This window comes from Sciurus vulgaris (assembly GCF_902686455.1).
Source record: "Sciurus vulgaris genome assembly, chromosome: 16".
Lineage (NCBI taxonomy): Eukaryota > Metazoa > Chordata > Mammalia > Rodentia > Sciuridae > Sciurus > Sciurus vulgaris.
Genome location: NC_136477.1, coordinates 5556044 through 5690440, shown reverse-complemented (window position 1 = coordinate 5690440; position 134397 = coordinate 5556044). Strand labels below are relative to the sequence as shown.

Genomic DNA, 134397 nt, shown 5'->3' with positions numbered 1-134397 from the left:
GGCCATGTTCTCTGGTGTAAATTTTCCACGATCACTTTCAGTTCCAGCTGGGCGTCACTCAATGTGAAACACGCACTGCGTGAAGCAAGCCCGGGTGTGAGTACATTCCTGGAGACATGCTCAGAACTCACAGGATGATGAGCATGCAGTGTTACCAAGTGTGAGCGGCAGAGGTGGCTCTGTTTGCCACGTGTGCAGGTCAGAATACCTCTGTCCATAGCACACATGTGGGAAGGACTCAGCCCTCCTGAGCACACCTGGGGGCTCAGGGCTGGTGCACTAGAAGGCTGAAGGTCAGCCTGCAAGCAGAACTTGTCACCAAAACACTGGGGAGACACTAGGTGGAAATTGGGGATCAGAGCTCCCTTCCAACTCCTCGTCTCCCGCTCCAGAGCTTCCTGCAGTTGACTTCTAAGAATAAAGGCGACACCTGGATGGGGCTGTCAGACCTGAACAACGAGGGCACGTGGTACTGGGTGGATGGCTCATATCTGTTTTTCAGGTAGGTCCTGGAGAAGGGCGCTCCCTAGAGAGAGCGTCCTAGTTTGGGTTTCCTAAACTTTGGCCTGAGTTCCCCCACACTGCCCTCTGGGCCTAAGAGTACAGCATTTATTGAGACAAGGCAGGTGGCCTTCGTACCCATGTTAAGCTGGGAGGGCAGCCTCGTAAACTACCACCCCGACAGAACTGGAGGAGGACTTGCAGCCGGGGGCGGGGATTTGTAGTAAAGTGTATTAGTAGGAAATCTGAGGCAGAGTAAGACCAGCCAGCCTGGGGGCTATTGTGACTGAAAGGGTGACTTTTTATACTCATAGATCCCAAGTGAGGGCCCAACATAGCCTGCCCTGGGGATTACCCAAGAAAATACCAGGGTCTGTCAGGAGACAGAGGGTGAAGAAACTGTGGGGAAGAACATTTATTGTGGTGTTCACGGGAAGAAATAGGCAAGATAGGGTAAGCAGGCTTAGTGGTGGCTAGTTAAGATCACCAGTGGTTCTGGGGTGTCAATGTTGTCCCTGGTTGTAGTGAACCTGGCCCAGTGGAGGTGTATAGAGACCCAGAGTTCAAGAGCACAGTAAGGGAGGTGGTTGGGGTGTGGAGTCAGGCCGGCTGTGTCTGAAAGCTACATCCTCATGCGTGGGGGGCAAGGAGCATTAGGTGTCTGGAACAAGACTCATCTGTCATATGCCTGCAGGACAGATGCGAGAGCAGCAGAAACCTGATTCATAAAGTGGGGTTGGGGTACAGGCTCACTCTGTCTGGCTTGCAGATTCATGAAGTATTGGAATGAAGGGGAGCCCAACAATGATGGGGAGGAAGACTGCGTGGAATTTAAAGGTGATGGCTGGAATGACAGCAGGTGTGAACTTGAAAAATTCTGGATCTGCAAGAAGTCCGCAGACTCCTGTTCCAACAAATGAAGTCTGGTCTCTCCTCAGCCTCCGCGGCCTCTGCAGCCCTGTCCACCCTGCTGGGTGGTGGATTTTTAAATCCGATCATGCCACGTCTTCCTCTCGTCTGTGGGCATCAAGATTTTACCAATTGCTCTGAGATTCTTCTATCTCATTCCCCATCTCCCAGGGGGCTGTGACGCGATGCTCCTTCCTCCTAGGCCTCTGGGTTCCCCTGGGCTTTGAGGTTGTGGTTCTGGACCTATTTCTGTTCTAGGGTAGGGGCTGCTGGCTGCTCAAAAGCTAATATTCAGCAGATGAGGGTTAGGAAGGAATCAGGTTTACTCCTCGTGTGGCACCATGGAAGACGGAGAGAGAGGACCACTGTCCTCAAAGCATTGACCTGGGAAACTCAGGCGTGCAAGAGCTTTTATAGGGAAGGAAAAGAGTGACAGTGAGATGGTGGCAGGAAGGCTGCATGCTGAGAGGAGTTTCCATGATCTGGGTGTGTCTCCATTTTTTCCTCTGGCTGGAACACTGCAATAAACCTCAACTTCCCGGGGTGAGTTTCTTATATTGAAATCTACATGTTACTTTTCTCCACGTTGAAGACATTTACATGACTTGTGTTAGTGGATGCATAGTATAAGGTCACACCCCCCACCTTAGGTGCCAACATGGTGCTGGCCGAGCTTCCCAATTGCAGCTCAACACCCTGCCCAGACCCCTAGCAACAAGGCTCACCCAATCAACCATCGCCCCGCCCCCCAGCAACAAGGCTCTCCCAATCAACTCTCACCCCGTTTCATGCCCCAATCAATCAGCCTCTTCCTGGCCCTATATAAGTGTGTGCATTTTTAAAATAAAGCAGAACTTCTCCGGTGATTAGCTTTGGACTGTGGCTCCATGCGCTTCTTTCACATAGAAATAAAGAGTAAGGACTGACATCACGCAGATCGCCAGGTGTTTCAGGTTCTGTAAATCTAAGGCAAGATTTTTTTCTGCTGTTGACATTATAACCATTCAGTAGGGTAGGGGTCGCTTTCCTTTAGAAGTTAGAAGGCAGGACCAAGGGGGTGGGTCTGATATTTATGAACTGATCAAGGAGGGGAAACCCTGTGTGGAAGGGGAAAGTGAAAATAACTCTGCCAAGGACAACTCCCAAAGGAGCCGCCCAGGTCCAGTTTAATATGGTGACAGGTGTGACTCAGGGGCTGGGTGTGTCCATTCATGCACTGTCTTCCTTGGTGAAACCAGAAGGTCTGCATGGCCATGTGTAGGGGCTGCCACGTCCCTGGGGGCTCTGAATGACTTCCTCCATCCGCTGTACTTCCACTCGCCTCCCTTACACCTCTCTGCCCGCTCTCCTGGGTTGCTGTAGCTCATCCCGCAGGCTGGAAGCACCCGGGAACCAATTCCCCTGGTCATTCAGTGAGTCTCCGCAGAGCCTTCCTGTCTCAGGGGGTGATGGAACCCTAGCTCCTTCCTCCCTTGGTGATGCTGTTGTGGACCCTGAGGTGGATCTCCCTGATGTCTCTTCAAGGAACCCCATGTTGCCCCAGCCGCTGGGAGTGCCTGGAAATACCGGAGTTACCAGGGATCAAACGCGCGCTCGGAAGTAGCTGGGGAAGGCAAACCTCACTTCTGCAGAACCACCTCCTACTGACAAAGTCCCGCAAACAGCACCCTCAGGACAGCCGGCCATCTGCTTTTATACAAAACGCAGCTCAGCCCTGAAGCTCTGATAGGAGGAGCTTAGGGTCATAATCTTCGTGATTGGCTAATTTTAAAATTGGGGCGGGCAAAGGGAAGGGCTATATTAAAATGGCTATGATGGGGGCTGGGTTTGCAGCTTAGTGTTAGAGCTCTTACCTGGCATGTGTGAGGCCCTGAGTTCAATTCTCAGCACCACATATAAATAAATAAAATAAAGGTCCATTGCCAACTAAAAATATATTTTTTAAAAAATGGCCACTATTGGATCTTACATCCCAACTAAGGCTAAATACTATATTCCAAAAAGGGACCACTGGACTCTGTTTCTCACACCTGTCAGCCCTTCCTGTCCAGACTCTGCTGAAGGGAGCTGCCTTCTCCAAGGTTTGCCTCCCTCCTGTACAGCTCCCGGGGTCTAGGACAAGGACTGTCTGGCCATGTTGGGCCACCGTGGGGACATACTGAAGGGCCATTCAAGCTCTTGATCTCCCCTTGGGGCCTGCCACGGCCCTGCCACACCTCCTCTGCTGGTCAATTCCCTCTAACCATTCCTGAGGCATCCTAAAAATGCTATTTGGTCTTTGTATGGGTTTTTGAGTGATCAGGGTGTCTTGTTATTCAAAATGAGCCCATTTGACCACATGGGATTCACGCTAATGAGGTGCATTGTGGTGAGGTTTGGAAAGCTCAGCCTGGGGCTGGTCACCAGAAAGACCAATAGGTGTTTAGAAAGTGAAAATGTCAGTCCCCCTCCCACCACCTATCTCCAGGCTTAGGGTGAATTGGAGATGGACCTCTGTAAAAACTGTTGAACAAGACTGGCCAAGTTCCCAAGCTGGTGAACACAGAGGAGCTGGAGAGGGCTGGGAGCTCCAGGCAACTTCCTTACTGTCGCTTCCGTTCTGTCAATCTGTTTGATTTGTCTGTTTTGGAGTTGGCTCTTTATAATAGATGAGTAAACAGCAGCGAAATGTTTTCTGAGTTCTGTGAGTCCTGCGTGGAATTACTGAAACTGAGAGGGGATTATGGAAATCCCCAGGCAGACCTGGGCACCCTCTGGTTCCTGCCTTCTGAACCCCATTAGCCTGTTGGGATTGAGTCTACCAATTCATGGAATCTGAGAACTCCAGCTACCAATATAGAAGGGGAGATTTGCTTGGCTTCAAAAAATCCCACCGGCTTCTTTTCCCTTCTGTTGTCAGACAACTGCTCAGTCGTGAATGGGTGAGCAGGGAGGGACAGTGAAGGGCACCCAGAAGCCACAGGGTGCCTTATATACCCCTTGAGAAAAACCATTGTTCCAAGATCATATCACACTCCACCAGGTGGCCTGAACCCTCCCCTGTCACCTAAACTACCACAACCCCCAATCACTCTGGCAACCACAACATGGAGACCCTCACACTGAGAGCTTGCTGAGGGCTATTCAAAGGGTAATAAATGAATAAGGGGACGGGAAATTGAGGCAGACAGGGGACCCAATTTCCTTGACAATTCCAATTCCCTGAGCTCCAGCCAGCCTCTCCTGGAGGCTGTTGGTGCAGTTCCTGTGCTGTCAGTCAAGAGGTGGACCTGGGAGGACTCTCTGGAAACTTCCCTGGTATGCTCCCTCCAGTAAAACTGGAAGGCCGGAGGGGCTCTCCAGCCCTGTCCCCTCTGAGAGGACCCACGCTCCCCTTTCCCCTTCCTTCCCTTCCTTTTTTCTTTTCTTTTTTTTTTTTTTTTTTTTTTTTTTTGTGGTGCTGGGGATTGAACCCAGAGCCCGTGCTCGAGAGGCCAGCCTCCACCAACTGAGCTCCTTCCCCAGACCTCTTCCCATTCCTTCTAATAAACTCAGGCCTGTGACTCTGGGCGCCATGACCGAATCTCTCCGGCGCGATCACAACGAGTGGTGCCAGGGTCTTCTCGGTTTTCCAGAGGCCCCTGCCCTGCGACACGGCCATGTTGGTCCTAGGGTGCTCCTTCACAGGCAATGGGCACATGAAATCACCAGCCGTCAGCCTCAAGAGCTTCCATTGATCTCTCTTCTTACCTCTCCTTCGTCTGGCTTGCTTTTGTGTGGATTTTCCCATTGTTTTTTAAGTTTCTTGAGGAAGGAATTTAAGTTGATGATTCGAGATCTTTCCTCTGTCAAGGGTGAAATCAGACAATTTGTTTCGAAGATTTCATTGGCTTTATGTTCGATTCTAGAATCCTGCAACTCTCCATTCCCTGAAATAGAGTATGTGTCCTGAAGGCAAAAGCAACGCAGGTTGGTTTTATGGACAGAGAGGGGTGGGAGTGTAAGCACCAATTACCGAGTCAGAAACAGAGCTCAGTGGATCCAGTGATGCATTTGTTAAATCACAGTCCTGCACTGGAGGGGCTCATTTTCAGGGTAGAAAATGGCCACCAGTTATAGGAGAGTCTGTGTTTTATAGGTTACAACAAGGGTGACTTAATCACTGGGGACTTCAGCAGAATGTGTCGGTTTGGGCAGTCAGGAAACAGGTTGTAAAAGTCTGAAACCCATTATTGCTGGGAAAACAGAAAGAGTCTCAAACCCAGCACTCATTGCTTATCTTCTTCATTCGGGGTTCACCATCACTGGAAAAAGATCAGTGCTCGCCTTCTTCTCAGGGATTGTCATTTTCTGTATCTTTCAGGGAAGGCTGCAGACTCTAACACCACACATTGAGTTGCTCATTTCCAGCCTGATTACTCCTAAGATGGGGACAGGGAGACAGGACAACAGAGGACTAACAAGAGGTTCCTTCAGGTGCCCACTTACGTGTAAGCACTAAGGCAGAGGGAACTTCCATATCATACCTATTGAAACTAGCCTGTTGGAGAATTTGGCCTTTATCTTTCTAACACTGATTCCTTGGCAGATTAGATAAACAGCTTAATTTCAGCTTCATGAGGAAGAACTTCAGCATGAGGGATTCCATTTTGTTTTATTTTCAGTCCTGTTGATTCAGGCCTAGTATAAAAGCATTTCAGTGCTATGAATTTCCCTCTCGTCACTACCTTAGCTGCAGTCCACATTTATGATTTTACATATCTGTTGATGGACACTGGATGCTTCCACATTTTGGTTATTGTAAATAATGTTGCTATGGACATGGGTATACAAAAATCCTTTTGAATACTTGCTTTCATTTTATTAGTTATATGCACAGAATTGTGATTGCTAAGTTATGTGGTAATTCTATTTGTAATTTCTTGAGAAACTGACATATGTTTTCCATTATTTTATTTCCCCACTAACAGTCCACAAAGGAAGTTTCTTCACATTCTGCCAAAATTTGTTCTTTTGTTATTTTTATAGCTATCATCCTGTGTGTACAAGCTGCTATCTCATTGTGGTTTCTATATGCATTTCCCTAATGATGAACAATGCTGAGCACCTTCTCATGTGCTTACTGGCTATTTGTGTATCTTCTTTAGAGACATGTACATTTGAGTCCTTTGTCTATGATTTTTATTTCAGTTATTTGCTTTTCTGTTCTTCAGCTGTGCTTTTTCTTATTAAAAAACCAGGTATGTTATTTTCTTGAGTTTTAGGAGTTGTGCATATACTCTGGATATTAAATCAGTGAGATACATGATTTCCAAGTATTTTCTTCTACTATTTGGGTTTTCAATCCATTCTTCTTTTCAATGTCAATGGAAATGGTTTTCAACTCTCCAGTAGCAAGAAGTTGACTGTAGGTTCTTGGTGGATACCACTATCATGTTAAGGACCTGTTATTCCTCTTTCTTTCTCCCTCCTTCCTTCCTTCCCTCCCTCCTTCCTTCCTTCCCTCCCTCCTTCCTTCCTTCCTTTCTCTCTTTCTTCCCTCCCTCCCTCCCTCCCTCCCTCCCTCCCCTCCCTCCCTCCCTCCCTCCCTTCTTTCTTTCTTTCTTTCTTTCTTTCTTTCTTTCTTTCTTTCTTTCTTTCTTTCTTTCTTTCTTTCTTTCTTTCTTTCTTTCTTTCTTTCTTTTCCAGGGATTGAACCCAGGGACACTTAACCACTGAGTCACATCCCAGCCCTTATTATATTTTATTTAGAGACAGGGTCTTGCTGAGTTGCTTAAGGCTTCACTAAGTTGCTAAGGCTGGCTCTGAACTTGTGATCCTCCTACCTCAACCTCCTGAGCCACTGGACATTTCACTCTATTTCAAATTGACTATTATTTTGAAATAAAAATGTTTAATAAAAATAAAAATCATGAATCAGTTTTGAGTTTTACCATATGCTTGCATTCAATGCATTGAGATTCTGAGGCGGATTTTCTGCTCTAAATGGTTTATGTGATGTAGTAGTCAATTTTCTCATGCAGGTTATATAAATGTCAAGAAAGATGACTTGATCATAATGTAGCCTCACCAAGCTTCACCTCCACAGCTATAGGTCATATTGATGCCTCTCCCTGAACTACAGATGTGGTGAGAGCAGCACTTCACCTCCAGAAAATACCAGACACTGCTAGATCAAAGGATGTTCTGCAAAATACCAGACTGTAGGCTCGATGATCCAGGGAATCAAAATTGAAGCCAGAAAAACCGTCAGTCATAAAAGCCAGAGGGGACGAGAAGTCTGAACATAACGTGGCTTCCTCAATGGGACTCAGGAGCAGAGGGGGAACCGTCAGGCAACCAGTGCAAACCGGCGATGAGTGCTGCCTCCTCTGTGCTTGGCCTAACCTAGCAGCCCATGTGGGCAATTCACGTCTTGCTGCCTAGAAGGTCAACATCAGGGGGACCTGGATGAAACAAGGACTGGAACCCTCAGCCACAGATCTGAATTTGTTTGATCATTTATTAAAAAATAAATGATTATTTTAATCATTTATTAAAAATAAAAGAAGTAGGGGCTAGGGCTGGGGCTCAGTGGTAGAGTGCTTGCCTAGCATGTGTGAGGCACTGGGTTTGATTCTCAGCACTGCATATAAATAAATAAATTAAATAAATGTCCATTGATAAATAAAACAATATTTTTTAAAAAAAGATTATTTCTACCTGTGATTGATATCCATAGAAAACAATATCTTATAGTAATACACTTCATATTTGGGCTCTTTCACTTTTTTGAGAGGTTCATGTGTGTTCTTGCATGGCTCAGTAGATTGCTTTTTATTTGCTATATACTATTCTACTCTGTGAATATACTATTTTTTTTTTTTCCCATTTACCTTCCAGTGGTCACTTGGGTTTTTCAGTTTGGAATAATTCTGAATAAAGTTTCTGGGAGACTTGATCTTTCTTCTTTGGGACTATTTGACTCTCCTTGATTTATAGTGTCGTTTGAAGGCAGACTCTCTGGGTTCATATCCTAGCTTCACCACTAACAAGCTCTGTGGCTGTGGCTCAGTAACTCAACTTTGCAGGGCTTCAGTTTCTCAAACTGTAAAATAGACAGCAGACCATCTACCATGGGGTGGGGAGGTTAAATGAATGAGTCTGTAAAGCAATTAGAAAAGTCCCTGACTGACACTTCACAGTAGAAGAAATATAATCAATCAACAAATACATGAAAAAATGTGCATTATCTCTAGCAATTAGAGAAATGCAAATTAAAACTACTCTAAGATTTCTTCTCACTCCAGTCAGAACGGCAATTATCAAAAATACAAGCAACAATAAATGTTGGTGAGGTTGTGGGGAAAAAGGCACACTCATACATTGCTGGTGGGACTGCAAATTGGTACAACCATTCTGGAAAGCAGTGTGGAGATTCCTCAGACAACTTGGAATGGAACCACCATTTGACACAGCTCTCCCACTCCTTGGTTTATACCCAAAGGAATTAAAATCAGTATATTACATTGATGCAGCCACTGTATATCAATGTTTATAGCAACTCAACTCACAATAGCTAAACTATGGAACCCACCTAGGTGTACTTCAACAGATGAATGGATAAAGAGAATGTGGTATATACACACAATGGAATATTACTCAGGCTTAAAGAAGAATGAAATAATGATATTTGTATTTGCCATGGAGATGGAGAATATCATGCTAAACACAATAAGCCAATCCCAAAAAATCAAATGCCAAATGTTTTCTCTAATATGCAGATGCTAAGTCACAATAGGAGAGGTGTCTAGAATTAGTTTGGATTAGGCAGGGGGAATGAAGGGAAGCAGGTAGGAAGGATAGTAGAATGAATCAGAAATTATTACCCTATGTACATATATGACTACACAACTGGTGTGATTCTATATCATGTACACCCAGAAGAATGAGAAGTTATAGTACATTTATGTACGATGTGTCAAAGTGCATTCTATTGTCATGTATAACTAATTTAGAACAAAAAAATGAAAAAAAAAGAAAAGTCCCTGACTATAGAAGGCATTGAATACACAGAAGCAACGATGATTCAGCCCAAGGCCCTAGTCAGCAGGAAGCACCATAAGGGAGGACGTCAGCAAACTGAAGCAGCAGAGGCAGGGTCAGCATTTCTGGGAAGACGGGGACAGGGCTGGCTTACCACCAGACAGAGGAAGGTTGACAAAGTAGCTTAAACGGACAAGTTATCCATCTCATTAAAGGCATCCCAGAGCTTGCCTGACCATGAGCAGGTCAGTTCTTTCTGCCAGGGACCCCAAACCTTCCAGTCCTTCCTGGAACACAGGGCACGTGCTGTGTGATCAGATGCTCGCCCCCTCACTCTCACTTCTTCTGAAGTCCCTACCCAGTTTCCTGTTTCTTTTCCTGACTTATGGTAAATGCTTGGAATTTTATAGAGTATGTTCTTTGATTGTAATGGACTCCAACTAGAAACCAGCAACTGAGACAAGACAGGACATTCTCTAACAATTGTATATTGAACAACACACTTTTTTTTTTTTTTTTTTGGTACCAGGGATTGAACTCCAGCAGCACTTTATCACTGAGCCACACTGCAGTGCATTTTTAAAAATACTTTATTTAGAGACAGGGTCTCACTAAGTTGCTTAGGGCCTCATTAAGTTGCTGAGGCTGACTTTGAACTCGCAATCCTCCTGCCTCAGCCTCCCCAGCTGCTGGGATTATAGGCATGTGCCACTGTGTCAGTCTTAAACCACACACTTCTAAATAACTCATCAATCAAAGAATATTTTCCAAAGGACATAAAATATTTAGAAGTGAGTGAAAATAAAAAATAAATATTCAAAATATGTAAGAGGCAGCTAAAGCAGTGCTGGGAGGCAAACTGATAGCACCAAAATGCTTAGAGTGGAAAAGAGGTGTTAGGTAAAAATCACAGGTCACTCTTCAAACTAAGCTCCTGCTCTAAGCCCCAACAGATGAAGGAAAGCCCAATCAGAGTCACTTAGGCTAATGTTCCTAGTCACCAAACTGAAACTAAACTGCTTCTCTTCCTGAGAAGTCGCAGTCAGAGGGTTATCTGCCCAATTTTATAAACAGGCTAATTTCAGTAGGCATGAAAATGAAGCTCCCCTTACCTTAATCCTTACACAGAAAACGTGACCTGAAGTCGCCTCCTGCCTACCAGTCAGTCATGCCTCTTGAGTCCTGTCTCCTTGTCTTTGTACTACGAGGAACATAACATGGAAGGGATCAATCTACTTTGGTTTGTTTCTGCTTTCCTCAGCCCTTCCCTCTCCCTACGACCAAACTTCTTGGCTCTGGGGATTAGAAAATCTATCCTACTTTAAGCAATGAAGTGTTGCTGTGCTCTATAACAGAATCTAAAGCCAACTGAGATTAAACCATCATAACTTGTTCTTTGACAGAGGAAAGCTCTTACATGAATAATTTTAAGAAACTAATTTTAGGAAGAAGAGTCAAATCAATCCCAAGTGTTATGGTTTGAATGTGAGGTGTCCCCCAAAAGCTCACGTGTGAGACAATGTAAGAAGGTTCAGAGGAGAGATGATTGGGTTTTGAGAGTCCTAACCTAATCTGAATTAATCCCTGGTGGGATTAACTGTGTAGTAGTAACTGGAGGCAGGTAGGGTGGCTGAAGGAGGTGGGAATCAGGGTGTGGCTATGGGGTATATATATTTGTATCTGGTGAGTGGAGACTCTCTCTGCTTCCTGATGATATGAGCTGCTTCCCTCTGTCACTCTTCCGCCATGATGTCCTGCCTCACCTCGAGCCCTAAGGAATGGAGCTGGCCTAAGTCCTCTGAAACCGTGAGAGCTCAAATAAACTCTTCCTCCTCTACAGTTGTGCTGGTCTGTTCATTTAGTCACAGCAGCAAAACAGCTGCAAGCACAAAGAAGGAAATAACAAAGATAAGAACGCAATGTAACAAAATGGAAAACAACAGGGAAGATCAAAGAAAGAAAACCTTGTTGAAATCTGACTGTCACCGCGATGGAATTCAGCACACAAGCTGTTCATGAAGGAGCACCTTTGGGGTCATCCTTGGTGGCAGGAGGCCTGCAGAATTTTTTCCATGAATTTTTTCTGAATGGTAATCCTGCCATTCAGACACTAGTTACCGAGAGGAAGCATCAGATTCCACACGTCTGCCTGGAAAGACTGACCCTCGTTCAGATACCCGCTGCACCCTCTGAGGGTGCCTAGGCCGATCACGCCTCTGCCAGGCCAACCCACCCTCTGGCTTTATTTGCATGATCTCCTCTCCAGATCGACGCTCAGGACTCAGAAGCACACTTTGCTTGCACTTGGAAACATTTGCTGGTTTATTGTGAAGGAAACAGACACAGGAAATAGGTGCAGGGAAGGAGAGAGACTCTTGGGTGGCACCACCCTCAGGCACCTCCATGCGCCCCCAGTCCTGGAACTGCCCAATCTCTGTCCCCGGAGTTCGTCTAGAGCCCAATCTCCACGCCCCCTCCCTGGAGCTTAGTGGTTGGGATTGTTCCAACCTCAGGTTTCTAGAGACCCCCATCTAAGCCACCTGATCAGCATAAATTCACGTGTGAGGAAAAAGACTAAAAATGCCAAAAGGCAGGCCTGTCACTCAACATCTGGACAAAGACCACATAGATATTTTTATTAGGCCACTGAAGGGAGCAGGACCGGGCAGAGGGACGAGACCAGCAGGAGGGCTCTGATGGGCTGCAGCTGACCCACGGGAGGCCGTGGACCCAGAAGGGTCCTTCTGAGCTGCCCCATGTTGGCCCAACGCGGCCACATCCTTACCCTGCCACACCCACTTGAGATGGGCCGAGAAGGAGGCCGACCTGGGAGGAAGCAGCTCCCTGTGGCAGGAAAGGGCTGGGAGCAGCTGGGCAGCATGCCCTTCTCCAAGAGAGATCGGGGCCTGGACTGCAGGCTCCACACAGCGTCACCAAGGGGAGCGGGAGCTGAGGCATGGGGCGCAGGGAGGTGGATGAAGGTCGAGCAGATGGAAGGGAGGTGTGCAGAGAGGAAGAGCAGGGGACGCTGAGGCTACCTAGGCCACGGACCCCTCCAATCTCCACCAGAAGGCAGAGTTGGTGAATGCAACACTCCAGGTCCTGAAGGTATCGGACACCTGGTCACGCTATCAAGCCACAAACGTGGACCAGAGCCACAACCGCTAAGCCCAAGAGAACCTGGAGACATCGACGTCCAGCCCCTTGGATGATAAGGACTCCCAGACGGGGGAATCAGGGCGCCTGTTAAGATCTGGGTGCGCACAGGGAGAAGGAGCTACCCAGACCGCCTGGCGGGCCAGCTCAGGTGGCAGTGACCGGTGAGAGCAGCCACTTTCAGGTGTGTGAGCAGGAGGCCGTGGAGTTCTTGCAGACCCAGAACTTCTCAGTGTCACACTTGGCGTCATTCCAGCCGTCGCCGGTGAACTCCGCGCAGTCCTCCTCCCCAACGTTGTTGGGCTCCCCTCGGTTCCAGTACTTGAAGCTGCCAAGCCACCCACATGTGAGCCCCAGTCCCCTCCAGGGACTGTTGCTGATGCTCCCTCTTGCATCTGCCCTGCATGCAGGCATGGCTTGTGGATACCCAGTGACATGCCCGGGTCACTTGACCTTGAACCTGACCCTGGTCACCCCCATGCTGAGGGTGCAATTTTCAGACACAAAACAACCAGTCTGCACCGCACACTCTCAACACCGCGCTCAGCGGCTCCAGGCCACTGCACACCTCCCTTCGCCACTGGGGGCCACGTACCTGACCCTAGGCACGGCCACTCCCCGGAACCCACCCAAAAGGTTTAAGGTGGCCACTCTTAAGCCACTTGCCCTGCCTCACAGCCTCTGTCCCATGGACACCACAATAAAGACTCTTGCCCCAGCTCCTCCCTCCACATGGTGCCAGGTCCTGTCCCTCCTGGTGGCCCTTCATGGTGTGATGCTGGCTCCTTCTCTTGGGTTCTCTTCTGTGAGTATAACCAGCTATCTTTTCAATGGCAATAGTCCCAAACCTGGTGGCCCCACCCGACCTCAGACTTCCCGCTAAGGCACTGGTCTTAATTCACCCCCCAGGCCGCGTGCTCCTCCTGCCGCTCGGACAGCGGAGCTTCAGGCACCTGCCCTCTCTGAACGAGGACATGAAGACCACCCTCCTCAACACAGGACAGATGGTGGACTCTTAGGATCAGGGCAACGGGGAGTACGGAGGACCCACCAGGATAGCTCAAGAACCCCAGTTTCAGAGCCCCACCCCACTGTACCGCCTGTTCCCTCATCTTAGGACCCACCTGGGGGACAGAGGCGAACCATCTACCCAGTGCCACGTGGCTTCCTGGTTCAGGTCTGAGAGCCCCATCCAGGTGCTGCCTTTATTCTTTGAAGTCTGCTGCAGGAAGCTCTGGAGGAGGACAGGAGGGGTCAGGCAGGAGCTCTGTCCCGAGTTCCACCTGCTGTCTCTCCAATTTCTTGACAGGAAGTTCTGCTTGCAGTCTGACCTTCATGTTCAGGGGGTCTGTGTTGCTCTCATAACTGTGTCCTATGGGCAGACGTGTCCTGACTTGCACCCCGAATGTGCACAGCTGGCCTCTCAACACACACAGTTGGTAACATGGCATGTTAATCAGTCTGAGTTCTGAGCACGTCCACAGGAATTCCCTCACCACTGGGTTCAATGTGCTGGAGCCGATAGAACCTTTCACGACTGCTGGTCATGAACACCGCGTTTAGCTCTGCATTGAGTCAAGTCCCAAGGGAGCCCGCACTCCACCAAGGTGGGAATATTCCCACCAGGAAATGGGCAAACACGCCTCGAGAGTGCTTGCCATCCCTGAGAGCAAGCTGTTAGCCCTGACCAGGGCGCCAATGGAGTCATGTTTTAGGTGTGCTTCCAAAGCACTCAGACTTTGCATGAGTCTCCTCGTGAGCTGCCGGGGACCCGCATCATGCCCTTCTCCTCCCTTCCTATGGAGGAAGCAGCCCCTGGTCTAGAGAACCCTGTCTGACCAACCAGGTGGCCAGAGGCCAGATGCCTGCCCTAGACCTGGATGGTCCCTCCACACACCTGCTCCTCGGCACTTTCAATGATGACTAGTTGGGCCCCCTCCTCCTGGCAGGCGGTGACAGAGTCGTGCCAGTTCCTCAGGGACTTGGAGAAGAAGTAACAGTTTCCTTGGAAGAATGTCCAGTCCCAGGGGCAGGGGCGGCACAGGCGGTCTGTTGGGGGAGAAGGTCGGGCTGGACCCATGCTGGGGGGCCATGTTCCCGTGTCTGCCCAGCCTTCAACAACTGGAGAGTCAGGGCCCTTGCATGACCCTGCACCCGGGTGAGTGTCCCCTCCCAACTCGCTGAGTCCCTCCCACCCAGGAGCACCCAGAAGTCCTGGTCCCATCTCCTCCAGCCTGGGAGAAGCAGGGGCTTCAGAGCTCAGGAGACTGGCCTGTGAGCACTGAGTCCACTGCCACTGTTAGGCTGTGTTCCCATTTCACAGATGAAGAAACTGAGGCTCAGAGAGGGCTGGTGACTCAAGCAACGTGTCGCCACACGGAGACCCTCTCAGGCTCTGTGAGGGGCAGTGTCTGGCCACTCACCGACTCCCGCCTTCAGCTGTGTCAGCTCCTGGTACACCTTCTGCTTGGACAGCTGCTGCTCCTGTTCCTGGGAGCCGGGTGCCTTGGAGACTGTGTCAAGAGAACAGAAACCACAAGTGTTGAACACCTACTATGTTTCATGCACTGCCCTGGTCCCCACGGTCCTGGTATCTGAGAGCCAAGGTCTTCTTTAATCCCATCTGAAGGTGAGGACCCCTGTCACCCAGAGAAGGCAGAACCAGGACCTCCTGTGGTTCTCCCACCTCCCCTGCATCGGAGGCCCGAGGGGCCCTGAAGACCCCTAGAATGTGCTTAAGCGCCTAATCCCAACTTTCAACCCACCTCCCTCCTGATTTGGCCACCCAAGTCTAAGGGCAGACCATAGACCTCCAAACCTCAGGGCTGACCTTGGACAAGGACAGCCATCAGGAGCCCAGCCAAGATCGTGAGGGAGAGTAGCTGCAGCATCAGCAGGAAGTAGTTGGAGCTCAGACATCCTGAGAGGAGAAGGATGGGGTTTCCAGCACGCCAGTGTCCCTGCCTCAGCCTGGTCCAGGGACAGCCTGGCCACAGTCTTCTTCCAAGGACGCAGGATTCCAGGTCTCAGCTTCCAACTTCCCAGAACCCAGGAGCTCCAATTCCGGCCTCCAGATCTGAGTCTTCGCCTCCCGGGATCCCTCCACCTCCCCAGGACTCAAGCGCCTCGGAGGAGCCATCCACTGCTCTTCAGTCCCTAGCCCCTGCTCTACCTGCAAAACCGCCGCCTCTGGAAGGCAGTGGGAATCCATAGTCTCTTACGGAGTATCTTGTACCGCTGGCCATCAGCTCCTCCTCTGTGTGGGCGGAGAGTCCGTCAGAGCCTGGGCAGGTTGAGACCCCCAGCTGGCCCCCCAGATCCCCTCCTGGCTCCCAGTGTCCCAGTCCAGCCTCACCCAGGGGGTCCAGCTGCTGTGCCCTGGCTTCCTTGAAGTCACTCATGGTCACTGCTGTCCCTCAGTGCCCAGGACTTCTGGGACCACAGTTTTTATTCCCCACCCCTATAACTCACTCCCTGAATCTACTCCCACTCAGGAAAAGAAACAGGAAACTGGGTGGGGACTGTGGAAGAAGCGAGAGGGAGGGGCTGAGCGTCTGTCAGCATGGCACGTGCCCTGTGTTCCAGGAATTCCAGGGAAGGACCGGAAGGTTTGGGGTCCCTGGCAGAAAACGGGCCTGCTCATGGTCAGGCAAGCCCTGGGATGCCTTTAATGAGATGGATAACTTGTCAATTTAAGCTACTTTGTCACCCTTTCTCCGTCTGGTGGTGGTAAGCCAGCCCTGCCCAGAAACTCTGACCCTGCCTCTGCTGCCTCAGTTTGCTGACTTCCTCCCTCAGGGTGCCGCCTGCAGGTTCCCTCAGGAGGGTCTTGTCTCAGCCTCCCCGTGAGTGAAGGTCAGATGCTGGCAGGTGGAGGGGCATTCCACAAAACGCCCGGCCCGATGTCCTCGACGTGGCCACCGCGTCTTCCAGACAGGACAGGCAGAGCACCCACACAGCCCAGAGGTGCCGAAGGGGACGCCATGTCCAAATATGACACTGTGTGCCCTGGGTGGCACTCGGGAGCAGAGGAAGGACGTCAGGAAAAGCGGTGGAACCCACAGAACACGTCCAGTGACTGGGCAAGGGGTCCGCATGGGTGCACGGACCAGGCCCTCCACCTCCCAGCCGGAGGGCCAGCACCAGGGAGCTGCCTACGGGACTCAGGAAAGGTCTACGTGACTTTTGCAAAATTACTACACATCTAAAATGAGTAAAAAGCAAAATCCCCATATGCGTACTACAAGTAAGACAAAACTTCCAGTATTTCATCATAAGCCGTGCATGTATTTCTGACTTCTAAATTGAACATAACACTCATCCAATACAAGGTGGGAGCCTTCGATACACAGGTTGGGAGACTGACATGTGAGTGCACCCCCACGGCCTCCTCTCAGAGCAGAATGCAGAACGTCTCCGCACACTGGGGACTTCCCTGGCCCTCCTCCATGTCTAACTCCACTCGTCCCTCCTGGGTAACCCCACTCAGAGTCCCTTTCAAGATGGGTTCTGCCTGTCCTCAGAGTGGAAAAGCACTGACTCCAACTTTGGAGTGTGTGTTCTGTATGTTGGAACGCCTTTGCTCTCCTGGGAGATAAGTGCACACCGTTTCCTGCTTCGGCAGCTTTTTCATGGCTATATAGATTTCCATCTGTCAAGAGCCAATATTTTCTTTGCATTGGCCTATCGGTGGCTACTTGGCTTCTCCTGATTTTGGACCGTTGTGAATGAAGTTGCCAGGAACCCTTTTGTTTTCTCTATGTGACTCCGTTTGGACTGCAGTGTGGACTATGGGGACTGATCATCTCGGGTCAATTTCCAGCTCCACTGTTCACCAGCTGTGTGACCTTGGGCTGGTTACCTGACCATGCTCTGCTTCACATTGACCCAACTGTAAAAGGAAGTCAGATCATCTATCACAGGCTGGAGAGATTAAATGAAGGAGTACATAAAGCAGGAAAGAGCCTGAATATAACAGACACTGAGTACACAGACGCCACGGGGCTTCAGCCCCGAGTCCCTCGTCAGCTGAAATCACCATAAGTGAGGACGGCAGGGAAGCCTGGGCTCAGTTGGGAGATGTTCTGGGGAGACGGAGGCGTTGCTAGCCCATTCTTCCCATGGGTGGAGAAGGAATAGAAGGTAGTTTTAGAAAAACAAGTTATTGATTTTAAAGACAGACAGTAGCTTGGCCACACCACACAGGAACCAGTTCTAGTCTCTACAGAGCCCAGACCAGCCCCAGCCCCTTCCAGAAGCTGCTGGAAACTTGAGCCCCTGCCATGGTGTGGAGGAGGCACAGGCTCCTCCCTCTACCTTCTTCCGGTGCCCCTGCCCAGTTCCCTCTTTCTCTTCCTGACAGTAGATTCAGGGAGCGAGGAACGCACGGGTGGGGTGGGAATAAAAGCTGGGTCCCAGCAGCCTTGGGCACTGAGGGACAGTGGGGGCCATGAGTGACTCCAAGGAAGTGAGGGCGCAGCAGCTGGGCCCCGGGGTGAGGCTGGGCTGGGACTCTGGGAGCCGGGAGGGGGCCTGGGGGGCCAGCCCCCGGCTCAGCCTGCCCAGGCTCTGATGGACGCTCTGCCTGTGCAGATGAGGAGGAGCTGGTGACCAGGGGCACCAGACGTTCTGTCAGGGTTCGGATCACCACCAGCCGAAGCTGGCTTCCACAGTTCAGCCGGTAGAGCCAGGACGCGGCTGCGGAAGTGCAGGGTGCTCCTCCAAGACATTTGGGCCAGGGGCTCTGGACGCCAGACCCTGGGCGGGGAAACTGGGAGCTGTGCTACCCGAGAGAGGCAGACGCTGAGGCCCGGAGACCTGTGCCGAGGGGATGAGGAGCCTGGTGGCCAGACTGTCCTGGGCCAGGCTGAGGCAGGGACACTGGATGCTGAGTCCCTGTCCTTCTCTCGGCAGGGTGTCGGGCCACGGCCACATCCCCCAGGGGCTGCAGCTGCTCCGCCTCGTGCTCTTCACTGGGCTCCTGGTGGCTCTTCTCATCCAAGGTCAGGACAGCTGAGGGTTGTGGCCCCTGCTCTGTCCTTGGCTGCAGCAGGCAGTTCCTGGAGGAAGCTGGGGGGAGAGGCGGGATCTGGTCCTTCAGCCGCTGCTCAGTGCCGCTTTCCTTGCAGGGGAAGGGAGGGAGGAGCAGGGAGGGCCCCGGGCCCTGGCCCTGTGCTTCAGCCCACATGGGTGTCACTTTATTTCAACCTCAAACAGGATGCAATGAGAGGTTGGCTCACGTAAACGATGTCCCTAGGGTCCAGAGTAGGCCATGGCACACAGTAGGTACAGTTTATTCATTTATGTGACACAGTCTTCAAGGTGCCGGGCTCCCAGGAACAGGAGCAGCAGCTGTCCAAGCAGGAGAAGGTGTACCAGGAGCTGACCCAGCTGAAGGCGGGAGTCGGTGAGGACAGACGCTGCCTCTCCCAGGGCCTCAGAGGCCGGCGCCGTGGGCTTTGCTGGAGTCCTTCGTCCTCTCTGAACCTGTTTCCTGGGCTATGTTTGGGAACACAGCGTACCAGTGACAGTGGCATCTGCTGTTCACAGGGGACCACGAGCACAGTAGGCAGCCAACGAAGTCAGTCTCTGGCTCCGTCCAGAGCTCTGAATCCCTGTTCTCCCAGGCTGGAGGAGATGGGCTTGGGACTCCTGGGTGCTCCTGGGTGGGAGGGACTCAGGGAGTGGGGAGGGGCAGTCACCTGGGTGCAGGGTGACGTGAGGGCCCTGCACACGAGGGTCGAAGGCTGGGCAGATACGGGAACATGGCCCCCAGCATGGGTCCAGCCGACCTTCTCCCCCAACAGGCCGCCTGTGCCGCCCCTGCCCCTGGGACTGGACGTTCTTCCAAGGAAACTGTTACTTCTTCTCCAAGTCCCAGTGGAACTAGCACGACTCTGTCACCAGCTGCCAGGAAGAGGGGGCCCAACTAGTCGTCATTGAAAGTGCCAAGGAGCAGGTGTGTGGAGGGACCATCCTGGTCTGGGGCAGGCATCTGGCCACTGGCCACCTGGGAGGAGACGGTTGGTCAAACAGGGATCTCTGGACCAAGGGCTGCTTCCTCCACAGGAAAGGGAGAAGGGCATGGACGGGGGTCTCTGTCCCCTTGCATGGAGACTCACACAAATTCTAAATGCATGGGGGACACCTATAGTGCTAGGTGATTTCCCCATGTGTGCCGATCAACGTTCAACAACCTAGTCAGTGGGGGAGTGAGGCTGTTGTGGGTCACGTTTGCCGATTTCCCTGGTGCAAATATTCCCACCATGGCTGAGGTCAACCCACCAATGGGACGTCCCTCACTGTGGAGCTAAAAGACGTGATGTGCCTGCCAGCTATCACGCACAGGTACAATCAGGTTCTAGCATACTAAACCAGTCCTGAGCAAATTTGCGTGGGCATGCTCAGAACAGGTGAGGCAAGCATGCACTGTTACCAAGCGTGTGGTGTGAGGCTGGCAGGGTACCCACAGTGCAAGTCAGGACACATTGCCACAGCATAGTGACGTGGGAGACACTCAGACCTCGGGAGTAGAAGTGGAGGCTCTTGGCCTGGTAGACTAGAAAGCTGAAGGTCAGACTGAGAGTAGAACTTGCCACCCAAAGATTGTGTGATGGGCTGACAGAACTGGCTCCATGAGAATGTTATAGGCCAGACTCTAAGGAAAATGACTAAACAGACTCCATTTTGCTGAGACTCCATGTTATGTAGGAAATGAGCTTCTCCCATGGGAACACCTCACCTCTGTACCCATCATCAGTCACTTAGTGTGACATGTTTAACAATACAGAACGATAATTCCTATGTAAAGAAAAATTGCTCTCTTTTGATCCCTATTGCTCCTAAACCATGTACCATGTGAACAGTGATTGTATGGATGTTAGTAACCATTCTTTAGTTTGTACCTAGGTAAGGGTCATTTTGACCCACTTCCCCCTCTGTCGATGATCTCATGATGTTAATGTGTAATTTCAAATCATAGCAAAAGACGCTTACGATTAATGTGATTTTTGGTATAAGAACCCCTACAACCCTGTGGTCGGGGCTGTTCTCCCAATAGCCATTTTTTGGGGCATTGTGTGAGACAGTCAGCCGGCCGGCTAAATAAAGACTCTCAAATTTGGACTTCTCAGTGGTGATCGGTCTGTTCTTAAGTTGCGCCCCATAACAATTGGGAGACACTAGCAGGAGAAAGGAGCACAGAGTTTCCTCCTGTCTCCTCCTCTTCCCCTGCAGAGCTTCCTGCAGCTGACTACAAAGAAAAATGGTCACACCTGGATGGGGTTGTCAGACCTGAACAAGGAAGCCACGTGGCACTGGGTGGATGGCTCCCCTCTGTCCCTCAGGTAGATCCTGGAAGGCAGGCGGGGTCTGGGTTTGACGTGGCCTTAGGCTCCTCCCCACCCTCGCCCAGAGGCCTAGAGGAGGGAGCTCTGCATACCCGCGGGCAGGTGGCAGAGCGGATGCCCCAGACCCTACCATCAGAGCTGCAGTAGCCACTTCCAGACAGCAGCTAAAAGGTTGCATCTTAATAGAAAAGCCCAGGCAGAACTCGGACAAAAGCACAGGAGACAATTTCCATGGAAAAGATAGCTTGCTGGACTCCCAGGTCCCAAGAGAGGGAGTGTCCATCACACATGGGGACACTTGGGAGGATGCAGGGCCGGTCGGGAGGCAGAGGATGCAGAATGAGAGCAAGCGCCTTTCTTGCTTCCCGGGAAGGAGGAGGAGCGGCAGGGGAAGCAGGTGGCTTGGGTGGTTCAGGGGGCTCTGGGCTGTGGGCACTGTCCCTAAATGCCTGCTACGTGGCCCCGGGGAGGTGTAGAGTGGCCCAGGGTGCTGGCGCCTGCTAAGCGAGGAGGCTGGGCTGTGTGTCTGGGCTGGCTGGTTTGTGTCTGAAGGTCCCACCCTGAGCAGGTGACCTCTGAAGCCTGGGGGTTGACAGGGGGCGGGGCATGCACTGGGCATCCTGAGCTAGGGTCGTGTGCAGGGCTGATGGGAGAGCACCCTTTCCAGCAGCCGGGTCGCGGCTCACAGAGGGCGCTGGGCAGAGGCTCAGCAGGTGGTGGCTTTGCAGATTCATGAAGTACTGGAACCCAGGGGACCCAACAACCTGGGAGGGGAGGACTGCGGGGAGCTCGATGAGGATGGCTGGAACGACCCCAAATGTGATATCGGCAAATTCCGGGTCTGCAGGAAGTCTGCACTGTCCTGCTCCCACAAGTGACAGCCAGTTCCCTCTCAACCCTGGCGGCTCCACCTCCTTGCCAGGTGACAGAACTCCACTCGCATGTCTCCAGCCCCTTCTCTGTGTGTCGGCATGGAGATCTCAACTCCATCTCGGATTCTTCTGTGAGACCTCTCATCTCCAGGGAGGCGAGGCCAGTGCCTTCCTCCCTCCTGGGCCTCCAGGTTTCCCCTGGCTTTGAGGCTATAATTGTGTCCAGTCTTTGCAGTTTAATCCGGTGCCCAGGTGTGGGGCACATTCAGGGGCTGGGTGGGTCCCTTTAATCTGCTCCGTCTTCCTTGCTGAGACCAGAGGGTTGTCCTGGCCATGTACAGCTGCTGCCACCTCCCCTGGGGCTTCCTCCTTCACCTCCGTCATTTCAGTTCTGTGCTGTAGACTTTCCCTGTTTGCCCCAGTTCACCCTGCAGTTTGGCAGCACTAGGGAATGTCTGTCGGCAGGGGGAGTATCCACACCCCAGCTCTGTCCTCCTCAGTGACCCTACGGAGGACCCTGAGGTACGCTGCTGGGACTTCCCCGAGGCAGCTGCTGTCCAGAGTCTTGGGAGCTGCCTTTTCCAAGGTCGGGCTCCTTCCTGCTGCAGCTCACAGCTGTACAGGACAATGGAGATTGGGTGGCGCTGGGCCAACGCAGGACGCCTCCAAAGGACCGTTCAGATTCCAGGGCTCCCCGTGGGGTCGGCCGTGGCTGCCGTCAGACCTCGTCTCCTGGACTTGTCCCAAAGCCCGTTTCTGCTCCCTTCCATGGTAGCATGAACTGCCCAGGTAGAATACATCTGTCCGAATGACCAGGGGCCTTGATCTGGGCGACGGCGGGGCTCAGCAGCCTCGGCGCAAGGCTGGTCACCAGGAAGGCCACGTGGATGATCTGGGGGCTGGACGGGGAGCCCACCGGCTCCTGTCCAGGGAGGGAGGGTGTGCTGGCGCTTGAGCTCCTGAGGACCTCGTGGTGAGGAGATTGGAGACTGCAGGCTGGTGAGGACCTGGAGGAGCTGGCGGCCCTCCTGGGGACGGGGAAGCTTTCCCCTACTGTGTACTTCTTTTCCACTTGGCTGCTCCCAGTTCTGTCCTTTAGAATGATCCAGCAAACGTAAGCAAAGGTTTCTGCGAGCCACCTGGAACATTACGGCACAAGAGAGGATGTTGGAGAAACCCAGGCTGCGTGGTGGGCCTGGCGCGGTGTGGTCAGCCCAGGCACCCGCACGCAGCAGACGGCGGCCGGCGGAGGTCAGCACTGCGGGCCGGCCGCAGCCTCTACCCTGCGGAATCTGCCCGGCCCCCCGGCAGCTGGTGCCAGAGCTGGAGGACAGTCACCCCGAGGCTTCCCATGCCCCCACCCCCCGGGTCGGCCCCGAGGCCTTCAGAACCCACTCGCATGTTAAAGGGCGCCTCGCTCAAAGCCAGTCTTCAACAGGTGTTCGTTTCTTTGGTTTTCCCTGTTTTCCCGCGTTCATCGTTCTCTTGTCTTATCTTTGCCATTTTGTCCCTTGTGCTTGTTTTTGGCGTTTGGCTTTTCTTGTGTTCGTGTCTTGATATTGTTGGAATGCTACTTCCCCCATCAAAGAGCAAAGTGATAACAACCTAGCTGATCTCAACAGGCTCTATGTTCAATGCTAGAGTCGGGTCACACTTCATTCGTACAACAGGATACAAGTCCCCATCTTTGGAGTACAAAGCCAGGCACAGTGGCACCCACCTGTCATCCCAGCCGCTCAGGAGGCTGAGGCAGGAGGATCACAAGTTCAAGGCCAGCCTCAGCAACTTAGCCAGTTCCTCAGCAACTGTGCAAGACCCTGTCTTTAAAAAAAAAAAAAGGAGTGGGTGCTGGGATGTGGCTGAGTGGTCAAGCACCCCGGGTTCAATCCCTGGTACTAAAAAAGATTAAAAAAAAAAAACAATCAAAAAACTGTGCTGCGTTTTGCACAGCGTCACCCAGCACCCCCACCCTGCCAGCGCTCCTCATCTCACACAACCAGGCTCTGCTCCTGTTAAACAGTGGCTCCCCAGTCACTTCGCCAGGCCTGGCAAGCGCCCCTCTGTCCCCTGTCTGTAAATGCAACCGCCGCGGGGAGCCGCGGGGAGCCCGGGAATGGCATCGTAGCACCTGTGTTCTGGCAACTGGTCCTCGTCCCCTGGCAGCCCGTCCCCAGGGCTCACTGGAGGCGTCCGTCAGAACGTGCTCACTGTGTGAAGGCTGAGCCAGCAGGCCGCGTCTGTCCATCCAGCTCTGTGTCGTTGGACGGGCGAGTTCCTCCACCATTCCACTAAGGCAAATGCCCCTCTTGGAATGTGACTGTACAATTACCTCTCTGAATCCTTGTTTTCGGTCCTTTCGGTCACATACCCAGAAGGGGCGTCGTGGGGTCACATGGACACTCCATCTGCAATGTTCCCAGGAGCTGCCCCGGTTCACATCCCGCCCCGGTGACCACGGCTTCCAGTTGATTCCCCTGAGTCCTGGGCACGTCTGGGGCTTTGCTGCTCCTGGTGGTTCTCAGCCTCGTGGGCGTGAGACGCCCTCTCACTGTGGCTCAGATTGGTGTTTCCCACTGGCCCTGGGCAGCCCCTCTTCCGAGCCCTGGGCCACCTGGGTGTCTCCTTAGAAGACGTGTCTACTCGGACCCTCGTTCCGTTTGGTAACTGGGGGTGTGGTTTGCTGTTGTTAAGGTGTTCTTTGGCCCATTTTGAAACTCCGTGTGGTATTTTTTTCTTGCTGAGTTTTGGGAGTTCTGTGTGGACTTGGGCAGGAGTCCTTCCCGTGATTTTCTTTTCATTCTTCTTCCCGATTGTGTGTGTGTGTGTGTGTGTGTGTGTGTGTGTGTGTGTGTGTGCGTGAGATGTGGGTCTGAGTCCAGGTCCCTGTGCATGCTGATCGAGACTCCATCACCGAGCGAAGCCCTTTTCAATTGTATTCTGGGACAGGGTCCCGCAGGTGGCCTGGGTCTCCTGAGCAGCAGGAACACCCGCGTGCGCCTCCGCACCTGGGCAGCCGCCTGGGTTCAGCGGGGTGCTCCTGATGTTCCTCCAGCGGGAGTGAGTTTCGCGGTGAATTTTGATGGACACCCCCTCACGTTAAGGCCGTTGCGTTCAATTCCTAGTCACCTAAGAAGTTTTAAAACATCAGTCGGCTATTGTGTTGTATTATGCCTGTTTTTTTCAACCCAGTGAAGCACATACGTGGGCTTTTTACTCTGCTTGTGCGGCGGTGTGCAAATGGGTTTTCTTTTTTTTTTTTTTTTTTTTTGCAAATGGGTTTTCTGATGAAGTTCACACACTGAGAAGCCAAACCGCATGTGTGGTGCGTGCGTGCGTGTGGAGACACGGACCCAAGCCTACTCCGCCAAGTCACCCGGCTGTGTCTCCTCCTCTGTGTGTCACCTGGGGACTGGTCCCTGAAGTGGAGGTGGTGATGGGTGGGCTTCCGCCTCACAGGTTCCTGCAGGAGAGTCTCGTCTCAACCTCCCCATGAGTGAAGGTCAGATGCTGGCAGGTGGAGGGGCATTCCACAAAACGCCCGGCCCGATGTCCTTGACGCGGCCACCGTGTCTTCCAGACAGGACAGGCAGAGCGCCTGCACAGCCCAGAGGTGCCGAAGGGGACGCCATGTCCAAATATGACACTGTGCGCCCTGGGTGGCACTCGGGAGCAGAGGAAGGACGTCGGGGAAAACGGTGGAACCCACAGAACACGTCCAGTGACTGTGTGTCTGTCCCTGGCAAGAGGTCAGCATGGGTGCACCGACCTGGCCCTCTCCTCCCAGCCGGAGGGCCAGCAGGGGGAAGCTGCCTATGGGACTCAGGAAAGGTCTACACAACCTTTGCAAAAGTGCTGTGACCTAAGACTCATCATCTAAGATAAAATGCTGTTAAAAATAAAGACAAAAATCCCACTATTTCATGATAACACATGTGCATAATTTCAATTTTAAATTGAGAAACAGTATACTCACACAATACCACGTCTTCAATACACAGCTCAAGACACCCATTTGGCACTTCTCAGCACACTGAGACTTCCTTGATCCTTCTTGGTGGAAATTCCTACTTGTGCCCTCCAAGACTGGATCTTCCTGTGCTCAGAATGGAAAGCACCGAATCCAATCTTGGAGTGTGTGCTCATATATCTGAATGCCTCCACTCTTCAGGGAGAAATGTGCATACAGTTTGATGCATTGGCAGTTTGCTTTTGCATCACTGTGTAGTACTCCACACTGTCAAAGAGTCATTATTTTTACTCATTCACCAATTGGTGGCCACTGTGTTCTTCAAGTTTTAGACTATTGTGAATAAAGCTGCTAGAAATTCTTTTGCTTCCTCCTGGAGACTGTACAACTCCCTCTGGTCTATAGTGTGGATTGTGGAGTCTGTCTAGGTTTAATTTCCAGCTCCACTATTTGCCTGCTGTGTGACCTGGTGTCAGTTACCTGACCACGCTGTGCTTCAAATGCCCCAACTATATAATGGAGGTCGGATTATCCACCACGACCTGGGATTGTGAACAAGCACATAAAGCAGTTCAAAAGAGCCTGAGTGTAGGAGGCATTATGTGCATAGAAGCAATGATGATTTAGCCCGAGTCCCAAGTCAGCAGAAAGGACCATCAGCAAGGACATTGGCAAGACCTGGGGTCAGAGGGGAGGTGTTTCTGGGAGGACAGAAGGACTGTGAGGCCACCCTTAACCTAGTAGATGATGAATTAAAATGTGCTGCAGTATTGGAATTGGCTAAAGGCATCTATGGCCTGGCCACTCCGTGAGTGGTGTGGCCACTCACAGGGTTCCTTTGCTGTGGAGGCAGGCCACACAGCCCCTGCCCAAGATTCCTGGAATGTGGGCCCCTGTCATGGTAGCAGCCTTGGCCCCTCCCTCCAGCATCTTCCGGTGCCCCTACCCAGTTCCCTGTTTCTCTTCCTGACTTAGGGTAGATTCAGGGAGTGAGTTACGGGGGTGGGAATAAAAGCTGTGGTCCCAGTGGTTCTGGGCACTGAGGGACAGCAGTGACCATGAATGACTTCAAGGAAGCGAGGGTGCAGCAGCTGGGCCCCCTGGGTGAGGCTGGGCTGGGACTCTGGGAGCCGGGAGGGGGCATGAGGGGCCAGCCGGGTCTGTGCCTGCCCAGGCTCTGATGGACGCTCTGCCCACTCAGACGAGGAAGAGCTGATAACCAGCGGCTCCAGGTCTTCTGTAAAAGGCTCTAGACTCTGGTTTCTGAACTCAATAGTTTTTTGGGCAGAACAGGAACAGAGGCTGAGGAGGAGTGGACATCTCCTTCCAGAAGCTTGAGTCCTGGGGAGGTAGAGATTGGGACTTTGGACACCTGGGTCCTGCAGAGATGGAGGTTAGGGGTCTGGGCTCTTGGTTTCTGGGGCCCTGGAGTCCTGGGTTCTGGGGAGATGAGGGCTGGGACCTGGGGCTCCTGGGTTCTGGGGTGGTGGAGGGTCTGGAATCCTGTGCCCAAGGAGGAGGGGTTTTGGCTTGAGTACCCCTGAGCCAGGCTGAGAGAGGCCCCAGCATGCTCTGACCCCATCCTCTCTCCTCAGGGTGTCTGGGCCACGGGCACGTCCCCCTGGTGCTGAAGCTGCTCTGCCTCGTGGTCTTGGCTGGCCTCCTGGTCGCTGTCCTTGTCCAAGGTCAGGGAGGCAGGAGGGCGGGGTCGATGGTCTGGCCCTCTGACTGGAGCCACCAGGTCTGGAGGGAGGTGTGGCTGAAAACCAGGATGAGGCCCTCGGCTACCCCTTGGGCTTCTCACAGGGCATGGGAGGGAGCAGGGTGGGAGGGTCCTGGCTTCCCTGCCCTGGTGGTTCAGCCTGCTCTGTGTGTCGGGTTACCTGTATCTTTAAATGGGATTAAACAAGCTTTTCTCGCTCATAAACAATGTTCCGGGGGGCCTGGTGTAGGCAATGGCCAACATTAAGAGTTTAATACTCAGTTTAATTCTTTCACAGTCTCCAAGGTGCCCGGCTCCCAGGAACAGGAGCAGCAGCTGTCCAAGCAGGAGAAGGTGTACCAGGAGCTGACCCAGCTGAAGGCGGGAGTCGGTGAGGACAGACGCTGCCTCTCCCAGGGCCTCAGAGGCCGGCGCCGTGGGCTTTGCTGGAGTCCTTGGTCCTCTCTGAACCTGTTTCCTGGGCTATGTTTGGGAACACAGTGTACCAGTGACAGTGGCATCTGCTGTTCACAGGGGACCACGAGCACAGTAGGCAGCCAACGAAGTCAGTCTCTGGCTCCGTCCAGAGCTCTGAATCCCTGTTCTCCCAGGCTGGAGGAGATGGGCTCAGGACTCCTGGGTGCTCCTGGGTGGGAGGGACTCAGGGAGTGGGGAGGGGCAGTCACCTGGGTGCAGGGTGACGTGAGGGCCCTGCACACGAGGGTCGAAGGCTGGGCAGACACGGGAACATGGTCCCCCAGCATGGGTCCAGCCAACCTTCTCCCCCAACAGACCGCCTGTGCCGCCCCTGCCCCTGGGACTGGACGTTCTTCCAAGGAAACTGTTACTTCTTCTCCAAGTCCCTGAGGAACTGGCACGACTCTGTCACCGCCTGCCAGGAGGAGGGGGCCCAACTAGTCGTCATCGAAAGTGCCGAGGAGCAGGTGTGTGGAGGGACCATCCTGGTCTGGGACAGGCATCTGGCCACTGGCCACCTGGGAGGAGACGGTGGTCAGACAGGGTTCTCTAGACCAGGGGCTGCTTCCTCCACAGGAAAGGGAGGAGAAGGGCATGGATTGGGGGACAGTCCCAAGCAGCTTGCAGGGAATGTACAAAGTCTGATCAAGGGTGAACGCACTTAAAATTTAAGTGATCCCCATAGGTGCAACACCAGGCTTAACAACTCTGTCCGGTGGGGAAACTTTCTTAGCAGTCATGTTTGCCGATTTCCCTGGTGTAAATATTTCCATCACGGCTGATTTCAAGCTTCCAACGAGCCAATGTTCATGCGATGGGCATGCTCAGCAGTCGTGAAAGGTACAATCTGCCCCAGCACATTATGCCCAGGCAGAGTAGTCAAATGGACAAGCTCAGAACACACAAACCACATATGCTGAGGCAGATGAGCACACTCAGTGTGCAAGTCAGGATGCATCTGCCCGTGGTGTGCAGATGTGGGAGAGACTCAGACTTCCTGAGCACACAGAGGAGCTTGTGACCTAGTGTGCTTGTTGCAGAGCCAGGCCACCCATGCAGCCAAAGTGACCAGATATATCCTCTTACCAGTTCTTGTGATCACATGGAAAGGTTTGAAATGTGTCACACACAGTAACAGGCAAGAGTTTACTAGAAGGGACAGGGAAAGGGAAAAGGGACACTCTCAGGGAAGAGAATGGTTCCTCTCTGAGAGGACCTCTTGTTTTACTGGGGGTCCCAGGGACGTTTCCAGAGTCCCACCTGGGTCCACCCCTTGACTATTGACAGCAGGGTTCTATCAGACTTCCAAGCTCCCACTGCACATGGTCTCTCCCCATAAAAGGGAGAGTTTACTATTATCATCATAATAGTAATGACATGCTAAATTCCCAGGCAGCTCTGGGTCACTTTGGTCCACACTGACCTGTTCTAATTGGATCTTGCTCTTACAGATTTTGTGTTAGGGGGCTTTGCTTCTAACTACACTATCTCCCTGAGTTCTGGACTCTAGTCTATGAAAAGGTCACAGGAGTCCCCTTTCAGGGTAACCTATGTTCTCATCAGCAGGAAAGAACATGGGGCCTGCATTTCTCCTGCAGATAACAGGTTGTTTGCTGAGGAATGTAACATAGCCTATTGACTTAAGCCAGGCAGGGCTGCAGGTAAACAGTTTTTTCAAATAAAGCAAATGAGCAAATGGGGATCAGCACAGTAGACCAGATGACAAAATTATCCCCTTAACCTCATGTTCCCAAGGCTCATGTTTGTTTGTTACCCATTGCTAGAAGTCTGAAGGTCAGACTGCAAGCAGGACTTCCTGCTACGAGATTGGGGAGACACACTGCCTGGACTAAGGTGGCTGAACTCCCTTCTGACTCCTCCTCACCCCCTCCAGAGCTTCCTGCAGCAGACTTCTAAGACCAAAGGCTATACCTGGATGGGACTCTCAGACCTGAAACACGAAGGCACCTGGCACTGGTTGGATGGCTCACCTCTGTCACTCAGGTAGGTCCTGGGGGCGGGGAGCTCCCCCTGGGGCGGGTTCTGAAACTGGCTGAGCTACACTTGAGTTTCCCCTCCACTTCCTGGCCCCCAGGCTCAAAAGTCTGCGACTTTTACTGCATAGAGGAGGGTGGCCTTCACCTGCACATGCAGGAAGGGTGTGGCAGGCACGTGAAATTTCACCAGCTGAGCTGCAGAAGAGCTCCCAGCTGGCGGGCAATTTAAAAGGTTGCATCTTAATAGAAAAGCTGAGGCGGGACTCAGGCAAAAGCACAGGAGACAATTTCCATGGAAAAGATAGCTTGCTGGACTCCCAGGTCCCAAGAGAGGGAGTGTCCATCACACATGGGGACACTTGGGAGGATGCAGGGCCGGTCGGGAGGCAGAGGATGCAGAATGAGAGCAAGCGCCTTTCTTGCTTCCCGGGAAGGAGGAGGAGCGGCAGGGAAGCAGGCTGGGGAGTGGCTGGCTTGGGTGGTTCAGGGGGCTCTGGGCTGTGGGCACTGTCCCTAGATGCCTGCTACGTGGCCCGGGGAGGCGTAGAGTGGCCCAGGGTGCCGGCGCCTGCTAAGCGAGGACGCTGGGCTGTGTGTCTGGGCTGGCTGGTTTGTGTCCGAAGGTCCCACCCTGAGCAGGGGACTCCTCCGAAGCCTGGGGGGTGACAAGGGGCAGGACACGCACCGGGCATCCTGAGCTAGGGTCGTGTGCAGGGCCGACAAGAGAGCGCGCCCTTTCCAGCAGCCCGACGCCGCTCACAGAGGGCGCTGGGCAGAGGCTCAGCAGGTCGTGGCTTTGCAGATTCATGAAGTACTGGAACCCAGGGGAACCCAACAGTTCCGGGGAGGAGGACTGTGCAGAATTTAGAGGCGACGGCTGGAATGACTCTAAGTGTAACTATCATAAATTCTGGGTGTGCAAAAGACCTGCAGCGTCCTGCTCTGACAAGTGAGGCGGCTCCTCAGCCCCTGCAGCCCCAGCCTCCCTGCCAGTGGCAGAACTTTACCCAGGTGTACGCCGGGTGCATCTCCTCGTCTCTGGGCACTGAGATCGATCTTCAAAATAGCTCTCGGGCTCTTCTCTGTCATTTCCCTGCTGCTGGGCCATTTCTGTCCTTCCTGGATCCCCTGGCTTCCCTGGCTTTGAGGCTGTGTTGTGTCCAGTCTCTGCAGTTTAATACAGCGGGCCTGGCTCAGGGGCTCAGGTGTAGCTCTCCAGGCAGCTTCCTATCCCCCGAATGCATGTCCACCTTCCCAAATAAACCTCTGTCTATGCCTTGTCTGGCTTGTGCAGAAATTTTCCTTTCTGTCATGTATGCCAAGAATCTGGTCCTGAGTCAAGTCCCCCTGTCACCTGGACTCCTAGGACCCTTTGGAGACACTTCTGCTCCCCTGACACTCCCACCTGCTCCTGTTCAACTGACTGGGGAACTAATGGTGGACCCTGAGATGTGCCTCCAAGTCCCCTTTTCAAGGAAGGACATGTAGCCCCCTGTGGAGAGTCCTCTTGGAGGTGGCTGTCCCCTGTCAGCCCCTCCCCACCTAGAGAAGCGCCTTCTCCAAAGTTGGGCTCCTTCCTGGTGCGGCTCACACATGGGAAGGAGGGGGAAAATCTGGCCTTGCTGGGAAAGCCCGCTCAGGCTCCAGAGCTCTCCAGAGGGTCTGTCCCAGTGGACATCTCTGCTGGACCTGTCCTTCTGCCCATTTCTTCTCCCCCTGGCAGCATAATAAATATATCATTGTCTGGATCCCTGAATGATGGGGGTGTCTTTTGTTTTTCACCACAAGCCCCTTTCTCTGCTCCTGAAGATACACTGACCAGGTGACTTAGGGCGGGGTCCCTAGATAGCCCCCCTGTACGGGACTGGTCACAAGGACCCTCTGCTTGGTGGAAGGATTGACACTTTCTCCAGGTTGACTGAGCTGTAGAAACCTCCTGAACAAGGAGATTGGATAGGTTCCAAAGCTGGTGGACACCCAGAGGCCCGGAGAGGACAAGGAAGCATCACAGAAGATTCTGGATTTTCCTTCTTAGGTGCAGCCATTTTGTTTGGCTGGTTTTGAGTTGTATCCTTTACGATGGACCATTACTGTAAGCAAAGTGTGCTTCGGAGAGTCATGGAGTCAATTTCCTGGGTCCAACCTGAGGAGGCCGTGGTGGGGACCCCCATGGGGGTCAGTCCAGCAGAAGCCCCAGAGCCGAGGCACCCTTGTGCTCCTCACCCCTGAAGGAGGGTCCGCCCGGTGGGACTGAGTCCTTCCCTGCTGATTGCCTTCAGGGCTGGCGGACTGCCTGGCGGGAAAGCAATCTGGGGCCCCCAAGCCGGCCTCCATGGACAACCCACCGCTCTGCTCCATCACCCAGCCAGCCTTCGGGAGCTGGGTTTCTTGGCTTTCTCCGTTGCTTTCCTGTTCTCTTTCATTGCTTTTGCTCTTACTCTTCTCGCTTCCTTCCTGGTGCTCCTTTTGGGTTGACCAGACTCTCAGTTTCTAGAGACTAAAGATGTGATTTTTGTCCTCTATCAGAAGGCAGGATCACAACCAGCTAGTGGGTCTCGGTTGGCTTGGTGATCAATTCTGGACTAGGGTGGGTAACGTTTCACAGCATGACGTGGGCCAGATGTGCAACCCAGGACACAGGAGTGGGTTGCATAAGGAGAGGAAGGCTGCAGAAGCAGAATCAAATCTGGAAGGAGGTTGGCCATTTCCAAGTCCCTCTCCTCATGTGGCAGGGGCCAGAACGAGAGAGGAGTGACTGGTTGATATAACGTGTTTACTTTAGGTTTCCTTTGGGTGCAAGGATTAAGGCAGACAGAGCTTCATTTTCATTGCTACTGCAGCCTGTTTGAAAATTTGGCAGCGATCCCTCCAACTTCTCAGAAAGAAAGAACGGCCGTTTGGTTCCAGTGTGGCGATGAGGAACTTTAGCCTGTGTGACTGTTGTGGCTTTCCTTCATTTGTTAGGGCCTAGAGCAGGAGCTTCGTCCACGCTAATAACAGGCTGTGACTTTCACGCCTTAGCTCTTGGGTACGGTCAGGATTTAGTAACATCCATTTCCCTCTGGACATGGCTTTAGCTGCATCCCGCACATTTGATATAGTTCTTTTCATTTTCGCTCAGTTCTAAATATTTTTTTTGGCCTTTGAGAAATATTCTTTGTGGTGGACGATTCAGAAGTGCCTTGTTTAACATACACCTGTTAGAGAATGTCTCCTCGTGTCTCCGTTGCTTATTTCCAGTTAGGTTCCATTACAAGCCGAAAACACCCTCCACGAGGTTCTGAGCTCTTAAACGTGTGACTTGCTTTATATCCTGGAAATGGTCTGCCTTGGCGAAACGCTCCCTGGGATGCTTGGCTCTTGGGAAAACTGTATTCTGAGGGTTCTGTAGCTGAGGGGTGTGTGTGTGTGTGTGTGTGATCCTTTTGGTTGCATGTGGTCCTAGACACACAACATGCCTGTACGGGGGCATTACTCCTACTTCCTAAAAGTCTTGGTCACCACTGAAATCGACATCTCTGTCATGCACCAAAGTGTCCCCGTGGTGTAGGACCTGATATCAAGGCTACATCCTACGTGCTCCCTTAACCCCCGAGCCAACCAGGAGGGTCCCCGCACACTGCTCCTGCCCTCAAGCTTCCTGGGTGAAAATCCTCCGTGCTCCGAGGACCAGGCTGGGTTTCTGCTCCTCCCTGGCTGGTGTGCGTCAGTTCACCATAGCCTCTAAACTCTACCTTATTAAGGTCACTGAGGAACAGACTTCTTCAATTTCACGCGTTTGGCGAGAGGCCGTCTGTGATCATGAGGTGTGTATGCCGCGGACCCCACTCAGCTGGGCCATCTGGCTTCCCTCCTCTGTGACAAGCCTCCCTGAGGCCCGGTCCCCAGCCCGAGGGCGGCGAGAAGGCGCTCACTGGGAGGCGTCCCTCCAAAAGCGTCTTCGTCCCCATCTAGCCGGAAAAGACATTGGACCGGATGCGGCCTTCCAAACGGTCAAGGCTGCCAAAAATGAACGCCAGGAAAAACTGTGCCCGCCAAGCAGAGCCTAAATGAAATAATGAAAGGTGGTGTCCTGGTGGGACTTGGGAGCAGGAAAAGACGGCGACACCCAGAAAAATGTGTGCAGGTTTGTGTGTGTGTGTCATAGACAAGAAATCATCAACGCTGGTGCGTTTCCTGCTCCTGGGGCTTCTCACCACAGAGAAGGTCAACCCGCGGGGCGACGGGTGAGAGGAACATGAGACGTCTCTGTGCTGTCTTTGCAAAATCACCCTGAGTCTAAATCCAGCCCCAAATAAAATGTTGATATCATAATAAAAAGCAAAAAGGCAAAAATGCCTCTATTTCATGATAATGCTTGCATGTATTTTCAGTTTTTTGAGCCAAAACAGAAAACACCTACAATACACTACACAAGACTTTAATACGTACCTCAAGATAATTTTACTGCATCCACACGGTCTCCTCTCACATCAAAGCAGACAACATTTCCAACACATTCAGGACTCCATTTTTTCCCCCTCTTAGTCAATCCCCACCTGTCCCTTACAGCTAACCCCCTTTTAGTGTCCCCTTTCAAGACCAGTTCTGCCTGTACTCAAAATGGAAAAACACTGAATGGAATTGTACTGTATGTGTTCTTTGTGTCTGAATGTCTCCTCTCTTCTGGGAGATTTATGCATCAGCAATTGGCTTTTTTCATTGGTGCATAGCATTCCACTCTATCAAAGATCAATATTTTTTATTCATTCACCTACTGGTAACCACTTGGGTTTTTCCAAATTCCCACTACTATGAATAAAACTGCTAGGAATGCTTTTGATTCCTCCTTGAAACTATGTGATTCCCTTTGGTTCACAATGTGCATTGTGAAGACAGACTCTGTGATTTCAATTTCCAGCTTTGCTACTTACCAGCTATGTGATCTTGGGCCAGATACATGCTTCAAGTGACCACTGAGAAAAGGTCAGGTATCTGTCACAGGCTGGAGAGATTTAACGAGTGAGTACACGAGGCAGTTAGAAAAGAGCCCAGTGTGAGCAGGCATTAAAACACAGAAGCAGTGCCAATTCAGACCAGGTCCCAGGTCAGCAGAAAGCTCGCTAAGCGAGGACATCTGCAAACCAAGGCAGCGAAGCCTGGGGCCGGAGGGAGTGTGTCTCAGGGAGGATGAGGTGTCTAGTTTGCACTGCCGTGGGTGGAGAAGGGATGGAATGTAGCTTTACAAGATACTGGTTTTGTGTCAAACATCCACGGCTTGACCACGAGAGGCCCAGCTCTTCTGCTGTGGAGGAACCGCTCCCTGAGATTCCTGGAACATGAGGCCACTGCCATGGTGTGTCACAAACTCCGTCCCCTTCCTCTACCCTCTTCCTGCACCCCTACCCAGTTCCCTGTTTCTCTTCCTGAAATAGGAAGTGGATTCAGGGAGTGAGTTGCATGGGTGGGAATAAAGGTCGTGGTCCCAGCAGTCCTGGGCACTGAAGGACAGCAGTGACCCTGAGTGGCTTCAAGGAAGCCAGGGCATAGCAACTAGGCCCCCTGGGTGAGGCTGGGCGGGGTCTCTGGAAGCCGGGAGGGAGTGTGATGGAGAGCCGGGGTCTGCGCCTGCCCAGGCCCTGCCCTTCAGAGAAGAGCTGATGGCCAGGGGCACCAGGTTCTCTGCAAAAGCCTCAGGATTTCGACCGACTTGAGCCAGGTGCACAGGCTGATGTCTGCTCCTGCATTCCAGCAGACAGAGGCTGATCCTCTGGAGTCCTGCGCCCAGGGAGGAGTAGGTTGCGGCCAGGTGCCCCCAAGCCAGGCCGAGACGGGGCACTGGGTGCTGAGACACCTCCCTGACCTCTCCCTAGGGTGTCTGGGCCAGGCTGAGACAGGGCCCTGGGTGCTGGGACACCTCCCTGTCCTCTCCCTAGGGTGTCTGGGCCAGGCTGAGACAGGGCCCTGGGTGCTGGGACACCTCCCTGTCCTTCTCTCCCTAGGGTGTCTGGGCCACACCCCCCAGGCACTGCAGCTGCTCTGCCTCGTGCTCTTAGCTGACACCCTGGTGGCCACCCATGTCCAAGATCAGGGCAGCCTGAGGGTGGGGATCCCTTATCTGGGCCCTAGACTGGGGCGGCCAGGTCTGGGGTGGACATGGGTTGAAGCTGGGCTGGGGTCCTAGGGCAACTTCCCTGGGGACCCCTGCCCCCTTCCATGCAGGGACAGGGACGGGGGAGGGTGTCCCGGCCCCACTCACCTTTGTGCTTCAGCCTTCTCTGCCGTTGCTTCCCGCCCCACCCCCCATCAATCAGGACTAAAGAAGACCTTGGCTCTCAGAAATGATGTCCCCAGGGGCCCAGTGCAGGCAATGCAAACAGTAGGTGTTCAACAATTGCAGCTTATGTTCTCTTGACACAGTCTCCAAGGTGCCTGGCTCCCAGGAACAGGAGCAGGAGCTGTCCAAGCAGAAGGTGTACCAGGAGCTGACACAGCTGAAGGCGGGAGTCGGTGAGTGGCCAGACACTGCCCCAGAGCCTGAGAGGGTCTCCGTGTGGCGACACGTTGCTTGAGTCACCAGCCCTCTCTGAGCCTCAGTTTCTTCATCTGTGAAATGGGAACACAGCCTAACAGTGGCAGTGGACTCAGTGCTCACAGGCCAGTCTCCTGAGCTCTGAAGCCCCTGCTTCTCCCAGGCTGGAGGAGATGGGACCAGGACTCCTGGGTGCTCCTGGGTGGGAGGGATCCAGGGAGTGGGGAGGGGCAGTCACCCGGGTGCAGGGTCACGTGAGGGCCCTGCACACGAGGGGTTGAAGGCTGGGCAGACATGGGAACATGGGTCCCCAGCGTGGGTCCATCCCGACCTTTTTCCCCAACAGACCACCTGTGCTGCCCCTGACCCTGGGACTGGACGTTCTTCCAAGGAAACTGTTACTTCTTCTCCAAGTCCCTGAGGAACTGGTATGACTCTGTCACCGCCTGCCAGGAGGAGGGGGCCCAACTAGTCGTCATTGAAAGTGCCAAGGAGCAGGTGTGTGGAGGGACCATTCAGGTCTGGGGGCAGGCATCTGGCCTCTGGCCACCCTGTTGGTCAGAGAGGATTCTCTGGACCAGGGGCTGCTTCCTCCACAGGAAAGGGAGGAGAAGGGCATGGATGGGGGTCCCAGCAGCTCACAAGGACGCACAAGTTCTGAGCCAAGGTGAAGGCTTTGAGAAGAACCAAGGATGTGAGTGCCCCCAGTGGAGCGATGGCCAGGGTGATGACCTGCTCTCTGGCGGAAGTGAGGTCCTGTGCGTCACACCTGCCAATTTCCCGCATGTAAATGTCCCATCATGACAGATTTCAAGCTACCAATGGGCCATCACTCAATGCAGAGTTGAAAAGAGGTGATGTGCGTGACCAGCCATCATGAGCAGGGACAGGCTGACAGGTTGACAGCAGTAGCAGGTGGGGGTGAGGTGAGCCGGCCGTGCACATTCCGGGAGCAGTCAAAACACATCCGCCCGTAGCGCACAGATGTGGGAGGACCCAGATCTCCTGTGTGAAGGGGCTCATGGCTTCACAGGCTAGAAGGCTGGAGGCCAGACTGCAAGCAGAACTTCCTACCAAGAGACTGGGGAGACGCTCGCTGGGAAACGAGTGCCAGAGCTCCCTCGGACTCCTCCTCTCCTCCCCTCGTGCTCCCCTCCAGAGCCTCCTGCAGCAGACTTCCCACATTAAAGGCTCCCCCTGGATGGGGCTCTCAGACCTGAATAAGGAAGGCGCCTGGCACTGGGTGGAAGTCTCTCCTCTGTCGCTCAAGTGGGTCCTGGGTGAAGGGCACTGCCTAGCCAGCAGGGTGATGTCCTGGAGCTCTGGCTTGAGCGACACCTGGGGTTCCCACTCTCTGGCTCCTGGGCCTAAAAGGTGGGGACACTCACTCGGTGGAGGAAGCAGGTCTTCACCCTCCTGTGCAGACTGATGGCCACTGGGTGGAATTCCAGCCCCAAAGCTGCAGGAGGAGCTGGATGGGTGATTAAAAATGGAGAGTGTTACTAGGAAATCTGAGGGACAGCAAGACCAGTGGCACAGGAGACAATTCCATTGAAAGGACAGCTCGACAGTCACAGATCTCAAAAGAAGGAGCCAACTTCAGTCCATGGAGCCACCTGGGGGAGGGCAGGAGCAGGCAGGACTCAGGGGCGCTGCAGGCAACAGCCTTTACTGTGGGGTACCCGGAAGGACTAAGTCAGGCAGAGTAAGCTGGCTTAAGAGTGGCTAGCTTGGGTCATGTCAATGGGCTTGGGCTGTGAGTGCTGTCCCTAGATGCCCGCTATGTGGCCCTGGGGAGGTGTAGAGTGGCCCAGGGTGCCAGAGCCCACCAGGCGAGGGGGCGGGGGTGTGGAGTCTAGGCTGGTTGGTGTGTGTGAAAGTCACATCCTCGTCAGGAGGACTCCTCTCATGGGGGACGAGGAGGGACAGTGTCCAAGGTGGAGTGACTCAGGCATGCCACTGGGTGTGCAGAGCACGGCTTATCTGCCACAGGCATGCAGGGCAGATGCTAGAGCATTTCACATCCTGGAGCAGAAATGGCTCGTGGAGAGGGGCTGGGTGCAGGCTCAGCACATGGATGGCTTGGCAGCTTCACAAAACACTGGATCCCAGGGCAACCCAACAACTGCGGAGGCAGGACTGTGCAGAAGTCAGAGGCAGCGGCTGGAAGGACTCCAAACATGATTACGAGAAATTCTGGGTGTGCAAAGGATCGGCTGCTTCCTGCTCCCATGAGTGACAGCTAGTTCTTCCATGTGGCCCCTGCCTCCTGAACATCCCTGCCGGGTCTCAGAACTGTATGCCAGGTCTTTTGCCCTGCCTGTGGGCATTGAGGTTTTAATAAGAGCTCTGGGCTCTTCTCTGTGGAACTCCTCAGTCCCTGTAGGGCTGGGCCCACATGGGGTGACATGGGTCCTTCCTCCTGTGCCTCCAGATGCCCCCTGGCTTTTGAGGCTATGGTTGTCTCACCTTTGCAGTTTAATACAGTGCCCAGGTGTGGGGCACATTCACACAGGTGTGGGCCAGGTGCGTTCCATTAGTCTGCTCCGTCTTCCTTGCTGAGACCAGAGGGTTTGCACGGCCATGTATAGCTGCCGCCATGTCCCCTGGACCTCTCCCATCCCTGCATGCCTTCCTTCCATCTGCCCAACGTCCATGACCCTCCCCTGCACCCACTTGCTTCAGGTCTCATCCTGGTTGCTGCAGCTCTTCCTGGAGGCTGGAAGCTCGGCGGAACTCATTCCCCCAGCCAGTCAAGGACTGTCAGGCGGCAGCACATGAATACCCAGCCCCTGCCTCCCTTGGTGATGGCCTGGTGGACCCTGAGGTATGCTTCCCGGCTGTCTTCAAGGAGGGACTTGTTGGCCCAGTGCTGGGAGTTGCTGTCAGCCCCTTCCCGTCTGGACTCTACCACAGGGAGCTGCTTCTTCAAGGTCAGGTTGCTTCCTGGTGCAGCTCAGATGGTGCAGACTGATTGAAGGTCTGTGCACGTGGGTCCACGTGGGGCACCTCTGAAGGACCGTTCAGGTTGCAGAGCTCCGCGTGGGGCCCTCTGTGGCTGCCGTCAGATGGCCTCTGATGGACTGTCCCTCTTTCTACTCCCATAATAAAAATATCTACTTGGTCTTTGCCTGAATTCCTGAGTGACAGGAGTAGCATTTTTACTCATAGCGAGCCCCTGTGCCTACATTATTCACACTAACGCGGTGATCGTCGGTGGGACTTGGACACCTCAGCATGGGAGTGGTCACCAGAAAAACCTGAGGACGTCAGAGGGTTGGAACTTCCAGCCCCACCCACCAATCCCCACGGTGTAGGGGCTGGAGGCTGAGCTGCATGGAAAGTCTGGTCAAGGCGAGGCTCGGTGAGCCCCGGGCTAGTGAGCACGTGGTGGAGCCGAGGTGCGCACTAGGAGAGAGCGCTGGAGCCCCGCCCCCACTCTGCACCCCCTCTTTCCCTTGTCCTGGACATCTCTTCCATCTGGCTGAGTCGTATCCTTTCTAATGACCCAGTGAACACAAGCGTGTATTTTTCTGAGGTTCTGTGAGCCATCTGGAGAGTTGCCATCCCTGGGAGTGGGTTCTGGGAACCCCTAACTCCTGGCTGTCCTGGCTGAAGCAGGGCTGCCCTTGGCACCTGCAGCAGGCATCTGAGGTTGGGCTGATCTTGTGGAACTGAGACTCTCACTTGTGTAATCCAGTGCCAGGCAGCTATTGTGAGAAGTGGAAAACTGCTTCGTGTAAAAATAATTCCGTAGACTTCCCCTTCCTCCTACTGGGACTGACCACAAGGATGCTCCTTCATAAACAACTCGACCGCTGAATTCCAGCTCACTTAAATTGACCTCCCACGGCGGGGATGACTCAGAGACACGCTCTGTACACCCCAGAGGTGCTCATGGAGCCAAGTCCTGGTTGCCTGCATCAGGCATGCGCCTGTCAATATTCCCTGACTGGCTCCCCTCCTTCCTTCCCCTACCTGTCCCTCTCCTCTTCCCCCCTCCTCTACGGATATCTCTTGGAATCACCTCCCAGCCAAACCACAGGTATCCAAATACTTGTCTCAGACTCCACTTCTGGGGAAACCTGAACCGAGTTTACAGCATGTCTTGATATTGGCCAGATGTGCTTCTCTCTATTAAAACATTTTTTTCTTTTCTCGTGCAATTTCTCTTTTAGATGATGGATCTTTAAGTGACTATAACTTTTTAAGTTTTAATTAACCTTTGGAGTCAGCCATTTGTGCCCACGGAACCAAAACACTTCCATCTCTCCAGTGAAAATGAAATGCCCTCCCTCCCCATTTTCTGACCTCAAAAGGTCTTCTCCCTATTCTTCATGATATTCCAAATAATCCACTTGCCATGTTGGCTTCATATTCTATCTGCCATATTTCTATAGAATTTTGAAAATCTCGTGTGACTAAATGGAGCACAGGGAATTTGGGGGACACTGAACCTTCTCTGTGATACAGAACTGGTGGAGACATCGCTGCCTGTCTATCCAAACCTACAGAACATACAGCACAAGGGAGCGCAAACTCACACTGTGGGCTTGGGGTGACAAGGACATGTGTATGTAGCCCCATCAGCTGCAACAAGTCCACCCCTGTGGGGGCTCTGACCATGGAGGAGGCTGTGCTTTTGTGGGGACGGGGAGTGTATGGGAAATCCCCCCCTACCTTCCGCTGAATTTTGCTGTAAAACTAAACTTTTGCTGTGAATCTAAATACTAAAGTCCGTTTTTGAAAATCTGTTCTTTCTCATAGAATGATCTCAATTAATAAATGAAATAAAGAATAAAGGTAATAGGGAATGACCATTAGGACGCCTCATCCATAATCGCTGTAGGAAGATCCCAAGACAGTTGTTCTCATTGATGAGGTAGAATGTGACTAGAAACAGCACATTTGCACACCCTCAGTGACTTCCTTCCCCCAGTGCTTATTAATAACCACTGTGGTTTCAATACATGTTCACACATCTACTCCTTCTTAGAAGTCAGTTCTCCCCCTGAGGGCAACTGGACATGGTAACTCACTCCCAAGGGCGAGAGCAGCACTGAATGGCTTTTAGAGACATTTTCCCTAATTTTTGCTCCAAATAAAATATTAAAGAATAAGGTTTTGTTGGAGAAGACTGAGTTTTGGGGGTCCCCAAGGCACCGTGATATCTGATATATAGATATAGGGATAGGTATGGATAGCTATCTATATGTATCCTTCTATATATATCCTCTAAAGAACCAGCTTTTCTCCTTTGGGGACATCAGTACCTCTGAAGATGCATTGTACAGTATGGAATAGGAAATAGAGACTCTGTTATGGAGAAACCCGGCATTTACCACCTTAACTAAGATCACAAGTGATAAGTCACGATCATGAGGACATCATGTATCTCCCCTACTGGACCCACTGATATTATGTGAAAGGAGAGCATGATCCATCTGTGGTACTTTCCCCCCTAAACCTATAACCCCAGTCTAATCATGAAAGCTCAAATCAAGGACCATTCAATACAATGCCTGGTTGATACTTTTCAAAACTGTCAACTTCATGAAAGACAGGAGACAGTCCATTTTCTGTTCCTATAATAAAATACCAGAGGCTGGAATTTTATGAAGAAAGGCAGTCTGTTTAGCTCACAGTCTGAGGGGCTGAAAGTTCAAGGCCACGCAGCCCCATCAGTTCAACTTCTGGTCCAGGCCCTCTTGGCTGTGACTCAACATGGCAGACAGCATGGTGGAGAAAGCAGGAAAGGAGGTTGCATGTGAGATAGGAAACCATGGAGGGCAGCAGGGCTAGGCTTGCTCCTTTTATAACAACCACTCCATGAGATTGGCATGAGTCCTTTCCCCGGACAATGTCCCTACAACCTAATCACCTTCTGCTAGGCCCCACCTCTTAGAAGTTCCACCACCTCTCATGCTACCACAGAAGGGAACCAGCTTCTCACACAGGAACCTTCAGGGGTCACACTCAAACCAAGCCTAAACCATAGAGGAAGGAACCTGCCACAACCTGGAGAGGACCAAGAGGACACGATGACTCTTAAGTGCTGAACCGTGCCCTCACCAAACGCCCATGTTGCGGGCACGGTGGCATACCCCTGTAATCCCAGCAACTCGGGAGGCTGAGGCAGCAGGATCATAAGTTCGAGACCAACCTGGGGAACTTAGCCAGACTGCCCCAAAATTAAAATAGGGCTGGGAATGTCGCTCAGTGGTAGAGTGTCCCTGGGTTTAACCCCGCACTGAGAAACAAACAAACAAACAAACAAAACATACGTTGAAGTCCTAACCCCTATGGTCAGAATGTGACCATACTTGGAAACGGGGTCTTTACTAAGGCATTAGAGTTGGTCACGATTCAACATGATGAAGGAGATACATGGCCCCAGGAGGATGGCCCTGTGAGGATACAGGGAGAAGGGGGCATCTACAAGCCAAGGAGAGAAACAAGCAAGCAACGCTTCCCTCACCACACCCAGAAGGAACCACCCCTGCTGTGCTAGCCTGCTTCCTGTTGCTGTAACAAACAACCGGGAGAAATCCACTTCCAAAGAGGAAAGGTTTGTTTGGGCTCACAGTTTGGGAGGTTTCAGTCGGTGATTCGTTGCCCGCCCCCTCACCTTAGGGCCTGTGGTGAGGCAGCACATCCTGGTGGCAGGTGGCAGCCCATGGCAAGACTGCTCACCTCACAGCAGGGACACGGAAAAGAAAGGAAGGAGTGAGGTCCCACATCCCTTTCAAGAACATCCACGTAATGACCTGAAGACCTCTCTCTGGGTCCCACCTCTTGAAGTTTCCACCACCTCCAGGAGCACCAAGCTGGAGACCAAGCCTTTAACCCGTGGGGGACATTCTGGATCCAAATTATAGCATCTGCTCATGTAGGTCTCGGACTTTGGGCCCCCAGAACTGAGAGAATAAGCCACATTGTCTGGGGCACTTCGTCACAGCATCCCTGGCAAACTCACCCGCTGACCACATGCAGTGTGGCATGCTGGGAGATGACGTAGCAGAGGACGCCTGAGGGAAAACTGGGGAAATCCAACTGAGGTCTGCGGTTTAACCAACAGTCGTGTGCCAAGGTTAATCCCTTCATCCTGACAAATGTACAAGGGTGATACATGAGGCTGGCGTTAGAGCATGCAGAACTCTCCACTCTCTTTACAACTAATCCTTCTGCAAATCTATATCAAAATAAGCGGCTGGAAGAGGCTGGGGGTGCAGCTCGGTGGTAGAGCGCTTGCCTAGCACACAGAGGTGCGGGGTTTCACTCCCACCACACACACACACACACACACACACACACAGTTTGAAAAGACTCAAAAACACTGCTTGGAATTTCATTTATATAAGATGCCTAGAGAAAATCTAAAAATTCTGGGAATAGTTGGTGGTGATGGTTTCACAACCATGGGAACTGATTTATTTGTGTATTTCCTTCTTTTCTTTTTTGCAGTGCTGGGGGTGGAACCCCAGGTTCTTGTACATGCTAGGAGAATACTCCACCCCTGAGCTGCACCCGGACCCCATATTCTTGACATGATTTTTCTTCAGCGTTCCAGAGTTGTTTCTATTTAGTGAAGGGGATCTGGTTTCTCTTTCATTTGCAGATGCTAATTGCTAGAACATGAGAAAGTTGTCTTTTTTTTAATTAAAATCTTTTTTATTTTGACAGACTGCATTTTAGTTCATTGTACACAAATGGGGTACAACTTTTCATTTCTATGGTTGTACACAATGTAGATTCACACCATTCATGTAATCATACATATACATAGGGTAATACTGTCTGTTTCATTCTATCTAAGAAAGTTGTCTTTTTAAAGGTTAATCTTGCCACAACCTTTAATTAGTCTGGAGGTTAAATCCTTAGAACTTTCTAGATAAATCATCGCAGCTTTGAAGTACTGTCGACTTTGCTTCTTGCTTTCCAATGTTTCTTTTCTGACTGCATTGGCAGAAAGCAAGAGAAGCATCTTTATTTTCTTCTTGATATTACCAAATGAGGTTCTCATTTAGAGTCACACAGTGCTCAATAACAGGGCTATGTTCAGAGAAAAGCATCTTCAGGTTTATTTTGTCACCGTACAAACACGAGAAAGTTACTTGCACAAACTAAGATGTCTGGGATGTCACCAAGTGATACAGTCTTCTGCAACTGTGGTCTCCTGTGTGGCTCGTCGTGGATGGTAATGTGGTTACCCGGTGTGTGACAGCGTGGCGATGTTCTGCAGGTGCAAAATGCCCCTTATCACATCAAGATCAGTCTGCTCGGGCCACCCTGTCAAAGCCGGCACACTGTGGCTTAACACAACAGCAGTGTGTCGTCTAAGAGTTCTGGACACAGAAGTCTGTAACTGAGGTGTCTGCAGGACCGAGTTTCCTCAGAAACATGGAGGGGAACTTTCTTGCCTCTTTCCAGCTTCTGATGGCAGATGGCAAGCCCTGGCTTCCCCCTCCTGTCCCAACACATTGTCTTACCTGTCTCTCTTCTCTTTGTTGAAGGACGTGGGCTTCTTGGATCAGAGCTTGCCGTAACCTCACCTAACTTAATTACATCTGCGAAGACCCCATTTCCAAGTAAGGTCCCATTCACAGGTACCCTGGATTAGGGCTTTAACTTATCTTTTCTGGGGGACACAAACCAACCCCCAACACAGTGGGCATCTTTATTTTGTTCTTGCTTTTACTGAAGATGGTTCTCATATGTTATCAGTAAGTAAAACATTTCTGTAGGTCCCTAGAAATGGCTTCTTATCAAACTAAGGAAATTTTCTCCTGTGTTTGCTTAGCATTTCATTTTCTTGTGTTTATCTTCTTTTTAATGAAAAATGAACCTTGAATCGATATATCTCATAATGTGGAAGAGACAAAAACAAAATCCGGAAGGATACAGAGCACGTGGGAACATGTTTACTTAGCTTCCAAATGGGCAAAGCAATCCAACACACCGTCCAAGGGCGCACACACAGTTAAAGTGTTCTTTAATGTGATAAACACCAAGTTTGGGAGGGAAGTTGCCTTAGGGAAGGAAATGGGGACAAGACCAGAGAGGTACTGGGAGTCCCAGAAGACTCACCCTCTCTTTGTTATATTTACTTTTAAAAGGATCTGAAATGCACGACAATGTCATGCGGAGTGGAAGGCAGGCAGGTTGTTTTCTGCAGAGCTCTTTGCATGCTTATTAATAATCAAAGTCCATATTAAGAGCCATGAGTAGGGCTGGGGTTGTGGCTCAGTGGCAGAGCACTTGCCTGGCACGTGTGAAGTACTGGGTTCCATCCTCAGCATCCATGAAAAAAAATAAAGAAATAAAATTTTCAAAAAAAAAGCAATAACTAAAGCCTAAAGTGCCCTTTGCATCGAGCTGGGCTCCTGGCTCACAATGAGCCTCCTGTCTCTGAAGGGAATAGAAACCGAGTGGTCCTGGCTTAGGCTGAATCCCGTGGCCTTCACCTTCTTCCTCCTCTACTCCAAACCCTTTGTCTTTGCTACTTGGTTCTTTGTCAGACCCAACATCAGCTGCTCCCCAAACTCAAAATCCTGCCCCGAGACTCGTCTTGGCTTCCCCAAGAGTCCTGTTCCTTCGCTCTCCCAATCTGTGCAGTGCTGATGTCACACTGGGAACCTTCCCCGCCCCACCTTCTCCAGAATGGCCGACTCCTCCAGGGGTCAGCTCCTCCCAGAGGATCCTTCGGGCACATTCACGTGTGGCCAGCGGTCTCATGATTCCCTGTGCTTCCTATGTTGGTCCCATTGTCTTAAAATTCCCTGGTCACGGGTTTCCCACCCACCATGACACCCAGAGAAGGGTTTCCCTTCCCTATCTTGGGGCAGGAGCAGAGGTTACTGGTCTGTGGCTGGCCTCATTCCTGGACCTCCCTTCCCCTTTCACTGCCCCTGCGGCGAGTTCTGGGCATGGGGTGGGGGACTGGCAGCTTTGGGTTTTCTGGAGAAGCTGGATATCCCCACCCGGCTCCTCAAGGCAACCTCAGCTCTAGGTACAAACCAGAGACCCTTCCCGCCCTGCTCCCTTCTTCCCTGACCCTGTACCTGCCCTTGAAGGCACCATGCCAATGGGACCCCTTTCAGAAAACGTCTTCTGACCTCCCCCTCATGAATTAATTTGTTCTCCATAATGGCTGATGAAACAATTCCATCCGGATCCTTTCCCAAGAACACACTCTGGTGGTTGCCTTGGACAGAAATTGTGCAATCTTTTTTTTTTTTTTTTTTTTTTTTTTTTTAATTTCCTCTAAGCGCCACTCAGGGTGTGCCTTTCCAGAAAGTTCTGTCACACAGTCATGTCTTGCTGCTAAGTCAGCTGTCAGCACCTGTTGACAGGGTTCCTTTTCTGATGATAGAGGCAAAAGGAGTCTTACATCTCAGATCAAGAATACTTCTAGGAAGAGGAGCAGGGCCCGCTCATGTTCTTGGAAAATGGCTTTGCCAGGTCCTGCCGGGGCTAAGCATTGCCGACCTGTGCTGTTGAGCTCTGTGCCCTGGAGATGCCCTCTGACTGGAACGTGGACTGCAGCGTGCACAGACGTGGTTCGTACACACACACACCATCTACCCTTAGCCCAGTAGCAGAAAATCCAATGCTGTGTTTCTGGAAAATCCCACGTGGACTTGGTTCTACATGTCCTTCCCCAGATTCTGTTGAACACTTCCTGGCCCATCTCCAGGTGTCTAACCCTTGTCCCTGCAGTAATGAAACGGGGACCTGTGTTTACCCCGTCTGGACCCCAGTCTGAACATTGGTCCTGAGACCATGTGTTAGAACCGTGCTCCCTCCCCACCCTCTTTTGTCCTTTGTCATCTGCTTTAAAAAGACACCCTCCTATCTCTTCACTTCATCTGATCAGGAGTGCTTTTCTCATTCCTGTCTGGAAAGAAACAGGAAAATAAGCATCAAATTTAAAAATGGGGGGACACTGGAGATGGAACCAGGGTTTCGTGTGTGCTAGGCAAGCCCTCCACCACTGAACCATGCCTGAACCCCCAAATTAATTTTTTTAAATAAAGTGTGGATAATGTTAATTATTTCTACAGCCTGTTAAGAAGTTCAGGAAGTGAGGGTGCGGGCTGGGGTTGTGGCTCAGTGGTAGAGCACTTGCCTCACATGCATGAGGCACTGGTGTTCGATTCTCAGCACTACATAAAAAAATAAAGATATTATGTCCATTCACAGCTAAAAATATTTTCTGAAAAAAGAAGTGAGGGTGCATCTACATATCTCCAAGAGGGCTGGAATCTGGTAAATGCGTGGTTGACTTAGCCCCGTGAGTAAACAACTCCCCAGCCGGGGCTCCTGGTCACCACCCCAGCCTCCAAGCCCTTCGTCCTTCTTGACTTTTTGTTCTTTTATTTTTTGTAGCACTTGTGACTTTTTCGTCTGTGTTTTTAAGGTTCTCACTCTTGTCATGATGGTCAGTTGAAGCAGGATCATCCTTGGCTGTGGGACAGAGGCTGTCCTGTGCCTTGTAGGGTTTTGAGCAGCAACACATAAATGTCAATCACACACACACACACACACACACACACACACACACACACACACACCCCAAATTCTAACAACCAAAAATGTCTCCAGACATTGCCAGATATCCCTAGAGTCACAATTACCCTTGGTTAAGCTCACTCTTCCATAAAATGTGCTTTTAAAATGCCAACTATCTTGTTCAGTATAGGGTCTATCCCCTGACTAGCCCCTGCACGTGAGCACCAAGGATGTACCCAATTGCTCTCTGAGGTACCCAATGCTCAGAGCAATGCCTGATTCACAGTAGGTGTTCAATATTTGTTGGAAGAATGCATAAACATTTAGTGGGTATTTTTTTTTTTTTTTTTTTAGGGGATGGAGATGAAGTCTTACTAGGCTGCCTGTGCTGGTCCCAAGCTCCTGGTCTCCAGTGATGCTCCTGCCTCCGCCTCCCCGGTTGCTGGGTCTGTAGGTGTGCACCAATGCACCTGGCTCATATAGTGTTTTTCTCGTGCCGGAGATGGTGCTAGGTTTGACATACATGACCTCATTTCTTTATCAGTGTCATTTCTTTGAAGGAGGCCCTGTTATTGTCCCTCCTATTCAGAGGGCACACTGAGGCTCCCAGAAGCTATACTTATATACAATCCCATCCACTCAGTACTAGATCCAGTAGCTTAGCTGGCCACCCCCAACATTGTCTATTTGCTCCCTTCTGGTCAAGAGAGACTGAATTCAGGTCAGGCTCAAGCCCAGACTCTGAGAAGCACCTGCAGGGAAGGCCACCAAAGTGGCTTGGGATGTCACGTGGAGAGGCTTTCTCAGAATCTAGCAGGAGTCAGAATTTGTCTGGGATCAGCATGTCCAACTCAGGAGGAAGCCCAGCCCCAAAAGAGTTAGGGACCAAGTTGTGAAGAGAAGCCACAGCACCAGCCTGGGGGTGTGCTGCAGAGACCAGGCCCCCCACCACTGCCCAGCCCAGCAAGGAGCCAGCCCTGTGATTGGTCAGTGAATGGGCCCCTGTTACCAGGAATGGAGGCCAAGGAAATGGGAAGAAAGGCAGGAAGAGAAAGTGGGTGGGGCCGGGGGCTGAATTTATATCTCTGCCCTGCACTGGGTTCTGCTTGACCATGGACACTGCCGAATACAGCAAGTGGGACAGCCGGTCCGGGGAGGTCCTCGGAGGTAAGAGTAATGGAATCGCCTAGTTGGTTCCCTCGGGTTTATTCTTCTTAATAAACTGTCTGTCTGGGGATTGATGGGGAAAGGAAGGAGAGGAGGCAAGAAGACCCAGGTAATAGGTGCAGAGAAAACACCACAGCCATAGACCCAGATAGACCTGGATCCACATCCTAACTGCAGCTCAGAGGCTGTGCCATGGTAGGCAAGTTATTTAACCTCTCTGAACCTCAGTCCAGGGTTTAATGCTGGGGGCCCAGGAGTCCATCTGTGTTCTCCTAGGGCTCTGGGGTCGCTGGGAGCACTGCAAGCAACGATTTTTCTTCCTGACCCTGGTTTTCCTGGCAGCCACGGTCCTGTGGGCTCTCATTCTGAGCATTCTGTTGTCCAAGGGTGAGTGACCCCTTCCTGAGGAGAGGTTGCATTCCCCACCTCCAGGACATAAGCTTGCTTTCCATGTGCTCCTTCCATGATCCCAGTCCACTGTCTGGACCTGAGCATGAGCATCTGTGAACAGAACGTGTCCCTCTTGGGGTTGGGTGCATTCACCATGTCTGTCTCCCTTCCGCACGTGTGAACATCACGTGTGTTGTGTGCCTGACTGCTTCCTCTGTGGGTCGCAAGACGGGGTCCTTGCGCCCCTGGGGTGAGAGGGAGGTCCCTGTGCCCCCCCGCCGTGCCTGCAGGAGCTTCTCTCTGCAGCCTCCATGGAGCGGGGGGTGCTGCTCGGCCAACAGGACCTGCTGAAGACCAATGGTGCGTGCAGAACGGTGGCCCCCGGGGGCTGAGGGTGGGAGTGCCTGGGGCCCCGAGCCCGGGGAGTGGCTGGGTGAGGACACCACAGACCCGGAGGCTGGTCCCACGGTGGGGGAAGGGTGTTCCCCAGTCCCTTCTGGTGACCAAGTGCATGTGCGTGTGGGGGCATCGTTCCAGCCTCAGAACAGACTGTGGTGCTGGGCACCTTGAAGGCAGAAGTCGGAGCCTGCAACAGCTGCTGTAAGAAGGGGGCCTGGAGGTCGCTTGTGGGCTGGGGGCCCCAGAGCTGGTGGCCGGTGGATCAGGGCCGGTTGGTGGGTGCAGGCTGGCTGGGAGGGGACAGGCCGGCTGGCCTCAGTCTGGCCCACCCACGTCATGTCCTGCCTAGGCCTGGGGACCAAGACAAAACTGCAGACCACCCTCACTGAGCTTGGGGAGACACAGGCAAAATTGCTGCGGCAGGAGAGTGCTCTGAAGGAGCTGCAAGAGCGCGGTGAGGCCACCTCACCCTGACCCTGTGACCTTGACCCCGACCCTGATCTTGCCCACCTCCATGGACAGACCGAACCCTAATGGCTGGACTCTGACCTTGAGCACAAGCCCTCATCCCAGCCACACCTGGACTCTACCCTGTTCCTATAGTCATTGTCCATCCTGACATCAACTGTAACTTGGCCTTTACCTGGCCAGGACATACTGATCCTAACCTCAGCTGCAATCTCAACTCCCTCAACCCCGCAGTGACCCAGGGCCTAGCCGAAGCCGGCAGGGACCGAGAGGATGTCCGCACTGAACTATTCCGGGTGCTGGAGGGCATCAAGTTCCAGAACGGTGAGCAAGACTGGGGAGGGAAGACGAGTGGAACCTGCTGGGACCTTGGAGTCCACTATCCACCGGGCCCTGCCCTGACACCGGGTCTCTGTGGCTCTGCCCGTGGGGGACCCAATACCCACCCCCTTTCTCAGTGTGCTCCACCTCGGAACAGCCCACCCTCTGACCCGCCACCCTGCAGGTTCCTGCGAGTTGTGCCCCAAGTCGTGGTTGCCCTTTCAGGGCTCTTGTTACTATTTCTCGGAGCCACCAGGCACGTGGGAGAAGTCACAGCACCTCTGCGCAAAGCTCGGCGCGCACCTGGTGATCATTGGGAGCCTGGAGGAGCAGGTGCGCGACTGGGGCGCGCGACGGGGGCGTGTCGGGGGAGGAGGCTCAGCTGAGCGGGTGTGGCTCCGGCCCTGGGGCTCCGTGGGCTCGGTGGGCTCAGGTCCCCGCTCCTTTCTAGGGCTTCCTGAATCAGCATGCGCGTGGCCTCGGTTACTGGCTGGGCCTGAGGGCCGTGCGCCGCTTCGGCAGGGTTCAGAGCTACAAGTGGGTGGATGGAGTCTCCCTCAGCTTCAGGTGAGGGCCAGGCTCCTGGTGAGAAACAGGGAGAAGGACAAATCAGACCCTAGGGGAAGTACTTTTGGCCATCTCTCCGTGACTCCTTGGCTGGGCTAAATTCTTAGGGATGGGAAAGTCAGATCCTAAGGACTGGCTGAGGGTTAATTCTGGGCTTACGAAGTAGTAACCCCAGGTGCATGCTAAAGCTAGACACTCAGGGTGTCTAGGTTAGACCCGAGCAATAAACAGGCTGGACGCTGGGAGGGAAGGCTGCACCTCAGCTCCGTCCTCAGCCTGGACTTGCAGGGACACTCTACTGAATCTTGGCAGCTACTGGAACACGGGAGAGCCCAATGACTCGAACAAGCAAGAGGACTGTGTCATGATGCTGCAGTCGGGGCTGTGGAACGACGCACCCTGCAGCAGTGAGATGGACGGCTGCATCTGCGAGAAGAGGCGCAGCTGCTGACCCCGCCCAGTGCCCAGAGCCACGCCCGCCGCCGCGCCCGGGATCCCAGGTGCGACTTGCTGCTGGAACCGCGGCGTGCCGAAGGTTTCCTTTTCCCCATTCTCCCTACTGAGAAGCACTCCACCCAACTCAGCCCTGAGCAGTGCCCAGGCTCCAAGCCCCCTGCGCTCCCGCTTAACCTCTCCTCCGTCAGCTTCAAAAATCCCTGTTCCTGGTCCCCGTCTTCTGAGCCACCTCTCTTCCTAGTCAGGAAAGAGGGATGAAGCTGTCTGCCTTTTCCATCATCCCCCGTTTCTTGAGTAGCAGTCCCTGTCATCCCGCCGCAGACATCACCGCGGAGACAAGGCCCTGAGGCAGGGGGAGGGGTCTTCCCTTTTTAGATTATTGGTCCCTTTTGCCCAGGGCACCTAGCTCCTGTGACTATCAGGAAACATCCCAGAGAAAATGGGCTTTGGAGAAATGATGGGATTTCAGCAGGTGGAGCTAGGAAGGCCGTGGGGTGAGGAGGGGGGAGTTGCAGGCAGGCCCCAGCAGGGCCTGGCTGCCAATCCCCAGCATGGAGTGTGGAGGTGTGGGGTGCAAAGGCTTGGCTGGAACAGCTGGGGACTTCTGATCTGGATTCACCCTGCACTCCCCAAGTCTCCTGCTTTCACCGGGAGGACTTGGGGGCTCTCCGAGAATTTCCAGTGGAGATGGATCCAACTGAGGACAGTAACAGCCAGTCACTTTTAGTTCCGGGCAGAACTGAGTCCATAACTAAAGGCTGCTTTAGCTCCCAGAATGCCTGGCTGTGGCAGAATGAGGCAGATAGAAGAGGAACACCATCCAGATACAGACTCTGTCCACCATGCCTTCAAATCCCCTCCTAGTCAATTCCAAACCCAGCCCTGCTCCAGGACCTGCTGTCTATCACTATCAATTTGACTTGTCTTTTGTCAAATTCTATATATGTTGAATTACATAGAGCATAGCCTTTAGTTTCTGGATGCTTTCTCTCAGCGTAATGTTTTTGAGATTCACACATGCTAGTATGTGAATCAATGATTTTCTTCTTTTTATTGCTGAGTCATATTATGTTGTGTGGCTGGACCACAATTCACTTACCTGCTCACCTACCGATGGATGTTTGGGTTGCTTCCAATGTAAGGTACTATGAATTGAGCTGTGGTGAATATTCTTATACAATTCTTTGTATGGTGTTTCAGTTTGTTTTCTGTTGCTTAACAAAACACCCAAGACTGGGTAATTTACAAAGAATAGAAGTTTGACTCATGGTTCTGGAGGCTGGGAAGTCTGAGAGCAGGGTGACAGCATCTGGTGAAGGCCTTCTTACCAAGGTATTGGTCTTTTTCATTGCTGAAACAAAATACCTGAGGCTGGACATTTTATAAAGAAAGGAGGTTTATTTAGCTCACAGTTTGGAAGACTAAAGTCCACACAGTCTTGTAGCTGCTCTGGTAAGAGCCCTGTGTCTCCATCACATCATGGGGCTAGCAAGAAGGAGAGATCTCATAACATGACAGCCAGAGTGGAGAGGGGCTAGTCTTGCTCTTTGATGACAAGTACTCTTGAGAACCAGGATCTAACCAGGATCTCAGGGGAACTACCTTAATCCCTTCCAAGGAAATGCCCCAATGGCCCAATGACTTCCCGCTAGGCCCCGCCTCTTAGAAGTTCCACTCTTTCTTAACTTCACCACATTAGGGACCAAGTGTCCAACACATGGGAGCCTCTAGGGAACACTGTCCAAACTGTGGTCTACGGCGTAACATGGCAGGGGCGTCACGATGAGACGAAGCCAGTGTGCCCCCTCTGGTCTCTCTTCCTCTTCTGATAAAGCCACTAATGCCATCATGGGGGCCCCAACCTCATGACCTTATTGATAGTCACCTCCCAAAGGGTGCAGCTCCAAAGTCCATCCCCACAGGGATTTAGGGATCACGTTTCCAATGCATGGACTTTGGAGGGACACATCCCAACCACGCCACGTGGATTTTGTAAAGTTTTCACTCATTGGGGATAGACACCTAGGACTGATGGTAGATGAACATTTAGCTTGGTAAGACACTGCCTGTTGCCCAAAGTGGTTACTCCCACCAGCAAGATACAGGGGTTCCAGATCCTCAGGGAAGGTATTTTTGACCCCAGAGAAACTGTAGCAGTTCGAGAGCCCAGGCGGAGGAGAGGAAGGGAACCAGAAGCTGAGCAGATCATGGAGGGTGGCGGGAAGATGCAGAAACGTGTTCTGGATTACGCAGGTTTTCACAGTATGGAGTGCAGGGTCCCAAGGGTCTCTGAGTTTTGGAATTACACTCTAAGGAAAAAAGCAGGGGTCCCTGGATGAGAAGAAAAGAAGAACTGGGGCCTGATCCCGAGGAGGGGCTTCTGGATGGGACAGAAGGTGGATAGGAGAGGACAGCGAGGAGGAGGCTGCCAGCCAGCACTGTGGATCAGGGCACAAGTCTCTCAGGCGCAGGGGCAGTTTCATTTAAGAAAGGATTTTAAATGCCACAAAACTCGTCAGCTGGAGGGAAACCTGAGGCATGAAGCAGAAGTCCCCCAGGACCTAGGTCCTTCTGACCTAGTACAGCAGGTTTGCGCGGACACCCTAACACTGCAAGGGGTGACCCCAGCAGAGGCTTTTCCGTCTTTGCAGTTCTTACCTGGAACATATAACCTAAGTGGCCAAGGACCAATCAGCCCCAGCGCCACTCTTGTTAACCAGTTGGTGGGGATGAACCCCGGGCTGCATGCCTGAGAGGCGACCACCATACTGCTGAGCCACACCCCACTCTTGTTCTTCGTTACACTCTATAAACTCCCGGGACCCTCGGACACCCTCTGGGGAGCCCTTCTCCTCTGGGCAAGTAGAATTCCTGCTTTTTCCCCAGGTGGCCACCGTCGGGGGCTTTAACACACCCCTGGTTTCCGCACATGGCGTGCCTTGACTTACCTTCTAGGCTGACGCATGCACGCGGTCCTCTCCTCCCCCACAGCACCTATCCCACGCCAGGCACTGGAGTTTGGCCCCAGGGTTACTTGGCAAAGAGGAACCTGGGAACCTCAGCCGGCTTCTACACAATAGCAGAGAGCTGACGGGCCATTGCCAGCACGTTCTAGAAGAGGCAGCTCTGCTCTAGCACAGGAAAGTGGCAAGAACTGCTGCCTGGGAGCAGAGGTAGAGGTCACCTTGGCAGGGCCCTGGAGGAACTTTCTGGGGCAATGTTCTGTTTGCTCTTGAGTTTAGAGCATGCTGGTGAATGTGCTCATCAAATCTTGAAGTAAACATGTTTAGGATTTGTGCCTTTTATTTTAGGTAACTTTCAAATTTATGTTTTTATCTGGCAAATAAAGATACATAAAAGATATACAAAGTAATAGTCACCCCGTGGAATTCAGACCTGTGGACGCTCAAGCCCGCTCAGCCAGTGGGACAGCGTTTGTATTGAGCCTCTGCCCGACCCCTCAACTCATCTCCAGATGGCTTAGCACACCTTGTGCTACGTAAATGCCATGTGCATAGTTGCCATACTGGGCTGCTTAGGGAATAACGACAAGAAAAACTGCCTGCATGTTCAGTGCAGATGAGATTTATTTCAAGTATGTTCCATCTGGGTTGGTGGAATCCACAGATGTGGAATCCACAGATACAGAAGGGCTGACTGTATATGCGGGTGTAGGACATGAGACATTGCAAACTAGCTAGAATAAGCTCTTTAACATAGGCATCACCTCACATATGTGGTTAATTTCTTTCTTCTCTACTGGGGATTGAATTCAGGACTCTACACAGGCAAGGTAGGCAAGGGCTCTACCACTGAGTCACATCCCCAGCCTTTTTATTTTTATTTTGAGACAGGGTCTCACTCTATTGCCTTTGACTTGACAGCCTCCTGCCTCAGCCTCCCAAGTAGCTGGGATGATGGGCATGGGTCCCTTGTACTCGGTTATTCATTTTTCAAGGTGAAAACCCCTAAAATCTACTCTCAGCAATTTTCAATGGGACGATATATCGTTAGTAACTATAGTCACCATAATGTACAAGAGATCTCTTGAACTTACTCCTCCTGTCCAACTGACATTGTGTGTCCTTTAACCAGTATCTCCCCAACACCCTCTACCGCAGCCTCTGGTATCCCCATGTTTGCTTAATTTTGCCCAAAAGAAAAAAAAGGAGAGGACTTAATGAGCATTGGACTCCAATTAATGCCCTACAGGCTGAGCTATTTCAGGATGAGGTAGAGTCCTGTCTGCAACTTATTTTGAAATGTACAAACTGCAAATGTGAATGAAGAGGAGCAGATGGATGGGTACATTTGTGGCAAGGCAAGTGTTGGAGAGGTTCACTACAGACTGTAGGGATGAGTGTTTTTTTCTGAAATTCAATTTTTCTGAATGCTTGAAAACTGTCTTAATGAAATACTGGGGTTCAGGTGGTGTAGCTGCCCTCCTGGGGTTTGCCACCTGGCAGGGAGAGGAGGAGGTGATGAGGTTGAATGAAAGCGATGTGCCTGTGTAGTGAGATTGGAAATGGAAAATTCTAGAAAAGGGAAACTTCTTTCCCTGCATTTCTGGCCTGGGGGCAGGGGTGGAGGATGCAAAAGGGAAATAGAGTCTGCCTCAGAAAGGCCAAGAGGGCCTGTGCGGGGGAGCAGAGGGTGGAGGCAGGGAGGGGCACCTTCCAGCTTCCCGCACCGATCCTTCGCAGCAGACGTCCCCACTGTTGGGTGACTGTGCCGTGTGACTGCCCTGTTGGGGGCTGAGTCAGCAAGCCGTGGAGAGCTTGGAGCCCAGCCGGGGTCCCTGGTTGTGCCGGCCTCACATCACCCCGGTTGCCAACTCCCAAGGAAACAGCCTTAAGAACGAGCAGCCTGACCTTTCCAGTCTCCTAACTCTCCCCTCAGATCCCAGGAAACCCCCTCAGCTCCCGAGGGCTTCTTCCCAGGAAGGTGGAGGCATCTGGGGAAGATATCCGGGCCTCTCCAAAGCAGAGGCAGGCCACACTCTCTCCCAGCCCTCGGCAGCCCCGTCCACATGGGGCTCAACCCCACCCCCTATGAAAGCCAGGTCCCTCACCTGGACACAGATGGCTCAAAGAGATGGATTTGGCAGATGCAGAAAGAAAGCCCAGAACCTGAGACCGGCGCTGGCTGTGACTTTGCTGTGTGGACTTGGGCTTGTGGCTTTGCTTCTCTGAGCCTTGGTTTTTGCCTCTCTCAAGGGGGGAACGGTAAAGAGAGTGTCTACCTAGTGTATCATGGCCAGCGAAATTACCCGCAGATAAACAGATACGTGGATCAGGATGTCCACACCTAATGCCCAGAACCCATGAATATGTGACTTCATATGACAAAAGAGACTGCAGATGGATTAAGAGAAGGAACTTGAAGGCGGGAAGTTGTCAGCTTTTTGCTGCTGTGACCAAAAGATCTGACAAAACAATTTTAGATGAGGAAAAGTTTATTTGGGGCCCAGGGTTTCAGAGGTCTCCGTCCACAGATGGCCCACTCCATTGTTCTATGCCCAAGAGGAGGCAGAACATCGTGGGGAAAGGGTGTGGAGGAGGAAAGCGGCTCAGGACAGGACAATCAGGAAGAAGAAAGAGAGAGTTCCTCACCAGGGACAAAATCTATGCCTCAAAGGCACACCCCCCGATGACCCACCTCCTCCAGCCACAGCCCACCTGCCTACACTCACTACCCGGCTAATCCCTGTCGGTGGATTAACGCACTGATTGGGTGAGGCTCCCATAACGTCATTTCACCTCTGAACTTTCTTGCATTGTCTCACCTGTGAGCTTTGGGGGGACCCCTCATGTCTAAATCAAAACCAAGGACCCAGTGTCACCTCAGGGTCTTCATGAGAGGCAGACAGGAGGGCCAGAGTCAGAGTCAAACTGGAAGATGCTGCACTTCCGGCTCCAAAGATGGAGGAAGGGGTGGCAGGTGCCTCTAGAAGCTGGAAAAGGTGGGACACGGATTCTCGCCAACACCTCCAGAACAACACCTCCGGCCCTCATCTGAACTTCAGGACAGGAAGATCCCTCTTGGGTTCCCAACCTCTAGAACTGACAGATCATACATCTGAGTTTAGGCAACTAGATTTGTGGTCATTTCTTCCAGCAGCCCTGGGAATTTCACCCCAATGGGATGCCCACAAAGTGTTTCCTGTGTGCCAGGCCCTGAGCCAGGGGCTGGGGACAGAGCTGTGACCAGAGAGATTACCCTGCCCTCGGGAGGTTCATGTTTGGGTGGGGGACGATCAACAAGCAAAAGAGACACCTGAAGGGCCGTAGAGACCACACCACCAGTAATGTCGGGCTAGGGGCGTGTCAGCCAGGGTCATGTCCTGCGGAGGGCACAGACCTGGAGCCAGGGAAGGACCAGCTGCTCTGCCATCAGTGAGAAGGAACCGTCGTGTTAGGCTCCCAGAACAGAAAGGCTGGCCAGGGCAGGTTGAAGGGAGCAAATGGGGTAGCGGGGCTGGGGGCTGCCCACCCTGTGGGTCCTCGTGGCCTGCAGGGACTTCAGGGTTTTCACTACGAGCCTTTGGGTAGAGGGCTGGTGGATCATGGGAGGCGAGTTTCCAAAAAGGCTGTTTAAAAAAAAAAAAAAAAAAAAGTCATTTTCTGAGGCCTCCAGGAACCCAGAATGGCACTGAAGGCTTCGTCACACACAGATGTAAGAGAATCGTCCTATTCCACTTCCCAGATGAGGAAACCGAGTCCCAGAAGCAATCACCCTGCAGCCCGGAGAAGATAAAGGGGCAGAGCCGGGACCTCACACCTGCATTTATCCACAGCGGGTCCCTGGTAGAGGGCAGTGACCAGGCGAGTATCCAGCAGGAGAGAGCGACCCCACTCTCCTACCAGACCCAAGGGGCCCAGGAGCAGGAATGGAGAAGAAAAAACACACCGACCTACACCAGAGTCCCCAAGGAGCTGGAGTCCTGGGTCCCTGAGGAAAGGGTCTGGGGTCCTGACTTCCTGAAGAGCTGGGGGCCCGGGGCCCTGGGGGTGGGATTGGGGTCCAGGTCTCCTACATCCCTAAAGAGCCGGGGATCTCTGGATCTCTGAGGGTGAGGCTGAGGGTCCTGACTCAAGTAGCCAGGACTGGTCTGTGGGGGAACGGGGAGCAGAGGCCTGGTTTCCTGGGTCTCCAGGGAGTTGAGGAACTGGATGCCTCTGGGTGGAGCCTGAAGTCCAGGATTTCTGGGACTCTGAAGGGTGAGACTCCCGAACTCTCAGAGAACTCAGGAATTCTCAGAGAGAAATCCCCTAACCTCCCAATCCAGCCCTGGGCCCTCCTCAGAAGTCCCAGCCTCCTCATCCCTTGGAACCTGAGAGAGGCAGAGGGAGGGGTGGTGGGCCCAGGACTCCCTCCTGCAGCTCTGTGAAGCCCTGCAGAGGGGAGGCTGTGGAGAAGCCCACCTGTCCCCTCCTGAGAACTCCCTGCCACACGTACCAGCCCTCCCAGCCTCTCCGACCCTGCCCCCAGCAACACACAAACCACGCAGGCTCTGGCTCCAGTCCCGGCCTCCAGGAAGGTCAAAGAGCAGCTCCACTCTGCTCTCATCCCACCACCCGTCCCTCTTCCTGTTGATCTGTTCTCCTCAGGGGTCAGGATGGCCCTGGTCCCTCCAAGAAGGGTACACAGCTTGGGGCTGCAGAAAGTGATCCAGAGGACCCAGGGGCCCCGCTTCTGTGCAAACTGGCACTCTGGGCAGGGGCAACTGCCTGTGCAAAGACCTGGAGGTGCCAAGAGCTCTTGAAGTCAGGCACTTGGAGAGTCTCGGCGGGAGTGGGGTAGACGAGGCTGGAGAGGCCTTGAACACTAGGCTGTAGGGAGCTGGAACTTTGGGACAGAGCAGAGGGAGCCATGGAAGGTTACACACAGGAGGTGTAACCTGTGGTGCAGGGACTGGGCTAAGGAGGGGTCTCAGGAACACCATGAAGGCTACTGCTGCCATTGTCTGGGACAAAGGACGGTGGCTGATGTTGGAGACACGTAAGGGAAGAGAAAGGCAGGTCAGAAGATGGTGTGCGTGGAGGCAGGAGCAGAAGGAAGCAGGGTGGACTTGCGGGCCTCTGGTTGGTGGCCAGTGGTGGTGGGTGGCAATGCCCTGCTCAGCCTGGGACAGGTGCTGCCTGCAGGCTCACTCTGCTCGGGCATGCTGACCTCCTCAGTGGTCCTCCAGCACCATTCCCCAGGGCCCAGGGCCTTCGCCATGGCTGTTCCTCTGCAGGGACCCCTCGCCCACCTCCACAGGCCAGTTCCTGCATCCTGCTCAGGGGTCCCCTCTCAGATGTGGCCCATTCAGAGGGCTTTGTCAGACCAGCCTACTGAGCCAGCTCCTTTGTCACCTCTGATGTGCCTTATGACTCTCATCAACATCGGACAACAGTCTGCATCCCTGATGGAATGACAGGTCCGTGTGCTGCTCTGCCCACCAGGGCGCCAGGCTGCAGCAGGAGCTGGAAACCCTGCGGGGAAGGTGGGAGGGGGGGAGAGGGAGGGGAGAGGGGCGGGAGGGAAAAGATGAACAAAGGAGGCGCAGGAGAGGGGCCCTGAGCTGAAGGCAGTGACGTGGGGGGTCAGCAGATGGAGGGGATAGTTGAGGGGTGGTGGAGAGGAGGAGCGAGCGCCGGGTCCCGGAGAACAGGCCGGCGGCGGGGAGAGCAGAGGACAGGGGGCGGGGCTTCTGACCAGAGCAGCTCGAAAGACCAGCAGAGGGCGCTCGCCTGCGTCTGTAGCGCTACCTCTTGGTGCGCGCGCGCGTGCGTGTGTGTGTGTGTGTGTGTGTGTGTGTGTGTGTTTGTGCGCGCACGCATGTGTGCTTCTGTTGTGTGTGCGTATCACTCTGAGTGTGTCTCTTGTACCTGCAGTTGATTGTGTGGGGTCTACATCTGTGTGTTTATGCTGTGTGTTTTGTGTGTGCCTGTGTGTATGTTATGTGTGTCAGTGATTCTACCATGTTGTGTGTCTAGTTTGGCTGTCTGTTATGGTCTGTATTTTGCGTGTCACGTAGATGTCCGTGGGTGGCATCTGTGTGTTTTTTTGTGAAGTATGTGTGATTTGGCTGTGTTGTGTCTACGTTTCTATGTATTTGTCTCTGTGTGTCTATGTGTACACACTGTGTATGTCTATTGTGTCTGTGTTGTGTGGTCTCTTTGTGTGTATCTTGTGTAGAAGTCTGTGGTTGTATCTGCTGTGCGTATCACACAAGTGTGTTGTGTTGAACCGTGTTGTGTTTGTGTGTCTGTTTCTTTGGGTACAAGTGTGTTGTGTTCCTTTGTGTTTTCACTGTGCCATGTGTGCGTTGGGTGTGTTTGTGACTTGGCAGTGTGTACCTGTGTGTTGGGGGACCCACACCCCACGTTCCTCACACTGCTAAATCCGGCAGCCCTCACTGGGCTCACCCTACTTCAGAATTCCCACTTTCCACCTAGTGTCTGAGTGGGGGCTGAGTCCCGGCCTGCAGGGTGGAGCTGACCAGCACTGGGCATTGGTGCCCTCCCCTGGGGAAGAGCCTGCGGGGCACAGAGGCTGCTGAGCCAGACCACCAGGGCTGGGGAGGCCATGGGCCTCTATCTTTGCGTGGACCTCCCTGGCTGGCGTGGAGGTGGGGGTTCCTAGGGGGACCCTCAGCTGCATGAAGCATTTGGAACTAAAGGCGCAACAGCCCTGCCTGCCCCTCCCTGAGCCGTCCACTGTCCACTCTCATCACCTCCCAAAACAGATTCCAGTATGAGGGTCCAAGCCACCTTCACCAGGCCCTGTTTGCCTCCACCGCCTGAAGCCACCCTGCACAGTGTGGTGTAAAACTCTGTTTTCATGCAACCATGGACCTGGGGACGCGGTGCCCAGTGGAATGAGCCACCCTCCAAAGGACGCGTGGCAGGATCTACTCCCCGGAGGTCCCGTGAATCGTGATTCTGACAGGTGGTTTTCAGCGGGGGGACAGGGATTCTTCTGGCACAGAGCAGGTGAGGGCCAGCGTGGCTCCCAACCAAGGTCAGCAGTGTGGAAAAGGAGCAGCCCAGTTTTAAGGACGCCCTCCTGGAAGCCCCCTGGACTTGGCATGCTGACTGCCCTTCCCACCCCCAGGCCTCCCCACTCCCCTGCACTGGGAAGCATCAGGAGCCCGGGGCTGTATCGGGCAGGGCTGGGGCAGGGCCGCAGGCTCCTTTCAGCTCGGTGCTGACCAGACCTGACCTCTGTGCGGCAGACCTCCTGGGGCCCAAGCAGGAAATGAGGTTCTGGTCAGGGTTGGCCCCGCTGGAGTTGTCTGGGCTGGACCCCGGCTGGCTCCTGCCGAGACCAGATCCTGGACGCAGGGAGAACAAGGCCCCGCCCCAGCTCAGCCACCCCGACCTGAAAGGAGAAGCAACACCCTCAGACCTGAGACCTACACCCACCCCATTTCCTGTTTTCCCCCAAAGTGTGTGGGAGATGTGGGTCGGTACCCCGGAGCGGAAGCGGCAGGGCTGTCGTGTGCCAGGTCCCGTGGGCCCCAAAGCATCCTCTTGCCTGAGTTGAGTCTGGGCAGGGACCTGCTTGGAGCCTGGGAGGAGCGGGTGGGGATGCTGGGCTCTGGGTTAAGGGGCTGGGCATCACATCCTGTCCTCCATCCTCAACCCGACCTGCAGAACGTGTTCCCACGATTCCTCTCCCGTCCCTCGGAGGGACGGCACACTATCCCTCAGACACGCCAGAGGAGCCCAGGCACTGTCCACAGCACCTCCCGACCCTCCACCCACACCTCAAGTCACAACTGTCCACAACACAGCCACTGCCCAGGCCGCCCCTCGGGGATCCTCCCGCCCACCTCCTCCCTGGCCGCCCAGTGCCCAGCCCCTGTCAAGCAGCAGGGTCCTGCTGTCCTGGAGGGCACCATCCAGAGGACAGTGCAGCCAGGTGCCTCTCTGCCATGGGGGAGACAGATGTCCAGCTCCAGTGGACAGGCCAGCCTAGCCAATCCTGGTGGGGGTTGGGGGGTGGGCATCTTCCCGAGCAAGAGGCATGGAGGTGGGGGCTGGGGAAAGGGACATTCCTCCCCCAGGGATCAGAGAACTGTTTTACAAATGAAGAGCAGGTTAGATGGAGGGCCAAGGGGTCCGTGTCAATAGGAGGCTGGGTGGTATTGTGGTTAGGGCTGCCCGCACTGCCCGAGTTCAGATCCAGCTCTGTCATTTATGATCTGTGTGACCTAGGGCACATGACTTAACCTCTCTGTGCTCCACATCCTTTATCCCTAAGGCAGCATTGATAACCACAGCGTAGCCTCTCAGGTGGTTGTGCAAACTAAATGTGTAAGACACCAAGGTTCCCGGCCTGTGGTTCTGATCTTGACTCTGCCACTTCCTTCCTCTCCGGTGTTTGGGGGCGAGGGTTGGCATGGCTGGCTCTCACTCAGCTCCCTTACTTGAGAAGTGAGGGTAATAATAGTGCGGACTTTCCCGGGTTGCGGGGAGCCCCAGAAAAGACCATGTGTGCACTGCGGTCAACCAGGTGGCGAGCCCATAATTAGGTCTGTGAAAGTAGAAGCCCCCAGTAGGTCTGGCTGTCCCCAGCAGCTCAAGCCTCTCTCCACCACCCTGGGCCACGCTGACCTTAGGGGTTGGTGCCCACACGCAAAAGGACAGGAGCACCGCTCCAGTGAGGGTTCGGAGGTATGTGTGCGTGCATGAGCGTGGGTCAGAGTGGGCTGTCAGGGCTTATGAAGCTCCTGGAAGACACAACCTCCCACTAAACCTCCAGGGATGACGGAGGTCGCAGCCCGAGGACAGGGGTGGATGGTGGGCAGGGGGCAACTGTGGACAGAACCAGGGGCCTGAGGCCACCATTTTTGGGAAGTGAAAGCCGACCAGCAGGCAGGACTAAGCAGAGGAGAGCTTGGTGGGTGCCCTGGAGCTGAGCTAGGAGGGTGCTGGGGAGCCATGGAAGATTGTAGGCAGGGACAAGACCTCTCAGAGCAGCAGGCTGGCCAGTTGTCAGCATCCTGCCACTTGCCAGCAGACACCCTTCCATGAAGCTGTTACCAGACGGTTGATTGAAGGTCCTGGGTTTCAATACTTCAGGAGTTTGGTCATGTCATTCGTATGAAATTCTGAGGCTTCGATTTAGATCTTTCCTTGTATTGTGAGTTCCATTGAGACGTATTGTACTAGGTGAAACTTGTTAAGTAAATCTTCCTTTTAAAAACTGGAGAAAATGGGCTAGGGATGTAGCTCAGTTGGTAGAGTGCTTGCCTTGCAAGTACAAGGCCCTGGGTTCAAATCCCCAGCACTGCACCCCCCCCCCAAAAAAAAAGGCAGATACATTAAAAATTTAAAAAAAACTGGAGAGGGGGTGGGAAATGTCCTGGGTTTCAATCCCAGTCCCACCTCTGTGTGAGGCAGACACCTGGACACAATGAGGCCCGATGGAGGGAGGAGGGGGCTTACTGAGCACCCACTGGGTCCTTCATACCAGTGGAGTGGGCTGTGTTGCTCCCCCAGTGTACACATGGGTAAACTGAGTCACCTGTCCTGGGAGATGCCAGAGCTCTGGCTCAGGCATGGCCAGCTGCCCCAGGATGGGGACAACTTTGTCTCCTCCTGTGATGGTGGGAGAACTGGCTGGAGCTACAGCTAATCAGAACTTGGCCACCCCTTGTCCCCACTTCCCTAAGGCTCAGAGAGGGCAGGCCACTTGCCTATGGTCACACAGGGCGGAGGAGACAGCTGTGACTCCAGGCTCACTCTTCCACACGAGGTGCCTTAGAGTCAATGGATGCTGAGCCCGCTGGGGGACAGAGTGTCTGCATTTCTCAGCAGGAGGAAGTACAGAGTAGGTGCTTGATAGACGTTCAGGATCCGAAGACCCACCTCGCATGTACTCTCTCCTTCAACCCATAAGTCACAGCCCCATATGTTGGGTGGTATCGTCATCCCCATTTTACAGAGGACAAAACTGCAGCTCAGAGAGGTTGAACCCTTGGCTGAGGCTGCCCAGCATCCTAGTCAGAGCTGGTGGTATTTTGGGTGCCCTTGTTCAGAGAATCACCCAGAGCAATCGCCCCCCCCCCACAGCCTGAGGATTATTAATATCGCCATTTTATGGACAAGAAAACAAACTAAGAAGTTAACCCCAATATTGATTTCAGTTCATGAGGAAAACAACCAGCGGATGGACACTGAGTCCCCCAACTCCCAGATTCTGTCCTGTGCCCATAACCAGAGTTCGATGCCTTGGTAAAACCTAGATCCCAGCTGGAGCTGTGACGTTGACGTGCCCGGAGGCCAGCAGCTCAGCAGGCAGTGAGCGTCCCATCGCCAGGGGATCCAAGCAGGACTGCCATGGAGGGACGGCGATACGCAGGTAGGAGGACCCTGGGGTGACCCTGACAAAAGCAGGTCCCTGTCCTACTTCTGCCAGGAGAGGAGGGGCATCCCCAGGCCCTCTCTAGTCAGCTGGGCAGATTTCTAAGAAAGGCCCCGGGTGGATGGGAGGTGAGCCTCGAAAGACCTGCTGGCTCAGAGCCAGGGGGAGGGGGAAGCCCAGGGCCCTGCCCTGTTCTGACTCAACAGCCTCCCGACAAAACTCGGCTCCAGCCCAGAGCTGGTGCCTGGCCCAGCAGAGGCCAGGCAAAGCAGAGGCCAGGCGGAGTGGAGGCCAGGCGGAGGGGAATTTGCATGATGAATCCTCAGAGCCAGGGTGAACCAGGGCAGGACCACAGTGGGTTGTCAGGGTAGAGCCTTGGGGAGCCCAGGTGTTGGGGTGAGCCTTGAGCGACACCTGGGAAGGGGCTGGGGGACCTAGATGGGGGGAGAACTGGGACCAGTGTCTTGTATTTAGGGAAGGGGCTCAGGGCTGGCGACAGGCATCTGGGTACAGCTTGAGGGACCAGTGGGTCAGAAAGGACTGGAAAAGGAGGACCCAGCCTCCTGGAGGTGAGCCTGGGGGCTCAGCACTGCAGGCAGGGTAGGTCTCAGCTTCCGCCCCAGGTCTGCCTTTCTGGAAATGACCTAGATCCATATCAGACTCACTGCCCCCCGGAGGATGAGCAGGCACTGAGCTGGACAGGCAGAGCCAGAGGGGCAGATTCAGAGATGCAGAGACAGACAGAGAGAGGTCAGAAGGGCTAATGGGCACACCCTGGACAGTGTGGACAGGGGCACTGGACAATAGCAGCATGTGGAGACAGTGGGCAGGAGAAGCTGGGGGTCCACTGAGACCCTCTACTGCAGTGTGGCTTCTGGATGTGCCCCCAGAATGTTGGGGCTCTGGGTGAAGGGGAGATGGGCTCTGGGCCCAGCCTCCCCGTGTCCGTCATTGATCCCTAACCCCCGCCCTGGGCAGGGTTCTCGGAGTCCCCCAGGAAGCGATGCTGCAGGCAGAGGCTACTGCTCGTCCTGTTGGGCATGCTGACCACAGCGCTGTGGGCTGGGCTGCTGACCCTGCTTCTTCTGTGGCGTAAGGACACCTCCAGCCCCAGGTCCCACCCCTCTGGGCCCTTTGGCCCCTCCCAGACCTTAGCCCCAGGAGAGCCCAGCACCTTCCTAACCCGAGTTCAGCATCTGCCAGCCCCTCCTGTAGAGCCCCCACCCAAACGTCCCTGCCCCTGACCTTTCAGCAGCTCCCTCGAGCTGTACCCCAGACCTCCTTCCCCAGACCAGAGGTCGGGGTAGGGGGAGGGGAAGCAACGAGCAGTCCTCGCTTGTCCCCTCCCCAGACTGGGACACCATGCGGACCTTGAGACAGCTGGAAGTCTCTGCTGCCCGGAATGGTATGGTGAAGGCTGGGTCACCCTGCTCTTGTCCTGGGGCTGCCCCTCCCCAGGCTCAGTGTCCCCCATGCCGCCCACCTCCCGCGGACTTGGAGAAGTGCCGAGCAGCACCTCCGAGTCTGCGGACAGCAGCCTCCCCGCTGGGGCCTCGCCTGCCCCCTGCGCAGCGGGGCCGGCTCCCTGGGAGCTGCACCAAGCAGGTCTGCAAAGCGTTGCATCCCTGGCGAGGGGAGGGTGCACAGGTCCCGCCCTTCCTGCCCGCCTCTCCCTGAGTTTGTGCCCACCTCCCTCCACAAAACCTCAAGGAGGAAAAGCCGCAGCTAGTGACCACGTTAGGAGGCCCCTCGCCTGGGGGGCGGGAGGGGCTCAAGGGCCCGTCTTTGTGGTTCCTGAGGATGCTGCTTCTCTCCGTGCCCCAGTCTCCCAAGTTTCCAGGGACCTGCACAGGTACCAGAGCGACCAAATGGCCCAGAAGTCCCAGGGTGAGCCTCTTGTGGTTGGGAGCTCGGGTCGGGGAGAACCTGGGAACTGAGCAGGCAGCCCTGACAACCCAGAGAGCGTCCGGGGGCAGGGTGGGGACACAGCAGCCTCGGGGACTCGGGATCTCTGAGCTTCTCCTCTGAACCAGCTGCTCAGCTGTCGCGGAACATGCAAGAACTCCAGGCTCGCCAGAAGCAAATGGAATCTCAGGGTGAGGATCGGGGCGGGGACAGACTGGGTGGGAGGCCACGGCGGGGACCGTGAGACTGGGGGCCAGGCCCAAGGACCCTCTGGCCCTGCCCTCTCACACCCGCCAGACTCCGAGCTCTCCTGGAACCTGGACAGACTCCTAGCAGACCTGAGTGACACCAAATCCCAGAGTGAGTCTTGGGAGGGTCGGGGGTGAAGAGGGGGCCTGCCCGTCATCCCTGAGCACCGCCCCCTCCCGGTGCCCCAAGGCTTAAACCAGAGGCGCGCAGCCTCCGACTCGCTGGAGAAGCTCCAGGAAGAGGTAGAGAAGCTGTGGATGCAGATACTGGTGTCCAAGGGTGAGTGTGCGTCTGGGGCGGGGTGGGGAGGGGGCACCTGTCCCTTGTGGTGTGCTGGAGATGGCTTGTGTGTGTGTGAGGGGTGTGTCCCTGTGTGATGATGTACAGGGGTCCAGGCTGGTGGCAGAGGAGGACAGCTGGAGGGCAGAGATGCCCTTTGATTCAACCGTCTCCTCGCTGATTCATGGGGTTCCCAAGCCTTTCTCCTGCTCCAGGTCGGTCAGTTGGCGCTGACCCCTCTGGCTTCTCTGCACTGCTGTCCTCCCCGCCCAGAGGGCTTAGCAGGGGCATGGGGGTGGGTCATCGGCAGGATTCACTCAGTCAGCCTCCTGTAGAGTGACCTACCCAGGGAGAGGGAGGGTCTTCCCCAGGGGTGGCAGGGATGGAGGTGGCCCCAGGAGGCCTGCAGGCTGCAGAGAGCAGAGGACCCACTGTGACCCCCTTCCACCTTCCCCTTTCTGCCTCTGGGGAGCCCCCACTTCCTCCCACTGGGTAGAGGGGAGGAAAGACCCTGCTTCAGATGAAGAAGTCCCGTGCCCTGGGGTGTGGCGTGGCTCTGGGAATCCCAGCAAGAAACCTGCGGTGGCCCCTTGGGGAGGGCCATGGAAGCTGGCTCCAGGTCAAGCTCACTGACCCATCTCCCCACTTCCACCTCTGCTGGAGGTCCACTCCCCACAACCAGCTCTGGTGCTGTCTCAGGGTGACCGTGTGACGAACGGCCAAGACGCCTTCCCTGAACTTTTCCTTTTATTATTATTTTTTAATTGAGATGGAGTCTCGTTGATGCTGCCCAGGCCAGCCTAAACTCCCAGGCCAAGCAATCCTCCTGCCTCAGCCTCCCGCGTTGCTGGGGCCACAAGCCCACATCACCAGGTCCGGCCCCTGGAGTTTTCTCTAAGGGCCTAGAGTTGTCCTCTTCCCGTTCAATGCCCACAGAGGCCTGGGACCTGGTTGCCGTTTCCAGCCCAGGCCCTTCAAATGTCTGCCCGCAGCTCCAGAACCTTCCCTACACAACCCTATAAAAGATCTATTTAGGGCTGGAGATGTAGCTCAGTGTGTAGTGTGTGCTTGGCAGAGTGAGACCTGGGTTTGATCCCAAGCACCAAAAAGAAAAAAGAAAAATGGGAAAAAGGAAATCTACTTTAACACAAGAGAGAACCAGTCTGGTAACAGTGGGTTTAGCTTCCCACCTGAGAGTGGTGGGGACCATGACAGTGTCTTTGGGCTTCCCTGGGGTGAAGAAAGGAAAGAAAGAGACCAGGCTGGCCCCCCACGGGAGGCTTGGGGACTGGCCCTGGCGTCCCTTCTCCCTCCAGTGCCTCTGAGCAGAGGGACGCCATCTTGGCTCCCCAGAAAGGGGCCAGGAGAGCTGGTCTGTGGGTGCTGCCAGGGATGGCGGCCGCGGCTGTCACGGGAGCCATTTGTGGTGACAGAGCACAGGGACAGCATGCTGGTGGGCTTGACCATGACACTGCCTCGTGCCGCTGTGGGCGGTGGTGACAGACGGGCTGGCGCCTTGGTAAAGGTGGCGTCTGCCCTGGTGTGGAGACTCTGGCTGGTGGCAGTGGGCGCCTGTGGCAATGAGGTTGGCCATGCAGGGGCTGCTGACCTCGGAGGGTGTGTGATGAGGGTGTCGGTGGTCAAGGACCTGCCAACCATGGGGGTCTCTGTGGCGATGCTGCTGGCGATGACATCCTGCAGGCCACCAGGTGTCTGTGGTGGAGCTGGTGATAAAGGCGAGGCCGGCAGTGCCCACTCTGTGACGGAGGCGGTGGTGATTGATGTGCCGCTGTCCGCGGAGGGGACTGTGGTGGTGACAGTGTTGGGCACGGCTGTGTTATGGCCACGGTGCTGGTGTCTGAGGTGTGGCTGACCACAGATTCACTGATGCCAGCCGTGGCAGGGCGTCTGGCTGCGGACGTACTTCAGGTGGAGATCTCAGCCACAGAGGTGCTTCTGGCTGTGTGCCGGTGTCCCTGCCGTGGCACTGGTCCCGTGGGGCAGCATCAGAGCCCAGTGAAGAAGGTGGCCTGCGGGACTGTCAGGCTCTGGGGAGAACCCACAAGTGGCTCCGGGGGCACCCACCCTGCCCGCCATGCCCCTGGTGCCCACCGTAGTGCCCACCACGGTGCCATCCTGAGCCTCTCCTCCGGGTGCCATCCCAGGCTCTGCGTGCAACACGTGCCCCGAGCGGTGGCTCCACTTCCAACAGAAGTGCTACTACTTTGGCAAGGGCGCCAAGCGGTGGGTCCAGGCCCGGTTCACCTGCAGCGACCTGGAAGGGCGTCTGGTCAGCGTCCACAGCCAGGAGGAGCAGGTGAGCTGGGCTCTGCTGAGGCTGCGGGCAGCAGGGCCTGGGGCTGGGCTGGCGTCCCCCCCCAGCCTCGCGGAGTGAGGGGAGGCCCGGGCACATCTCCCCAGTCCTCCAGCCTGTGCTGCCCCACAGGACTTCCTGACCAAGCATGCCGACAAGAGGGGCTCCTGGATTGGCCTCCGGGACCTGGACCTGGAGGGGGAGTTTATCTGGATGGATGGGAGTCCCGTGGGCTACAGGTGAGAGTGGGCCTCGGGGGACAGGGGCAAGGTGGGAGTGGCCGGCACCCCAGAGGAAGCTCCACGCCCAGGGTGGAAGGGCGAGGCTTAGGCTGCAGGGTAGGTGTTGGGGAGGCAGGGAGGGAGGCCGGCCACAGCAGAAAGGGGGGCCCGGAGGAGAAGGGAGGTCGACAGGAGGGCCCAGACTCAGAGGGCCAGGCCCAGGTGCAGGGGAGGGGCGGCCCCTCCTCCGACCCGAAGCCTGTCCCCCCAGCAACTGGAACCCCAGGGAGCCCAACAACCAGGACCAGGGCGAGGACTGCGTGATGATGCGGGGCTCGGGCAAGTGGAACGACGCCTCCTGCCGCAGCCAGCTGGACGCCTGGGTGTGCGAGCGGCTGGCCACCTGCGGGCCACCAGCCCCCTCAGCCTCCGGGGACCTATCAGAACCTGCTCCCCCACATGGGCTCTGAGAGACCCCTGCCCAACTCTCTGGGCCCTCCCCACCTTGATCACAGGAAGTCGAGCCCAGAGTGGGGCCCAGAGGACCCCCAGCAAGGCAGGGGGCCCCCATGACTCCCTCCCCCAAAACAATCCGTCCTCACTTCCATCAGTGCCCCAGAGGGCCTGTCGCTTGCTTTTCGGCTAAGCTGGCCATCACCCCTTCCTGCCTTCAAAGGCCGGGTCCCCCCAGAGCCTGCTGGCAGCCTGCCGGATGGAGTCCCTCGGTGGAGCAGAGCAGCCCAGCCAGCCAGGGAGCTGTGGAGGACACGGGGCTCTCACCTGGGACCACCCTGTGGTTCGTCTGTGACTCCCACCCCATCAGAAGTGCCCTGTCCCTTCCCCTTGTCTTCAGCACCTCACGACAGAGACCCCCTGCTGCCCCGCCTGCCTTGGTGAATGGTTGACAATGGCCCCCACTCTAGTCCCTGCCTCACAGCTCAGGCTGGTTCTGTCTCCACACTGGAAACTCCAGAGCCTGGTGTCCAGACGCCCTACGAGGTGGAGTCTGTACCTTCTCTGCCTTACCTTTTCCTCCTTCGCCACAAGAACTAGGTGTTAGCTGGCGTCTGGAGATGCAGACCCTGGGGTCCAACAGACCCTGGGAATGCGGTCGGCGAGGCAGCAGAGCCTAGCCACATCCCCTGCCTCAGGGCCATGGATGGGAGGACATAATTTGACGCGTGGGAAGTGTCCAAACAGGGCTGGTGCAGAGAAGGTGCTCACAAAGTGCCCTCTGGAGAGGGGGACAGGAAGGGGACCTGGCGACCCAGGCCAGCTCCAGTCTGGAGGTGCCTGGGAGGCCGAGGCAGCACCAAGGTGGACCCAGACTGACTAGGGCCACAGAGGGAGGAAGCAGGTCAGGACCACAGGTCAGGCCAACTCTGGGGTCCCCCCCGGCCTCTGCTCTTGCCCTGGAGACACCTCCGCACCTGCAGGAAATGCTCGTGGGATCTAGGTCAAGCCATGTCGGAACCCGCTCACTTCTCACCTGCCACTGCCTGGGTCCTGCTCCCAGCCTCACCCCCTCGGGCCTCTGCTCCAGGCTCCAAGTCTCCCCCGCTTTTTTTGAGATGGGTTTGTGTTCCCAAGGCTAGCCCCAAACTCCTGGGTTCAAGTAGTCCTCCTGCCTCAGCCACCTGAGCAGCTGGAACCATAGGCACATGGCACTGCCCCAAAACCTTCCAGAAGTTTCCTTACAGCTCAGGAAAAAAATCCATTGTTTCCTGGATGACAGCAGAAGCCCTGACTCCCATCTCGCCACCCCAGCCTCCTTGCTATTCTGAGCATGCGTGCTCGCCCGCCTTGGGCTTTGCATGTGGTTCCTCCTGCTCAATCCACCCTCCAAGGCCCTGCTCTCCATGGGCTTGTCCCAGCTCCCCACCCACCCACTTTAAAACCGCAACCCTGGGCGGAAGTGAAGCTCAGTGGCAGATGAGTCTCACGCATGCAAAGCCCTGGCTCATCCGCAGCACTGCAAAAAATAAACAAAATCACACCCTGACGTTTTCCCCAGTCCCAGTTAGAATGTGAGCTTCAGGAGGGCAGGTACCTTCATTTTCTTAGCTGTGTCTCCTGTGTCTGGCTCATTGTAGGCACTCAATAAATACTTGACTAATAAATCTGCATGACTGTGGGCAAATGACCTCTCATGGGATCTGCCTCGTGGTAGCCCATGAAATGATGTGACTTGCTTGGATCACCATGGACTGGTGCTGGGCTCATCCTCCTCCCCGCAGCCCCCAGCCTGGGGGCTCCAGAGGAGACTTTACTTGCAGCCCAAAGTCAGAGCTGTAGTGAACAGAAGCTGCCAGACCACAGCCTCCTCTTCTACTCTCTTGGTCAGCCCCACATCCCTACAACTTGTCCACACCTTCTCCCTTCTCCAAAGCCGCCTACTCCTCAGCAGGAGCAGGCAGACCCTGGGCAGTCCACTCCTGGCTGACCAACTGTCCCACAGGCCCTCCCTGTCTCCCTCTGGCGTCCTCACTGCCTCTGGGCAGAGCTGGCTGCTCCATTCCCCTCCTGCCTCTTGCTCCTGCGGTCTGACCACTCCGCCCTGGAAGCCAATCTCAGCAGGCTCCCCAGGATGTGGCTGAGGATGCTAAGCTCAGACTCCTGCATTTCCCTCCACACCCACTTCATGTTTACCAGGATTCCAGCTTCTCACTCCCTCCTCCAGGCCTCTGGCTTCCTCTCTGCACCAGCGCCCAAACCCTTCTCCTGAACACGGGACTCCCAACTCCAGACATACGTACCTGCCGACCTCCTAGACTCAGCCGCCTCAGCCCAGATCCAAGCTGTCACCCCACCCAAGCCTCTCCCACAGCCCCTGGCCCCCAGCCCACTATTCTGTGATCATCTGTGCTTCAAGATACAGGTGATCAAGTTTTTTTGTTTTGTTTTTCCAGTGCTAGGGAATGAACCCGGGGTGCTTTGCCGCTGAGGTACACTCCCAGCCCTTTTTATTTTCATGTTGAGACCCGGTCGAGCTAAGTTGCTGAGGTTGGCCTGGAACTTGCAACTCTCCTGCCTCAGGCTTCTGAGTTCCTGAAACTACAGGTGCATGCTACTGCACCCAGATTAATAGTTATATTTGTCCTATTGACACCACTCTTGCTGGGATGCTCGGACTGCTCTCTGACTAGGTCAGTGTCCCTCAGCCACGAGACAGCTCGATGGAGCATCCTAAACAGCAACCCTTCAAAAGTCACCTCCGTGGGTCCTGAGAGTGGGGGTTAAAGGAAGTGGAGATTTGACCAAAATCTGGAAGGATGTTTCCTGGGGAGGAAGAGGGATGGGCTGGTAGGCAAAAGGGAAAGGAAGGCTGGCTGGCTGTGTGATCTTCTGGTTTTTCAACAATAAAAATGTGTTGGTATATCAATTGTATTTTAAATTAACATTTTAAGTGTAAAGATGACTTTAGACACCTCCCCACCAAGAACAAGTCCCTATAGCCATGGGTCTCAAAGTACAGTTCCCGGAGTTCCCAGCGCCTCAGGGAATGCAAATTCTTGGGCACACGCCAAATCTGCAGAATCTGAGACTCTGGGGGTGGAGCCCAGCCAACTGTTTTAAGAGCTCTCCAGGTTTCTCGGATGCCCTAAAGCATTGCTTCCCAAACTAAGGTACACAAGGGTCCCAGAAGATTCTGCTACAATGCAGATTCTGGTTCAGATTTTGCATTTGAACAAGAGCCCAGGTTATACTAGTGCTGCAGGTCCCTGGACCACATTTAAATTTTTTTTTTTTTTTTTTTTGTCTATGGACCTTTATTTTATTTATTTATTTATATGCAGTACTGAGGATCAAACCCGGTGCCCCACACATATCAGGCAAGCACTCCATGACTGAGTCACAACCTCAGCCCCCCTGGACCACATTTGAGTAGCAAAGATCTAAGGGGAGAGGGAGCAAGCACTCTTGCCCTGTTTTAAGAGCACATGGCACATCCATTCCTTTGCACATTCTCTGGCTGCCTACAGACTGTCAGCAGTCACTAGACGGCATCAGAAGCATAAGAATCTGCTCCCTGGTCCCTGGCATAAAGCTGGTCAGCTGTGGCTCCATCTTAGCCTGATCTCAACCCAGCCCCTGCCCCCTCCACCTGGAGACAGCCTCCAACTGTGATCCCATAAGTGCCAGCACTCCCACCATCTCCCGTCTGGCCTATCTTCCCACCACCCAGCCTCACCCAACTCCCCAGCCTTATCCGAAAGCCCAAGCCAGGTCAGACCCTCCACCTTCCCCATTATAAACAAGCTTGAGCCTCGGCCTCCCTCAACGGCCTAGGGAAGGAACGTGGGTCACAGTGTTGAGTGCATCTCTGAAGCCCCCAAACAAGACACAAGACACAATTGGGAAAGGGGCTCTTTCCATCCTTTATCTCCCGGGCTCAGCGGCCCTCCAGGGCCCGGTCTCGGGCAATGACCGCCTCCTCGAACTTGATCATGAGTGTGGTGCCCTTGTGCCAGTGTGCCGTGACCTTGGCAGGGAAGCCGCTGTGTGTGAGCACGGCCTCCACGATGCCGGCCGTGAAGCTGGCGCAGTTGAGTGTGCTGTTCTCCTTGGGCACCGAGATGTAGGTGTTGATGAGCGGCTCACGCTCGATGATGTAGAAGGTACGAGCGTCGTCATTGGCCTGCTCCAGCTTGTCGGCCTCCTTGCCAAAGAGCGCCTTCCACACCGCCCCCTTGACGAAGAGCAGCGCACCCAGCACCTTGGTCTCCCGCCGGGCCCCCTTTTCCCGAGCCACCAGTGCGTCTAGCACCCGCGCGCCCACCTGGCGGCCCAAGGCGGCCAGGCGCGCCTGCAGCTCCGCCACGGAGAAGACGCGGCTTTGGCAGTGCTGCACCAGTTCGGAAAAGAGCAGCGCGAAGGCGCTCAGGCTGACTTCGGTGCGTGGCCGCGCCAGTGCGCGCTCCAACAACGCAGACTTCCCGCGCGTGAAGCGCGCCTCCATGCCGCCGCGGCCCTGCGGGGAAGCCACGAAACGGGTGTTACCGGCGATGCGAAGGGGGCCCTGGCGGGGAGGGCCGGAGGGAAAACCCGAGGACCACCCACCCGCCCCGTCCCGTCCCCACCAGCGTCGTGCGCTGCAACACTGACCGCCTTCAGGAACTTTCCTGCCCACCCCTTTAGGAAAGCCAGAAAGCGGGAGGGAGGAAAGGGCTGTATCACGACCAAAGGCCTAGGGGGATGGGGACAGGCGAGATCCTTGGGTCAAGCCAGGAGGATGAAGGAAGCCCCCATTCCAGTCCCACACCCTTCGGCAGCTCCGAGGTGTCGAGGGAAGGCTGCCTCCGCGGTGACCTGGATGGGCCTGGGTTGTTTACTATGGTAAGAGGAGCCCAGAGAAGGTGCTGGGGATCCCCCACCCCAAATTCCCTAGACAGGTGGCTGGATGGAGGGACACTAGAGGGAGGGGCGTGCTGTCAGAGCCGAGCTCGCGGCAGCCAGGAGAGGGCGCCACGGGCAGCGCACGAAGCCACGGCTGTCGTGGGCAGAGGGAACTGGGGCGAGGGGGCTCGAGGCGCCCGCCCTCCCCGCCCTCCAATCCTGGGGTGAAGGTGCCGCCACCGGGCTTCAGAGGGGAAACGGAGAATCCCGCCCCCGCCATGCACAGCTCCGGCCAGAGGCTGGGGGGATCTGGGGAAGCCGCGACCGCGCCGACGAGCTGGCGCGAGGTGGCGGCGGGAGCGTCGAGCCCGCACAGGGCTGCGAAGCGGGGATGCGCAGCGCTGCGGGGAGGGAAGGGGCCCACCCTGCTCGCGACCCCCGGGAGTGGGCCAAAGCGGGCGGACCGGGGAACACGGACGCCGATACCCCGGCTCTGAACGCATAGGCCCGCAGGCAGGGCTCGGGGAGCGGTCGAAGCTTGACGCGGGCAGGGGTCGCGGGCCGGCGGGCGGGATCTCACCGAAATCTCACCGGGAACTGAGGCCGTCGGTTCGGCCACACCGCTTTACGGCGTCGTAAGAGACGCTGCGTGCGCAGGCGCGCGGAGGGGCGGGCGTGTGGGCGGGGCGCGTGCGGCGTTTCCCGAGAATGACCGCTGGAGGGCACGCGTGTCCGTGCCCACTGGGCCGGCGGCTGAGTTCACAGCTTTGCCTGGCGAGGGGACCTGGCTGGCTTTGGTTGGCCCAGGAACAGGACGACAGGAGCACATGCATGCCCTTGGGCACGTGTTCTCTTATCTCAAATACATCCGAAAGAGGTGGGGTAGTGCGTTCAGGGACGTGAATAATTACAGATGCTACTCAGTGGCACCAATAACTCACAGGCACAATTACACGCATGAGTACACGCTTAGGGGGGCTTATATATCCATGGGGTTCACTTAGAGTCATATTGTACATCTCAGGCTGCATGCACTTGGGGGCTTATGTATGCCCTTGGGCGCACACTCTGGGGCATAGGGACTCAGTTACACCCTGGGGACAAGTTCAGGAACTCCCAGGGACCTACACAGGGTGTGTATTCTTGCCAACTCCTTGGGACCAGGGTTCCCCACACCATATCCATGCTGTGTGACTCGCCCCACCCCCAAGTCCAAGCACTTCCAGAGTCTCCCCAAGTTCTCAAGTCCCCTAGTCATGCTAATAACAGGTCCAAGAGCCACGTTGTTTCCCCTTGCCTTTTACCTTCATGAATCACAAAACTCGAATGCAGAAATAAGTGGACACACACACGTCTGTGCTCTGCACACACAGGGTGACAAAACCCAGCACATTCAGAATGACACATGCCTGTTCACGCTGGCACACAACACAACATTCACATTTACAGCTGCACATTCCCTCCCCACCATGACAGGTATACACACAGCGCAGCACAGTGCACTCACGTTCACGCTGTGAGATGAGCCTCACCTGTCACCAGCACCTGTCACACTCACAGTGGCATGTTTTGGGGATGCTTGGTGACTTGGACATGCCTGTACTCATGTCATGTCACATACATGTGCCATATGTAGAGTGACATGGGCACATGCATGACAGTTGCTGTGACCCCCACATTCACATTTACCCATAACACCTTCCTGTGGGATGCACGGAAACTCCCACCCTTCCCAAAATGCTCATTCTCCCTCACACACACACTCATTTGCTCACACAACTCTGCAACAGTCAGGACGACATTCCATTTTCTATACACGGGACAAGTGGTAGGTTGACACTGCATTTTCCATCTTTGCTGCCAGCTGCAATCCTGTCCTCCAAGCTGTGGCTGCAATGTTCTATTTATTCAGGTGTAGCCTCTGGGGGAAGGGAGAGACCCAAGGTCAAACGGATCAGCCCCTGGGAGAGAAGTGGGGGCCAGGCCGGGGTTCCCTAACCCACCTCCCTGGCCCCTGGCTTACATGTACTTGTGTTCCTCCCCAGCAACTCCAGGATCTTCTGTGTGTTTTTATTGATTTGGTTTACTTCTGGTGAGAGGGAAGGAAAGACAGCTGAGGCTGGGGTGGGGCCTTACACAAAACCCCCCGCCTCCATTGGAGGCCCCCTCCCTGCCAGGCCTCCAGCCTGGAGTGCAGCCAAGCCCTGCCCTTTGGTTCCCAAGCAATCCAGAAGGCATCATCTATCGCCCCTTCCAAATCCTAGGCTTTGGGAGGACAGGAGCCAGGCTACCTGCTCCCCAGAGTCCCCAGCACCCGGCCTGGTGCTGGGCATTAAAATAAATTCAGCCAACAAAGGGCAGGACTTCGGGCACCTGCGGGCACCGTCTTCAGTTTTTCGTGTCCACCTTGGACCTTGGTGTTGATCTCTCTGATGGCCTTCATGGCCTCCCCAAAGTTCTGCAGGATGACTGTCCACCCCTTCTTCTGCTCCTCCCGGCACTCCTGAGCCGCGCTGGAAGCTAAGGGCATGAATCCGGGTTGTCTGGGTGACCGCCCAATCCCCACGTGACCCCCTGGGTCTCCCTGGGGCCCTGTACTCACCATTCCAAAGCTCCCTTTTCAAGCTCAGCAGCTCCCTAGACATCTCGGAATCTGTTCAGGAGAGGGCAGGGGAAACCTGGCGCTGCCTGGGTCAGCCCTCCTGGGAGAGGGGTGAGGGAAAGGGATGGGGCGGGGGGACACCAGGCTCCCAGACACCCTCCCGCAGCAGACACTCACTTTTCAACAGGATCAAGATGGAGAGAATGATAAGGAACAGAAAGGTCAGGGCGAGAAGGATGTACAGGCTCATGATGGCTCTGTGCACCCAAGTGGGGACCTGCACGGGGTCTGAGGATGGCCTGGGCTGGGCTGGGACAGATACAGAGAGGCAGCCAGGTGACCTCCAGGGCCCACCACCACCAGCCAGACCTAATACCAAGGACAGCTCGCTCTAACACCATTGGCAGCTGTGACCGTCAACAGTGCTGCCCCAACATCCCCTCACCCACACCCCCAGCAATGGTTTCGAGCACGTGCCCATCACAGACCCCCCTACAAACCTTACCCAGTGTCATCAACACCCGCCAACATCGATGCCCACGGTCTCCAACACTCACCCACACCTTGGCCACCACCCACATTTCGGACGTTCCCATCACCATTACCACCTACAAAGCCACCCCACTGCCACCGTCTCAGCCTTGATGCCACCACACTCCACACCCTCCACCGCAACCTCCACAAGCAGCCCCTTGCCCCTGGAGTGCCCTCCCTCTTGCCCCTTCCTGAGGTTGGGCTCCGGGGCGGGCAGGCCTGGCTCACCTTGATTGACAGGCGCCGGGTGACTACCCCTTGGCTGGTCCCGATTTCTGAAGGTCAAGGTGATATTCTCATAGTCAGGGTCTTGGGCATCTGTGTTTGATTTGGTGGGAGAGGTTAGAGAGACCTGCAGAGAACCCGGAGTCAGGCGGGGACTGGGGATCCTGGTGCGCACAAAGCCCCTGAACACAGCAGATTTTCAGGGCAAAAAATAAGGAGTGAGAAATCAAAATCTGCTTCGCGGTGGACATGACCTATGCATGCATCCTGGAGGAGGAGGACCCCACCGGGGCCCCTTCTCTGTCCTCTCTCCACCCCCCTTGACCGACCCTGCCCACGCCCGGTTCCTGACCTTTGTCACCGTCTGCGTTTCCCCCTTTCTTGCCTTGGAAGGCTGCTGTCTGCATCTTGATGTGCTGGTTATGTGGATTTCAGGGTCATGGTCTCTGGCCTGCTGGTGTGTCCACACATCCACACCCACCGGAAAGTGATGGGCAGATTGGGAAACCTGGGGGCAGAAGAGGAAGAAAGAGTTTGCCGCGTTCTCATGCATCCGTGACCCTCTCATCTTGGATGGTCCTCGCCCCTCAGATCAAGAGGGTCAGGGTCTCAGGAGCCCTCAGACCCAGAGACAGAATAGGACTGCTACGGGCAGTGATGGGGCGCCTTCCGGGATGACTTTCTCCTCCGTCCTCCTGGGTCTCCTGTGGTGCCTCATCTTCTAGGGCAAAGGTCGTGGTACTTGGAGGTGGGATTCCTGGGTCCCCTCACACCTTCCTCCCCCAGTCCCCGTCCCACTGCTCAGCCTACCCCACCCTGAAAGTTCTGCTTCTCCAAGGCCCCGTGGAGGAAAGGAAGGAAAGGAAGGTCGTGAGTGCAGCCACTGGGACCACAGCTGGCCCTGAGGTCAGAGCACACCCCTCCCCCTTTGCGGGCAGAATCCTGGAGGGACAGTTCCCCTCCCGCTGGAGACCCCAGCGGGGTCTTTGTCTTTCTTGTTTTTTTTTTTTTTTTTTCAGGGCAGGGGATCACACCCAGAGCCTCATGCACACTCAGCAACTGCTCAACTGCTGTACCACGGAGCTGCACCCCCAGCCCCAGCCGCACCCCCAGCTCATTTTCCGCTCCCCTACCAACTACACAGAACAAATATGCACACACGCCTCCATTTTCTTTTTACACTGGGGATTGAACCCAGGGACACTTCACCCCTGAGCTACATCTCCAGCCCTTTTTATTTTTTGAGACAGGGTCTCACTAGTTTGCTGAGGCTGCCTTCAAGTCTGCGGTCCTCCTGCCTCAGCCTCCCGAGTTGCTGGGGTTACCGGCATGCGACTGGCTGCACTCACCTCCAGGTACACACGGCGCAGTCACTGCTGTGCTCCTGCAGATACGTCCCGGGCTCAGCTGCAGCCGTCCTTCGTGCCACCAGAGACACACGAGGTGCCCTCACTGGCTCATATACCCGCACTGCCTAGGAGGCGTCTGAACGTCCTCTGTTTTTATCTGACCTCGAAAGTGAGGGCTACAGAAGACACAAGGTATTTGAGGAATTTTTGCTTAAGTCTAGAGATGTGTCTCCGATAGACAAGTGTGAGCCACATGTTTAACGAAGGATTATTAGTACTGTGGCGGTGCTGGAGATGGAACCCAGGGCCTTGCACAGATCAAGCAGGTGCTCAGCCACTGGGCTACACCCCCAACCCCACACATTTAATTTAAAACTTTTTAGCAGCTGCATTTTAAAATAAGGTAAAGTGATAAGTTAAATTAAAAAAAATTTTTTTTTTGCAGTGCTGGTAATGTAACCTAGGGCCTTACACATGCTCACCAAGGGCTGTGCCAATGAGATACACCCAGCCTCGTCATGTCTCTTTGTGTGTGTGTGTGGGGGGGGGTGCCTGGCATCGAACCCAGGACTTCCCACATGCTGAACCACTCTACCACTGAGCTACACCCTCAGCCCTAAGTTAACTTCCAATATCATTTTTATTTAGCATAATACAACCAAACTACTACTATTCCAGCATGTGGGTGATATTTTAAAACTATTAATGAAGTTGGGCATAGTGTGCACCTACAGTCCCAGCTACTTAGGGCTGAGGCAGGAGGGTTGTTTGAGCCGAGGAATTCAAGGCCAGCCTAGCAACATAGCCAGATCCCATCTCAATAACAACAAGACAAAAAAAAATTATTAAAAGATAGCTTATATTATTTTCTCCTTCCTTCATTTCTTCTTTCTTTCCTTTCTTCCTTGTCTTAGAAATCAAATGTGTATTTGCATTTAAGATCCATTTCAATTTCAAACTGGCCACATTTCAAGGTTAGATGCCTGCTCTTGGACAGTGCAAGTGGAGCGAACTATAGTTTACTCTCTTTGGGAGGAAAAAAAAATGAGAAATACAAGACTTTCTGACCACGTGCAGGAAAGTGAGCACTCTATGTTTGGCTTAAAACTTGAGATTAAATTTGAAATCATTTTGGAATGGACACCGTGAGCTAGTGAGGGTAACATTGTTTTCAAAATATTGCCAAATCTCCAGGAAAGATCAATTTCATAGTCCTTTCCATGCCAGCTCCTCTATCTGGTTGTAGAAGGAAACCAGCCATTGAGTTACACAACAGACCCAGAGGAGTGAACCAATTAGAAGTCGGCTGTGCTCTGATGGACAGGCATAGAGGGCGAGGCTGCAGCTTTGCCTATTTCTACGATGAGTCCGAGGCCTGGCTCCAGCCCCCTGGACTTCCTTTGAGAAAAAGTCGATGAACAGGAGGCCCACAAGCAACCATGTCAAGCAGGAAACATTCATGGGGTTACCTGACCAACACCCACTTTTCAGAGGGTAACAATCTCTACTTTCTCTTAAGATAGAAATGTGCCCTCAGTCCAGTCAGTGAGAAAACTGGGATTGGCTTAAGGCGAGCTCATGACCCAGGCTCAACCAATCAGAGACTAAGCTTTGCCACAGGCGCAGTCCTATGAACCAGACCTGACCAATGAAACTCTGGTCTGGGACTTCTGTTGGGTTAACAAGGAGAAAAGGTGTTCTCTCTTTTTTTCCCCTCCACTGAGGCTGCCAGACTGGGAGAATATAAGCCTGGCGTTGTGACAGGGGAGACTCTGCTTGAGAAAGAAGCCAGCACTGAGAAAAGCCGAGCTGAGGAGAAATCTGGTCCTGCGAGATCATGAGAGACCCTAGATCTAGCCATTTCTGAATCTGCTGTTCTAATACTGGGCTTCTTAGTTGCACATACCAAAAATCTTCCTTTTTTCTTTTTTTTTTTTTTTTCTCATGCTAGCTTGACATGGGGTCTGTGGTCCTAGTGTCCACAAGGATCTTAGCCACTTCAGGGAGCTAGGGCATTAGCTTTCTTTAAAATTTTTTAGGTGTTGATGGACATTTATTTTTATTCATTTTTATATGCAGTGCAGAGAATCAAACCCAGTGCCTCACACGTGCTAGGCAAGTGCTCTACAACTGAGCCCCAGCCCCAGCCCAGGCATTGACTTTTGAGGAGACAGAGACTCAAGAAGGGGGCTTGCCTGTCCAAGGTCACATAGGCAGATATGGTATCCAGGTCTGCATTGCTGGGACAGGCAGATGGCTGTGTTGGAATTGAGGGGTTTGATTGGGTGGAGCTTGGAGACAAAGTGTCTTCACACCAGGGAGCTCCCCAACACACATGCATCATGAAGAGGAGGGACATACAAAGCCTAGACCCACCCTCTCTGGTCCTGACCACACCTCTGGCTCACAGGTCCCACTCAGTCCTGAGGCCACAGTGTAGTCAGGAGGAAGGACATGGGGAGTTCCCCAGTTGGAGTCCTGGGTGGGTTGCAAAGCCACAAGGAGTAGAAAGATCTCTGTTCATGGCCACCAGGATCAGACGAAGGGCTGGGCCACCATTCGGGGCAGGAGGCAGTGGGGGACAGTTTCATACACCCTGAAAAGCAGGACCCCATTCTATCCCCTATCCTTCAGGGAGACATTAGAGTCTTGGGTCTCTCAAGATTGGGTGCTAGGAATTCTGAGCTGTGGCTGCATCTCCTGGGTTAGGATTCCTGGGTTAGAATTCCTGGGGACCTGGACCCCGAGTCACCTGGATTTGTCCTCTGTGCCCTGGGAGCTGTGGCAGAGGATGCTCTAGGGCGTAGGGTACTCACTCAGGTTGGGGTAGGGCCCCGATACAGGAAAACCAAGAGTCCGTTCAGGGCATATATATTTGTGATCCTTAATTTGTGTCCCCCAACATGAGTGTGTCTATCATTCTTCACGTGGGTTCAGGGGTGCCTTTCTGTATCCCTGTGTATCTGTGGGGACACACATGCCTGTAGTCACCATGTGTGTTAGTCCGCTTAGCATCACTATAATGAAATACCGCAGACTGGGATTGCTGGGAGCTCAGGGCCCAGAGTGTCCTTCCCACAAGACTGACTCAGATCCTGCCTGAAGTCTCACAGGGACGGTGGGGAGGACAAACCAGCAATTTCCTGAGGCAGGAGCCAGGGGACCGTCAAGGTGGCCTCAAAGGTGCGGCTGTCCTGGCTCTTGAAGGGAGCCCTGAGCCCTCAGCTGGGGATGTTAGTGGAGGAAGTCCGGGTCCGCTCTCGTGGAAGAGGGAGGGGCAGAGGAAAGTGGCGGGCCCCATCCTCGGTCCAGCAAGTCATTCCCACGGGGGGCACCGGCTCAGCCCTTGCTCCGCCCCCCCGCCCGCCACCGCCCACCTAAAGAAACCGCGCGGGACCAGATCTGCGGGGTCACCATCTCTTTGGGTTTATTTCCCCCGCGCTCCACCGTGGCCCCGCCCCGCCCCGCGCGCCTCGCGCACGTCCTCAGGCGGCCTGCAGGCGGCAGCAGCGCACTCCGGTCCAGTCCATGCCTGCGCACTGGCAGTGGCACGTGTTCTCGGCGCGCACGTCCCATGAGCCACAGGCTGAACCACACGTGCAGCCGGTGACAGCGAAGCCTGGGGGCGGGGCCAGGAAGCTGGGACTCAGAGGCGGGAGGCTGGGAGGTGGGGGTGGGGTGGGGTCGGGGTGGGGTCGAGGTGGCCGCAGCTCCAACCAGGGAGAAGGTGCAAGATGCATGGCGGGAGAGGGCTGGGGGCCTGGACCCCAGTGTCCTAAGGAAATGAGGTGTCCGAGATCCGAGATGGGGTGGAGGGACAAGGCTGGGTGAGGGGCTGGGGCACTAAGGAAGTAAAAGCTCAGAACACGGCAGGAGGGGATCTTCCCAGGGGTCTTGGGGCAGAAGGAGCCTGAACAATGGCTTGTGCACTCACCTGCAGGGCAGGTAGCCAGGTCGCCCCTGGAAGTGACAGTCCTGCAGTCCAGGAGAGTGTTCTTTATTGCCGCAAAAACTGCCGAAGGGGGGATGGGCGGCTGTGAGACCGGGCCCTCCCCCATCCTCAGGTGCTGACTCCTGGTGACTTGGAGTCAGGCAGGGGAGCAGAAGTTTCCCGGGGATGGGCCAGGGGTGCAGCTCAGTGCACTCAGTGGTAGAGCGCTTGCCTGGCAGGCAGGAGGCCTTGGCTTCCATCCCCAGAAACATTTGGGGGGCACACACACGTTTCCCTGGGGAAGGCCCAGGTGGTCCAGTCCTGGTGGAGAGGCCACCACCTCCAGAACCCTCTGCCTCACCTTGGGTGTTCTGGAGTAAGCACCCAAGTTTGAGGTGGCAGGTGGGGTTGCTTTGGGGTTGGGTTTGGAGCTGTTTCAGGGTAGGCTGGAGGAAGCTGGGAGTGGGGTTGGGTTGAGCCAGTGGTGGAGGTGAGATTCGGTTAGCAATGGGATGGCTGAGGTCAGGGTCTGTTCAGGATCAGAGAGGTCCCTAGGATGGATGTGGGGGGCTCACTTAGGGAGCTGGTGTCCTCCTGGATCTTTTCATTGATGGCTTTGTCCACGGGACACAGTGACTTGCTGGGCACCAGCAACCCCAGGACAGGGAGGAGAAGGAGGCAGAGAGCCCTCATCCTGCGGTGCTATAAGAGGGAACAAGAGACCGCCTCTGAGTCAGCTCCCTTCCATGGTGGCTGAAACCCGGGGCTGGAACCCTGAGTCCCTCTGGGGGCGGTTTGTGCTGGGCTCCTGGACATGACAGGGAGAGCTCTCACTTACCCTTGGTGGACTCAGTTGGAAACGACCCGAATCTCTGCCACACAGTCCTCCTGAGGTGTCTGGGTGTGAGGCTTCCTGTCTTGACTGCTAAGTCCTTGGCCCCTGGCTCTCCCTGCCCACATCCGGGCCAAGAGGAAGTCCCTGGAGTGGACTCTGGAGGCCCCAGAGGGTCACTCTGCCTCCTCCCTGCCACAGCTTCCCTTTCCGCAGCCCTCCTCCCCACACTGGGGACGGGTCAGGAGGGAGCGTGGGTGATCATTGCAGTGGCCCAGGTCCAAGGGATGGGGAGAGAAGCCGCAGCTGCGTGCAGGAATGGGGGATGCAAACCTGATGAAGGTAGTGTCCCTGCGTGGGCCTCGTGGGCCCTGTTCATGCCCAGCACCTGTCCGCAAGAGCATGGAGACTCAGAGGGTGTCCTGAGCGCTTCAGTGGAGCCATGGAGCAGGCAAGCTGGTAAAACTGGCGGGCAGGCCAGGTCCATTCGTTTCCTTTGAACCATCCCCTCCCTAAGAGCAGTTGTTACATTTTTGTTACTTTTAAAGTTTACAGCACAATAGATTTTCCTGGTGATAAAATCCAGGGAGCATCAAGTCAGCCATTTTTCAGGTTACAGTTCAGTGGCCTTAAGCACCTCCATCTCCAGAACTTTCTCCAGAGCACAAACTCGGCCCCTGTTCAACACCCTCCCTCTCCCGGGCACCCACCTTTCTACTCTACCACTTCGTCCACTCCGGGGACCTCATATACACGGAATCATACAATATGCATCCTTTTATTTCTGGCTCATTTAACTTAGCATGACCCAGAAAAGATGCTGCCTGATCATATGGCAATTCTCTGCTTAACTTTTTTGTTTTTGGTACCAGGGAATGAACCCAGGGGTTTCAACCACTGAGCCACATTCCCTAGCCCATTGTTTATGTTCTATTTTGAGAGAGCGTCTCACTAAGTTGCTTAGGGCCTCACTAAGTTGCTGAGGCTGGCTTTGAACTTGTGATCCTCCTGCCTCAGCCTCCCCAGCTACTGGGATTACAGGCATGTGTCACCGAACCTGGCTATGCTTAATTTTCTGAGAAACTACCCATTCTTGCATTTTTAAACTATTGAAAAAAATTTTTAACCTTTAGCGATACTTAAAATGATATGAAATTCAAACTCCAGTGTCCATAAATGAAATTTTCTTAGAACACAAATGTGCACTTTTAATTAATTATTCTTTTGGGGATTCTGGGAATGGAACTCAGGGCCTTGCACAGACTAGGCAAGTATTTACCACAGGGATACACCCCAGCCCCCACTTTTTAAAAAACATTTATGGCTGCTTTCACATGTCAATGAGAGAGAGTGACAGATACTATGGCCCTTTAAAAAAAAAAAAAAAAAAACCACCCCTGTTCTCTAGCAATGGGTGTGAAAGAGAGATCAGGCTATCTACTGCAACTTCATGCAGGAATCTGGGTGATTCTCATGCTATCATGTTAACATAGAAGCCAGACATAAAAGACATGCCATACAAATCCACTCACACAGAAGGATAGGAAAGGAACAAAACTCATCTATGCTGTTGGAAATGACAATGGAAGTTGCCTGGAGAATCCAAGATAGTAATGATATGGGTACACAGGAAGCTTTCTGGGAACTTAATGCAAGATTTGAGCTGTACACTGACATTTGCATAATTTTCTCAATGCATGTTATGTTTCCATAAAAGTAACATGAATGTATGAGATCCCTGTGTAAATTCAACAGTATCTGCAGGTCCAAAGTGGGGGTGATATTTATTGTGCATCTACTATGTGCCAGGTGCTGTGCTAAGTATTGTGCATGCAATAGAGTGCAGTTGGACACTGCTCCTGCTGCCGTGGAACTTGCCCTTGTGTGTTGAGAGAAGACAGACACCAACAGGATACTCAAGCAGACTCAGGTGCCGTTCCTGTGCAGGAGAAGAACCTAGTTCCATAAGAACTTCCGATATAATAATCTGTGGATGAATCCCCACATGGACAAATCCAGGAAGGTTTTAGTGGAGTGGGAGATAGCCGAGGGGAGCTGGAGGGGAAGGAGGGAGAGTTAACCAGGAAACAAGCCAGGGGGGGCATTCTGGGTAGAGGGAACGTTGTGTCCCAAGCCTCGGTACACTCTGACCGAGGTGGGTCAGAGTGTACCCGTTTTGAGGAACTGATACCAATCTAATGAGGCAGGAAGGCGGGAGCCTGGTTGGAAGAAACAAATTCCATAGTTCGTCCCTCTGCTCTGGTCCCTGCAGGGACTTTGCCGCCCACTTTCCCGCCAGATCTTTCCCCTGCCCGAGTCCGGCTCATTCCTTCTCTCTGAAGACCCCCAGACACAGCCTGGGCATAATAGAGTTTGCAAGGAGACAAAAATCATTTTGGGACTTGGGGGTGCAATTCAGGGGTAGAGTGTTTGCCCAGCATGTCCCAGAGGCCCTGCTTACCATTCCCAGTGCCACAAAAGGGGGAGGGGCTTTTTTTTTTTTTTTTTTTTTTTAGAGTTCTTATTTTCAAACCCTTTAGCCACAGAACTTTTCAGATAAGAGCTCTTGAAGGTCACAGAAGAAATGAGCAGATGTGAACAGGTGGAAGAGAAAGGAAGGTGGTATGAGGAACCCCTAGGGTTCCCTAGGGGCTCAGTTTGAAAATCCTTGGGTCAGCAACAAGAAAGGTCTTCAAAAATAAAACCCTTTCATCCTTCCAGTTTCTACCAGTGAAAATGAGGTCTATTGGCCTCATTTTTGCTTCTGATGCTACCCAATGAAATTCCACAAGTAACAGCACACCCACACATTTTTAAAAATCAATTTTATTGAAATACAATTTATGTACAATAAAATGCACTCTCCGAAGTGTTCCATGTGATGCGTTCTGACAAGAGTATATTCCAGCACACTGCACGAATGTTTTGTTTCTCCCAAGTAGAGTTTATTTAAATGGGGTTTATGAAGCTATCCTTTATAGAGAGTAAAATCCTTCATACAGCCCTGTAACCATCGCCACCAATGCTCACAGTCAGTTGGGAAAACAAAGAACTTTCTGAAAGACCCAGAAGAAATGGCTTCTGTGTCCCCTGGAGCCACATAGGACTTTTTTTTTTTTTTTTTAATCTCATACAACTGGTTTAATAAATATTCATAACGGCCACCAACTTGCTCTCTTTGCTGTTAATAGACATCTGTCCTTGACGTCCTCTTTGAACAAAGAGGACTTGTAGTGTTGGGAAGCCTAGAAACTGTTGCCATCTTCCAGAGGAAGTCCCGGCTTCTGATTGGTCGCCTTACTAGGTGATAACTTGTCACCCTGGTGACAAGATTGCAATGACAGGAGGCTCTATCAAATCAGAAAAGCATCATTGACACTTGCTTCCTCTTCACTTTAAGAGAAGGGAAATACAAGCCTCCGCGTCAGTTTCTTCAGCACCGCCCTGGGGAGCACCCTGGAGCCATTTGTGCAAACGCTTCTGCCCTGGGAGAGTCCAGCATGCAGAATGCGAGTCTGAGTGGCAGCGTGGGCACCGACTGGGGGGTGATGCGGCAGGACCTGCAGGGCAGGCAGTGCCTGGGGCTAGGGCCAGTGAGAACCTCAGGATGGACCAAGAACTTCCAAGAGATTTCCGGTGTTAACACCCCTAGGTTTTCTCTGTGAAGCCCGCTCCTGCCTCTCAGTGTTCCTTCCAGGGGGAAGGGAGATCCTACAGAATCCACAGATCTTTCACCTCAGGCTCCCCTCGCCCCCGCCGCCCCTGTAAGTTCTAAAACGACCCTATCTACTCTTTGTGCAATGCTCGACCCTGTGTTGAGCAAGTCACACACATGACCTTATTGAATCCCCATAACCACCCAGGTTAGTAGATTATTATCTCTGCTCCACAGAAGGAGAGTGTGAGGCCCAGAGAGTCTAAGTAACCTGTCCTGGGTCACACAGCCAGTGCATGGAGAAGCCAGGATCAAGTCGGAGTGGCACCAGGACTATCATTTCTTGGCCACCAAAAGGGATGTGGGTGGCAGCTTTTCTTAAAAAAAAAAAAAAAAAAAAAAAAAGTCTTTTGAGAATATTCCTATAGCTTTTTTCTTTGTTTCCTTTTTTAGTTGTAGGTGGACACAATACCTTTATTTATTTATTTTTATGTGGTACTGAGGATCAAATCCAGTGCCTCATATGTGTGAGGCAAACGCTCCACCACTGAGCTACACAACCCCAGCCCAGCCTTTTTCTTTAAAAAAAAATATATATATATATATATATGTATACATGTACATTTGGAGATTGAACCCAGGGGTGCTTAACCACTGAGCCACATCTCCAGCCTTTTAAAATATTTTATTTAGAGACAGGGTCTTGCTAAGTTGCTTAGGCCCTCCCTAGTTGCTGAGGCTGGCTTTGAATTCATGATCCTCCTGTTTCAGCCACTGGGATTACAGGTGTACGCCTCTGTGCCCTGCTAAAATAAATTTTATTGTGTACATTTAAGGTGCACAGCATGAGGGTTTGCAAAGTAGATGGTGAAATGGTTACAGTGGTTACCACACTCATTGCTTCACAGGTACACATTTCTGTGCACATGTGCAGCAGGAGCACACAAAATCTCTTAGCCAAAGTCCAGCCTACGGGGCTGTGGTTGTGGCTCAGTGGCAGACCACTCGCTGGGTATGCGTGAGGCCCTGGGCTTGACCCTGAGCACCACGTAAAAATAAAATAAAGGTATTGTGTCCACCTACAGCTAAGAAAAGCATTTTTTAAAAAACCCTGCCTGATATTATTACCTACAGCCCTGGTGTTGTGCATCAGACCTCTAGCCTGGGGGTCCGATGCTCTGCCACTTTGCATCCTCTGCCCGCATCTCCACAACTCCTCTTCCCCTTAAAGAAATCACAGAAAGAAAGTGTCCTTATTTGAAAACAAAAACAGACCATCGGGAGTCTACAATAGGAAAGTTCCCTTGCATTTCTTCTCCCCGCAGGAGTGGAAGGTGGGGTGTGGAGCAACCTGCCCACCCCAGAGGAGGAACTGTGGCCGGGAGGGAAGGGTGGCAGGCAGGGGCCGCCTGGCCCCAGTTTCCCCCGAATGAAGTTGAGCCACCGCGTTCCCAGCTCAGCCTCCACGACGCATCCGGGACTGTACATACCCCTCCCGGTGATTGCAAGAGCCGTGTGCAACAGTACCGAGACCACTAACACTGGCGAGGTGGAGCCAGGTGGCAAAGGAGGCCCAGCCAGCTGGATTTCAGATCCTGACCTGTCTCATGCTGCAGCCCCGGCTTTAAACCAGGGCTCTCTCCCACCACACCCAGGGGCCCCTCCCCGCGGCACTCAGGACGACCTGTCTCCTTCCAGCCCCCTCCGTCCTTGGTTTCCCTCCCAACGCTGCCGAGGGCTTCCCAATAACCACAGAGAAGTGGTTATGCATAAGGGACGTTGCAGCCCCTTTCCCCAGATCAAGTCCCAGCGCCTAGTGATCTTGGTAGGCAGCTAAGCACCTCGGTAACACGGGAGCATTGGTAGTGATGGCCTCATCGACCCTGGTGAGCCTCGGGTATTTTACATGTGTCTATGCCAGCTATATAGGGTGCGGCTCAGCGCAGAGTAAGGTCTTCATAAACATCGCCTTTCATGGGTTTTCTAGAACTTTCTCCAACCACAAGGGGGGGGGGCAGGATGGTGCAGGGAATTGAACCCAGGGGCGCTTAATCACTGAGCCACATCCCCAGGCCTCTTTTGTATTTTACTTAGAGACAGGACCTCAATGAGTTGCTGAGGCTGACTTTGAACTCTCCATCCTCCTACCTCAGCCTCCCCAGCCGCTAGGATTACAGGTGTCCACCACCCCACCTGGCTCAACCACTGAGATTCTGAGGGGTCTTTGGTGGAACCCAAGGGAGAAGGGCCTGTGATTGAGATTTCCCTGTCCTGTCCTGTCCACCCCAAAGACTCCTGGAGTCCCATTTCTGGCCTCAGTCGAAGAAAAACCTTTCTGCTTGAGGGCCGCTTCCCCACCCCAGACACGGTCTCACAATGTTCTTGGGTGCAACTGTTGGTTAATCTGTGTTTTAAGATTTTGAGCAACTTTACCATTCCCCCCGCAAAAAAAAAAAAAAAAAAAAAAAAAAAAAAAAAGTTTGAAAGGGGAAGCTCCCCGGCTTCCGTGCTGAGTGAGTGCCCCTCCTGGGCTCGGGTCTGTTCTCCACGCGTCTCATTTCCGCCAGCTTTCCTTGGCTAACGAGTCACACCACTTCCTTTTCCTGCTTGCAGGCACCAAGCCCCTCCCTGGGGTCTCCACTGCACCCTATTTGTCCTCCCCCTCTTCTGCCAGGGGTCCTGGGCTCCCTGCTTCAGCTGGAAGCTCCAGGTTGCCCGGGACCCTGAGGCTTTTAAAAGGTGAGCAGGTTTGGTGCCAGGCAAGTGCTCTACCACTGAGCCACACCTCCAGCCCCTGACTTTTTTTAAGTTAGGCAAGTTCAAGACCACAAACCTCTCCCTCTTGCTATTCCAACAATCATTGTAGAGTCTGTACAACACAGGAGAAGCTCTCCCACCCTGTGATTACACAAACAAACTCACCAGTGTTCTTGCCCAATACAATGTGACCGAAAAATGGCCCTGAGACTTGTCCCCACTCCAGGCCTCCCTACTGAGCTCATGTCCAGTGACCTCAGAAATCCCATAAATAATACACAAGAAAATGTATCAAGTTGTTATATCAGGTTGTTACTTTGTACAAACCAACTAGTTGCTGACAGAGAAAATTCTGTCTATCACAGCTAATTCTAGCCAAGGGAAGGATACAGTTGGAAATAATCCTCCGGGATTATTATGCAGACCTGGTGGCTGCTAACATCTTTACGTGGAGAGATACTGAGAACCAGGGACAGCCCCTGAGCCTGGTGATCAGTCTTGGCTAGGTGGCTTTCCAGACCCCCAATGTGAGGAAGGAAGTATCCAGTCTCATGTATTACACTGGCTGCAGCTCAATCTGGTTGGAGCCAAGGCTGTTGTCCTAAGCACCTGTGAAGGAGAAATAGGAGGTCAAAGCGGGGGTGTGTTCTAGGGAACAAGTTACACTAGGTCATGAGGAAGCAACCTGCCCAATCTAGAATGCGGGACAGTTCCCAGGGCAGGAAAAGAACCAAAAAGAAAAGATGCCACACAGCGATTAATACTATGAGGGAGGAAAGCAGAGGATCTCTCTGAGGTGGTGACATCTGAGCTGAGATGGCAAAGGAGGAAGAAGTAGTTGCAGACCAGGAGCAGCAGGTACAAAGGCCCTGGGGCAGGAATAGTGTGGACTGTTTGAGGGACATCAGTCTGAGAAAGGCAGAAAATGGAGTTGTGGAAGTCAATCTCAACGGATGCAGAGAAGGGAAGGTTGAGGTTTATTCCCAAAACGAGGGTTTTGAGGATTTTGCAGAATGTGTGTAGAGGGTTGGTGAGATGCTTTTCTAGGACAGAAAAATACCAGACGCTGTTGTCCATAGGGCCCGTGAATATTTACAATATTTGTCTTTAGTGCAGAAACATTAAGTTATCTAAGTATAAGTAGCAGAAAAGGGAGGTGGTTTACACAACAGGTTTTGTCTATGCTGAGAACCACAGAATAACCCTCGACCTACTTCCTGTCACTCTGATTAGGGTCGCCCAAGTTCAGTCACACATACCAAAGATCAAAGAAACCGTAAAATTGAGCCGCAGCGCCCCCTGGCGCTCTCCGCGCATCACTACACAGGCGGGTCCTGGAGCCGAGCCGCGGCTTCCCAGAATCGCAGGGCCGTGGTTTAAATAACTCGGCGCGTCCCTCCCACTCCCTCGGTCTTCCGCCAGTTCAAACGGGTCCCTGTCGCCAAGCATCCAGGACGCCGTCTCAGGGGCCCGCACCCCATCCCATCCGCGTGCCCAGCATCTGGGCCCGGGTGGGGGACACATGAATCCCACAACTGCTGAATCGCAGTTTGTCTCAGGCCCCACCTGCACACTGGTGTGTGCAATTTTTCTGGGAAGTGTCCTTAGATTTCTCTGAACTCTCGAAACGATCTGTGACCTCAAAATCAGGAGGGTCCCCAGTGCCCGGTCACCACTCCTGGCCCAGCATCAGGATGGGCCACAACCTTGGAGGCAGGGAGAGGAAATAAGCAGCGCCCCGCGAGGGGGCGCTATTCCCGGCTTCCCCACCACGGCGCCCTCCTCAGGGACCCCACTCAGCAGGGCACCAGGGCCGGAGCTAAGCCCAGCTCAGTTCCAGCCACTGTTCCCATTACTCCCGGCCCGCGGGGCCCCAGTGCGCAGACCTTGCCGCTGGTCAGCGCCCTCCCTCGAGCCAGGGCAGCTGCTCTCCGCCCTCTCTGCCTTTGCCCCCACCGAGCCCCGCTCCTCTCTCCTCCCCTCCCCACCCTCCTGATTTTCATTCTTCCCGGGAAAGCCCTCCCTGACCACCCCAGACAGGGTGCCCTCTGCCTCCCACAGCTTCCTGGCTGGATGGCCTGCCTGGCCGAGTCTGTGTCCTCCTGGCTCCTAGTCACCTCAATTCAGCCAAGTGCTGAGGCTTCCTGTGACTCCCCCATTCACGTGCTGAGGTCCTGACCCCCAGGATCTCAGAACGGCTGTACCTGGAGATGCGGTTTCAGGAGATAATTAAGTAAAATGAGGTCATAAGGTGGGCCCTAATCCAAAATGACTGGTGTCCTTGGGAGAGAGAAAACGAGGACACCGACACACCGAGGGACAGTCATGTGAGGACACGGAGATCTGTCTACAATCCAAAGGGAGGGGCCTCAGAAGAAGTCAACCTGGGGGGCACCTTGCTCTCAGACTTGCAGCCACCAGAAGCGTGGGACGATAGGTTTCTATTAAGCCTCCAATCTGTGGCGCTTTGTATGACAACCCTGGCAAACAGCTTCACCAAGTGAAGGCCTGGCCCGCCTGCAGTCAGGAGCCCTGTGAGCACGGGGCTGGGGATGCGCAGGAAGAGAGCGTCCGGCCGGCCTCACTCAATGCAGACCCTCGTTCCGGAGCCAGAGGCAACCTCAGCTTCATGGGGCCGCAGGTCCCCTGGGGACAGTCCCACGAGGCCTGCCTGCTGTGCCCCTCAATGGTAATGGTAATGGTCCTGTTGCACCTGCAGCGAGTGGAGGAGCTGCCATCCGCCTGCACTGCTGATGGTCATCTTCTCTGCAAAGCAGCTGCTACTCATGGCCTTGTTTTTGCATGGGGGACCCAGCAAGGTGGCCAGGGTCTCGCAAACCTTAGGGCCACCCCACTGTCAAACTAGAGCCCAGGTTTTGAACCACACAAGTGCTGAGGCTGCCCAGGGCCAGGGCAAGGTCCAGGCGGCCTGTGTAAGGCCTTAGCACAGAGCTGATCTGGCTCAGCTCCCAGGGCCTTTCCTGGGAAGAAAGCGAGGTGGTTCTGGCTGGCAGAGAGAAGGCAAGAGTTTATTCTCTGGAAAGGAGGGGTCAGAGGTGGGGGACAAGGTCAGGGCAGGGAAATGTCCTCCAGCTTCTGGTCCAGTGTCTTGAGGTCATCCAGGAATCGGGTCGGGGTGAGAATGTGTGAGGAGCCTGGTCAGAAGGGGAGATTGGGAAGAATGGGGTGCTGTCTTGGCCTCTGGTGCCCCCTGCTCAGGTTCCTGGCTGGCTGAAGGCCTGTCCCTGCCCCTCTGCAAACCAAGACCCTGACTTTCTAGAATTCAGGAATCTAGAGACTTAGGAACATGAAAGTGCAGGCCCCAGGTGACCTCTTCCCTGGCAACCTAAGCCCCAGCCCCCCAGAAACCCTGGAGTCCAGGATCCACCACCCCTAGGTCCCTCAATGTCCACCCCAAACCCCTAAGGACCACCCCAAGACCTCCAGGGACCTAAGTCTAATCCCAGCACCCCAGGGACCCCAGAGTCCAGCCCCAGACATCAGAGGCCAAGGCCTAGCTCCAGCTTCCCGGGGAACCCCAAGGCCAGCCCCCTGAGGACCCCAGTCCTGGCTACTCACCAATAAGTACCTCCCACTTGCCCTCAGTGGCCCTGGTCACCTCATAGGCGGCCCTCATCTCTGACATGGCCACACCACCCACAATGTACACGATGAGCCTAGGCCCAGGCCGAGCCTCGATGCCCACCTTGTTCTTGTGCCAGTGGCCAAAGCGGGCACTGTGTGGGGAGGGAGGCAGGGGTCAGTCCAGGCCGTAAACAACCCCACCCCCAAATGTGGGCCTGGATGACGGTGAAGGGCACCTCCAGGACCTCACCTGACAGCAGCCTGGGAGCTGGATGTGGGAGCAGGGTCTGACACAAAGGGCCACAGCTTTCGGTCCAGGCGGTCCTCCACCACATCCTGGGAGGCCAGAGAGAAGGTTTAGGAGAGGTGCCCCAGATAATGGGGACCAAGGACTGGAGTCTCCACCATCAGTAGGTTCAGAGGTCAAGAACCTGACAAACTGGAGCCATCTGCACCTCCTGCCCCCTGGGGAGCCAGGAGTCAACACCCTCAGCCCCTTGGGACCTGGGAATCCAGGATTTCGAGCTCCATGGGGTGGGAAAGCCAAGGCAGCTGGGCCACCAGCAGGAAGGGGCACAGAACTCTACAAGGACAGACAGAAGCCACAGCCCTGGCCAGCAACTGCTTCATCTTCCTGCTTTCAGGCCTCAGGATGGCCAAGGGCTGGTGAGGGAGGGTTTCTGGGGGTTGAAGGAAGAGAACAGAGGGAAGCAGAGGCGGCAGCCAGAGAGTGGAGAGGAAGTGACTCCTCAGCTAAAGGGCTCTCTGCTGCCCTAATTCCTGGGGTGTGTGTTTGGGGTGACCAGAGGAGACTGGGTGTCAGGAGAATGCCAGTAATGAGGGATTTTCCATTAAGCCCTGAGGCTTAGCACGAGGAGGAGGAGGGAAGCCGACAGGATCAGGGGACAGGGCCCCAAACCCCCACCCGAGTACCTCCATCACGTCCTTGATGATCGGAGTCCAGCGGGACAGCTGATAGGTGGGCTCCCTTCGTTCCCTCCGCTCCAGCCGGATTGAAGTCCCTGAGCTCTGCAGGCAGGGCCAGGTGGGGCCAGTAGGGGGTTGGGGGGAAGGAGGTGGGTCACAGATGGGACTGGGGCCTCATCTGGCTAGCGGGGGTTGGCAGACAAAGATGAAGAGGTGCAATGGATAGAGAGAGAGATTCAGGGAGACTGAGATAGAGATAGGGACAGAAGCAGGGGGTAGAGAAGGAACGTGGTGGAAGGAAAGAGGGAGCAAAGAGAAAGAAGACGGAAAGATGGAAGACAGAGATATGGCAAACACAGAGAAACAGAGACCTTTGAGAGACACAGGGACAGGGAGACAGATGGGACATAGGGGCACACAGGGCCCGTGGAGGAGGTAGGATCAGGGGAGGAGGGACACATAGGGCCAGAGAGAGACAGGAGAGACTAAACCGAGAGTTGAGTGCAGGAAGCTGCTGTGTGTGTGCTGGATGGGGTGGGGGCATCCACTGTGGTCTCTGGGAGCCCCAAGCCATGTGGGGCCCTGCCCCTCAACACTGGTGACCCTCCCATGCCTCTAGCACTCAACCATACACCCCACACTGTGCTGTCACCAGGACCGGTGTGGCAGTGAGCACACCTCACCCTGCCACCTACTGTGTGACCTAGGATTGGCTGGCACTGTCCCCATGAGCCACGTGTGCCTGTACCCAACACCACAGGTCCAGGTCCTGACTCCTGCCCTCTCCCAAGCCCACACCCTCCTTCCACCCAGCCTCTGAGCCTGCTCCTGGCATACCCCAGGATTGGTGACCGTGCCCCCCAGCTGCTCCAGGTTCCGGATGAGGCTGCTGTAGGCCTGCACATTGGCATGTTGGATCAGCTTGGCCAGGTTCTCCTCGCTCACACCTGGGGAGGAAGGGGGTCCGAAAGTGGCTACACGAGGTCCTGGGCTAAGAGGGCTGGAGGTGGGGTGAGGTATCCCAGGGCTCTGATGGATGTCCTGCTGTGGGAGGTCCTCAGGATCCAGGCAGCCCCTGGAGTTACTGTAAAGGGAAATTCTCATGCCAGGGAAGCTCTGGATGGGCATCCCTGAGGGAGAAGAATGCGGTCCTCCAGAATTAGTAGAGGAAATGACAATTTGGGAATTTCCATGTTAATGGGCAGCCGGGCTCATGTCAAGGCGAGGCTCATGTGAATGGAGGAAGGTCACGGGGTCCAGAAAGCAGATCTGCAGGGTTCACCATGCCTGGTGACTGGGAAGTTGCAGGGCTGAAAGGTTTCCGGGATTGTTGGAGATGCTGGTGGAAGGGGGAGTCCCAAGACCTCCCCATGCCTCCCACCCACCATTTCGTAGGAGGATGTAGAGTAACAGGACCCGAATCTTGTCATAGGGTGGCACCGCTGCATCCAGCAGCACGGGGACGATTAACTTCATGGCATCCTTGATCTTCTCGCCCTCTGCATCAGAGCCCATGGCCAGGTCCTGTGGGGTACCTCATCTTTGTAACGGGTATCCCAAGGCCCCACTTGTCCAAGGCCTCGCCCAAGCAGGCACAGACTTCATCCCTGCCCCAGGACCACCTCCCCGCAAGCTCCACCCCTCACTCTAGTCTCACCTCCGAGACCGCCCCCACCAGGTCCCACCCCTCTAAGGCTCCTACTCCATATGCCCAGTGGCTCAACAGGGCCCTCCCCTGCAGGCTCCGCCCACTCCCAAACCCCACCCCTCCCCGGTAGGCCCCACCCACACCTGCTCCACACCGCACAGCTTCTCCACAGAGCCCTTGAAGTGTTTCATGCAGTCGTCGGCTAAATGCAGGTGCGTAGAATACTGCAGAGTGGGGTGTGGGAGTGGGGGTCACAGACGCTGAGTCACGGCAGAGCCCGGGGTTAGGGGCTCCGGCAGCCCATGGATGGAGGTTCCACCCACCCGGGCTCTGTCACCTTGTTCAGCTCCTTCTGGTACTGCGGCATCTTTTTCAGGATGTGGGACAAGTCTTTGATGTTGGCCTGAGGGAGTGTGGGAGACGGCACGCGCTGCGTGAGGACAGGCCCTGCCCACCGGGCTCCACTCCAAGCTCTGCACCCGGATGAGGCCCCGCCCCAGTGGGGAGGAGCGTTCCTCCACTCGCAGCCAAGGTTGGAGCGTGGGCTACCTTGTCAGTGGTCAGCCTCTTGCTCTCACAGAACGTCTTCAGAAGCTCCGTGACCCTCCTAGCCAAGAGGGAGGGCAGGGTGAGATGGGAAGGGTAGGGTGAGACGGGGCTGGTGCTGAGACTTCCGCATGAGGTTAGTGCACGTTTGCATTTGGGGATGTCAGACAGGGACATGTCCCTGGGCGTTCAGGAGGTAGGGTGAGGTTGGTGCCGGTCAAGGGTCCCACTGAGGGGTGTGGCTTATGGAGGGGCAGTCCTGAGGACCCAAAGCCTGGGTGCAGCAGGGCTCCCAAACCACGTACCAGGCCCACATGATGGAAGGAGGTAGGGGCATCCAGGCGGACCCACACCTCCAGCACCCACCGCACGCACGCACTTGGACACATCAGCGATGTGCATGTGCCGAAGCTCCACCCACAGGTCATCGTCCTCATCCAGCAGGACAGCCTTCTCCCGTGCCTCACTCAGCCCGGTGGTCTCATACCTGTGAGGGCAGGAAGGTGGGACGCAGGGTCAGGGCACTCGGTAAGAACAAGGGACCCAGGTTAGGAGCAACTGGGGTCAGTGGGCTCCAGCGTCTTCCCACCTGTATGTGTCCTGTTCGATGTCCAACAGGTCATAAGCCATGGCCTGGAACGTTAGCTCGTGTAGCAGTGGGGACACAGGGTCTGCTGCTCGGTCCACAATCAGCAGCTGTGAGCGGGTCTTCTCAGGGCCCTAGATGGCTCAGGAGAGGCAGAGGCAGGAATAAGGATGCTGACCCTGACCCTGACCCTGCAGGGCCTTGACTCATCTCCCCAGCATCCCCTCACCTCGCCCAGACTGGGGGTGTCTGCCTTGAAGGCGTTCAGCTTGGCCAGGACTGCATGGGCCAACTGGGCTGTGTCTTCTGGACCTCTGGAAGTGGGGTCAGACACAGGACATTAGATTATGGGGTCTGGGAGGGCCAGTCACAGTCAGGGGGTTAAAGGTGGGTTGAGGTGGGAGTTAGAGGTCAGAGTGAGGATCAGGGCTGGGGTCCTTTGAGAGGTTAAAAGCTGGATGTAGGATGGGGTCAAAGTCAGAGGGCAGCACTGGGGCCACGGGCTGGGCTGGGTCCCCACTTGCGGTAGCGGATGGCTGGGTACTCCTGCAGAGTGGCACACAGCGTAGCAATTTGCTGGGCCAGTGCTTCGAGCTGCCGTGCTCGCTCCCCTGCCCGGAAGGGGCAGTAGAGGTTGTAAGTGCTGTGGGGGACATCCAGGGAGAACACCTGGAGGACAGAAGTGCCAGGGCCACCACTGTAGGTGCAAACCTGCCTAACTTTCAGCTGATGCCACCTGCATCTGCCTGGGGCCTTCCCAGGTCTCTGGAGTCTGCTTTGCCAGTCTCAAGGCAGTCTGGCAATCAATGCCTGGAGGAGTCCATAGATGAGTCCCCAGTCCTCCTCCTCCCCCTTGGAGGACTCCATGCTGCCCCCTGGAGCTGCCCAGAGGGATGGTATGCCAGTTCCCCAGATCTGTGAGGCTCACAAAGCTCCTGGCTTGGCTCCTTCCCTCTCTGACTCTCTGTGGAAGTCCTGTCTCAGCATCTATTTCTGGTACTGGGTCACAGACACCCCACCTCCACCTGGGTTGTACCTGAGCCTCGTAGGGGAGGAAGGCAAGGTGGATTTCTTTCAGCGTCTTCACCACCTTTGCCAGGCGAGAGCGGCCCAGCTCACTGAACAGGGGCTCGGGGCAGGCTGGGGTGGGCAGGAGGGGCCATCAGACCAGAGCCACCCTACACCCCCGCTCCCTGCCTCCATCCCCGACTCTCCTCACTCACTGTCAGTGAAGAAGATGTGTGCCGCTTTGTAGGTGAAGGTTGGGGTTCCGCGGAAGTCTGCGATCAGAGCCTGAACCGACTGGGGAATGTGGATCACTTTTTGGGCCTGACCCTGTGCACCAGACCCATCCTCTGCCTGAGCCCCCCAGCCACTGCCCATCCTCTTCCAGATGCAGTCATGCCCAGAGGCCACACGCACACACACGAGCACACATATGCATGCACCCATGAGCACGCTCACTCGTAGAGGCACCTTCTCTGTGGGGCTCAGCAAATAAATTGCCTCCAGGCTGGGGATGGGTTCTCGCCGTTTGTTGATGTCTTCAACAACTAGTAGCAACAGAAGAAGGGGCACTCATGGGTGGCACAGGCTTGGGAATTGGATGCTTAGGGGAGCTGCGTTACCTGAAGTTCTAAGCAGGAAATAAGACACCCAGGAGTCACTCACCAAAGAGCTATAGGGTTCTGCACCTTTAGGACCACACAGCCATACCTCTAGAGACCTCCTATAGAAGGCTAGGCATTCGGTAAGAGGACAGATTCAGAGTCCACTCTGGGAGTTCTACACAGGCCTACACGGTCAAAGAGGTCCCTTAGCAGTCCCTGTTAAGGATTTCAGCCAGAGTCCTTTGTGGGACCCCAAGGTCTCCTGAACTCAGCTTGCATACCTGATAGATGTACTTGGTCACATGCTCTAGATAGTCTAGGAAGGGAGAGAGAGCATACTCTGGAGTTTGGGACAATCTGAGGGAATCTCACATTCAAGAGCTATACCCAAGGGCCCCACATTCAGGAGATCCCACACTCAGGTTCTATCCAGAGCATGAGGTGGGGGTGTCCACTCACTGGTGATGCCCTCAGCCAGGATGTCTGACATTTTACAGCAGGATGACAGGATGCGCATACTTGGGTGGTCCATGATGAGCACCTGTCCAGGTGGATGGACAGACAAATTAACCAAAGGGCAGACAATAGGCAGAAGAAGCCATGGCTAGCCCCAGAATGGGCAGGGGCAGTGGAGGGATGAACAGTTTCAAGGGTTGGCTGGGCCAGAGGACCGAAGACCCATACACCCAGCTCCACCCACTGAACCAACAGCCTCCTCAAGGAGTTCTTGCAGGTACCACATTGAGGAACCCCCTCGAATGTAGGCTGGGGCAAGGGGCCGACTCTGGTTACCCTACCTTCCATTCCCCATCCTTTTTGACGCTCCGAATGACTCCACTCAGAATTTCTGTGGGAAGGGTGGGGAGGGCTCAGGATACTAGACCCTCATCTTAGTTCCCATTCACCCCTGCCCCCTGATCCGGAGAGACAGCTCTTCTCAGTTTACGGACAGGGCAACAGGTTCTGAGAGGACAGGCAACTTGCCTAAGAACCATAAGTTCCTAAGCAGCACAGGGCTTGGGGCAAAAGTAGCCACTTCATAAACCCATGAATGAGTAGAGAGGAAGGGTCTGCCTCCCCACCAGTTACCTCCAGTCTTCCTGCTATGGGGTTACCAACCAGACCCGCTACCACTTCCATTAGACCCACTTAGACTAGACGGCAAGACCCCACGTCCCCAGGTCTGGCGTATGCCTGGCTGTGCCCATCCCGTCAACCCCAGTTTCCTCATTTGTATCCCCTCTCCCCGTCGCCCACTGTATAAGGATCTCCCTTTTGAGTTGGAGTGCTGGAGATCTGAGCCGGTTTGCCCTGCCCAAAGGAAGGGATGGAGAGAAGGAACAGGGTGGCCTGGCTTGGCCGGTCCGCAGTGTCACGTCCACTGTTATCAGCACCAACAGGGCGGAAGGAGCAGCTGAGGCCGGAACTACGGGAGGTGGGGGAGGGGTAGAGGGCCTGGGCCCGCGAGGCCCCGACGCCTGGGTCCTCACGCTGCAGGGCGCTCCTGAGAACGGGGCAAGGAGGAAGGCGCCTCCACCTCTTCCCCGTGGGGCCTGGACACGCCCTCCGAGCGCTGACACCACCTGGAGTCGCTGGCCAGCGCACGGTAGGGCCACTAGAATCCAGCCCCAGAACTTTGCCCGGCTGAGAGGCCGAGTCTGGAAAGGTCCAGCTATGCCCTCCTCCTGCAGGCAGTTTAGGAGGCCCGAGGGTCTTGTCTCCAGCCTCCGCCACCCCCTACCGGCTCCTCTGGGTCCCCGGAGCCCAGCTCTGTTCCGCTGCAGCACCTGAGGAACGGGGCGTCCGCTGGAGCCAAGTCCCCGCCCGCCCCCTCGAGGGTCAGGCGCTCGGGCACCCAGCCCGGGCCCCAAGTCCCCGCCGGGGTCCTGGGCTCCCAGAGCCCGTGCGCCCCGGCCCCCGCCCCGCAGGGGACACCAGAGCCCCGCCCCGGGAAGGCACTCACTTTCCCCCACCACCGCCTTCAGCCCTGAGGGCGCCATCTTCCCCCTGGCGCAACGCCGCCGCTTCCGGGTCTGTCCCAAGGTGGGGGCGTGGCTCTGCGCGTCACCCCACGTGGGCCCCGCCCCTGCGCACCTGGCCCCGCCCCGCCGCCGGCTCTAGCGGAGACCGCGGGAACCTTTCCGGCGCGGATTGGGCGGGCGGGTGCGTCCACCGAGTCAATGAAGCGGCACACCCCGACCCCGACCGCGCGCTCACGGACGAGAGCTCGGACACATTCCCTGGCTTGTGCGCGGTGAGAAAGGGATCGCAGGACAATTAGCCCTTTGCCTAACACAGGCACAACCAGCATCCTGTCCAGAAGTTCCTCTGTCTGCGAGATGCAGTGTGTCCACTGGAGGACAGGGGCTCCCAAACCTCCTGGTCTGGACCCAGGACCCACTTGTCTACTGTACTCCAAAGTTTAGCAGCAGCAGCACCAACAGAAAGGAAGCCTGGACATCCACCGTGTGCCTCGCACCTGGGCTTTACAATTTTCTCTCAATCCTGCTCGATAACACGGAATCCGGTGCAGAGGAGGAAACAGGATCCGCGGAACCCCCAGTTCAAGACCATATGAGTGAACCTATTGGAATTTGAGCCAGGAGCTGTACCTGAAAGAATGCTTGTTATTAGACATACACACTTAATTTCATAGGCTGACCATCTTATTCACAACCGTTATACACGAGGTGAGTGGCATGCTTACATGCACAGTTACACTCAACTCGGAATTTTAGTGCCTGTTCCTGTTGCTTCTAAGGGCACAGTCCCAACAGCACCCATATAAATGAAGTTACAGATCTAACATGATGTGTGTGAATACAGAGTCCTGCCTCATCTGCACTGGTTTCTTCATTTGGCCATGTTAAGTGTGTTCCAAGCCCAGCACAGTGGCACATAACTGTAATCCCAGTTACTCAGGAGGCAGGAGGATCACAAGGTTGAAGTCAGCCTAGGTGATTTAGGGAGACCCTGTCTCAAGAAATACAAAGGTCTGGAGATGTAGTTCAGTGGGAGACTGCCACTGGGTTCAATCCCCAATAATAAAGGTGGGGGGAGTTTCCTAGGTGTGGGACCCTCTGCCACTTACATAGGACACAGGAGTAAGACCAGAAGGCCTACCCACCCATGGGACACTTAAAGTTTCCTGGGGGGGCAAAGACTCTCTCCATAGGACCCCTAAATAATGCTGAGAGTTAGCAAATAGGATGGCATCAAATTAAAAAGCTTCTGCACAGCAAAGGAAACAAGTGTAAAGAGAGAGCACACAGAATGGGAGAAAAATCTTTGCTAGCTACTCTTCTGAAAGAGGATTAATATCTAGAACGTACAAAGAACTCAACACCAAAGCCCACAAATAACCAAACTAATAAATGAGCAAATGAATTAAACAGATACTTCTTGAAAGAATAAATATGACCAACAAATATATTTTTTAATGTTCAACATCATTAGCAATTAGGGAAATGCAAATCAAACTGCACTGAGATTTCCTCTTGCTCCACTCAGAATGGCAGTCATAAGAATACAAACTAATAAATGCTGGACAGGATGTGGAGAAAAAGGAACATTTTTGACACTGTTTCTGGGATTGTAAATTAGCAGAAACAGTATGGAAATCAGTATGGAGGTTCCTCAAAAGACTCAGCATAGAACCACCATATGACCCAGTTATATTACTCTTCAGTATTTATACTAAAGAATTAAAGTCAGGGCCGGGCACAGTGTGCACACCTATAATCCCAGTGGCTCAGGACGCTGAGGCAGGAGGATCATGAGTTCACAGCCAGTCTTAGCAACTTAGCAAGGTCTTGAGCAACTTGGCAAGATCCCATCTCAGAATAAAATATAAAAAGGGCTTGGGATGTGGCTCAGTGGTGAAGTGTCCCTGGGCTCAGTCCCTGATATATAAAAAACACACACACATAGACACACACAAAGTCAGCATACTATAGTGATACATGCATATGCATGTTTAGAGCAGCACAATTCACAATAGCCAAACTATGGAACCAGCCTAAAGGTCCATCCATTGACGAATGGATAAAGAAAAGGAGGTATATAAACACAATGGAGTTTTATTCTGACTAAAAAATGAAATTACAGCATTTGCAAGAAAACAGATGGAACCTGAGACCATTACTTTAAGCGAAATAAGCCAAACTCAGAAGGTCAAGGGCCCTATATGTTCTGTCCTATGTGGAAGCTAGAGGAGAAAAAGGAAAGTAGCAATCCTGCCCTAAGGGAAATAAACTAGCTACAGCAAGTACAGGAGTGAGTGGGGAGGTCTCAGGGGCTTCTCTGAGGGACTAACCTCTGAATGACATCTAGGAGCAGCCATTCATGTGGAGAAAGGGGAGGCATTGACAACTGCACCTGGAAGTGACAGTTCAGACCGTGACAGAAGCCAGTCTTCTCTAGGACAATGTCAGAATAACCCATTCTGGGTTGCCCAGATTGCGAGGTTTTCCAGGGCACAGGCCTTTCAATAATGAAAATGCTAGTCACAGGCAAACCAGGATGGTCGCCAGCCTAGGTGGGAGTTTAGGCCCTTCTTTTCCCTTTGACCCCCCCTTGTAGTGCTGGGGATCTAACCACGTGCAGGCGAGGCCAACACTCTACCTGTAAGCTTCCCCCCTGCACCTTCCCTCCATCTTCTTTAACAGCTCAATCTCAATAAGTAATTCCTATACCATGTGTTCCGCCCGCCTGCCGCGTACGTCAAAGCTGCCCCCAAGTCTGAGGGTTGAACTCAGGGCAGTTCTAATGCTGGGCTATATTCCCAGTCTTTTTTGAGATGCTGTCCCACTAAGTTGCCCAGGCTGGCTTCGAATTTGCAACCCCAAGGAGCTGGAGTTGCAGGTGCCTGGCTGTGTGTAGCTTTCAGCATTCAGGACTGTGCACCCATCAGTGTCCATTTTGACCATTTCCTTACCTCCAGGGTATCTGGATTTGCTTCTGAGAACAATGGAGGCCAAGGGAGGGTTTGGAACAGGGAAGAAAGGGACACCTCCTCCAGATCTTGGGGACAGGCAGCAGGTGCAAAAGTGGGAGCCAGAAGCACGTCCTCCACTGTACTTGATGGGGTGATCAGGGTCCTCCCGCATTATGGGTTGAATTGTGTCCCTACCACCAGCACACTCCCCAAAAGATGCTGAAGTTCTAATCCCCAGTGCCTCAGAATGTGACCTTATTTGGAAATAATCAGATTAATTAGTTATATGAGGTCACACAGAGGTGGGCCCCCCACTCCAATATGCCTGTTGTCCATATAAGACTGTCCTACAAAGACACACAGGGAGAAGACCCTGTGCCCACAGGCCGGCTGGAGTGCTGTAGTTACCGGCCAAGGAACAGCAAAGATGGTTGGCCTCCAGCAGAAGTGCAGCTAGGACAGACTCCGAAACTGGGCTGCAGAGGGATCATGGCCCAGCTGACACTCCAATTTCAGACTTCCATCCTCCAGAACTTTTAGACAGTAGGTGTTGCTTTATTCACCCAGTCTGTGGTACCTCCTTCCAGCAGTCCAGGGAATGTATGCACCCACCAAGGTGTGGAGCAGAACACCCTATCATTCGTGAGGACCTGGGCCTGGATGGGCGCTCCCAGGCACAGGTGGGAGAGTGGAGACAGTTAATTCTGAGAAACAACTTAAGCTGATTTCCAAAAGGCATCTTGTGAGAGGGGACAGGGCTCCTAGGACACTGAAAAAAAGTCAGTTGTTAAGGGAAGGGGGCAGGGACTTCCTCTCCTGTTCCCACATGAGACTGGGGTGATGGATCAGAGGCAGTTCAACTTGGATCTGGGTGGCAGGCGGACAGGAGAACCCAGATTTTGTCTTGAAGCCTGGGATGGGCAACCAAGCCTCAAGGACAGTGAGCACAGGGCAGGGTGGCCAGGATGGTCCTTCGGAACCACTGCCCAGGAGGCAGAGCTGGAGTTAGGCTGGCTGGTGGTGCCTGAGGAGGTTGTAGGGAAGCAGGGAAGGGGTCCTGGGCTCCAGTTTTCTCTTTGCTTCCCCTTGCAGATGGCAACTGCCCTTCTAGCAGGATGAGGCTACAGGTACTGTGAGGGAGCTAGCAGGCTGGCCAGGGTGGAGACAGACTGCACTGGGTACCACAGGTGGGCAGCAGGCCTCACCCTCCTTTGTTGGCCTGTTTTCTCCAAAACTGCTCTGGCCTTCTTCCACACTCCACCTGACAGCCCTTGGGACCTGGTCAGTAGTGCTGCTGGGTCTGGTGAGGTTCACACCCAGGCCGTCCTCCCTCCCACCCTTGTGCCAGGCCCAGCAATATTCTGGGCAAACAATTATCTGGATCATCTTATGGGGCTTAAGCTTGGGTGGGAGCAGATGGGGCATGAGCTGGGGATTTGGGACTGGAGAGGGTATCCACTCCCCCACATCCTGGCCGTTTAAAGGCCTTCCTGGCACAGGGGCTGGGACAAAGAGCAGAAAGTGGAGTCAGTGGAAGGACAATGATGGAACAGGAAGAGAAGGGAGAGGAGGGGGGGCTCAGACCCCCCCAAGCAAGGTAAGAGTACCCCACCCCTACCTCAGCTCCTCCAGCTCTCAGAGCCCCTAACTGACAGGACTAGTTAATTTGTAGGGCACCTAATTAGCAAGTGAGTCTCTGGGGTCCCCTGACCCATTTGTCACCACATGGAGGTGCTGATGGGCAGAAGGTTCATGTATTGGTCCCCAGCCCCAAGGCAGAGGGCAGGGATCCTGGTGCTGACCCCTAGGAGGTGGCAGGTGCTAGGACTTAGGGGTGGCCCCAGAGTCCCATTTTCCTTCTTTGCGTCCAGTCCCCAAGCCAACCTGTCAGGCCCCAATCTAGGACGGCAGGCAGGACGCTGTCACAGGCAGGCCTCTCCCTAGAGGCGGCACCACGTGAAGTGGTGCTGCTGGCTGGGGCCCCTGGGGCGGGGACAGGCACTGAGGAGACTCATGTCTCATTCAGAGCAGCTCTGCAGAGCAGACCGACAAGGACCATGGTAAGAGCTGAGGGAGACGGAGGGCAGGCTCAGGACGGGGCGGAGCCAGCCCACCAGGAGAGAAGCGGAGGAACCCTCAGTTAGACCAAGTGTGTCTGTCCCCAGGCGGGCTCACCAGACCAGGAGGGTTTCTTCAACCTGCTGAGCCACGTTCAGGGTGGTCGGATGGAGGAGCAGCGCTGTTCACTTCGGGCCGGACCGGGCCAGACCCCTGAGGAGCCGTGAGCCTGGGCATGGGGATGCTCCTGGTGGTGGGAATGGGCGGAAGTACAGGGGGCAGAGCAGCCTGGGGGGTGGCAGCACGGGGAGATGACTATGCTAAGTTCCTTTGGAATCTGTGTTCATGGCCACCATGTCTCTGCTCCATGCAGAGGGTGACCCTACACCCGAGATGGACAGTCTCATGGACATGCTGGAGAGCACCCAGGGCCGCCTAATGGATGATCAGCGTGCTGGACAGTCAGCACCTGCCTGGCTTCCAGCCCATTGGCCCAAGGTAGGTGATGTGCGGTCAGTGCTGATGAGACACCTACCAGACTACACTCTCTAACCTTGCTCCCCACCCATCTTGTCCATCATCTGCTGAGAATTCAGATAAGAAGACCAAGCCCCAGACAGCAGACCTGAGCGGAGCTCAAGGTCACACAAGGGCCATTTAGTGTCAGAGCTGTGGCTGGAGTTCATGGCTCTTGCCCCAACCCTGTCTGAGGGTTTTTGAGAAAGAAAGAGGGAGAGAACAGGCCCCCTTCCTGAGACAAGCTCCAGGGAGGAGGACACGAGGAGCTCACTCACACGAGCACATCCACACATTGCACTGTACCTACACACAGCCCAAGTTCTGACTGAGACGCCGGTGAGCCCCCACAGACCGCCCCTCACACGCAAACACCACCCTAAATGGCAGATAATGAAGGTAAATAGACAGAGGGGGCACTCACACAGGGGGAGGAAGAACATGGATTCCCACCTGTACTTCTCTCCAATGTTTGTGTTGACTCTGGTCTGTGTTGCCCTTGGTCCCTCCTTCTGGTGACAGTTTTCATCCACAGGACGGAGTGCAGAAACGAGCTGGGACCCTCAGCCTCAACCCCTGCTTGCCCATCAGGACCCCAGTGCTCTCAGCTTCCGCAGGAACAGCAGTCCCCAGCCCAAGACACAAGCACCCTAAGGGCCCAAACCTGTCCTGGGCCCCACGGGGCCCCTGAAAGCAGACAATAAAACACTTGCACAAGCAAACAAGGACTGAGTATGTGTTATTCATGGGTGGAGGGGTTGGGACTCAAGTGTTTGGAGGGCTCAGGAGCTCTGCTGTGCCGCGCGAAGGAGTTTCTCCTCCCGCTGCTTCCGTATCCTCTCTTGAATTCTTCAAGCTCTTGACGCTGGGGTGGGAAAGGGAAGGATGGGAAGGAAGGAGGGGGCACACGCCTAAGGACCTGGACCCTTTCCCACCACCCTGCTCCTGGCTTCAGAATTTAGTGTCTACACTGGGTGCCCCATGCCAATTATAGGGAGTCTAAGTGAGACCAACTTCATCCCTCAAGAAGGCAAAAAGAAACATACACCCTTCGGCTCTCAGTTCCCTACCCATGGTTACCCGCAAAACTTTCATTCAAAATGCATCATGGCTATGGGGACCAGACTCCTCTCTGCCTCTGATGGGAGGTTACTTACCTGGCCTCCTTCTCAGGTGGCCACAGCTCCCTCTGGGGACAAAGTCATAGCTGGAGGCACAAGCCAGGTGACTCCAGAATCTCACACCTAGGTCTGGTCCCCAGTAGGCTGGTGCCCCACCCCATACCCACCCCTTACCCACCCCCTTGAATGAGCAGGTGAATATTTTTTTCTATGCCCACCTTGCGCTGTATGACATAGTCCTCAAACCATTCAGCCTGATTGGAAATCCAGAACATAGCCACAGGGAAAGTGAGGTAGAGTGTCATCTGCAAAGGCAGCACGTGGATGAGCAGGGCCTGAGACCACCACCCAGGAAGACTGCAGAGCCTGGAGGGCAGACACCCTCTGGCAGAATCCAGGACCACCTCCTCATGGTCTGCCCCATGAGCCCCAGAACTCCCACTAAGGGTACAGAAACCTGACACCTTAAAGTCTGGCCCCCGTAATCCAGGAGGCTTTATTCCTGTGAGTCCTCTCTGAGTCTCCATCTCAAAGAAACACACACAGGTCCCAGCAGAACAAAAGCACCTACGACAAAAACAACTCCTTGAGACCTCGTTACTCCTCTAATCAGATGCCGGGAGCACCTCGAAGCCAGAAGGGCTTAATTTTCAAATCTACTTCCCTAAGTCTAGGAGTCCCCCTGTCAGAGGCTCCCACCATGAGCCCGAGGCTCCCCCAGGATCCCAACCTTTCCTTCACTAAGCCGCCTCCTCAGTTCAAACCCAGATGCTCCACTCCGACCCCCACAATCCAACTCCCTCTCCTCTTGAGTTTCCAACCGTCAAATCTCTCTCAAGTCTCCAGTGCGTTCTTCCAGGAGCGGCCCCCTCTTTGGAGTCCCCCCCTTTTTACAGCTTCGCCCCAGATCCAGGGAGAGCTCCCAACCAGTCACCTAACCTACTCCGGACTCACTGACCCGAAACACCTCCAGCTTCACCCCCATCTCGCTTCTGCAGGTCTACAAACCCACTTCCGCCCAAAGCTGACCCCGCAGTCGCTACACAGCAGCTTATTGGTGTTTCGTGAACCCCGCTGCTGAAGCTGATTGGCCGATCAGCCCAGGATGACGTAATGTTCGGGCGCCTCTCCCCGCTTCCGGTCGCTGGCGTAGTCTACCCGGAAGTCAACAACGCGAGCCGCACGGTCGAGGAGGGTACAGCCAATTGCAAACGAGTTTGGCTCGGAGAGGCGGGCCTTCAGTCGGAGACGTCATTAAGCGCGCGACCCCCGCCCTTACCTGGAGAGCCGGAAAAATGGTGGTGATGGCGCGCGTCTCGCGGCCCGAGCGGCCGGACCTTGTCTTTGTGAGTCCAAGACTGGACCCGGGTGGCCCGCGGAGCGCATCGGGGCCTAGATGCCACGGGGGATGGGGACTGGGATGCCCGAGGAATTTAGTCCTACACTGTGCCTATCCAAGGACTGGCCTAAGTAAAGAGCTGCTGCCGAGGTTGAGGGACAGGAGTCTCGGGCTGGGGGCGGAAATGGGGGTGCGCCAAGAATTGGAGAGAAGGGAATCGCATAGCTGGATTTTGACGCTTAAAGAACGGTGTTTTGGAATAAAGGCACGGTGGCCAGGTTAGCTCTGGATTGTGGGCAAGGGCTTGCGTTCGGCCCGAAACGTTCGTATGTCTGGTTCAAAGCGTATGGTTTCTGGGGTAAAGACCTGTTGTGGGGACTGCAAGAACCCTGGAGTTTGAAGAAGGACTTGGTGATATGGATCCTGTCAGGCGACGGCAGTAAGATGCTAAATAGCCAAAGGTTTGGTGTCTGGAGTAGAGGCTAGCATTTTCACCAGATTCTTGGCATCCAGAGTTAAGGGCTTCACATCTGGTCCATAACTCTCTTTCAGAAGTAAAGGCCTAAATTCCAAACTTTGGGGCAGAGTTGAGCTATATTATTGGCTGGTGGGATCTTAGGAGTTAGGCAGTTTGGTTTCTGGTCCTTAGAATCCTGGTCACTGAGGAAAAGATCTAGTCACCTTGCCTGGAACAAAGATTGATAGTTTGTGGCAGTGGGAAGCAAAGACCTGTTGTCTGTTAAAGAGGTGTTGTGAGGAGGTAAGGGGGAGACCTGGCATTGGACCAGGGCCCTGGTGTGTAAGGAACCTGGTGATATGGCCCCAGCAAAGTGGGTGGTGGGATTTGGAGGGCAAGACCTGATGTCCAGCTAATGGTCTCATTATCTGGCTTGGAACTCTAATGACTGAGAAGTCAGACTAACTGGGTCAGATCATTGAGCAGTAGAATTCTGAAGGGCAAAGATTTGAACCAACATCCTGGTGTCTGGACATCTGGTGACCCAGATTGACAGTGGGCAGTGAATCTGGGATCTGAGTTTAAATTGGAGATTGGGCATGGACCCAGTGGTGGATGCTGCCGCCTCAGACTCTGAGGGCAGGTCTCTTTTCTCCCTTCCCTGGCCCTGGCAGGAGGAAGAGGACCTTCCCTAGAGGAGGAAATCATGCGTAACCAGTTCTCAGTCAAATGCTGGCTCCGCTACATAGAGTTCAAACAGGGGGCCCCAAAGCCCAGACTCAACCAACTATATGAGCGGGCACTCAAGCTGCTGCCCTGCAGGTGGGCATACCTCTGACTGTCCTTCCACTAGCTCCCATCCCACCTTGTCCCTTCACAATGGAACTGACAAATAGGTCCCAGGTGATTGCTGTGTTCTGTCACTGGGTGTGCAACCCCTGATAAGTCACAGCACTTCCCTGATGTCCCAGTCCTTCCCTCTCTTCCTGAGATTTGTCACCCTTCCTCAGTTCCTTTCTTCCCACAGTTGCCTCTTGGGATGGGAGGAAAGGTTCTGCAAGTCTATGCCCATTAGTGTATGTCCCTTCCTAATTTCCCAGCTACAAACTCTGGTACCGCTACCTAAAGGCACGTCGGGCACAGGTGAAGCATCGCTGTGTGACTGACCCTGTTTATGAAGATGTCAACAACTGCCACGAGAGAGCCTTTGTGTTCATGCACAAGGTGGGGAGCTGGGAAAAGTGGGGCTCAGACTCCACAGAGGTGGGCAAAGCAGGGGGGCTGAGCTCAGTATGGAAGGGGTGGAGGACTGGGGTCCTATTACCTCTGCATGAGACATTGGGACAGAGTCGTTCCTGGGACTGAGAGTTCTGAGCTCTGCCACATTTATGTCCCAGGTGTGACTGGGCCTCTGACCTCTGGCATCTTTGGCCAGGCCATGGACCCCACAGCTCAGACCTGACTATCTCTTCCCACACTTCCAGATGCCCGTCTGTGGCTAGATTATTGCCAGTTCCTAATGGACCAGGGACGTGTCACACACACCCGCCGCACCTTTGACCGTGCCCTCCGGGCACTGCCTATCACCCAGCACTCTCGTATTTGGCCCCTGTACCTGCGCTTCCTGCGTTCCCACCCACTGCCTGAGACAGCTGTGCGAGGATACCGGCGCTTCCTCAAGGTGAGCCTATCAGGCAGTCCAGTTGCGCTGGTTGGAGTTCACACGCTGGTTTGGTGGGACACACTGCATGCAGATGTCATCCAACAGACAGGATGTGGGGAGGAGTCTCCTGGAGGCACCTAGATTTTCTGATTCTTCATTTTCCAAATAATTTGCTAGCACCTACTCCACATTAGACATAGGGACAGATGCGGGGAACAGTGTAAATAAGATGGTTGCCAAGTCCTGGACTGGGTTTGGACCAGTGGGATCAAGTTGGGACTGAGATTGGAATTGTGGGCCCAGGCTGACCACTGTGGGGCTGAGCCAACAGGGCAGGCTTCTGACCAGGACAATGGAGGGTGGGTGGCAGGAGGCCTAGAGGCAGTGAATCAGGGGAGGTGTGACCCTGGGGCCACTGACTCCAGCGAGGTTGGTGGGTCCCCAGCTGAGTCCAGAGAGTGCTGAGGAGTACATCGAGTACCTCAAGTCGACCGGCTGGATGAGGCTGCACAGCGCCTGGCCACTGTGGTGAATGACGAGCGCTTTGTGTCCAAGGCTGGCAAGTCCAATTACCAGGTGGGCCTGCAGGGAGATGGGGACCAGGCAGGAGGGCTCCTCCCTCTGAGACCAAGGCTAAGACCCCCACGCCCTGCACCCTGCAGCTGTGGCACGAGCTGTGCGACCTCATCTCGCAGAATCCAGACAAGGTGCAGTCCCTCAACGTGGACGCCATCATCCGCGGCGGCCTCACCCGTTTCACTGACCAGCTGGGCAAGCTGTGGTGCTCACTGGCTGACTACTACATCCGCAGTGGCCACTTCGAGAAGGTGCTTGGGCCCCTTAGCCTTGAGTGTCGGGCAGGTCTTCCTCTAACACTTGGGGGACATTCAGGAACATTGGGCATGGTAGAACACAGATGTAGACATGCTGTTGGTGACGTGTGTGTCTGTACACACACACAAGCACACATGCACACGATTTGCCATCTGACAGGACAGGCCGAATCCCTGCAGCTGAACACACCTTGGACCCAGCACATGTGGGTTCAGGATCTGGCTTCTGGCTGTGTGGCCGTGGTCTTGCCAAGCCTGGCTGTCCCTACCTGACTTCCCTTGCCTGGGAGGAGTTGTCTCTGAGGTGCCTGCAGAGCACCGAGCAGGTGCCTGATGTGAGGGTCGATCCCTCAGGGACTGGTGTGACTGGCTGTCCTTGTCATCCTGCTCTCATTGGGAGTGGAGTGGCAAGCTTGGGACAGGGGAGTGGGTGGAGCTTCGGAATCCCCAGAGGGCTGGCTGGGACTCCTGAGGCCTGAGGAAAGGTGGGTGCAGGGCTGGAGTGAGTGAGTGGGAGGAGCAGAAGTGGGGGCCGTGCAGGACTGGGAAGGGGGTCAGGGGCCTCACAGGCAGGTGGGAATCTTGCAGTGCCCCTTCCAGAAGAGGCCAGCAAGGCAGTAGGCAGAACCAGGCAGGAACAGGGGTGGAGAGATGGAGCCATGAGGCGGGAGAACAGGAGGTGGAGAAGGGGTCAGGCAGGCATGAGGGGTGCTTCAGAGCAAAAATGGAGCCCTCTGTGACAAGCGAGGCTGCAGTTCCTTGGGAGGACATGGAGACTTGGCATGGTGTGGGCTTATTGGGTTCAAAATGCTTTATGCAGGTGTCTCAGTCGAGCCTCAAGGTCCCTTTGCATACGACTGTCACTCAGATTACTGGGGATGCCCTGCGGCTCCCAGGATCAGTGTGGCCTCCCAGGGCAGGGAGGGATGGGAAGTGCTCCACGCCACCACTTGGAGCCCGCAGGTGCTGGGGCACCTGGAAAGGCTCGCGGGATCCCAGCGAGGGCCCTGTACGGCGGGCGGGCTCACGGGCCTCTCCCCTGCCGGCACTTCCCCATCACTGCTCCCATCCCACAGGCCCGAGATGTGTACGAGGAGGCCATCCGCACTGTGATGACCGTGCGGGACTTCACACAAGTATTCGACAGCTACGCCCAGTTTGAGGAAAGCATGATTGCCGCCAAGATGGAGACTGCCTCAGAGCTAGGGCGCGAAGAAGAGGGTGAGCCCTGCGGCAGCCATCGCTGAGGGGTGCTGAGGATGGGTGGACCTGGAGCGTGGGGTAGAGGGCAGTCCTGAGTGACCAGAGCAGGCAGCGGGCAAGTCCTATGTGGGGACAGCCTCAGAAGGCTCAGCCTGGGGCCTGCAGGGAGCAGGGATGGTGTTGGGGTCCTGGAGCAGCCAGGGCTGGAATCACTCAAGGCTCGGGCCAGAGCAAGGCAGAGCAAGAGAGCTGGAGGACAGGTGCGGGGAGGAGGGGCTTCCCAAGGGGCTGCGGCTGGGCGGGGCCAGGAGGCCGACCAAGGCCCGCAGCCCCCTCCCTGGCACTTGTGAACACCTCTGTGGCTCCCAGATGACGTGGACCTAGAGCTGCGCCTGGCTCGCTTTGAGCAACTCATCAGCCGGCGGCCCCTGCTCCTCAACAGCGTCCTGCTGCGCCAGAACCCACACCACGTCCATGAGTGGCACAAGCGCGTGGCCCTGCACCAGGGCCGCCCTCGGGAGGTACGTGCTGGCCCCCAGGGCCCAGCCTGCCCCCTCGACCTGCGGGGCCCGCCCTAGCAGCCTGGTTGACTCTCTTACCCCAGATCATCAACACCTACACGGAAGCCGTGCAGACAGTGGACCCCTTCAAGGCCACAGGCAAGCCCCACACGCTGTGGGTCGCGTTCGCCAAGTTCTATGAAGACAACGGGCAGCTGGACGACGTAAGTGCCGTGCCGGGGTGCACGTGTGAGCGCGAGCGTGTGTGAGCCCCGCTGCAGGTGTGCGTGCGCTGGCACATGCACTCGCAGTGGGGTGGCAACACTGCAGAGTCCCCGCCTTCCTCTGCCCATCCCTGACAGGCCCGTGTCATGGAGAAGGCCACCAAGGTGAACTTCAAGCAGGTGGACGACCTGGCGAGTGTGTGGTGCCAGTGTGGGGAGCTGGAGCTCCGGCACGAGAACTACGACGAGGCCCTGCGGCTGCTGGGTGAGCAGAGCCCCAGCCTGGGGGCAGTGGTGCGGCGGGGGGACAGGCCCTGAGTGCCCCTCCCCTGCTGTTGCCTCCCCTGCAGAAGGCAACTGCGCTGCCGCACGCAGGGCTGAGTACTTTGACGGCTCGGAGCCCGTGCAGAACCGCGTGTACAAGTCCCTGAAGGTGTGGTCAATGCTGGCTGACCTGGAGGAGAGCCTGGGCACCTTCCAGGTGCGCTGCCGCCGTGGGGAGGGGGTGGGGGCTGTGCTCAGCCTGGAGCATGCCCTGACCAGTCCCTGTCCCCACAGTCCACCAAGGCTGTACGACCGCATCCTGGACCTGCGCATCGCCACGCCGCAGATTGTCATCAACTACGCCATGTTCCTGGAGGAGCACAAGTACTTTGAGGAGAGCTTCAAGGTGAGGCGTGTGGACCTGGAGGCCCAGACTGGTCACGACTGGGGTGTGGGGCATGGTGCGTGTGCTCAGCTGCTGCTGCCATGACAGAATGCCCCAGTGTAGGGGACTCAGGACAACAACTTCACTCTCTCTCTCAAGGTGCAGGAGGCTGGAATCCACATGAGTGTGCAGGCAGGGTAGGTGCCCTCTGAGGCCTCTGGCCTCAGCTTGCAGGTGCCATCTCCCTGGGCCTCATGCCTCATCCCTCTGCGTGCCTTTGTGTCTGATTGCTTCTGGGTTTTGGTGCTGGTCATTGATCTCAGGAGCACTTTACCACTGAGCTACACCCCCAGCCCTTTATTAATTTTCACGTTTTTGAGACAAGGTCTTGCTGAGTTGCTGACTGTCATCAAACTTGTGGTCCTTCTGCCTCCGCCTCCTGAGTAGCTGGCATTACAGATGTGCCCCTGTAAGCCCAGCCTGCTCTCCTTTTGCAAGAGCAGTCCACAGTAGATGAGGCCACTCTTAACAGCTCATTTTAACTCAGTGGCCTCGTCTTCAAATAGGCTGTGTTCTGAGGCGCTGGGTGTTAGAACTTCAGCGTATGAACGTGGGAGGCCACGTGGTTCAGCCTCTCACAGCCTCCACGTACATGGGGAAGATGTTGATAGCACATGACTGTCCTTCTTTGCTCGGGGACAGGTTGTAGGTGGTGGGGTTTTTACATGTGGGGTTTTTTCACTGCCGAGGTGGTTGTGAAGCCTGTGTGCAGATACACAGATGCGGAGCGCGTGTGCCCCCAACCCCTCAGCTCAGCACCCTGGGCGCCAGTGTCTGCAGAGGGGGGGAGCCACCTCCATGCACCCGGAATGTCACCAGAGGTGACAGACACCATGTTAGTGAGACCCGTCACACCTCTCTCCTCAGACCCCTGCAGTGTGTTGAGGGAGACAGGCAGTGTATGTGGGGTGGATGGGAAGTGGCCTGTTTGCTGAGCCTGAGGGAGACATGGCAGCCTCCTCCCGGGCACCACCTGAGGGTGACAGAGTGGTCAACCCCTGTGTGCTCACACACTTGCTCCCCCGGGACAGGCCTACGAGCGTGGCATCTCCCTATTCAAGTGGCCGAATGTGTCCGACATCTGGAGCACCTACTTGACCAAATTCATCGCCCGCTATGGAGGCCGCAAGCTGGAGCGGGCACGGGACCTCTTTGAGCAGGCACTGGATGGCTGCCCGCCCAAATACGCCAAGAGTGAGGAGGCCGTGGACTCCCTAGGACCTGGGGATGGGCACGGCAGCCTGGGCCACTGTCCTGTGACCAGTCCTCTCTCCTCCCATTGTGCAGCCCTGTACCTACTGTATGCGCAGCTGGAAGAGGAGTGGGGCCTGGCGCGGCATGCCATGGCTGTGTACGACCGTGCCACCAGGGCCGTAGAGCCTGCCCAGCAGTATGACATGTTCAACATCTACATCAAGCGGGCTGCTGAGATCTATGGTGTCACCCACACCCGCGGCATCTACCAGAAGGCCATTGAGGTACCTGCCACCAGGGGTCCCTGAGTGGATGAGGGGCACCTGGCAGGCAGGAGGATCCTGCACGTGGGCTGGGAGGAGGCATTCTGGAAGACCAGGGATGGTGACCAAGCTCCCTCCACCTCACACCTGCCTGCTGGATTGCTGGCACCCAGGTGCTGTCCGACGAGCATGCCCGGGAGATGTGCCTGCGGTTTGCAGACATGGAATGCAAGCTCGGGGAGATCGACCGCGCCAGGGCCATTTACAGCTTCTGCTCCCAGATATGTGACCCCCGGGTAGGTCTGGAGCCAGCCAGGATGGAGGGACGGGCCCTGAGGAGGCGCGCCCAGCAGCCAGCTCACACACATGCACCCCCACCCCCCGTCCGCCCTCCCTGCCCCCGCAGACCACTGGGGCGTTCTGGCAAACATGGAAGGAGTTTGAAGTTCGGCACGGCAACGAGGACACCATCAGGGAGATGCTGCGGATCCGTCGCAGCGTGCAGGCCACGTACAACACGCAGGTCAACTTCATGGCCTCACAGATGCTTAAGGTGTCGGGCAGTGCCACAGGCACCGGTAAGCAGCTGCCAGCCACTCCCCTGCTGTGGCCAGGCTGCACAGGTCTCAGCGCTCCCCGTCTCAGTGTCCACTGTCAAGCCGTGACCTCCTATGTCTGGGGGCACTGGGGACCCAACTTGGCCTCCCCACCTCTGTTGGGAATTCCTTGGGGACCTTGGGGGTGTGCAACACGCCCAAGAGAGGGCCTGTCCAGCGTCTGAACTCCCTCTCTCCGCAGTGTCCGATCTGGCTCCAGGGCAGAGCGGCATGGATGACATGAAGCTGCTGGAGCAGCGGGCAGAGCAGCTGGCAGCCGAGGCCGAGCGGGACCAGCCCCCACGGGCCCAGAGCAAGATCCTCTTTGTGAGGTGAGGACTGGGGCGGGAGGAGGGAGGCACAGGCAAGGCTGGCAAGAAGCCCCCTGCTGAAACAGCATGCCCCCCAGGAGTGACGCTCCCGGGAGGAGCTGGCAGAGCTGGCTCAGCAGGCCAACCCCGAGGAGATCCAGCTGGGTGAAGATGAGGACGAGGACGAGATGGACTTGGAGCCCAACGGTCGGTGACCACCCGAGTAGTGGGGAGGCTAGGGGCAGGAACCCCTCCAGCGGGTAACCACCTCCCTACCTTCCTTCCCACAGAGGTTCGGCTGGAGCAGCAGAGCGTTCCAGCTGCTGTGTTTGGGAGCCTGAAGGAAGACTGAGCCCCTCCCCCAAACCCCCCATAATACAGCCCTTTTTTACTTCATGGCCTGTGCCTCCTTCTTGCCACCAGGTGCTCCAGGGGTTGCCAGTTCAGGAGCGCCCTGCCCCTGGGCCCTGATTGGCTGGTGTGGGAGGTGGGGCAGCCCAGCCCGGGCCAGGCGCACACCCTGCCCTCACCCTGCAGAGCCAGTTCTGCACGCTGGGCTGCGTGGCCAGTCCCTCTACCACCTGAGGCCTTGAATCAGAAGCTCCTGGCCCAGAAGCTCCTGGAGCCCAGAGCCTGGGAGCACCTGACCCCCAGCTGCCCAGGTCTCACTAACCCCTGCCCACCTGGACAGTTCTGGGGCTCTGCTCCACCATCCCTGAACTGTGGGGTGGGATCAGGCAGGCTGCAGCCCATCTCTGCAGACTTATTAGCAAGGTGCTTCTGTCCCTGGCAAGGAGCCCGGCCATGTCCAGGGCGTGGCCCTTAGTCCTAAGCTCTGGGAAGCCGTGAGCAGGCTCTAAGCTATTAAGGGGTTTTAGGCATCAGGGGACATAATCCGATTTGTGCTTTAGCAGGTCACACAGGATGCTGTGTGGGCAGGAGGCAGCTGGGGACATGAGGAGGTCCAGGCTGTTGGATTGGACTACGGGGTGGGGTGGTCTTGGGGCCAGAGTGGGCTTAAGGGGTGAGTTGCCCAGGACTGGAAGTGGCAGGGAAGCCAGGCCCTGCTTGACGTGGGTGGCCATGTGAGCCCTGCACTTGAGGTGGCTAGTGGCGATGCCAGGAAGGCACCTGGATCCTCGGACGTGGGGCTCAGGAGGGCAGCACAGTTGCCCTGGCCCGGAGGCAGCAACAGCACGGAAACTGGGCAGGCTGGCTCCAAGGGAGGCAAGGGGACAGGATGAGTTGGAAATTGGCCCTGAACCAAATGCCAGGAAAGGCCAATAACAACAGCCACAGAAAAGGAAAATGGGGAAGCGGAGGAGGCCCTGGGAGAGGCGCTGGTCATGAGCCTCCTGCGCCAAGAGAGCGGTTCAGAGGCAGCCGAGAAACCCTGAGAGGAGGGCTGTTGGAGAAGCCACCCTGGGGCCATCGAGGGGGCAAAAGAGACAAAGTTGGCTCAAGAGCGAGTAGGACAGGAGACTGAAACCCAGCCAGCCTCAGGGAGGTGACAAGACTCAACTTCTCTTTAAATTATTTTATTCAAGAAGGTGGGGAGGACAGACAAGGGGACTGAGCTGAGCCCTGAGTCCCTGAACCTCCCAGCTCAGCCCCCACAGTAGGACTGGACTCAAAGTTAGGGGGTGGGGACTCCAGCCCCACCCAGACAAGGTCGGAGACAGACAGGACCCAGGAATACTGACCAACTGTCCTCCAGAAGGGCGGTGGCCAAACCTCGCAGGGCCCAGCCCGTGCACCACCCAGGGTGGGGCTATTTGGGGGTGCTGCCGCCCTTCTTGGGAGTGGTAGGCTTCTTGCTCTGCCAGAGGTGGCCCTGGATGGTGAAGGCATCGACGCTCATAGACATGGTCTTGGCGGGAATCTGGGTGAAGCGCTTGCGGTCCGAGTTGTACTTGTAGATGCCTTCCACCATGGCAGGCGTGACAGTGCGGGGGCCGTAGCCCGCCAGCCGCGACAGCTCCTCCGTCTCCCCAGACAGCGTGTAGAGCGCCCGGAACTGGCAGCTCGAGTCACGGAAGAGAATCAGGAAGTGGTTGGCCTTGCTCTTCTCAATTTCCTAGCAGGTGGTGAGAGCCGTGAGCCAGCTGGGCGGGACCACTGACCCCCACCTGCCCCACAGCTGGGCAGGTGCAGGCTCACCTCCAGAATGCGGTTCTTCTGGGGTTCATTCACCTTGCCCGCCAGGCAGCAGTGTGACAGGGCGTTGTGGATGATGTGTTGGACTTGGCGCTGGGCTCCTTGTACAGCCTCGGACCTGGAGGGCAGGAGGTCAGCAGGGCGACGGGCCAGGTGGAGCCTGCTGCTCAACCTCGCCCAAGCACGCTCACCTGTGTACTCGGGCACTGAGGCCGGGGAGGAGGCGTTGCTGCCATTCTCCCAGTCACGTTCTCGGCTACCAGGCAGGCGGCTAGGGGACATGAGACCAGATGGGGACGGGGCCCTGCAGCAACGAAGGGGTGGCCGGAGTGAGGTAGTGTTAGAGGTGAAACCAGCACAGTGCAGAGGACGTGGGTGCGGGGGTCAGGCGGCCCGGTCCAGGTCCAGCAGCGTGGCTGTGCGCTCAGCCCCGCAGGCCCCCAGGGCCCCTCTGCCAGGCGCAGGCAGCCCCACCTCGCACACGCTGCATTGACTGGGTGGCTCCCTGACACGCCCGAGCCACGCCCACTCAGGCGCACAGGGAGGGGTGCACACACCCACAAGCTCTGGGCAGCCCCCGACAGAGCTCACCGAGAGGTGGGCCTCTTCACACCGAGGTGATTGGGGGCCTCGTTGGCCACGGTGGACAGGGACAGGGTGGACTGGGAGTAGACCTTGCTGAGCCGCGAGCCTGGGAAGAGACCCCACAGGTCAGCCCCACCTGAAGCCCCCTTGCCTCCACCAGTGCCCGAGACCTGACCAGCAGCTGTAATGGGAGTGCAGGGTCAGCCCTGCCCGAGACCCTCACCCCTCCGCAGCCCACCAGGTCCAACCTTCTGCACACCTGCAGGGAAGGGGGCTTTGCCCAGCAGCACTGGACACCTTTGTCCCCTAGAATCCCCCAGAGGGTCTCAGCAGCCACGGAGGGAAGACCCTCACCCCACTGTATCCCCCCAGTCAGGGTCAAACCCCACTGGCAGCTTTACCACCCCACATGCCCACCCCTGCCCTGCACCCCTGTAGCCCCCCCCACATCCACGGGGCCCCCCCAGAGAGCCCAGAAAGGGCCGTGGCAGGCCCCACCCCCACAGGGTCCTCACCCAGCAGGCCGCGGGCTGGGCTTCGTGCCAGGCCGAGTCATCACAGCAACCAGAGCGTGGCCGGGGGGCCCTCCGCCCGCCCCGACCCGGCCCCCCGGTCCCCGTGGCCCGGGGCCGCAGCACCTTATCAAGGTCGTCCATCAGTTTTAGCTGGGCCCGGCGTTCATACTCGAGCCTCGTGAAGTCCCTCTCCGGGGGCCCACCTCCTCCTCAGCTGGGGCCCGGGCAGCAGGGATCTGGGTGGCTGCCGGGGCCACATGGGCCACAGGAGCTGTGGGTGCTGCAGGGGCCGGGCCAGGGGCCTCCTGGGCCAGCCTGCAGATGGAGGGGAAGCCAGCAATCATATTGGCATGGGGTCACTGGGAGCAGGAAGACCAAAGGCAGGGGTCCCCTGGCAGGGCGCAGCCTCACCTCACAGCCTCCTCCCTCCGCTGCTCCTTCTCGGCCTCCTGCCACTGTTTGCGCCGCCGGGCCTCTGCTCGCCGCTGCTGCCGCTCCAGGAGGCTGGCCCGCTTTTGAGCCATCTCGTCTTCGGGCTTGTCTTCATCCTAGGGGAAGGCGCCCAGTCCGGCTGGCCAGCCCTCCCTGCCGTGCTAGAGCTCGTCTCCCACTCACCCAGCTGGCCAGCCACTCATCTGTCCTTCATAAATGTACTAAAAGGATTTAGCTGTGCCTACTTTACACAACCCCGACGCCAGGTGCGGAGGGGTGAGGAGGACTGGGTACTGCCAGTGCTGTGCCCATCGGGGAAGACCTGGAGAAGGGCGTGGGGTGCTGCTGTCTACACTGCAGGTAGGGGCCTGTTCCACCCTGGCAGCACTGAGGAGGCCTCCTGGGGGAAGCACCCCTGGGGGTGACAAGGGTTTAACTAGGCAGGGGTGATACGTGAGGGCAGCCTTTCAGGAAATGCAAGTGCAAAGGCCCTGGGGCCAGATATACCCAGCAGATGTGTGAGGATAGCAGAGCTGGGGTGTGGAGCTGGGGAGAATGGTATAGGACACGGTCAGAGGTGAGCAGAGCCCAAGCCATGGGGAGGGCTTTTATCCTAAGAGCCAAAATTCCTGCATGCTCACTGGAGGAGTGGGGTTGGAGGGAAGCAGCAGGGACAGGTCAGGTGACTGCTGGGCTACCAGGATGGTTCGGGCAGCAGGGGTCATGACAAGGAACACAGGCTAGGATCATGGAGGGGAACTGGAAGACCACTGGGGGAGGACACCACAGAAGACCTAGCCCTGTCCATCTACCATCAACCACCCATCCTTCCATCTGCCCAGCAACCACCTGTCCATCTGTCTGCCATCTTGCATCCCTCTGTCTCTCCACCTGCCCCACCTATGTGTCCATCTGGCTACCCACCCTTGTCTGTCCACCCGTACCTGGCTATCCACCATCTACCCACCCACATAACCTATTTCTCTTCTACCTAGCAATTTATCTATCCGCCCACCCCATCAACCTCTCCGCCCACCCACCCACCTTCTACCCACCCCATCTACTTACCCATCCTCCCACCCATCCATTAGCAATGCCCCATCTGTCCAACCACCTATCCACCCACCTCTCCAAAGCCCCACCCACCCCCAGGATGTCCTCACTTCCTGGCCCACCAGGCATCTGCTCCCATCCCTTAGTGACTCACCTTATAGAAGAATCCGAGGCCAGCCCGAGGCTCTCCCTCAGAAGAGGCTTCTTCCTCTAAGGAGTCCTCGGCCCAGGGGGGCTCCCATCCCCTCGTCTCGGCGGGCTCCCCCAGGCTGCCCAGGGGGATCTCGATGAGGCCAGGCTTGGCTGCTGGCTCCTCAGGAGGCGTGCCTCCGCCAGGAGGATGGAGGAGCGAGTCTGCACAGGCACCTGGCTTGGTGAGAACTTGCGTAGGTGGGGGAGGCTGTCCACGTCGTGGGGTGGGGTCAGCACCCTGGTCAGGGGTGCCAGTCGCAACTCTGCGGGCCGTGCGTGCTTGGGGCTGCGCGGTGCCGGGCTGGGGCCAGGCCCGGGCTGCGACGGGCAGCGGGGCACGCCGGGCAGGGCTGGGGGAGGCAGCTTTGGGCCCAGCCGTGGGGCCAGGAATGACCCATGCAGCAGGTGGTGGGGCAGGTCCAGGGGCCTCCTGGGGGGCCAGGAGCCGCTGCTGCTGGTCCGTGAGCCTCTGCATGTCCCGCTGCAGTGAGCTCAACGCAGCACTCAGCTTGCTGACAGCTCGGTTGTAGTCCCCCAGGCCCTCGGGGGGCACTGGGCCCAGCTCCGGAGAGAAGGTCACTGACTTAGGCCGCGAGGATGGCTCACCCTGGCCCTCACCAGCTGGCCGCTCCCCACCAGGGGCCAAGCCCTGCTCAGCCTCAGCCTCGGCCTCTGCCTCAGCCTCGGCCTCCCCTCCGGCCTCCCGCGGCTGCACCTGTAGGAAGGCGCTCTTGCCCAGCCGCTGGCGGTGCTTGGCAAAGATGGCCTCGATGCGCCGCTTCTGGGCCTCTATGGCGCGGCGCTTCTCCTCCAGGCGGGCTCCCAGCTCATCTCTGAGCTCAGGGCTTCAGGGACCGCCGCCGTGGACATGGGGGGCCCTGCTCCAGCCTCGGCCTCAGCCTTCACCAGCTGCTTCTTGCGTTCAGCAAAACTGGTCATCTTCACTTCAGAGTTAGTGGCCGCTGGGGATGATGCCACCGCCTTCGGGGATCCCTCAGGTGGGGCTGGCAGTTTCGACACCTCCCCCGACGGGCAGGGAGATGGCTTTGAGGGGGCCTCGGGGTGGGACACGTAGATGGGCACCTTGGCGGGCCCGTCAGACAGGGGTTTTGAGGCCCCCTCGGGCAGGTAGGCAGGGGCCGCCGGCGGTCTGGAGAGCCCTCGGGGGAGTGGAGGTAGAAGCTGCCGTCGGCAGCCCCATCTGGGAGCAGGGGGCTCGGCACTGTGGATGATCTGCAAGGCCTCCTCGATGGTGGGCAGGTCGCCGGGCTCTGCGGGTGGCTGGGCAGGGGTGCGGGCCGGCACGGGACGAGGCGGGCCCAGACTGTCAGAGCTGACGGAGCGCAGCAAGACGGGGTCACCCATGACGACGTCCACGTCGCTGTCCAGGCCAAAGGGGGTGCTGAACGACACAGCCTGGGAAAGGGGACGGCTGGGCGGCCAGAGGGAGGGGTCAGCCCTGGGGCCAGCCTGTGCCCTACCCCACCAGCCTCCTCCACAACCCGCCAGGGCCCTTGAGCTATGCTCACCTGAGCTGACGGTTCCAGGCCTTGCCCAGGGCCTCCATGTGGGACATGGACGGAGAGGACTTCAGGGAGCCTGGGGAGGGGCAGAATGATCACTGTGGGGTCATTGGGGACTAGATGAGGTCAGCATCCTCTGCAAGGTCACTGGATGGGTCGCTGATGGGTCATGTGTCTAGTAAGAGGAGAGGTTTCCAGAGATGGGACCTGGGGCCGTTTGGTAACACTAAGGGGTGCTGAGGACCCACCAGGGAAGTTCTGGGAGCACCTTGGTGACGGCAGAGGGACCCAGGGCTACTCGAGGGGTCATGAGATGACATGGGGTCAGCTGGGGCAGTCTTTGTGGGGGAGCCCCTTGTGACAGAAGCTGACCCCATTCCTCACCTGTGGATCCTCGGAGTGGGGACTGGGGGCCACCAGGTGACAGGAGTGGGTGGCGGAAGTTGAAGACAGGAGAGCTGCCGGGAGACACATATCAACCTCGGACCCCACCGCCCCTCATCCCTTGGGTTTTCCTGGGACCACCCCAGCACCCAGGTGGGAGAAGCCACCAGATTCACCCACAGGTGGGCTGTACCTGCTGCCACTGTTGTTCTGAGGTGGGGAGGCCTCGGTGCCCCGGGGGGAGGCAGCTGTGGACAGAAAAGAGTGTCAGGCAAGGCCTGGCCCCCACCCCCCCAGACAGCAGCCAGAGCTCACCGTGCCCATCAGGCAGGTCCTTGGCCTGCACGAAGTCAGGCTTCAGCACCTCGAAGCACATGAACATTTCAGCCAGGAGGACCACCAGGTTGACCTGGAGGTGGGAAGCGGGGTCAGTGAGCGAACCACACAGCCTGGACCCCCGCCAAGGCCCCCACGATAGCCTTACCTTGAGGGGCGGTGGGACATAAAGCAAGTCCTCGAGGGACAGCGGGCAGCCACGGGGAAGACGGGAGGCACAGAAATCCTGCACCAGCTGGAGATTGTACAGGCTGTCCGCCACGGACATGGGATCCTTGAGGCACACCTCTGTAGGGACAGGATGCCTGGGTCCCTGGCTCTGAGTGGAGGAAGGGGGCCCAGGGAACCTAGCAGCCAACATGAGGACCTACTGTGGGCTGGTCTTGTGCCAGGTGCCCTCTGCAAAGGGCATACCATGATAGACCATTCCCGTGGCCTTGGACTCTGCCTGGAATACTAGACCCTCAAGAACTCAACTCAGAAACCTTTTTCTGATCACCCATCACTCTCTGGAGCACCTGATCCCTAAGGGACTTCTGGATTCTCTCTCTCCCCTCACGAGGATGTTGAGCCATCTGTGAGGTCAGGAGTGTGCCTCTATTTATTCTCACAGGATCCCTGGCACACAGTCCTGCTACAGGCATGAATTCTTTGAAGCACAGAGGAGTTTAGAAACTTGTCCAAGGTCACGCAGCTAATTAGGGACATGAGATGCAAACCCAGGTCTGCTGATTTCAGAAGCCACACGCATAACCAGTGCATCATCCTGGTCTCTTGGACCTGGGGACAGAAGCCTGGGGACTGGGGCTCAGAACACCAGGCTTCCCAGATGGGGCTGGACCATTCACTCACCCTCAAGTCGTAACAGCTGGGGGCAATAGCAATGGATTGTGGCGGCCAGCGCAGCTCCGCTGGCCAGGTCCTGGAGGCTCGTCACAGTTGGGAAGCAGGGGGCACGGCGGGCCACAGCACGGTCCTTGCGGTATCGGATCTGTGGACAGGAGCCAGGTCAGATGAGTGGTCGGGCTGGCCTCCTAAGTCAGCGGTCATGCAGGCTGGGCGGGGAGGCCTGGGTTTCCGCCACGAGGGGGCGGGAAGCCGGGGGTCCCAGAGCCAGAATGGTGGGGGCCAGCCTGGAGCAGGGGAGGGGCAGCAGCGAGAGGCAGAGGAGGTGTCTGCGAGCAGCCAGGCCAGCAGCAGGGGCTAGGGACAGGGGCTCCTGGGGCCCAGGAGTGGGGGATACATTACCATGGGGGGTTTGTTCCCCGACTCCTTCAAACAGAAGGCAATTGCGTGCTGGGGGGAGAGGAGCAGCCGTCAGCAGGGCGGGAGGGGTGCTGACCTGCGGGCCCCCAAGCCCACCTCTGAGGGAGGGAGTAGTCCTGACCCCTGTCCTGAGCTCTGGCCGTCCAGCTCCCTGACTGTGTTCTGGCCGGCTTTGGGGACCCCAGCTCCTCCCAGCCCTGAGGGACCCCAGAGAGCAGCCTCCCATGCAGGGAACCCTCCTCCCATAAGAAACCCAGGCCCCAGCTTGGGGAGAGGATGCAGAGGAAGCAGGTAGGCAGGAAAGGAACTCCCCAGCCCAGACCCCGGGGTGGGGGTAAGGAGTGAGCAAAGGTGGGGAGCCCACCCAGTTCAAAGCTTCCCCCTCTCCCCTTGCTTGTCTGTTGCAAAGATAAATTCCATGAAACACAGAGAGACGTAGATGCTTGTTTAAGGCTGCACAACTAATTAAGGGAAGAGAAAGTCAAACTTCAAGCTTTGAGAAAACAGGCCTCCTCCCGAAGCTGGGATTTTTTTCCTTAGGGAAACTGAGAGCCGGGCTTAGGAAGGGTTGAGGCTCTTCCTCTTGCCTGGGGAGATCTCCATGTCACCTGCCCACTGGGGTCAGGATCCATGCATCTGATAGACTGGGGTTCCCTCCACTTCACCCAAGAACAGGAGGTCCTGCCCTCTTAGTTAATGGGGGAGGGTTTGCCCTCTTGGTTAACAGGAAGCTCGTCAATGGTCAGTTCTCTGAGGGGGGTGGCCCTCTCGGGAACAGCCAGGGTTGCACTCTTCCCTTGGTTCACTGGGGGGTTCTCCTGGGCCCCACCTCCTTTGCTCACAGCTAGTGGAGGAGAAGAGAGGGTGCAGACAAGCAGGCAGAACTGGGCACACAGACCGCAACAAGCAGGGCAGGCAGACGGGGCGGACAGACAGCCCCACTTACAGGAACCAGCTTCCAATACCAGCGTGTGGGGCACTGAGGGGCAGAGAGGGGTACAGCAGGGGCCGGTGCAGGGGAGAGGGCGGAGTGAGAGAGAGAGAGGGAGAGAGTCACCTCCAGCCACCCCCGACCTGGTCCTGCCCACCCAGCCCTCCGTCACCCAATCATCCATCATTCTTCAGTCCATGCCCTGCCCTGGCCTCACCGAGGGCTGTGCTGGGGCCGCCCATCTGCAGGGGCAGCAGGAGGTGCACGATGAGGTCTTGCTCTGTCTTTTCCTGCAGCGCCTGACAGTCTGGAGGCCAAGGAGAAGTTCAGTGCTCTGTTCACTGCATGGTCCTGGTCCCCACCCACCTTGGCCCAACCCCACTTACTGTGTCCACCCAGAAAAGGAGCTTGTGCTCCAAGCTGGTCAGAGCCAAAGGACCAGGCAGCGTCTTTGTCCACTCGAAGGCGAAGGCAACCATGAGGGCATCAATGACAGCTAGATGGGCTCCCTGTGGGGGCAAGGGCTAAAGAATGAGACCAGCGGTACGGTGGGGCTCCCTTGGCCTCCAATGGCCAATGAAGAAAGAAGCTGGAGGTGGAAGGGGAGTGTAGTAGGAGGGGACGGGCGGGCCTGGCCAGGGGCTGTTGTGGGGTCTTGCGGGCTGTGGTCCTGGAAGAACCACTCATGACGGCCAGGCTTTGAGATCAAGGCCTCAGGATGGAGAGGGCCACACTGGGAAGTCTCTGAGGGCCAGAGGTGTGTCTGGGGGAGGAGCTAGGCTGGTGGGAGGAGCGTGAGGCTTGACAGGAGAAGCCACGCAGATGAGGGGTGGAGCCTCATGAGGAGCAGCTACCCTGGTGGGTGGAGCTTTGTGGGAGGAGCTACCCAGTAGGTGGAGCTTTCAGGGAACAGCAGGAAGGGGGTGGGGCTCGAGGTGAGGGCCAGGCCTGGTGAGAAAGGGCTTTGAGGAAGGTAAGCCCCAGGACTTGGGGGCTCGGGGAAAGAACCAGGCCGGGTGGGCAGGGCCTACTGGGCAGGGGCGGAGCCTACCATGAGAATGGGCTGGTGTCTCAGGTCAGCCTCGCGCACCGGGCGCTCGGGCAATGCTGGCACTGTGCCCCTCCGTGCCAGCAGGGCCAGCAGCGCAGAGGGACTAGGAGGTGTCTCGAGCTGCGGCAGCGCCTGGCGCCAGGCCCGGCAGTAGAGCTCGGCCGAGAGTAGCAGCCGCGTCACCGGGGGCTTCACGTGCTCCTGCGCGTACTGGTCAGTATAGAAGGGTTCCCACAGCTCCGGGGGCACGTGCTCTGCAGGGGCATGTGGAGGGGCATGCGGGGAGTCAGGGCTCCAGACATCACACGCAATGACAAGGCCCCAGCCACGGGGGAGGTCTAGGAAGGAGGGCACCCGGAAAGGAAAGGCGGGAAGGTGGCGGGGCGCGCAGGCGTGCAGTCTGCCATGGGAAGGAACGCGGACTCCGGGCAGAGGGCAAAAGGCGCGCGCCTTCAGAGATGGTGGGCTGCTGGACAGGGAGGCGAGACCCGAGGGAAAGGCAAGAACACCAAGTGCTGGCTTCACGAAAGCCGTCCTCAACCCCAGGAAGCCGCAGGGGCCCCTTACAGAGGACGCACAGAGAAGGCAAGCAACCCGCCCAAGGCCACACAGTTCTCCAGTGCCAAGACGGGGAGTCAAACACCCTAGGCCAACTCTACATCCTCCCTCAGCTTGACAGCCGGGCAGGATGAGGGGTGAGGGTGGGGCAGGACACGGAAATGGGGAGGTGATAGAGGTCAGAGGCTTTGAGGGAACTGAGCGTCTGACCTTGGTAACTAAAAAGAGGAGACAGGGAAGGAAGAGGAGGCATCCAGGGCTCCCTGGGGCCTGAGGGGAGAGACGGAGGCAACAGGGTCAGTGGCTGATGGGGGAACAGGAGGGGCAGCAGGTGAGAGGGTAAAACAGAGTGTGAGGGGGTTTGGGGACACCCGGGAGGCAGAGAACATGAGGGAAGGGAGCGGAGGCGGGTGGCGAGGTCCTGTCAGAGGTGGCCACCAGGATCCTAGGTGGAGGGAGAGGTCCACATAGGCTACGTGGAGAGGAGAGGTCCGGGAGGAGGTGGCTGAGGTCCACATGACGAACCTGCCCTGGCTGCTGCCCCAGGCGGCACCTCTCTATGTTGAGGTTCTAAGTGGGTTTTAAAGAAGGGGCGGGGGGCCCATCAGGCCAGACCTTTCCCAGGTTCCCCTGGGCAAAGCCAGGCTCCACTACAAGGACCCAGGCACCCTTGACAGAACCTGCTCCCTGCCAAGGCTCCTTTCCCACCCCCTAAAACCACACTTGACCTTCCCACTCAAGACCCACCCCTGTGTAGAGACGCTCCTTCTCCCTGCTGGCTCAGTTCAGCTCCTTGAAAGAGGGATTCCAGGTTCACTTCCTCCTCCCCTCTGCCTGCGGCCTCTTCCCTGTCCACTTCAACCTCCTTGACCTGGCTTCTGCCCTCAGGTTTCCAACCTCCCCAGGCACACATCCGGGCCCGTATGTGCCTGGGCTCTCTGCCCAGCACCTCCTCCACCCCCCTGGTGTCTCCTTATAAATGGACATGCCTCACTCACTCCTTGACTGCTTCCATGGCCATCTGAGGCCTCCTGCTGCCACCCAGGCTCCACATCCCACTGTCCCCCCGCCAAAACCACCCAGGATCTTTCACAACCCTCAACATCTTGCTCCAAACCTCCTGTTCCTCCCTGTCCCCATCACAGTGAGAAATCACCATTCCTTTTTTTATTATTATTTTTTCCTCCCTGCAGTGCTAGGGATGGAACCCAGGGCCTCACACATGCTAGGCAAGCACTCCACCACTGAGCTCCAGCTCCAGCCCTTTTTACTAAGTTGCTGAGGCTGGATTTGAACTTGCAATCCTCCTACCTCTGCCTCCCAGGTCTCTGGGATTAGAGGTATGCCCCGTGCACCCTCCTCTTCCCCATCCCCAGGTTGAAGCTCTACCTCATATCTACATTCCCAGGCCATTTTATTTTTTGAGATGGAGTCGCTGAATTGCTGAGGCTGGCCTCAAACTTGCCATCCTCCTACTTCAGTCTCCCAAGTTGCTGGGATTACAGGTGTGCACCACTGAATGGGCTCAACATCCCTCCTTTAATCAGTCCTCTGGTTTAACCTTCTGACATCTCCCAAATCCAAACCCTCCCACCCACCTCTCAGCCCCTGCTGGAGACTCAGGGCAGAGCACTTCCAGGTCCCATCAGCAAAGTATAACAAGTTTCTTTGCCTTAAGACTTTTCTCAGGGCCCTCAACCTTCAAGATGATTTAAAAAAAAAAAAAAAAAAAAAAAAAGTGAACCAAGCTACTGACTGCCCAAGTTTCTGGAGCACTCACTCTGTGCCAGCGTCCTCCACCTTGGCTGTATTTGTGTGGTGGGGATGGCTGTCTGGTGCATTTCAGGATGTTTAACAAAATCCCTGGTCCCTAAGTAGATACCAACAGCACCTTCCTCCCAGGTAGTGACAACCAAAAATGTCTCCAGACACTGCCCAATGTCTTCTAAAGACCAAAATGTCACAGGCTGAGAAACACTGCCCTGTGCTATAAAATGTCTATTGAGCATCTACTACAGAGCAGAGCTGTCCAACAGAAATATGATGCGAGCCACGTAAGTAGTTTTATGCAGTTTTCTGGTAGCCATGTTAAAAAAAATAGAAACAAGGAATGTTAATTTAGTAATATAGTTTACTTAACCCAATATGTATCCAAACATCATTTCAACATGTAATCAATGTGAAAACATTGATGAGCTATTTCACTTTTTTTGTACCAAGTCAGATCCAGTGTCTAGTTTACCTTTACAACACATCTGGATTCAGCCAGCCACGCTTCAGGTGTTCACGAGCACGTGGGGCTAGTGGCTGCCCTACTGGACAGCAAAGCTCTGTGGCACAGCATTTGTTTATACTGTGACCTTCATTTCATCCTGAAACTTTCCTTATGCCACTGTACAGATAAGAAAACCAAGGTCCAGAGAGCTGAGTTAACTTGTCCAAGATGGCACAGCAGGTAAGAACCCACATGAACTGCTTCCCTCACTATCTTACTGACGTTCTGAAGGCAGAAGGAATGGCATGCGGTATTTCCCAAACTTATTAAACACAGTACCCTTTCTTATCTTTGAGTTTGTGCTCTGCTGAGGCCATCTGCCTGCATTCCTGCATAAGCTCCTCAGTCTTGTACCTCAGGGCCACCAGAACTGTCCCTTCCCCAGACACAAGCCCTACTGGGCAAATGCATGTCTGATCTTGTCAGTTCCCAAACACCTGCTATGGTTCCCCACTGTCCTCAGGTCCCCACCCACAGCCTGAGAAGCCCTCCTCCTGAAGTCTCAGTCTCCCTCATCTCCAGCCTCCCCACTGCTACTACTGGGACCAGCATGTTCTTCTCTGAGAACGCCCTGCCCATCCACACCCCTGCCTTTGCACAGAGACTCCTCCCCCTGGCAAACTCCTACACATCCTTCAAGACTCAAGCCCCTCCTCCTTTGGGGAGCCTTCCCTGCCCCCTCACTCCCTGGCAGATTTCAGGGATTTCCTCCCCCAGGCAAAGCTTGCTCCACACCACAGAGCTTATCACTCTAAGCAGCCATGATCCGGTTTCGTGCCCATCCCCCCTCTCCTGTATCCATCCTCCTTACTGGACATCCCGGCCCCCAGCACTGGCAGGGCACCTGATAATCACTGATAGAGTCCTGGAGTTCATGAATCCAGAGAGTTGTGTTCCCCTCCGTTTAGGGGAGGTGTATAGGAAAGAAACTGAACTTGACCCTCAGGGTAGTGTTACACAGCAGAGGGAGCTGGGTCACTCAGAACAGAACGGGGCGCGTCAGGCATCAGGATCCTAACAACCCCCACAGGAGGTTCTGCTTTCCATTCTGCGAAATGGGATAGTAATTCCTGCTCTGTCTGTTGGCCAAGAAACAATGAATGATATTCATAGTATTAATAAAAAAACCTCACCAATAGAATCCATTTAGCATGCACCAGGTGCCAGATGTGATTTGACAGTGGGTACCTCTTTGATGCCTACCAGCAACCTTGCCCAAAAGGTACTGGGGTCTCAATCCCCAGTGTGCTGTCCTGCCACATGTGTGTACCCCACAAACATTTTCCAACATAGATATAGAAGCCAATGAAAGCCTTCTTTCACAGAGGGGGAAACAGAAGCTTAGAACTGAGATAATTCCTCCACATCCGAGAGGAGCTGGCACTCAAACTCAATTCTGACTTGCAAAGTGAAGCTTTCTATAGCCTCATAACCTTGGGTGTGAGGGGCTGGGCAGTCCGAGTCCAATCCTCAACTCCTTTCTTCCTCTAGTAAACCCCTGAGGGTGGGCAGGCCTCAGAGTGGGTCATGCATGGAAAGCTACTAGGGGAAAGTGGAAGGGACAGGCTGAAGCGGAAGCAGGAGAGGGACAGCTGTCACTGAGACCCACACCCAGAACAGGTTGGTCTGGGAAGGCCACTGAGAAGGGGGATGGGCTGTGCCCAGCCGGTGCCAAGACCAGTAGGCAGGACCAGTGGGAAGGCAGGGCGTCCCCCGACCTCCCCGGAAGGCCCAGACCTTAATTAACCCCTGTCGTCCCCAAGGCCAGGCTCCTGCTCCCAGCTCAGGTCTAGGGCGCTGGAGCTGCCCACAGTGGGGACAGCGTGTGCCCAGGGCCTCTCATCCTAGGGACCCACCGGCATCCTCCCTGTGGGGATGGCTCGACTTATTTAGACATGCGGGCCTGGGGACTGAGCGGTGGATCTGCCCTAATGGGAGAAGGCCCTGACGCGGCCCCCACGCGGGGCAATCATGGACAAACCATTCCGCTTCCACAGGGCTCGCCTGCCTCCCGGTAAATGGGGCAATAAGTCACAGCTGCCAGCCGCAGGCCGGGCGGTGGAGGCGAGGGGGCTCCCAGAGCTCGCCCCGCCGCCCACAGCGCAGGCAGGGCCGACGTGGGGCGTGTGTCCGGGCCGAGGAGCAAGCAGAGCTAGGAACCCCAGCGCATAAGGCCCGCGGGAGGCCGGGGACAGTGGGGAGGGGGTCATCGGAGGCGCGTGATGAGTGCAAAAGAGAGAAGGGCGTGCAGAGCTAGGGCTAGGGGTGTGGGGGCGGGTCCCAGAGGCCGGCACCCGGCGACCCCACCCGACCCGCAGACCCCGCCCCGCTCACCTGGGGGCCGGGACGCCAGGGTCCCCAAGCGGAGCTGTGCGGGCGGCCCCACCCCCACCGCGCTCCAGCAGCCCAGTGGGCAAAGTCCACCGCCCCGGCCGAACAGGAAGCTCTGAGGCCCGGCGCGGCGGGCCCGGGCCCGGGGACCCCTGGCGACCGGCGCTATTGTTCCCACGGCCCTGGCCTCCCGGGCCCGGCGCCCCGCCCCCCGCACCTGCCGCGTCCGGCCCGCCGCCCCCCGGCCGGGTACCTGCGCCCCCGAACGCGGCCCGCAGCACCCACGCCAGGCTCGCAGCCGCCTTGGCCCGGGAGAAATCGTACTGGTCCAGCGACTTGATCTCGGGCACCAGGAAGGTCCTCCGCAGCGGCCCGGGCCCCGCGGGCGCCGCCTCCACCATGGCGGCGCCGGGGCTGCGGGCGCCGGGTCCGCGCTCAGGCTGGGCTGGGCTGCGCCGCGCCGCGCCGCTGCCCCGGCCGGGCCCGCCGCCGCCGCTGCTGCTGAACCAGGTGCGGCCGCTGGCGCTGGCGACGCTGCGTCGGCCCCGCCCCGGGGCGGAGCCCAGGTGCGCTCCGCCCCCGGACCGGACCCGGACCGGGGCGGGTCCGGGCCTCGCCTGGACCCAAGCTGCCTATGTCCTGGGCCGGACGGCGGGACTGCAGTGATGGAGGGGGAGGGGGCGCTGCGGAGGAGTGAGTGTGTGCATATGT

The 134397-nt window shown here is 55.4% G+C and overlaps 10 protein-coding genes and 4 pseudogenes across 24 annotated transcripts in view; 7 read left to right on the top strand and 7 right to left on the bottom strand.

Moving 5' to 3' along the window:
* The window catches only part of CD209 (CD209 molecule), a 34606-nt gene extending 3096 nt beyond the window's left edge, over positions 1-31510 (top strand). The window contains exons 1-6 of one of the 3 annotated variants that reach the window (XM_079114927.1): positions 26730-26861; positions 27353-27442; positions 27758-27850; positions 28252-28403; positions 29831-29940; positions 30736-31510. In XM_079114927.1, coding sequence (XP_078971053.1) covers positions 26816-26861; positions 27353-27442; positions 27758-27850; positions 28252-28403; positions 29831-29940; positions 30736-30886 — 642 coding nt within the window. In that variant the 5' untranslated portion in view covers positions 26730-26815 and the 3' untranslated portion in view covers positions 30887-31510. Of the gene's footprint in view, positions 1-392; positions 503-1270; positions 1818-26729; positions 26862-27352; positions 27443-27757; positions 27851-28251; positions 28404-29830; positions 29941-30735 lie in introns of those variants that run through there. The other 2 variants (XM_079114928.1, XM_079114926.1) reach the window with 2 other exon arrangements.
* LOC306646317 (CD209 antigen-like protein C) lies at positions 11797-16057 on the bottom strand. The gene is made up of 7 exons (XM_079114929.1): positions 15926-16057; positions 15743-15826; positions 15401-15490; positions 14994-15083; positions 14468-14619; positions 13695-13804; positions 11797-12898 (listed from the first exon to the last, which is right to left on the bottom strand). The coding sequence occupies exons 1-7, from the start codon at positions 15969-15971 to the stop codon at positions 12751-12753; spliced, it is 720 nt and encodes a 239-aa protein (XP_078971055.1). The 5' UTR covers positions 15972-16057; the 3' UTR covers positions 11797-12750.
* LOC306646365 lies at positions 18137-22565 on the top strand (annotated as a pseudogene). Its single transcript, XR_013766912.1, has 6 exons — positions 18137-18572; positions 18884-18976; positions 19377-19528; positions 20806-20915; positions 21647-21840; positions 22291-22565. The product of XR_013766912.1 is annotated as an uncharacterized misc_RNA (transcript).
* Positions 31511-32012: 502 nt separating the features above from the next.
* On the top strand, positions 32013-38188 carry LOC306646493 (CD209 antigen-like protein C; annotated as a pseudogene). The gene is made up of 5 exons (XR_013766911.1): positions 32013-32025; positions 35915-36015; positions 36296-36422; positions 36791-36942; positions 37604-38188. The product of XR_013766911.1 is annotated as a CD209 antigen-like protein C (transcript).
* A 10822-nt stretch (positions 38189-49010) lies between these two features.
* On the top strand, positions 49011-52917 carry CLEC4G (C-type lectin domain family 4 member G). Its single transcript, XM_079115114.1, has 9 exons — positions 49011-49122; positions 49399-49509; positions 49819-49872; positions 50050-50112; positions 50261-50365; positions 50614-50703; positions 50885-51033; positions 51152-51267; positions 51580-52917. Exons 1-9 carry the CDS (start codon positions 49068-49070, stop codon positions 51716-51718), a joined length of 882 nt encoding a protein of 293 aa, XP_078971240.1. The 5' UTR covers positions 49011-49067; the 3' UTR covers positions 51719-52917.
* Positions 52918-63253: 10336 nt separating this feature from the next.
* Positions 63254-74270, top strand: FCER2 (Fc epsilon receptor II). Of its 2 annotated transcripts, XM_079114917.1 has the most exons (11): positions 63254-63389; positions 64964-65079; positions 66061-66174; positions 66434-66487; positions 66907-66969; positions 67116-67178; positions 67285-67347; positions 67426-67515; positions 69681-69832; positions 69962-70068; positions 70322-74270. In XM_079114917.1, the coding sequence occupies exons 2-11, from the start codon at positions 65058-65060 to the stop codon at positions 70518-70520; spliced, it is 927 nt and encodes a 308-aa protein (XP_078971043.1). In that variant the 5' UTR covers positions 63254-63389; positions 64964-65057; the 3' UTR covers positions 70521-74270. The 2 variants fall into 2 exon arrangements, with proteins under 2 accessions (XP_078971043.1, XP_078971044.1); XM_079114918.1 differs by lacking the exons at positions 63254-63389; positions 64964-65079 and adding an exon at positions 65225-65415.
* Positions 74271-74410: 140 nt separating this feature from the next.
* On the bottom strand, positions 74411-76037 carry TRAPPC5 (trafficking protein particle complex subunit 5). 5 transcript variants are annotated; one of them, XM_079114920.1, is made up of 2 exons: positions 75968-76037; positions 74411-75022 (listed from the first exon to the last, which is right to left on the bottom strand). In XM_079114920.1, the coding sequence occupies exon 2, from the start codon at positions 75008-75010 to the stop codon at positions 74444-74446; it is 567 nt and encodes a 188-aa protein (XP_078971046.1). In that variant the 5' UTR covers positions 75011-75022; positions 75968-76037; the 3' UTR covers positions 74411-74443. The 5 variants fall into 5 exon arrangements, with proteins under 5 accessions (XP_078971046.1, XP_078971048.1, XP_078971047.1 ...); XM_079114922.1 differs by having other exon boundaries at positions 75979-76028; XM_079114921.1 differs by having other exon boundaries at positions 75874-76012.
* Positions 76038-76249: 212 nt separating this feature from the next.
* MCEMP1 (mast cell expressed membrane protein 1) lies at positions 76250-83363 on the bottom strand. 3 transcript variants are annotated; one of them, XM_079116281.1, is made up of 9 exons: positions 82914-83363; positions 80098-80273; positions 79101-79256; positions 78752-78841; positions 78167-78298; positions 77990-78040; positions 77761-77907; positions 77411-77476; positions 76250-77308 (listed from the first exon to the last, which is right to left on the bottom strand). In XM_079116281.1, coding segments are annotated over exons 3-9 (543 nt in total). In that variant the 5' UTR covers positions 79156-79256; positions 80098-80273; positions 82914-83363; the 3' UTR covers positions 76250-77306. The 3 variants fall into 3 exon arrangements, with proteins under 3 accessions (XP_078972407.1, XP_078972406.1, XP_078972408.1); XM_079116280.1 differs by lacking the exon at positions 82914-83363 and having other exon boundaries at positions 80098-82377; XM_079116282.1 differs by lacking the exon at positions 82914-83363 and having other exon boundaries at positions 79134-79256; positions 80098-82377.
* Positions 83364-83527: 164 nt separating this feature from the next.
* On the bottom strand, positions 83528-85019 carry RETN (resistin). Its single transcript, XM_079114254.1, has 4 exons — positions 84867-85019; positions 84604-84730; positions 84032-84109; positions 83528-83716 (listed from the first exon to the last, which is right to left on the bottom strand). Exons 2-4 carry the CDS (start codon positions 84719-84721, stop codon positions 83583-83585), a joined length of 330 nt encoding a protein of 109 aa, XP_078970380.1. The 5' UTR covers positions 84722-84730; positions 84867-85019; the 3' UTR covers positions 83528-83582.
* Positions 85020-94280: 9261 nt separating this feature from the next.
* LOC306646806 (syntaxin-binding protein 2) lies at positions 94281-102220 on the bottom strand. Of its 2 annotated transcripts, XM_079115533.1 has the most exons (19): positions 102138-102220; positions 100972-101021; positions 100634-100715; positions 100041-100117; positions 99788-99866; positions 99601-99704; positions 99085-99233; positions 98794-98878; positions 98568-98698; positions 98358-98465; positions 97982-98039; positions 97770-97835; positions 97576-97656; positions 97170-97308; positions 96622-96731; positions 95791-95886; positions 95108-95193; positions 94852-95009; positions 94281-94427 (listed from the first exon to the last, which is right to left on the bottom strand). In XM_079115533.1, exons 1-19 carry the CDS (start codon positions 102172-102174, stop codon positions 94342-94344), a joined length of 1782 nt encoding a protein of 593 aa, XP_078971659.1. In that variant the 5' UTR covers positions 102175-102220; the 3' UTR covers positions 94281-94341. The 2 variants fall into 2 exon arrangements, with proteins under 2 accessions (XP_078971659.1, XP_078971660.1); XM_079115534.1 differs by lacking the exons at positions 94281-94427; positions 94852-95009; positions 95108-95193; positions 95791-95886 and adding an exon at positions 95896-96155.
* Positions 102221-106527: 4307 nt separating this feature from the next.
* LOC306646808 (Purkinje cell protein 2-like) lies at positions 106528-108346 on the top strand (annotated as a pseudogene). Its single transcript has 4 exons — positions 106528-106707; positions 107276-107391; positions 107542-107666; positions 108207-108346. The product of its transcript is annotated as a Purkinje cell protein 2-like (transcript).
* Positions 108347-108397: 51 nt separating this feature from the next.
* LOC306646813 (protein PET100 homolog, mitochondrial-like) lies at positions 108398-109881 on the bottom strand (annotated as a pseudogene). Its single transcript, XR_013766910.1, has 4 exons — positions 109764-109881; positions 109024-109110; positions 108842-108873; positions 108398-108549 (listed from the first exon to the last, which is right to left on the bottom strand). The product of XR_013766910.1 is annotated as a protein PET100 homolog, mitochondrial-like (transcript).
* Positions 109882-110100: 219 nt separating this feature from the next.
* LOC306646811 (pre-mRNA-splicing factor SYF1-like) lies at positions 110101-118493 on the top strand (the record flags this gene model as incomplete). Its single annotated transcript, XM_079115541.1, is given in 24 exon segments — positions 110101-110151; positions 111276-111291; positions 111294-111423; positions 111702-111825; positions 112086-112089; positions 112092-112282; positions 112710-112749; positions 112752-112840; positions 112927-113091; positions 114174-114318; positions 114670-114821; positions 114905-115024; positions 115163-115289; positions 115375-115505; positions 115583-115591; positions 115593-115694; positions 116765-116927; positions 117021-117211; positions 117364-117486; positions 117597-117768; positions 117989-118118; positions 118196-118200; positions 118203-118304; positions 118388-118493. Coding segments are annotated over 24 exon segments (2544 nt in total). The 3' UTR covers positions 118450-118493.
* A 630-nt stretch (positions 118494-119123) lies between these two features.
* Positions 119124-134149, bottom strand: LOC306646804 (calmodulin-regulated spectrin-associated protein 3-like). The gene is given in 24 exon segments (XM_079115531.1): positions 119124-120174; positions 120258-120334; positions 120337-120372; positions 120446-120558; positions 120846-120945; positions 121355-121387; positions 121390-121542; positions 121545-121669; positions 121766-121902; positions 122994-123166; positions 123169-123356; positions 123358-123862; positions 123865-124188; positions 124191-124243; positions 124245-124463; positions 124561-124630; positions 124939-125012; positions 125132-125186; positions 125254-125347; positions 125423-125562; positions 126127-126265; positions 127858-127980; positions 128523-128776; positions 133940-134149. Coding segments are annotated over 24 exon segments (3639 nt in total). The 5' UTR covers positions 134088-134149; the 3' UTR covers positions 119124-119868.
* Positions 134150-134397: the final 248 nt, after the last annotated feature.

Excerpts from the sequence above, each read along its gene's own strand:
- LOC306646317 (XM_079114929.1), bottom strand. The coding sequence starts at position 15,971 with ATGAGTGACTTCAAGGAAGCCAGGGCACAGCAGCTGGACCCCCTGG. Across the intron at positions 15,084-15,400 it reads GATGGCTGTCCTTGTCCAAG|TCTCCAAGGCACCCGGCTCC; the intron begins GTCAGCCCTGAG and ends CTCTTGACACAG. Across the intron at positions 13,805-14,467 it reads TTGAAAGTGCCGAGGAGCAG|AGCTTCCTGCAGCAGACTTC; the intron begins GTGTGTGGAGGG and ends GTCCTCCTCCAG.
- CLEC4G (XM_079115114.1), top strand. The coding sequence starts at position 49,068 with ATGGACACTGCCGAATACAGCAAGTGGGACAGCCGGTCCGGGGAGGTC. Across the intron at positions 49,510-49,818 it reads GAGCATTCTGTTGTCCAAGG|CCTCCATGGAGCGGGGGGTG; the intron begins GTGAGTGACCCC and ends TTCTCTCTGCAG. Across the intron at positions 49,873-50,049 it reads GGACCTGCTGAAGACCAATG|CCTCAGAACAGACTGTGGTG; the intron begins GTGCGTGCAGAA and ends GCATCGTTCCAG.
- FCER2 (XM_079114917.1), top strand. The coding sequence starts at position 65,058 with ATGGAGGGACGGCGATACGCAG. Across the intron at positions 66,970-67,115 it reads AATGGCCCAGAAGTCCCAGG|CTGCTCAGCTGTCGCGGAAC; the intron begins GTGAGCCTCTTG and ends CCTCTGAACCAG. Across the intron at positions 67,179-67,284 it reads GAAGCAAATGGAATCTCAGG|ACTCCGAGCTCTCCTGGAAC; the intron begins GTGAGGATCGGG and ends CACACCCGCCAG.
- TRAPPC5 (XM_079114920.1), bottom strand. The coding sequence starts at position 75,010 with ATGGAGGCGCGCTTCACGCGCGGGAAGTCTGCGTTGTTGGAGCGCGCA.
- MCEMP1 (XM_079116281.1), bottom strand. The coding sequence starts at position 79,155 with ATGCAGACAGCAGCCTTCCAAGGCAAGAAAGGGGGAAACGCAGACGGT. Across the intron at positions 78,299-78,751 it reads CCCGGCGCCTGTCAATCAAG|CCCAGCCCAGGCCATCCTCA; the intron begins GTGAGCCAGGCC and ends TATCTGTCCCAG. Across the intron at positions 77,477-77,760 it reads ACTGAAGACGGTGCCCGCAG|AAGTAAACCAAATCAATAAA; the intron begins GTGCCCGAAGTC and ends CCCTCTCACCAG.
- RETN (XM_079114254.1), bottom strand. The coding sequence starts at position 84,721 with ATGAGGGCTCTCTGCCTCCTTCTCCTCCCTGTCCTGGGGTTGCTGGTG. Across the intron at positions 84,110-84,603 it reads GGAGGACACCAGCTCCCTAA|TTTTTGCGGCAATAAAGAAC; the intron begins GTGAGCCCCCCA and ends CCCCTTCGGCAG. Across the intron at positions 83,717-84,031 it reads CCTGGCTACCTGCCCTGCAG|GCTTCGCTGTCACCGGCTGC; the intron begins GTGAGTGCACAA and ends CCCCGCCCCCAG.
- LOC306646806 (XM_079115533.1), bottom strand. The coding sequence starts at position 102,174 with ATGGCGCCCTCAGGGCTGAAGGCGGTGGTGGGGGAAA. Across the intron at positions 99,705-99,787 it reads ACACATCTTCTTCACTGACA|CCTGCCCCGAGCCCCTGTTC; the intron begins GTGAGTGAGGAG and ends TGCCCACCCCAG. Across the intron at positions 96,732-97,169 it reads CTACATCCTCCTACGAAATG|GTGTGAGCGAGGAGAACCTG; the intron begins GTGGGTGGGAGG and ends CTTCCTCCCCAG.